The 144,179-nt window shown below is 44.6% G+C and overlaps 1 long non-coding RNA gene across 1 annotated transcript; it reads right to left on the minus strand.

The window, feature by feature from the left end:
• Positions 1-15,778: 15,778 nt before the first annotated feature.
• LOC140849195 (uncharacterized) lies at positions 15,779-93,496 on the minus strand. The gene is made up of 8 exons (XR_012130860.1): positions 93,180-93,496; positions 81,108-81,310; positions 73,375-73,465; positions 72,275-72,347; positions 70,535-70,657; positions 32,674-32,826; positions 21,776-22,027; positions 15,779-20,344 (listed from the first exon to the last, which is right to left on the minus strand). It is a non-coding gene; the product is annotated as an uncharacterized lncRNA (long non-coding RNA).
• Positions 93,497-144,179: the final 50,683 nt, after the last annotated feature.

Consider the following 144,179-nt stretch of genomic DNA (forward strand, 5'->3'; position numbering starts at 1 on the left):
GTTTGGGGGAGCATCTCATGAAACAGGAGTTATGGGGAGGCCAGTGTATGTTTCAAGATGTGTTGACACAGTGAGCTCCTGAGCAATAGTCGCATGAAAATGTGGCTCGATTTCTGCATAACTCAAAGACTTCGGCCTTCCTGTACTGACGGATCAAAGAGAGGAATGAGTTTGAGCCACATGTTTTCTCTGCATGCATTTTCATGCCAATAAAGACTCTGAATTTCTCTCGGGTCAGTGGTAACCATTGCGACCTCTGTGTTGTTTCTCTCCCTCCCCTCCTCTGTTTTTCTTCTCACTCATCCCTTCCTGAGGTCACAAACCTGCATGTTCAGATGACTGTCATAGCAGGGAAGGGCAGGAGTCCAGAAGTGAAGGGCAGGGAAAGCAGTAAAGGCTGTGAATCCTACTTCTTGGTCATTCCTGCCAGGAGATTGCACTGCAAAAATGCAAAAACCCACCCTCATTAGCAACACGGTGACAGATATGAGAAAGGTCACCCATCTGAAGCCACCGGAGCTTCCTTGTCTCTCAGAGTCCCAGACAAACAAAACCCCTGCTAGCAGATATTTTCAGAACATCCATTTACTTCAAAATCAGATCAGTGAAGGGTTGAGAAGATTCTCTGAGAAATCTGGTCAGCCTTTAAGGAGAGAGTTCTAAATGCACTCATTGATGCCATGATTAAGGGGAATAATTATCTCTTCCTTTTATTCTGCCACAGAGAATTGCTCGAGGCCAAAAACCGATTAGTGCAGGCTAACAAATCCTGCCCTATCCCAACCCCCACCTCCCTGCCCCCACTCCCAAATGGAACCAGGCGGAATATTTTTCAGCTGAACTAATTCATGAAGCTATAAAACTAGCAGCCTTGCTTGCCATTCACCATTTGGGATTTAAAAACTCAAAAAATGGGAGATTAGACAGATTGGCTTTATATACTGTGACTACGATTAAATAAACAGCCCTCTATGTGAATTAATCCCCTTGATATGGCCTAAAACAGTGCAAGAATCTAGGTGAGATTTTGAAAAATGTTGAGACTGATTTGAGTCAACTAGGAATTGCTAATGGTTTTTTATAACTAACACTTTCAACTCCTTCCCTCAAAAGCAAACACACACACGTCCCTAAAAATCAGGTGTATGGTTGTACCTGGGTTGGTTAGCCTGGATTTTGCAAAATGAAGATTCGTGTTACTCTTGCATGGCCTTTCTTCTTAACTTATCAACAGGGTACAGGAGAGACAAAGATTCCCTTGAACGAAGACGATATTCCATTCCCAAACTGCAGGCATATGTTTTATGACCCACCCAGTGTTCATTCCATTGTGAGGTCTTGGACCAGAGCCCCCCCAAGGTCTACCCAAAAATTCTCGAAACAAGACTAAAATGGCTAAACTTCACATGAGCATGTGCAGAGGTCCCTGTTCCCTAGAAAAACTCTAAACACTTCAAGACTCCATCTAAGAAAGAGGAGAGACAGGATTTAAGAAGAGTAGTGTGGGTGTGTAGGAATAGGCATCCATGTGAACACATTTTAGTTAAAAAAATAGATGAAAGAAAAATTACACCAAATTATTAAGGGAAACAATGTACTGAGACACCGACTTTACTGAGGTGACCTTACAATCACAATGGGACCAGGGTTTTAAATTCAATTAGCATAATTTTTTAAAGAAAAGATGGAAAACCCTATCTACCCCAAACAGTAAGTGTGCTCCCCCTAGGGATCCAGGATCACTGAGAGGAAAGAAACGAAAAGAGAACAACTTAAACAAGAATTGTGATGGCCTGGGAATGAGGGTGGCTGGGACGCACTCGATGAAAACCCCTAACACAGCAGCAGGTGGAGAAGATGTTGACTTTATTTAGCATTAATTACAGGAAAGGGTCTATAAAATGTGGTCAAAAATTATTAAACCCCCAATGTTATACCAACATTATGCTATCCCCTGTTTCAAGGCAGGTGTATTATTCCTGGTCCCCAGGATTAAAGTAAATCATTGCTTTTCCATATATTCTGAATATTGCATTTCATTATTTTTTACTGCCCTGTTTCTCGAGGTTTTGTGGCTTAATAGGCACCGTTAGGTATAAAGTCATCAAGGGTTCCATGTTGGAAATGAGAATGACAGGAAAAGAACCCTTCCACATTCTCTCTCCATCCTTAAGAGCCTAGATGAACTTTCTGTACACACATTTCCAGAAACTTCTCTGGGGTCAAACATCATTCCAGGGGTGGCCACTATCAGTTTGTCGTATCCTGCTGACATTGGGATGTCAAATTTTAGAGATTTACCCCAAGCCACTCATTCATCTGGAGAAGCCCAGATTTGCTTATCGGAAGCCCAAGACTTTGTTTCAGAAGCCATGAGATCATGCTACCCATTTCAAACAAAAAAATGGGATGGGTTCACTCACAAATCCAAAATGAATCAGAAGATATTTACTAAAATTCATTTTCAAATTAAAACATCCAAGTAGCACTTCTGCATAGCTAGTTCTACCACCCACTAAACCATTCACGAAGACCCAGCAGAAGGTAACTAAGGCTTCTAAGCAAACTACTGGCAGAGCCCAGGAGTATTTTCGTCAGCCATAAGGCCCCAACTCTAAGATGGGAAAATAAAACAATCAACAGAATGCCTATGAGTCACCTCACGAGATCCATGTGCCCATTGACTGTCAACTGCTGGCCACCACTGCTCAGGGGAATCAACCCTCCTGTCCTCCAGGGAAGTGGGCAGCCTCCCCTCTCTCCATGTGCCCTGATTTGGGAGGTGGCCAACACACTGTCCCTTCAAGTGCTTTCCCATCCCCACCCCCAACCTTTTGTCTTGAATTCACAGAAAACACAAGATGGAGAGTTGGAGAATGACCTGAGGCAGTTTCTCTGCTTGCCAGCACGCGAAACAGTGGAAGAGGGACACTCAGAGCAGCCAAGAATTATCGTGGCACGTGCACTTGTACCAAGTGCCAGGAGCCATGCAGAAGGCAGGAGAAGAAAGCTTGCCGTCATGTGATTTCGGAGTTTCCCAGCTTTTTGTTTCCATTACCAGCCAAGAAAAGTTTAGGCTTTTTTTCTCTAATTGCTTTGCTTTCTTTGAAATTCCAGTGTCACAGATATATGGTACATCATTTGGATATTGTATGTATATCTGTGCTTTATATACAAAGAAAGATGTTTTTATTTTGGTGTCATTAATGTAGAATTACATAAGCAACATTATGGTTACTAGACTCCCCCCATCATCAAGTCCCCACCACATACCCCATTACAGTCCCTGTCCATCCAAATAGAGTCACTACTTGTCTTCTCTGTGTTATACTTCCTTCCTTGTGCCCCTGCTATATTATGTGCACTAATCATAATGCCCCTTAATTCCCTTATCCCTCCCTTCCCACTCATCCTCCCCAGTCCCTTTCCCTTTGGTAACTGTTAGTCCATTCTTGGGTTCTGTGAGTCTGCTGCTGTTTTGTTCCTTCAGTTTCTGCTTTGTTCTTATACTCCACAGATGAGTGAAGTCATTTGATACTTGTCTTTCTCCATCTGTGGAAAGCAGTATGGAAGTTCCTCAGAAAACTAAAAGTAGAAATACCATTTGACCCAGGAATTCCACTCCTAGGAATTTACCCTAAGAATGCAGGAGCCCAGTTTGAAAAAGACATATGTGCCCCTGTTTATCGCAGCACTATTTACAATAGCCAAGAAATGGAAGCAACCTAAGTGTCCATCAGTAGATGAATGGATAAAGAAGATGTGGTACATATACACAATGGAATACTACTCAGCCATAAGAAGAAAACAGATCCTACCATTTCATTTGCAACAACATGGATGGATGAAGTTGGAAAGAGGTATTTTTACCCTTGCCCAGAAAGAACCAATCTTCACCCCCTTGGTGGTGATACCACTTCTTTTGGGGAATGTGTATGCCAACTAGTCCTAGCTCCTTGGATGCTGGGAATTAGACTGTGTGTTCACAGTGAAAATTTTTTTTCCTATAGAGCAGGGTTTCTCAGCCTCCCAACTGTTGGGATTGGGACCAGATAATTCAGTGCTGAAGGGGCAGTCCTAGCATGTTCGGCATCACCCAGGCCTCTAGATGCCATAAACTTTATCTCCATCCCCAGGTGAAATAACCAAAATTATCTCCAGACCTTGTGAGCTGGGAGCCACTGCTCAAGGGCTGAGGGATGCAGTGTGCACAAGGCAGGCAGAACCCGTGCCTGTTTTGTTATTGAACAATTCATTGATCTTAACAGCTCTCAGTTGCTTCACCTCTCAAAAAAAGAAAACTGAACTGAGTAATATCCAAGGTCCTCTCCAACTTTACTGTCCTATGGAAAGTCACTTCTTTGTGTTTTTAATTTAACAGTCCTGAGCTCTTCAGAATAGCTCATTATTGCCCTGAAGGTCCGAACAGAAATCACACGTACAATGAACTGCATTTTAAAACAAAGTTCACGAGCACTTACTGAAACTCTTCCAAAATCAGTTTGTGGATGACCTTATACAGGGAATGGGTACAAAGATCACCTCCTTGCAGATGACAGTCCCGAGCAAGCAGCTCAGGGTCTTGTAGAGAGCAGAGCAACACACAGTAGATGTCATGCTTTATGGGTAGAAAGCCATCAAAGAGTGCAATAAAATCACACTGAGCCTTGGTGAAGATTTTGTTGACATTTGTTTTTATAAAAGGCCACTCTCTCTCCTATCCCTCCCTCCCTCCCTCCCCTACTTCTCTCTCTCTAAATCTCTCTCTCTCCCTCTCTCTCTTTTAATATAAACAGATGTTTTGCAACCCAAAACCCAGGGCTGAATTAAGTGATTATAATTTAAAAAATGAGAACTTATACGAAGCATGCCACCTAATATAAAAATTATGTAATTCTCACACAAGTTATTCTCACTTATTGTGTTGATAGTGAAGAAGGTGTTGGTCCAAGTTAGGAAGTAATGTAGAGAGTAGAGGCTTAGAAAAGCTAAGTGACAGGAGCAGAGGCTGCTCATAGGCCCTTCTGGGGAGGTTATGTGGGAGCCCTTTGGATGGTAGCAAAGATTTCCTAGCTATTCTTGCTACTGCCAAGCCCTGTGTGCCCAAAGTCACCAAAATGTATTTCTGGACTCAGGAATAAGCCCAGAGTGTCTCTAAATGAGAAGAGGATTGAGGTCAGTTTTTATACCATTTATGGCTCTTCAATCTAGGTGGTTATGTGACATCATAATAAACAATGGTGGGACTTAAATGCATTACTTTCTTTATGACCTAAGTGTGGAACTGACTTAATGAGAGGTCCCCAAAGTGGACTGAAGACCATTTTCATCTTGGTGTGCTGGTGCACGACTCTAGTTAGATGTTTTCCATTGCAAAACCATCACCTAAGAACACCAGGGACTCATTTGCTTTGCAATTCTTTTAATGACTGGAGAAGCACATTGCGTTCAGGATGAGTCTCTGATTTTTTTAATTAATGATCTTGGCTCCTTGGATCCCTGCCAGGCCTAGAGTAAACCGAAGAGCTACCCGTACAGAGACCATTGCTTTTTTTTTTTTTCTATGTATAAAGACAAAGGGGGGTGGCCTCTCTTTTCCTTCAGTTTCTATGGCCAAATCATCTTGAAAGGAGAGGGCATTTTAAATTCTTAGAACTTACGACTTTGTTTCCCATTCTGAAGCCAGCTCACCATTTAGGAAACTGTAAAATATTATCTGATGATTTCTTCCTAAGCAAAGCTCTTTGGTGTCAGAACTCATGGAGGGAATTGAGGGGCCCCTCAGGGTCATATTCCCAAAGCCACCAGACTTTAACTTCCTATCCGAGGTGACCCAGGTGTAGCTGGCCCATGTTGGCAAATCCACCTCTTCCCAGGGGTTAGCTAAGTGTCTGCCCTGGTCAACATCTGGCAGACATTGCCAGAAAGCCTAGATGGTTATTATCCTATTTTGGAATCTTCTCACTCTTTGACTGAAAGTTGAGCGGCCGAAGAACCAGGGACTTCTCCCAAGGAGACCTCCCAAGGGAAAGGCAAATAGCTCATAAAATCTTACCCCAGTCTGTAAAAGTGAAAGAGACACTGAACATAGAGTGGCGTTTCCTTGGTTCTCGTTATTTTATGAGGTCTCAATAGGTTTCCTGGGGCTGCTATAAAAAGATTTCTTTTTAGTGGTTTGCTAGGCTAGGTCCCCGACCCACCCTCACACCACCACCACCCCACCCCCTCCCTGCCTTTGTTTAGCTTACAAAGGTTTTGCCATACCCTGTGCTATTTCTCTCAGCTGATCTTTCTACTCAAAATGCCTCTTTTCTCTCAAGGGCAATATTGGCCGCTGATGGGGCCTGTCCCAGTTCAAACTGTAGGCTTCTCAGAGTTCTACATTTAGAGGTTTACAGAAAAGTGAAATGTGCTGGTGACGCCTCAGGATCATCAGATGGGGGGTGTTCTGTGATGCGCCGCGTGCACCTACCTTGGGGACGCAGGCCTGCTTCCTCCCGTTGCTGTCTGTCCTGGAATAGACCTCTGCCGCCAGCCTGCGTTAAGAGTCGCCTGCCCTGAGAAAAGGTGCTTCATCCAGGCAGGGCCTTCTTCCAGGACGGCTCACCCCCACTGACGGATCAGCATGAAGCCTAGTGGCCCCACCTGCCCACCCTAAGACCGGACCCCTAGAAAGGCAGCCCAACATCTCTTTCTGTCCAATCTTTCCCCTGAGTCACGAGATGCTAATCCCAAGAGCGCTCCAAGGTAGCCATCCTGCACACCGTTCTCTGTCTTGGAGTCGGCTTCCCAGGGAACTCAGCCTGTGAACGCTGGTGCCAGGAATGGGCTGAGAAAGCAGACGCTAAGCTGGGATCTTGGAATTTGACCCACCTGCTAGCCAGCTAGCAATTAAGGCCGTCTCCACTCATGGCAGGTGGGGCACCACGAAGCAGTGTGACTGATAAACTTGCACCAGCCGTAGATGGGGCTGGTACACCTGAGGAAAGTGACGCACTAGGAGGTGCCGTGCATTAAGCCCTCACGGTACAGAAGGAAGAGCCCCTGTAGGGCAGCGGCACATGCCTAGGCTTGATTGACATGGTAGAAAGAAGAAAAGCTGAGAGTGATGAGGCAGCAATTAAAAGCTAAGTGGGAAAACTGGAACATGTTCTTAGCATAGAAAGAGGTTCTCATTGCCTCCAGCAGAAGGCAGGGAAAACAGAGGACAGGACAGTGTAGGATAATTCCCAGCCAAGTTGGGGTTGTATCTTGCCAATGGGTTTCAGCCCCGGACAAGTTCACTATGGATTCAATGTGACCAAAGAAACAACAGTAGAATGTCCTTGGGGTGAAAGGGTTATACCCAACTTTATTTATTGCCCACACTTGTGTAGGAAGCCAGCTAACCAGGGCCAGGTGAGAATCCTGGCCACAGGAACTTGCATTTTATCCATAGGTGGCCGTGCCAAGGCCCAGGTTCTTGGGGCAAAGAATTGGGCCTTGACTCATGGGATGGGGATATCTGGAATGATGATACCCACAAATCTTGGATTCCCAGATTCCTCTGAATGCTTTGGGTCTGAAGAAGGCATCCACAATTCCCACAGGGCCAGCGCTTACCCCTTGCTTAAGGGCAATGCCCCGGCCTCTTCCCTGCAGGACAACATGCTTCACCCTCAGGATCTGCCCTCCTGTCCTGGCCACTGGGCTGAGAACTAGGGATAAAGTGCAGCCCAGCGCAGCCGGAGAGGTGCCGGGACAGCTGAGGGAGGAAACGGATTATACCCCAGGGGAGCAAGAGGACTGGTTGGCATGTCCTGGCAGGAGCTGGGGCAGTGCTCATGGGACAGGGTTAGGAGATTTGAATAAAGGAGTGTTACTGATGTGGATGCACTCTCCCGGGGAACACAACTCAACCACGTTGGCAAGGCCCTTGGGAGATGGTGTGAATGCATCCTTAGGATGGCTCAGATGCATGAGGAAAAGTAATGTTTTATATTTGTAAATGGTTACATTTAAATGGTTATATAAATAGCTACATAATAGCTTCAACTTGTCCCCTTGATTCATAAAGCCTAAAATATTTAGTATCTAGCCCTATACAGAAAAAGTCTATCAACCTCTGCATTCCATGGCTATCCCCATCATATTTCCATTTATTCAGAGATCTGGCTCCTGCAAAAAACAGACAAACCCCGGAAGCTGATAGTAGACCATTGCAAACTAAAACCAGTAGAGCCCCCATCCCAGCTACTGTGCCCAAGATGGGTGTCTGGCCAATGGGTTTCAGCCCCAGGCAGGTTCACTATGGATTCAATGTGACCAAAGAAATGACAGTAGAACGTTCTTAGAGTGAAAGGTTATACCCAACTTTATTCCCACAGTGGCAGGTCAATCACTAGAATCCCATCCACTCAGAGCAAGTCTGCAGGCAGCAAGCCAGTCTCTGCCTCTGGGCCCCTCCATCCACTGGCCTTGGCACTGCCACACTCCAACCTCTGCTCTGCTCTCCTGCAGCCTTTTAGCCATAGCCACTGTGTTGCCCAGAGTACTGGGCAGGGCTTTTTATATAGAGTCAGTAACGATGTATTGCCCACACGTGTGCAGTGAACTTAGCCAACCATGGCCAGGTGAGAATCCTGGCCACAGGAACCTTCACTTTATCCACAGTGGTGCTTTGCTAGAGAATATTGACATGAGTTCTAATAAGGTACGTGCTCATGTTCTGGGGAATGTATTCTCTCCCTGCATTATCAGACAAGAGAGTGATAAAGAGTTTGTTTGTCTTGGAAGGGACAACAAAATACATGCAAAGTTTTTCCCCAGGGCTAGGTGAGAGAGTTAACCTATATCTGTTATTACATAGTCTGAAGAGATCTGGACCATCTCGACATTCCACAGAGCAACATACTAGTCCACTCTATTGATGGCATTGTGTTCAGCAGGCCAGAGAGCAAGAAATGAGTTAGAGGCCTTGGTAAGCCAGGCATACTCCAAAGAATGGGTGACAAATCCTACAGAAATACAGGGGACTGCCATGTGAGTATAAGTTTTGGAGTCCTGTTAGGAAGGCATTTAAGCATAGAGGTCAAGAGAAGAGTCCTTGGCTATTCTCTGCCAAGCAAAGAGCAGGAACTCAAAACTCGGGAGTTAATGTGATGTGGTACTGATGATAATTATAAATTCTGGAGTTTGGAAGACCTGGCCCTGTGTCTGTTGTTAACCTGCCCATGTCTTTAAGTCATTAACTTTGTTATGTCTTGTGGTAATATTATCCCTCAGATTTGGAGTAATTGGAGCTTGATCAAAATTATTGGCTCAGCCCCCTTAGTGGTTGTGAAACGCTGAGCATGTTATTTCACATCTCTCCAAAATATGTATGTTATCCCCCGTAATGATCACTTTGGATTAGGTAATATCTAAAATATTTTCCATCTTGAACCAACCATGCAATCCATGATGGTGGCTACTACCCACTGCGGCTGTTTATACTTACAGTCAAATTAATTAAGTTAAATTAAATTAAAAATTCAATTCGTCAGTTGCACTCGCTACAGTGTTCAGTATTCACAAGTGGCCAATGGCTATCATATTGGACAGCACAGATAAGGGACACTTCCATCATCACAGAAAGTTCTATTGACAGTGCTGCTGTATCGTACTATTAGGATATATTCCAGTCTTTTTAGGTCCCATACACACACACACGTAAACAAAATAAACATTAAATAAGAGTTAACAGAGTATGAAGCCAGTCATTCATAGGAACTCAGTACTCGGAGATTTATAGATGGTATCTCACTTAATTTTATTACACATCATCCCTGTGAAATTGTTACTGTGATTATACCACATATAGATAAGGAATCTGTTTAGTCTTTTAAAGTGACTAAGACCTTCCCCAGACATACAGCTATGAAGTGATGGGTCTGAACTCTTATTCAGGCTTCCTCCTTAAGAAGCACTATAGCCAGCCTGCTTCCAATGAGCTTTGCTGTTGATGCCAATTACAATGTGACTGTCTTCTGAATCCTGACAGCACAAATTCTTAGGGGCTGGAACTCAGCTGGTGACTGGCTTGCAGGGCCTGGGAGGTACAGCCTCGCCTAGTTTCTCAGGTCTCAGGGCAGCATACGGGAAGAAAAGGGATCGTTGCCTGGAAATGGCGCCTTCTTTCTTGCTCTCAGGTGAGCTGTTCTTTCTTTCTTTTTTTTTTTTTTGCCTCAAGCTGACATTTTGACCACTTTGCACATCTCCCTCTTCGAATCTTCACGTTTCCTCCATTCATATGTATTATCCCCCCTAAACTGCAGTCTGAAGATGATGTCAGGATGGTATGTTATTCTATTAATTTAATAATAATTCCAATAATATTCTGCTTTCATCCTATGCCACTTTTAAAGTACGCGTAAGTACATGTGTTTGTGTGTGAAAGAAAACTGCCTTGCTTTCAGGACTGGGAGTTCTGAAGAATTTCTTGACATGGGCAAGTTGAGAATGGAATATTGTGTTTTGGAAGGAAAAGGGGGAATCCCGGGTGACAGTTGCGAAACCTCACTGATTCAAGTTCAACTGGCTTTAAATATTTTTTTTAGATGAAATGGTGCTGCACATTTTGAAGGACAAGAATATTGCTTACAGGCAAACTGACTTGGAATGAGAAGACCTGGGTTTTGGTACTAACTCTGCTATTTGTAGCTGTGGGACTTTGTGGCAATTCAACTATGGAGTCTCATTCTTCTCTGGACCTAGTAACCGCGATAATACTGGCCTTACCCACTGTGGTGAATGCTGTAGTGCATGGCCCAGATTTCCCAAGGAAGCTATTCCCCGGAGTAGGAATGCTGGCTGCTTATAGCTCACAGACAGATCTGTCTCCGGAAATTGCCTTGAGCCTGAAGGAGATCTCATCTCATTTAGGACATCTATGAGGGGCCATTGCAGCTCCAGAATACTCCATGCATTTAGCTGATGCCTGTTGCAACTACGTTGCATTCAAGTTCTCTCTCTGCCCAGTCCTGCTTTCCCGACTCTGTAGCCGGTGTCCTTGAGAGCCCTTCCCAATGATGACACGTGGCAATCTTCATCTCAGCGTCACCTGGAAATCAGCTAGATCCACCCTACAGGAAAGAGTTTTGTTCCTTCACACCGATCCCATAAATATCAAGCTAAACAAACTTTTAAAATATTTTTTTTGTGTTCTTATACTGAAACATCTTTTTGTGAAATAGATGAAGTAGGAGAAAACTTTGAAAGGTTTAACGAAGTAACTGTAATCTGGAAACAACCATTGGAATATTTCCTGTCCTGACCATTTTACTGAGATCAAAGGTCAGCATTAACATAACATGAACTGCTTTATAACTTGAAAACAATATCATCAGGAAAAAATGTCATTGATATTAGCCAAGATATCTCATGCTAGCCACTCTCCACAGTCAAGATGAATCACTGTCTCCTTGCGGCTTCTGTTTCCTTTTGTAAGAGCTGGACATGGTTTTTTTTGTATGTGCTTTCCTTCCCCAAAAGATGATATTCCTTCAGGTAGCAATTATATATTATTCATATCTTATCCCCTAGAATCAAGTACATTACTTTTCACTTAGTAAGTGGTTCACAAATATTGGCTGAATGTCAATGTAGGTAGTTACATTTGTTGTAGCTTGTACTAGGAGGTCTACACATATTACCTCACTTTTACTATATGTAAAAAATACATATTCATAGGGCAAATTGTCCTCCACTGTCTGGGAAGTTTACAGTAAAGAAGAAATGTCTTTAACGCCTGAGAGATTTAGGTATGATATAAGATATATTTTTGTAATTGTGAGATTTATTATATATTAAACATGGCTACTAACAGCCATACATTTGTGGCCAGTTATTGTTGACAAGGGTGGCAGGACAACTCAAGAGGAAAGAGTAGTCCCTTCAACAAAGGGTGGTGGGGCCACTGCATCCACATGCAGAAAATGAAGCTGAACCCCTACTTCATACTAGATATGAAACGAATGTAAAATGGATTAATTACCTAACTATGAGAGCTAAAACCATCACACTCCAAGAAGAAAACATTACATCAAATTTCATGACCTTGGGTTTGGCAATGGATTATTAGACATAACACTGAAGGGGTGAAAAACAGAAGGAAAAACTGGATAAACTGGATTTTATCATATTGAAAACTTCTGTACAACAAAGGACATTATCAAAAAAATAAAAAGACAGCCTATAGAATGGGAGAAAATAAAGGCAAATCCTATATCTGGTAATGGTCAAGTATTCAAACTATATAGAAAACTCTTGCAACTCAACAATAAGATGATACACAAACCGATTTAAAAATGGGCTAAGGATTTAAATAAACATTTTTCTGAGAAAGATACACACATGGCCAAAAAGCAAATGAAGAGATGCTCAACGTCCTTTGTCATTAGGGGAATGCAGTCAAAACCGCAAGCAGATGACACTTCACATCTACTAGGAGGTCTATAATGAAAACACAGTAATAATAAGTGTTGGCAAGGATGTGGAGGAAGTGAAACCCTCATGCACTGCTGGTGTAAATGTAAAATGGTTTAGCCACTATGGAAAACAGTTTAGTGGTTCCTAAAAAAACCTGAACACAGAATTATCACACAACCCTACTCCTAGGTATATACCCTAAAGAACTGAAAACAGGCACTCAAACATGTGTGTGTACACATAATCATAGCAGCACCATTCACAATAGACAAAAGGTAGAAAAAGTGAATGGTGGATAAGCAAACCCATGGTACATACGTACAATGTAATATTATTCAGTCGTAAAACTGATACGTGCTACAACATAGATGAGCCTCCAACACATGGAAAGTGAAAGAAGCCAGACACAAAGGTCCCATATTGTACGACTCTCTCTGCATCACACATCAAGAATAAGGAAATCTGTAGAGACAGAACACAAATTGATGGTCCAGAGCTGAGGTGAGGTGGAATGGGGAGGAACTGCTTAGTGGGGTTTATTTTGGAGTGACAGAAACATTTTGAAACTAGATAGGGATGGTGGATAGATAGATGCACAACATTGTGAATGTAATAAATGCCACTTAAAATCGTAATTTTCTGTTATGTGAATTTAAACCCAGTGTATTATTTTTGAATGGTTAAATGGCTACTAAGGGAGGCTTTAAAGTGTCTCCTGTGTTAGCCTTCTACAGTTACAGGAATGTCTAAACATATTTTTTATCTTAAGTCAAGAGAGTAAGTCCTTTCCCTTCCAAGTCCCTTTTAAGTTGGCAGATAGCAGGCATCAGTATTATTCACCAATACCTTCTTCTCTTATATTTTGGGATATTTGAAGGATAACGCTTCCCTGGTGTCTCCTTGAATGAAGGAGGCCATGTGACTAGTTCTGGCCTATAAGCTGTGAGCAGAAGTTACTTGTGTGATTTTGGATGGTAAGAGATTCTCCATGTTCTCTTCCTCTGCCATAACATTTAAGAACACAAAGCATGGGTTGATAGAAAGGTGTTGCAACATTGAAACCATCTGGAATGCTGAGCTCTGATGGGAGATGGTGTCCTGTACAGGATTCTGGACCTTCAGTGAGCTTTAAAAATGTAAGGAACTGAGTTTGCTGTGTTAACCCCATAAAATGTTGGCAGCCCTTTTGTTACTCCACATAACCTGTCTTACGCTCGCTGATACAAAGTGGCATATAGAAAGGGAAGGTTTGTGTTTTCTAAGATTGTTCAGTTAGTTCTATGACTCTCATTGAATAGGCTGGCTAAAAATCCATAAAGCATCCTGGCACATGGTAACAAGAATATTAATAAATGTTAAATTTTAGCAATATCATTTGTAATGCTTGAGACCAACAAGCAACAAGAGAACATAAAAGGGGAAACAAAACCTTGCAGAAATTGTTCCCTAGAACAATAGCATTTATAAATGAATGTTTACAAATGTCTATGCCATTCAGGGAAATCCTCTGCAAAGTCATAGCACAAGTCCTTTCTCCTCCTCTGCTTTTTCACCCATGGGCCATTCCTCCTCAGAGCACCTCTCTTAGAAATTGTCTGCTTGCACAAAACCAGGAAGAACTATCTAGTGGACATGAATGTCACCTCTTTTTAAATACAGCCCTTGGTTTATTTCTTATCTAAGAATATTTCAGAGTTACATGGGTGAGATTGCAAGATACCAATCTTTAAAGGATATAGAAATTTCCTTTGCCTAAGATAGAATCTGATTTCTGATTGTTACTCTTCAGAAGATTATTACCATAAAATCCTTCATCTCAAGAAAAACTGCTATGGAACACTGTTAATTTATCTAAAGGATCCAAAAGAGAAAGTTTATTGATTGACTTATCTAAGAATTTAATCCGTGAAGTCAGCAGAGCTAGGTTTGAACACCAGCTCATCTACTTATTCAATGTAAGATCTCAGGAAATGTGGCTAACCACTCTATGCCTCTATTTTGTCATCTGTGAAATGGGAACAATTGTTCTTAATAGAATTGTGGTGAGAGGCAAATAGATATATATGTCAAGTGTGCAGTACAACCCCCAGCATACAGTATATCCTGTATAAGACTTTGCTAACTTTGCTAAGGAGTGCTTCAGACGTCCCCTAAACTCAAAGGCTGGGGTGGTGAGAAGTGGCTTGGCAGTAATGCCTGGGTTTTAATCCTGCCTCAGCCCCTTACCAGTTGTGGAACCTGAACCGATCAAACTCTGTAAGCTTTTATTCTTCTTCTGTCAAATGAACAATATTTTGGGCAAAATAAAGTGAGTAAATAGCTTAGTCCAGTAAGTGTTCCATTCATAATTATTCTTTCCTTTGAAAGACCATCCTCTTAAACCATGAGCACAGCTACAGAAGCAATACACTGTTGAGCTTTCTGTCACTTACAACCAAACCCTCCCTGAAACTGTATTTAGCAAATGTAAGATCTTATTGGCTCACATAACTCACAAAAAGTTAACAAAAGGAGTTAACTTCAGATACAGCCAGCAGTAAGTACCAAATGAGAGCAAAATGGATCTTCCTACCTTCCCTTCTGTTGTCTGTGCATTCTTTTGTGCTGGCTTCTTTTTGTGTGGTGGTGCTAAGAAGCTCTAGATATATTAGTTTAATAACACAGAGTAAGAACTTCCCAAGTGTTTCAGCAAAAATCCCAGATTTACTCTCATTAGACTAGCATGATCACATGTCCACCTTTGAACCAATCACAGAGATCTGAAGAAATGTATATGCTAATTAGGCTGGGCGAGATAGGGTGGCATGTTTTAGTGCCATCCCAAGCATGGAGTCTGAGAATTCAAGAGAGAGTTTCCAAAGGAAAATGAAAGTACTTTTATTTGGATAGGGAGAATGGAAGCTGAGCAGGAAAATAAAGCAGCTTTCTACGAGAAAAGCATCAGTGGAATACAGAGAAAAAGAAAAGGAGCTGCCTGGTTAAAGATTCAGAAAAGCCTGGGCATTAGAAGTTGCAGCTAGATGTCCATGTCCTGAAAGTCATGCTGGGATTTTAACTTGTATGTCCAATGGCAGCGAACAGATTTTCCACTGCTGTATTCATGGCCCCTTCCCTGGTTCCTATTTATAAAAAGCTAACAGGAGTTAGGTGTGGAGTCTGTGGCCACAGGAAACAGCCCTGCCCACTGGATTTTGCAGGAATTAAACCTGTGATCTAAATGCTAGGAATAAGACACTGGAATCTTGGGATATCTGTTTGCTGTAGAAAACCAAAATAAAACAAATTAATCACTATGTATTTGCTTACAAGTAACAGAAAGCCAAGATTTAACTGGCCTAAATAAAAAGGATATTTATTCATTTTTTCATCTACAGATACAGAGATAAGTCAGATTTCAGGCAAGGTATGATGTGTGGCTCAATGACATTAGCGAGGATTCAGATTTTTTTTTTTTTTTGCAGAATTAAAACTTTTTTTTTTTTGAGAGGGCATCTCTCATATTTACTGGTCATATGGTTGTTAACAACAATAAAATTATGTATAGGGGACTCAATGCACAATCATTAATCAACCCCAAGCCTAATTCTCAACAGTCTCCAATCTTCTGAAGCATAACGAACAAGTTCTTACACGGTGAACAAATTCTTACATAGTGAATAAGTTCTTACATGGTGAACAGCACAAGGGCAGTCATCACAGAAACTTTCAGTTTTGATCACACATCATGAACTATAAACAATCAGGTCAATTATGATTATTCGTTTGATTTTTATACTTGATTTATATGTGAATCCCACATTTCTCCCTTATTATTATTATTATTTTTAATAAAATGCTGAAGTGGTAGGTAGATGCAAGATAAAGGTAGAAAACATAATTTAGTGCTGTAAGAGGGCAAATGTAGATGATCAGGTGTGTGCCTATAGACTAAGTATTAATCCAAGCTAGACAAGGGCAACAAAACATCCACGGATGCAGAAGATTTCTCTCAAAACAGGGGGGTGAGGTTCTAAGCCTCACCTCTGTTGATCCCCAATTTCTCACCTGATGGCCCCCCTGCAACTGTGCCTGTCTTAAGTTGTGAGGATTCGGATTTTTAAAACCTTTATTTGCATTTCCATACTGAGCATTGGTGATAGCCTAAGACTATTGCTCACAAAATGGCTGCACGTGGCCTTCATGTTCCCTGCTTAGGTCTCCCAAGAGAGAAAAATCTCTTTCCAAAACATGAGACATAAGATTTTCCTTTTGGTCTACCTGATTAAGTCAAGTCATACCATATTAGGGACATGTGCTAAAAAGTTATATGTCATACATCTGAAGTTCAAATACAACTGGGCATCCCATATTTTTTCTGGCAACTCCACTCCCAGTTGACTTAGACTAATCCAAAATGTCCTCTGGAGGGAAGTAGGACACAGGAACAAAATCAAGCTGCATGTCTGTCTCATTTTTAGAAAAGGGACATTGTACTCTCAAAATGCAAGCATCAGCGTGTGCTACACCTGATGTCAGTTAAGGGATTTTGGAAGAGAAATTCCAGGGTGAGATGCCTTATCCAACAAATAATCTCAGGCTTAAAACCTGGATTACTAAATATCATAATCCAATCCAATTGTACAAATGGTTATTTAATACTTTTTATCAACAAGGTACTGTTAAAGATTCTGAAGGCTGATTGAGTCTTCCAAGGTGCTTCCAAAATAATAGGGAGAATTAAGCACAAAATGTGAGTGGAACCATGAGAAAGACCCAGAGAGCCATGGGACTCCGGCCCAGTGATTTCCTGAAGGAGATGGAAATAGCCTTGGAAATAGGTGTTAAATGACGGTGGATAAGAAGTGGCACTAGATCAGTAGGAGATAAAGACTAGAAGACCTTAGGGCCAATTATACAGAGAAATTTCAGTCCAAATCTGAAATATCCACAAGTTATCCTGTAGAAAATATGGTTAAATATTTTTGAACAGTGGCATGGCATGACCAGAGCCGCATTTTGAGAAAAATAAGTCTGGCAGCAATGTGTAGGGTGAATTCTAGTGAGAAGAGAAAGGAGGGAGAAAGATCATCAATGGAATGCTCTAGAGCAATGCTCTCTGATCTGATGCCCCCTTTTGGAGAAATGTATTTTGTAGTGTAGTCCTTAAAATGAACTTCACAGGGAATATGACCTGTCTACAAACACAATTCCAGAAAAATAAGCATAATGCCCTAAGGATGACATGAAGGAGAAAGTAGGTGATTATGTTATAATAAAACATATATTTTAATACAGGGGTCAGTAAAATACCAGATACAGCTCTACATCTGTTTTAGTATGGCCCATGAGATAAAGATTTTTTCCATTTTGATTATTTTTAAATTATTACGTAAGTTCCTATCTAGTATCCTTCATCCCCTGTTGGCCCTCAAAGCCCAAAGTATTTATTATCTGGCTCTTTATAGAAAATCTTCACCAACCCCTATTTCAGGAATGACTGATTATATAATTTGTGTGACTCAGTACAAAATGAAAATTCAGGCTCTAATAAAAATTATTAAGACTGTCAAGATGGTGATAACACAGTTGATAACAGAGGTGACACAAACATAGTAAACTAGTCAGATGTGTGTACCTGTGAAGGCACCAGCGGCCAATGCAGGCTCATACAAACAGGGCCACACACACGGCACTACCCTGGGTAGCAAACCCAATGCAAACATGTTTTATCAAACAGTTCAAGTATCATGGAGCTGTTTCCACTCTTGATGTGCTTTCTAAACTGGGAAACAACTCTTGGGGAATTTTCAAATAATGCATGGTATGAACTTTATTTAATTTATATGAAAGCTACATTTCTGGAATATCCATGGAATGTTAAAACATAAAAAAACTGTACCTATGTATGAGATGGAATTAGCTTCCAGGCTCAGGTGATTATAAGCAGGTTTTACACGAATGTTCAATGAAATAGTTGAAGGATGGAATGGGGCTCGGGGTACTTCTTTGCTGTGAAGCCCTGGCCAGCACACTGGAGAGTGAGCAACATCACCGATTCCCATGACTTTAACGCTCATTGTATGTAAGATACAGACTTCCAAAATGCAGAAAAGAATAATCAGAGACCTTGAAAGAACAGGCAACTTGCCCAGGTTCCCAAGCATATAGATGGTAGAGCCAGGACTAGAATGCAACTTTTATAACTCTTAATTCTGTACGCATCTGATTTTCTTCCCTTCCTGGGATAAGCGAACTGGCCCAGCATTTGCTTTGGAAAGAGGACCTATCAGTTCGCAACTTAGAAGAACAAGGACCGTCAAGAATGACGTCACCCAATTCTCTTCCAATTCTAAAAAGGCACTTAACCTGGCACCCTTCTCAAACTGCAGGAGAGTTCACAGAGGGTTGCCAAGAACTAAACACCAGTGACTCCCCATAGGAGAGTATTCATATCTATACTTACATAGAGCCCGTGGAAAACACAGAGAAATGGGACATGGGAGTTTTTAAAAAAATTATTATTATTGAAACAGGACCAGAAGCCCACTTACAGAGTACATAGGTCTGGAACTTGGCAAGACCCAAAATTAATGATATCGTCACAAAGTTTATATATCATATATACATAATTTCTTAAGCCCTGCACCAGGAAACAGCCTCATATAGGGCAACCACCTCAGCCCACCCATAAATAATCCACGTTAATCTCCTAAAAGAGGTCGTGGACTAGAGTAATGTGCTGACATCTGGCTTCTTCTGGCAGCATAGCCTGTATGGTCCAGACAGATGGCCTTTAATTTGTGGTAGGTTGTCCCAGCTGAGGACAGCTTAGGCAGAAATGATTATTTGGACTATTCGCCTCATGCCTGGCTCCTGGAACTCCTGGCAAATTGTCAGAAGTGCCACTGTGGTTCCTGCCAATAGGTCTGATGTCACTGGCTGGCAGCCTCTTGGCCACCATCACTGGAGTGAGACCTCTTCGGAGAGGTTCTCAGCAACAATGCCATAGTACAAGGAGTCTGGGAAAACTTGGGAGATGGATGAGGGTGCAGAGAATCCATGGCATAAACGTGCTTCCAGGGGAGTTCCCTACTGGAATTGTTAGGTTTTGGATGCATAGTTGCTGCTAATTCTTTTTGATCTCAATGCACCCTGAATCCTTTCAGCAGCGGGAAGAGATCTGAACTAGAGGGTGAAGGTTTAGATTTATTTCCTACTATGTATGAGTTAAATGGCAGAGGAAAATACCCATAGGTCATTATAAAGAGCCAGGCTGCTGAAGGAGCACAAGCTCCACTGCCCAGATGTAAAACAATCAGCCTTCTGTTTCAGATACAAAGAGAAAATGACTTACTGTGTCCAAAATGGAACACAGCAGCCAGTAAAACCATGTCCTCTGTTCGCCAAGTCCTCAAAGTCCTGAGAACACGTAGACCCTGAACTGAATGGGGTAGGTTTCTCTTTTGAACTAAATAAAATAAAATAAAATATCCTTGTGGTACCTGACTCTGAGCTGGGACAGTTGGGACTGGCACACATTATATGCCTTCAAAGCTAGGTTAGTTGTTGGTGAGGACCAGAGCTGGCTCTGTTATCCAAAGTAAAAGCATGGATTGATTTGTGGACATGTGAGCATTTAGCCAATTTCTTATTTTTTCCAATAATGGCCTTGGAGTTTACTTTTCAGTATGTGATGGTAGTAGGACTCACACTTAGCCAGTTCAGCTCTCTTCAAACGAAGAAAAACAAAAGAACAACATGATAATGGTCTTCGGTGTCTTCGAATTTCAAGCAGACATCTTCATTCCCTTGTCTGATCCCTTGGTATCTTGCTTGACAACTTTGATAGGTCACGGTTCAGTCTGATGCAGTTTCCAAGACTTGAGATTGTCATGATTTACTCCATTATACAGAAATCCTAAAAGACCAGAAAGAATGTTTATGCATGTGATTTGGGGGATACACTACATTGCCAGGATGGGAAAGTTCTCTTTCTTCTAGCATGAAACATATTTTACAAAGACCCAATCAGAGAGGAGCCCTTCTTCTATTTCAGACAAGGTGACCTTGAGGAAGCCTAGGGGCACGGGGTCAACTCTTCCTAATTCCTGGGAGCTTATAAAAATCATGAGACCCTCAGGAAGTGAGTAGATGACAAGAAGAATCTAGTCATAGAAAAAAAAAATCTTAGAGTTTTCCCTACACGTATGTGGAATATCTCCAATCATGCATAATATGACATGGGCTGAGAATACCAACGAGAGGAAAGCTGGCAATGATTCAATTACGAATTTCATGAATTTAGATGGAAAGTTATTTTGTGTCGAAAGTTACAAAGGTACGATTGAATGCTTTCATCATTCTTCTTTATTGGGATAAACTGGAAAGACATGTGGAGATCCTGGTGTGAGTTTTGGCTCAATGATTAATTGACTGGGTGACTATGTGAAGCTTCCGCTGTAAAATGGGAATTATGTAAATGTTTTATTTATTTGTTCATTAAATAATTTGTTTCCTGTATTTTGAGCACCACTTTAGATGTTAGAAATGCTACAACGGACAAGAAAAGACAAAACCCTTACATTCATGGATTTTACATGCTAGCAGAGGAGCTGGATAATAAATACACTGTTAAGTAAATACATAACATGTGGGTAGTGGTAAAAAGGCAAATAACACAATGAACAGGGATAGACAATGACTGGAGAGGTAGGGTGTCATTGTACACTGTTCAGAGAGCAATGCGTCAATGTGTCCTTTTTAATAAATTAAATTTGAGCCAATACAGTAGAGTGATGGGGCACGTCATGAGGATATCTGAGAGTAGAATTTGCCAGGCATAAGAAACAGCAAATGTAAAGGCCTGGATGCTTGATGTGTATGAAGAAATCCCCAGGAGGTCAGAGGAGCAGAGCACACCCATATCTAAGGGGATGGAGATGGGGTCAGAGCACAGGGGGACCAGAGAACACCGCGGGTCTCACGTATTTTTCCTTTGTGATACGCAAGCGGAAGACTTTTGTTTCTACATGTTTGCAATGTGTAATGCTCTGAAGTTACAAACACAGCTGACATTTCTTGAGTCCATGAGCTGTGCCAGGTCCCGGATGAAGTGCTTGCCTTGAGCCACGTCATTTACTCTTCAGTGCAACCTTGATCCGCAGATGCTATTATTACCCCCTTTCCCAAATCAGGACATTTAGGTTTAAAGGTTAAACAACTGGCGAGAGTTTCCCGGCTGATCAATGCTGGAGGTTCCAAAGTAAACAAGAATAAACCACAAGAGGGTTAAAGTCTCACCCTGTGCTTTGCAACCCCCTCCTCTGCAACAGAATTCCCCTAGACTTACCTGGGCTCTGCTCTTCTTAAGCAATGAAGCAACGTAGAGAGAAAGCCCTGGGAAGAGCCAGTCTCTCTCCAGACATTCACTGGGCTTCTAAACCCCTCATTCTCCAGGGGACTTAGCGCTTCGCTGGCCCAAGGGTTTATGTTTCCACCGAGGCTGAGAATCACGCCGAGTGCTGAGAAGCCTTCTGTACTCTTCTCCACGTGTGGTTAGAGGTGGAGGGGACTCTGGGCTGCAGTGCCAGGGACCACACCTCTTTGTCAGGAACATGTAATTAAAAAGAAAGAGAAAGGGCAAAGAAATGAGCAATGAAATAGCCACCCACCCTCATTTTTCTTACATGCACGTCCATGGGCGCGCACACACACACAAGGCCAGCAGACGTCCATCACTCTGGTCCTCGGGACTCTGATGAAAACATTTTCCACCTGGCACTGTTAGGCATTAAACACCCCTCCAGCCCAACCTGAGACTTGGACCGTCAGTGGAGATATTTTTAAAACCATGACACAGAGGAGTGTGACACACTCGGTTTTCTCAGTGGGTGGGTAGAGTGTTATTTCATGTTGTTCTTGTCACTCGGCCCAACACTATAATTGTGCACTTTATTACTATACTGAGAAGGCTCTGCAGCCCGACCCAGCCCAGGCTGCTCCCAGCATGGAGATGGCAACCTGGACAGGCTCAGAAAAGGGGAGTGGGGAGTTGCTGGTGCATAGGCCAGCCCCTTGGATTCTCCTCATGTGTTCAGTTCATGCTCAGCAGTATGTGGAAGGTCCCTACTACTGTGCTTGATACTTTGTATTCATTGATTGTTGTCCTTGAGAAAATTCTAGGTATTCTGGTATTCAGTGACACCTAATTCCTTAAACGACTACGTTTTTTTTTCTTTTTTCTGCTCTCTTGTTCTTCTCCTTTCTCTTTTTCCTAATGGGAGGTTTTTCTCAACACCAAATATAGACTTTATGGTAGAATCAAGATTAAGTATCTGCATCTCACCATTCCTCTGCAAAGGTGTGAGTCAAGGGCCCTCACTGTTTCCTTGGGACAGGAAAGATAATGATGTGCTAGGGAATTGGGGGGCTGTGTGTTTGCCCCGGGCACAGGCAATAGAAAAATGAACTGAAGGTAGACAATTTAAAAGCAATCCAGAGAACAACAATGTATCTGCTTTTTATTGGCACCTTGCACTGGCAATTCTAAAGGATTTCAGTGATAAAACACTCCATCTTAGAAGACCTAGCCCACCATCATCCCCTACCACCCTTTGGTGAACTACCCACATATCACGGCGATAGAAAGTTGTTTAGGGGGAGAACATTTTATTTCAGCAGAAAACTAAGGCCCTCTGGGTGGAGGTCATCTTTCTCATGACATGGACTTGACACTTACTTTTCCATTGATAGCAACTTCACCCACTCATCTTAATAGCAATATAAACGTTAGTACTATCTGAGAAATGACAAATAAGAAATGTCTGCATAAATGTGATAAAAGGGAAGGATTAAAAAGTGGATCTAAGGGGGTATCTTTAATTCTGTCCTAGCCCCTTGCTCCCACATTTCATCTATTTACGACTATCTGGTGGAAAATGGATTCTAAAAGACCAAGAAAAAGAAGCAATGGGTCCATTAGCAACAAGATTGCCCAGAATTACCTCTAAAGCGATTCCTGTTACAGGCCTAGGCCAAGCCTTCAGCATTTCTAATTTAGAACAGAAGCCTGTAAACTATGGCCCGTGAGCCAAGTCCAGCAATGTCCCAGGGCCTGCTGGGAAGGGCGTTGGAACACAGCCACGCCCACCAATTTACATATCAACTATGGCTGAATTGGCACCGCCCAGCAGAATTCAGGAGTTGGGACAGAGACCGTATGGCCAACAAAGCCTAAATTATTTACTGTCTAGCCTGTCTTAATCAGTTCAGGTGGCTACACAAGAATGCCATGGACTAGGTGACCTAAACAACAAACATGTATTTTTCACGGTTCTGGAGGCTGGGAAGTCCAAGATCAGCATGCCTGCATGGCAGGGGAAGGTCCTGGTGAAGGCCACCTTCTTGGTTTACAAATGACTGTCTTCTTGTTGTATAAGATGGAGAGAGAGCACTCTTGCGTCTCTTCTTGTAAGGGTACCAGTCCCATCAAGAGGGCTCCCCCCTCATGACCTGATCACCATTCAAGGGCCCCATCTCCAAATACTATCACATCGGGATTAGGGCTTCAGTGTATGACTTTGGGGGCACACACATTCCATCCGTAGCACAGCCCTTTACAGGAAAAGTTTGCTGACCCCCTCCTCAAGAGAACTGCAGTAAGCTCCTAGCTGGACCCATAGTTTCTTCTCTTGGTCTCTTCATCCATTCTCCACCAGGCAGCTGGTATTACCTATAAAGCGCAAATTGTACCATGATACACTCCTGCTCAAAACCGTCTGGTAACTTCCCATAACAATTAGAATAAATGAAAATTTCAGCTTACTCGCGCTGACTAGATCCCTAATTGGCTGGCCTCTGTCAGCCATCAGTGAGCTTCAGGCACTCTGAACCTTCTCAGACCTGACCTGCTCCTGGCCACCTCACGGCCTTTATGCTCTCTCTCTCTGCTCTGCTAGAATGCTTTCTCCCCAGATGCTGCTAGAGTTTCTATCTTCCCATATTTCAGGAAAGTCTTTGCTTTAATGTCACTTTCTCAAAGTCAATCCTTGACCACAATTAGCAAATTATACCCCTGTCCTTCCCTCCCTTCTGGAACATTCTATCCCACACCCTGCTTTTATTTTTCCTTGCAGTATTGGTCAGTTCTGTCCATCCACATGTACAGCAGACAGGCCTGTTGACGGATTTGTCTGCAATTGAAGGGAAAGAAAGGGTTCAAGGATGAATCTTACACTTGGGACACAACTACTGGAGGATGGTAACACCATTCACTGAGGTGGGGAAACCTGTGGGAGGGACATATTTGGGGAGGAGTCAGAGGGAAGGATCCAAATTTCCATTCTGGACATGTTAGATTTAACATATCTATTAGACGCCAGGGTGGAGATGTCTGGTAGGCAGTCGGGCGTACTGCTCTGGAATCCAGGGGAGAGATTGGGTCTCCAGATAAAAATTCATGAGTCATCAACATATAGATGACATTGAAAGCCCTGACCTTGGATGAGATCTGCTAGGTAACGTAGACACAGAAGACATGAGGGTCAAGGGCAAAGTCCTAGAGCCAACGGATACTTAGAGGACAAGGGAAAGGAGATTGAAAAGGAGAATCCACTGAGGTTGCAGGAAAACCAGGAGAGTCTAATGTCCAAAACGCCAAGTGAAGAAAGATTTCAGTTCCAGATGCTACTGTCATCTCCAGATGGGGACTGAGAACTGGTCTTTAATTCTGGCCAAAGGGCTGAGACAAGAGCAGAAAAATGGGGACAAAAACCTTGCGGGAGAGGGTTGAGATGAGCTCCTAAGGTGAAGAGGTGGAGATGGAGCATAGGACAATTTCAAGGAGTTTTGTGACATGGCAAAAAGAAAATGAAGTGACGGCTAGAGGAAGCTACGAGAACAGGGAGAGATCCTCTAGAATGAGAGCTATTCCAGTGTATTAATGGGCTGTTGAGAATGTGACATTAGAGAGAAAAGATGGCACTGAGAGAAGGAGCAATCACGGTGGAGCGAAGCCCTTCAAGTAAGCAATTCAGGATGGGTCCCGGTGCACCAACAATGAAGGCAGTTGCAGGTGAGGGTCTGTGGGGAAGGCAGAAGACAAGGGCACTGAGACGGGTGGAGGGCTGACTCATTTGTAGGAGGATAGAGGAAGTTCTCTTCTGTCTGCTCTGTTCTCTCAGTGAATAAAGATGAAATCATCAGCTGAGAGTGAGGGGGTGAATATAAGGTGAGGTGGGATGTGAAGTAGTGTCCTTGGAGGATGGGGTGGGGTACTGGCCGGGGAATGTCTAGGTTTACCAGGCAGTGCTGAGAGCCCAGTGAGGCTTATGGTCAAAAATTAACATGTGCCCAGATAACCCTGCTTTCCCTGTTCTCCAGCCATATCCAAATACACTGGCTCAGAGTCAGTGGAGGGCTGGACGGATGCAGGGTGGGAGATTTTGAGGTCGCTGGGCTGCAGGGGGAGGGAGAAGCTGAGACTATACACAAGACAGTGGCCATGAAAAGGTTGAAGGAATGGTGTCCAATGGAAGAGTCCCTGGTTACCGGTCCGGGTAGGGCCAAAAACTCGCTGACATTGGGGCCGTAGAGAGAATTATCTGGAAGACAGTAGGTGGTGGTTGGCAGTGGTATCCTTAAAAAATGAGGTTTGGGAGAAAGAGTTCTACTGTGGGCTCAGGGTGGCCATGGAAGGGAGGGACTGAGGAAGTACAAAGTTCAAGATCATGGGAAGAAAAAGGACCCAAACCCTGAGACCTGAATATGGGGGGCCTGTCTGTGTGGTTACAGAAACTACTGAAGACCCGGATCAGTGCAGCTGGTGTTGGTGGTGAAACTGAGCTGGGCGCCAAGTCTTCCGAAGCCAAGGGGGAGGAGGCTAACTCAGCAGCGCAGGGGCTGGCTCACGGCATGGAGTCTATCTAGGGCTGTGGGGGTGAAAGGATGTGGGGTCAGAGAGGAGAGAGGATGGAGAAATGGTCTGGAGGATGGCCTGTGGAACAAGTAAGACACGTCAGCACCTTCTAGGCCCTGCTCATGCGGGGAAGGAAGTGCTCCCACTGCAGAAGGCTGAAAGGGCAGCCATGACCTTTCAGTTGGTCGGTTTCTGTTGCAACAGGCATTCAGAGAGAATATTCTTAGAAATGCATAAGGATATGGGGCATTTTGCTAATGTAAGACTCTTGAGTTTCAGATCACAGTGGAAGGATTTTAAGGGAATGTCTCTTGTGTCCAAATTTCTCCTTTTTATAAGGACTCCAGTCATATTGGATTAGTGCCCACCCTAATGACCTCAGGCCAGCTTGGTTAAATCTGCAAAAACCCTATTTCTAAAATAGGGTCATATCCAGGTCCTGAGGACTAGGACTCCCCTGTATTATTTTGGGGGCACAGAACCCAATGCACAAGATCTGAAGGTCTAGTGATCACAGATGTTCTTGTATACTTGGAATTTTGATGGTAAACTGCAATGTGATGCAGGATGCAAGGAGTTTTGATATTTTCCTGGGTGGGTCACAAGCCTTCTTAGGCTTGTTTTCTGAGAATGTAGGACAAGATGGGGAATGGTAGTCACACAAAGGGCACATTAATTATGGGACTACACAAAGATCTGGGGACCTCTTTATAGACAGCTGAGAGTAGGGTGGTGGTGGGCAGTGGACCATAAACAACTCTTCTCATTGTTCACTCTACTCACTATACTTCAGCTGTGCTTGTGGTCTATCTCTGCCTCCAAAATACACCTAGACTGTTCCAGCCTCAGGGCCTTTGCACTTGTCATTCCCACTGCCTAGGAAACTCGTTTCTCAGTGCTGTTCATGGCTGGCTCAGTCTTATCTGAGAGCTCATCTCAGAAGTCACCTGCTTAGAGAGGCCTTCCCTGGCCATTGTATCTAAAGTACTATCATCTCCTTCACCATGTTCTTTATCATTTCCTGAAAGTATTATTTTCACATCTGTTCACTTGTTTAATGTTCGTTTCTCCAAATTGTCTATAAGCTTCACAAGACAAGAACATTGTCCCTTTTGTTTGCCGTGGCTCCCCAGCATGCAGAGCAATGCTGAGTATGTGTAGGCATTAAATAATAACAACAGAACAAAGCAAGCAGTAGTAATAATGATCTTTGATGAATAAATGTGGGCATATACAAAGCCTAAGTCACTGAACCTCCCTCAACCTTATTCACAAATTTAAGATTTCAACCTAGGTACTATCTTTAAGATCCTTTCTGATCCTATAATGCCAGTTATATAACGGCCTGATATAATCTGAGAGACCCACAGGAATGTTAATGCTCAACATACATGTGAACATCTCAAGGCCAAAAGAAAGGTCCTGTGTGTTACATCTTAAAAAAGGTCTTCTTTATCGGGTCAAGATAACAGATCTAATTTGAGCAAAGAATGGCTTTACTAATAACACCTTTCCTTACACTTCACATTAATCCTTTAAGCTGCAGACTGCGTGTGGATAAGGTAGGGCCAGGGAACAAGATGGTCCTGTGGCGGCAGCTGTGCTTTCTCAGCCATCGTCTTGGACCTTTGGGTGAATTCCATTGGTTCCGATTATTGTTCTTAGGGTATAAATGGGACTCCCTCAGTTGTGGAAGTACCTCATTCTCCCAAGAATCACAAAGATCTTTATCAACTGATCTTAGCCCAACTTTTCGTTGAGAAGATAAACCTAACGAAGCTCACGTATTTGCCTCTGTCTGCAGCCCTTATTAACGCAGGGCCTGCTGTAGGAATTCAGCTCCTTTGTGAAGCTCCAAATGTCTGCTGTTCTCTCCCTTCTAAACTCAGGGGAGCCTAGCGCCATCTGCTATCCTACCACCCTATTCATTTATTCTTTGGACCAAGGATTAAACACCTAAAGAGGTAATTTGAAATAGCAGAGGTCACAGTTATTTGGCAAACGTCTCTCCCGCACTGACTGTGGTTCTGAGCCACCTGACATTCACCCAAGCGGTTCCCTTTCACTGTTTTACGGACCTATCTTTTCTTTCCCCCAAGGGCCGTGGCATACCTCCCCTCGCCCCTTCCCTTTCCCCTAACCGCCCCCCCCTCATCCCCCCAGGCAGGTTAATGTGCCTTATGGGGTTGTCGGATCTTTACGAGGCTGAGACGGGTGGTGGATGCCGCCGCCGGAGGGAAAAGGGCAGGAAACCTACAGGAGGCGAAGCCTGCCTTTTTTGATGACTGGTCTAAGGCTTCTTACTTGAACTTTTGGTTTTATAGTTCTATAAAAGGCAGCTGACAAAAGAGATCCCGTTTTGGGAGGGTCCAGCTGGCCGGGCTGAGCTGGGCGGGGCAGCACCAACATCTGAAAGCCAGGCCTGATTTTCACCATGATGTCAGAGAGGTTCCCAGGGAGCCAGAGAGTGCGGAGAGCAGACAGGCCAGCCCGCCCTGCCCGGTGCCAGCAGCAGCTTCGGATGCCGCCTTCCTGGCCCGTCTGCAGGAACCTTTCCTCCTCGGAGACTCGGCAGAGTTTGCAGGGGAAGGAAGCTCCCTTACTCAGTGGGCGGGTGTCTGCAGGGCAGGGGGGGGCCTGTGCCCCTCTCCAGCCCCCCGCTTCCCCCGTGGCCTGGCTGGCCCAGCTCTGTCTCCCTCCACTTCAGCGGTGGACAAAGCCTGGCTGCTCTGAGGCCCACCTCACCTTGACAGACCTGTGGTCCCGGGCCCTAGGGCCCCAGGCCCCCCGCTTCTGGACTTGGGGTGCCAGCCTCTGCTCCTGCCTCTGACTCAGAGGCAGACGCTGGACCGTAGGGCAGCCCAAACGGAAAGAGTGTTTGGGGGCGGGTGGTTGTTTTCCATTAAATTCAATCTGGAGAAACACTTTTTTTTTTTCTTTTTTGACTTATTCACATCAAACTACTGCTTTGCACTGGCCCAAGCCCTGCAGTTTCCTGCCGCTGTGGACAAGCAGGTCGGCTCTCCAAGCCCCCGGGAGGCTAGGGGTGAAGCAATAGCGGCTCACTCAGCCCTGACTCAGAGGAGGTTCCTCTCCCTGGGGCCTGAGTCGCTGCCCAGCTCCAGAGAGAGGCGGGGAGGAGCGGCGGGGGGGGGTGGAGGGGCAGCTGGGCGCACAGCCTTTGCCGCATCCACGAGTGCCCGACGCAGAGGGGCTCTGGCAGCCCCCCGGTCCTCCGACGTCTCCGATCTGCACACTCAGCCCCGTCTGTGCAGGCGGATCACATTCCCCCAGGAGCTGCGGCAGAGCAGGGCTACAGCCAAACATCACGTGACCCTGGACTGCAGAACTGAAAATGATCAAACTCCATCAAAAATTATCATGCCATACAATTGAAATGTTTTGGGGGTTTTCTTGGCTTTTTGTGTGCACGCTGTCCAGGGACGAAGATACATTCTCCCTCCCCTTGTTCCTTCATTTAATGGTCCTATGTTATTTTAGAGCCTGCTATCCATTATTTTCAGGTACTACCGTGTAACAGAAGGATGTCCAGTTAGCAAGCCTGGAATAACACGTGCTTCATTGATTAACAAACTCCCTGGAAACCAGGGTTGTCTTCACAAATGATATAAAGGGTGTGGCGTTTTCCTCTGTATTTCCCGAGGTGGGCAGGAGGGTGGCCCTCTACCCCTCATGGCCTGTGTTTGAGGGTCCGCATAGGTTCCTGTCCCCATATCTCTGAGCGGAAGCACCCAGGTTGGAGGTCTTGAAGAAATCTCCCCAAGAAACAGAGCTTCCTTCACTCAAGAGCAGTGAGGGGGGAAGCCACCATTTGCCACACATTTTCCTGCCTCTCTTCGCTTCCTTTGCTCATTTATTATTCCTTAAATGTCCGTGGAGCACCAACGACGGGCCCACAGACATCCTCCTCCTTAGGAGGCACTGCTGTATATTAAATATGTAAATCAAATCAGATGCGTAACATAAAAACAAATAAAACACCCACAACAAGAGAGCAGCTCATGAGCTGGGTAACGAACTAAGAGGGGTGAGCCGTGGGGTGGGCCTCTCCCCCACCTATCTTGGTGAGGTCACAGAAACTGCTTGATTAAACAGCATTCTTTTCAAGGTACTTTTTCATCATGCTGTTTACTCACGATAGCCCTGGAGTGTGGGACCAGGCGAATCATGCCCATTACAAAGATGGAAAAACTGTGGCCAGCGGTTAAGTACCTTGACCTTTAATGGCCAACTACTTAGTGATTGGCAGTAAATGAACCTGACCCCAGGACTTACAGTTATTACCCAAGGACTCCAGCCGCTACACCAGAAGAGGCATAGATAGCTCCATCAAGGAATGTTTGTTTTTCTTCCTTTTTTGTTAATTAATACCATGGATAGTGCCTTAGTCAGCTTGGACTACTATAGCAAATGACTGTAGGCTGGGTGACTTCACTGACAACATTCTCCCAGCTCTGAACACTGCTAAGTTCAGGCTTATCAGACTTACCAGACCAAGGTACTGGCAGATACCATGTCTGCCGACAGCCTGCTTCCTGGTTTCCAAAAAGTCACCTTGCTGGGTTCTCACATGGTGGAAAACAGAGAGACAGCAAGCAAGCTCTCTCCTGTCTCTTTTTCTGAGGGCACTAACCTAAGCATTTCCCAAAGGCCCCATGTCCTCATGCTTCACAGTGGAGCCAGGATTTCAGCATACGAAGATGAAATTCGTCCCCAACAGGTAAAGAGAAAACTTGGAAAAACCTTTTACTCAATCCACACCTTAATACTGCCTGGACTTTAAAGCCAAGACATGGAAGCATGAGATGAACTCAGCCTCAGCTGCTGGCTTTGAAGATGGAGAAGGACTCGTGAGCCAGGGAACGCACACCAGCTCAAAGCTGGAAGACTCAAGAAGTGGATTCTCTGCTGAGAGCCTCCAGAAGGCACCCAGGCCTGCTGACACCCCTTGGTGTTAGGCCAGGGAGACCCATCTCACACTTCTGATGTCCAGAACTGATAATAAATGGGTGTCATTTTAAGCCACTACATTTGTGATATTGTTACAGCAGCCACATGAAACTCATACAGATGGGCAATCTTCTGACTGGGTAACTCTGGTTAAGTTCCGTTTGGCCACATCCTGAGTATATCTGTGGCTTATTGCAGTGTTCACAGGAATCACCAAATAAAAAAATGGCTCTGAGGGTTTCGAGGATTTCTCTGGCTCACCAGTTCCCTGAGGCCACGACCAGGTGCCCCCTTTACCTTGATCACATCAGCGGCAGTGCATCTGGCCCTTCTCCACTTCCATCTTTTTAAACTGTGGTTTCCCTCTGAGACCAGTGCCAGGTCCCAGGGCCCAGCTGCGTGGCCCAGACAGCATAATAGCTGTGCAGTGCAAGGTACCTTGCGGCTCACGTTTACTGGCAAAATCGCAGCATCAACGAGTCACCACTAGTAAAAGCAACCACAGAGCTCGGTTCTCTCTGAGGAGGTCAGGACCACAGATCAAACAGGAAAGTTTGGTTGGACCTGCGCAAACTCACAACTCCCCCACGTGCATGTGGGCAGAGGTCAGCCTGATGCGCTGCTAATTTGGACAGGCAAGCGGAGGCTACAGGTCATGGCGGCCCCATCTGTGAAACTCATGGGGAGAGACCCAGTGGAGGTGGGCATGTGGTACCCAAAACCTCAGGTTTTTTGCCTGGAAAGCCATAGAAGCAGTCGATGAGTCAGAACTATGGAAAGGCACTGGTGCTTGGCAGGTAAACTGTAAACCAGAAGATGCCTTCTCGCTTACTTTTTCCTCTTAATAAAGTACGCTCATAATATAATTGTACCGACTAGCATCTGAGGGTGGGGATTGTTCTTGTTCTCAGCATAACATAAGCAAAGAGCTCAGAGCCTTGATCTGCTTCCCACTCTCCTTGGTGGTGGGCTCCCTGAGCCCCCCTGAACCCCATCTTCCTCCTTTGAAGAGTGGAGACAGTAACAGGAACCTCATGGCATGGTTTGGAAGCTTGAATGAGTCAGTGATTGAAAAATGATTAGCACATCATAGACAACAGATAACACTCCCCCTACTCAACTCCATCAGAATAAACTATATTATCCACATCTGTCCTGATCTTCCACCTGGGGTCTAGGCTTCTGCCTTCAAAAATCCCCATAATTAAATAGCTCTCCAAGTGATAGAAACTCTCACGGTTTTGAAAAGTTACAATGGGAGATAGTCTACAGTTCTCCTGGGCCCATATTTTCTTCTGATCTTGTCAAGCCCTCCTGCTTTTACTCTGTCCCCAAAAACAGTGACACAAACTGGGACTTACCTTCTGCTTACAAATAATGCAGCTCTTTGCAGTTTCTGCAGGCCATTCTCTACATGTCACAGAGATGCCATTTAGGAAGCTCTTCATTGAAGATTTTCTTTACTGAAGTGTTGTTAAGAGTTCAGGCATTCAAGTCCTCACATCCAATGTCATCTATAAAAGATTAGTTCATAACACATTCCTTCCCTCCCCACTTACTTGTCAGAAGGATGCCCTGATGGTTTCATCGGGGAAGTATGTCCCAAAGACTTTCACCTCTAGGCTTCTGGAGACCCGAGGCTGGATGATAGAATGCCATTCCTATCTGATAACTTGTTTCTTGGCTTAGGTGAAACCAGTTTTTAGGAGGCAGGAAACCAAACCCCTGGACCTGGCCCTGCAAGCATTCCCACGTGTTCAGTAAACCTTTTTACTGGGAATAATGATGACTCTTCTTGCTGCCTACATCCCCAGAACAGGAACAGAATTCTTTTAGCCCAGCAAGTGACACATAGCCCAGAACCAGTAGAGGTAGGAAAAAGAGTGTGTAAGGAGAGGACTTCTGGAAGGTTCTGGAACTGCGTGGGTTCTTCAAGCAAGATCTGCAGGATCTTGGTTCATGGTCTGGCTTTGCTCAGCCACCTGTGAGGCCCTCTCTGGGCCTCAGGGCCTCCTCTGTGAAGGGGCAAAAGTGGGATTAAATGATCTCCATGGTCTCTCTAAGCTCTCAGGACTCTCTATTTCCCATTTCTCTGATTTTTAGTATTATGGTGATGCCTTATCATCCCAGGCCATGAAAGGCATTTCAGCAGTACCTACAAAAATGTTATTGGTGTATTATTAAATGTGTTCTATTTTTCAGTGCTAGGTGTTACCTTGCCTATAAGTTGAAGTCATTAGAAATAATCACTGTTATTCAGTCAGTGAACATTCATTGAGTGCTACACCACACTAGGTCCTTGGGCATAGGACAAAAGACAGAGCCTCTCCCTTGAGGACTTCACATGCAAATAGGAGAAGATAGGAAATAAATATGAAATTCATACAATAAAATAAGTTCTCTGGGGAGGAGAAAATTGAGTGATTGGGGAAGTACCTTGGCTAGGATGGGGGGACCAGGGGAAGATTAGAGGGAAGGGAACAGGCATTCCCAGTAGAAGGTACAGAAGTGTGCAGGCCTGCTGTACTTGATAGGCCAGAAGAAGTCCAGAAAGATCAGCAAGGGCCAGATCACCAAGGTCTCGTAGGCCAGGGTGAGAAGATTTGATTTAATTTGAAGGATTGTATGATCAGATTCCAGTGATGTGAACTGAGCTATTAAATTCCAGAAAAGGCCATGCAGTCCTAAGAACAGGAAAAGCAAAACAGTTGATAATCATGTTTGAGTGGCTCTCCATGGAGAGACCATGAATGGTTGCTTAGCAGGCTGAAGCCTCGTTCCCAGGCAGTTTAGGGAGCCCATCTGGGCGGGCTGAGCGCCAAGGCATCCTGTTGATGGAAAAGGGGGAGTCTGGCGAGCTAGAGTGGAGAAGGCACCAGACTCAAGGTGTGCTCAGGTGAAGGAGTGGGAGGGGACAGGTGCATTTACCTGGGGAGACCCCCGAGTCATGGCAGGACTCTAATATAATAGAGAGAGGGGGCGGGTAGGCTGGGGACCCCTGGTTTCTGAAAGAGAGGCTGAGGAGTTTGTAGCATGACTTATGATCCACACAGACCCCACGACATCTTTTCCTCTCCTGGTGCGGACCTTACACCTGGGAGACTGGCCTGAAGTAGACAAGAGACCAGTTCCCACCTGTGGGAGCCTGTCTTCGCTTCTCCTGAGTTAAGAGTCAACGTATGATTGTACTTTTTCCTTTCCTCGACATACGTAACTTTCTAGTTATTGCCTACCTATTCTATTTTATATTAGAAAATGTTTAGTGTGTTGATTATGAAAAATCATATGTAGGATAATTTTTTTAAAAACAGCAAGTGGTAGGTCAACCTTGTTCCTCCTAGAGACTACTCTTAATATTTGGTATATTTATTTCCAGTCCTTTTAGGTACATGCAGATGCATTTACAGATTTTCTATTTCTCTTTGGAATAACACTGCATATTCAGTTTTGTACTCTGATTTTTCACTATGAATTCTTTGCATATCACTAATATGCCTTAAACTCATTAATTTAGTGGCTCACAATATTCCTTTATACAAAATACCACTATTTAACTATATGCGTATTATCCCACTTTTAAAAAGTTATTGGGATTTGATACATGTTACTACTAGGTAACAATTCTTCATAAAAATGTATGTGTACCCTCGCACTAAATCTTCGCAACAGCCCTGTGATTGAGTACTGTTTTTAATTCCCATTTTACAAGTGAAGAAACTGAAACTTAGTGAGATTTGGCAACTTCCATTTATCCCAGTTAGTAAGAGATGGAGCCGGAGATACTGTTAGTACAGGGAATATGCTCACCTTTCCATCCTCGTATTTGCAAATAGCTTCTCAGAAGTGGCATTTCTTGATCAAAGAGTAGAGCCCCCTGTTTTGTAAGGTTCCAATGTATATTGTCAAATTGCTTACATCCCCAACCAATAGCATTTGTCCACATTGTGACACCCTTATTCCAAATGCTGGCAAGATTGTGGTTAACTTTTCTGTTCTTTGCTCACTCCCGAGACTGAACTTCCATTCACTTCTATTTTTTTTCAGGGACCTGTCTCTTCAAGTCCTCTGCCTATTGCTAACTGAGAGTTTTTCAATAAATTTGGAAGGGCCCTTTGTGCACTTAGGGTATTGTTATTTGGTATATTTGCATCCAGTGTTTTGTTTCTGAGGTTGCTGTTTGCTTTTAAATCATGTTTGTTTGTTTGTTTTTAATGTGAAGCTGGGATGAGCAAAGTTTTTCTATAAAGGGCCAGATAGTAAATATTTTACACGTTGTGGGCCATGTGTTACCTATCACAACTACTCAACGCTGTGACGGTGGCCAGAAAGGAAAGACTGGTCATACGTAAGCTAAGAGGTGTGGCTAGATTTGGTCCATGACTTGTAGTTGGCAGACTCCTGACGTAAAAAATAAAATTTTAAATTAGAAAATCTACCAGTTGCTCCTCTTTCAGATTTTCTCCACTGCTTTTGTACTCATATAACCCAGATACTTGATAGACATCTTCTGTGTTATAGATACTACTGGAAATCTGCTCAGACTTAGTTGGTAGTTAGTTGGTAGCAGTTCAACATCTTGCTCCTTCTAGAAACTTCTTCCTCTTTCCCTCCATACCCATCCCAGTGTCCTCCTTCGTCTTACTTCCTGTTGTTTCTCCTCGTGTTTTCCTCCTTCCTTCCCTATTGGAGTATCAAGAATACTCTTCTTGTCTCTCCCACAGAGCAATGTTCATTACTCAGCCCCCATCACTGCCTTCCTTTCTACTTCATGAACTTACTCCAACCAATGAGTTCCATCCGTAAGTGGAATTGTGGGGAATAAAATTTTCCACATCTCATTATCGATAGACAAACTAAACCAAGCTCAAGATCAGAGATATATGCATCTATATTTTATTTTGGCTTTTTTTGTGTGTGCATTTAACTATTTAGTCCTTTTGATCTTTATGTTGTGGTGTATGGTTTGAGAAATGATACCAACTTTCTTTCAAATATTTAGCCACTTATCCCCAGAATAGTTTTTGGTATGTATATAGAAGAGTCAGTTTATGATTAAATTGGCTTCAAAATTAGAGGAGAAAGAACCATTAAATGATGCTGGGACATCTCTGCGCTACTCTGCTCTCTTACATCATCACCATGCTGTTTTGATTATAATCTCTTAAAATGTTATAAAAAGTGTTTTGGCTACCTGCACCATTTCTGCTTCCAGATACAAGTTAGATTCGCTTTTTCAAGAGCTCCTGTAGCTCGCACTACTCAAATTTTTATTAAAATTGTTCAATCATAATACACTATAGGAAGAATGTACATCTTCATACCATCTGATCTTCTGACCAGGAATACCTATCCAAATCTTATTTTGTATCTTTTTAGCAAAAGTGTTTGTCATAATTGATCTCAAGAAATTTTAATTTCTTATTTGAATTGAGAATTTTGCCACCTATTAACTAGGGATTGATGGTCTAAGAGCACAATTTACTAGCATATTGGTGTGTCAGTTTTATGTCAATAGTCATGAATGAATGGATCTTTAATTTCCTTCTGTAAAAAGTGTCCATAATTCCTTTATTGGTTCTTTTGTTCTCTCTCCTCCATATCAGTCATTTTCCTTTTTGGCTTTTCCCACCCTCTTTTTAACCTTTTTTCTCTGCATTCTCAGAGTTTCTTAAGTTTGTTTCACATCACCGATTCCTATTTTCTCCAGTGTCAAGCCTATTATTTACCATCTCTGAGAGAAACATTTCTAACAGAGAAGATAGATGTTACCAGTTCTGTTTCTTTGCAGTTACTTTATATCTTTTTAATATCCTTTATATTCTCTGTTCATTGACTTTGCTCTATTCAAAGAAGGCAAAAATGACTTTGACTCTGTGAAACCAAAACAGAAAACCATGAGGAGAGAATGGATTGAAATGAAAAAAATCATGAAGAGTTGGCTTTGTTTTTAATTCTGTTGCATTCTATAGAAGAAATTCAGAGAGATGTTTTTCTTTTAGTTTTCAAGAGAAAGTTGTTTTCTTTGTGTTGATTATTTTTCTCCTGTGGGATGATACCGATTCCTTTCTGTCTCTCTTTCTCTGCTTGTCCTCAAAGGAAGAGCGTTCTATATGAAGCAGTATTTTGCAAATAGCTTCTACATTTGGACTTTTCTTAGCCTTTCTCACCGTTCACCTCCAGGCTGATTGAAACTATATCTTACCTGGAGGATAAGTTGAAAAAATAAATGAATCCATATGTCAGTGAATCGTAAAGAGCTGGCTAATGAAACCCCATGTCCAGAAACACAACAGTGATTCCTGCCAAGGTGTTCACATCTCATTCAACTTCCACATCTACACCCACCGTGTCCTGTAAGCTATGGAGGCCGGCATTTGAAACGTGTCTCTGAGATGTCAAAAGTAGTCTCCATAAGGCTTTGCAGCAGGAATGCACAGAGCCACGGAAGCTTGCCAGAAGTGTAGGAGGCAGATTCACTCTGCCCTACAAATCTCATTTACAGGCACAAGGGATGCAAGCAGTGACGCAGCCTGTTGACTCAGTGATTCCCAGCTGTGTGGGTGTTGATCCCATGGATCCCAGAGGGTAAACGTGGGCCACAGGGCGTCGGGTATTGGTCTTGAATGCACAGGATTTGGTAGGAGCCCGAAGGGACTCTGAAAGGAGGTCTTTGGGATCAAGAGAGAGGCAAGATTAAGATGCTTGGGGAAGAAAAAATGAAGCCCCATACAGCCACTGTGAGCATCTTAACGCAGAATTAAATCATTCTTCCGAAGGGCAGTAACACATTGTGGCTAAGAGCTCAAGGTCGGCCTCTGACGTAGTGGCTTGTATTAGCTGTTTTGGTTCGCGTCTTCGTTGCGGCATGGGGAGGAGGAGTATGCACGGGCCGGCGGGCCATGAGCCATGTGACTCGTTTTGGCCAATGGGCTGAGAGCAGAAGTGATGGATGTCATTCCCTGAACATCACTGCTATTGAGAGATCCCCCCAGCACTCACTTTGCTGCCATGGCAGTGAGGGGCTGTGTTTCGGATTGTGAGTTTCAAGATGTGAAGACCCTCAGCCTAGGTCTTTAAGTAATTAAGTGGGATGGTAATATGAATGAGGAATATATTTGTGTTGCTTTAAGCCATGAAATTTGAGGGCAACTTGAGGGTTACTGATCAGCACGGCATAACCTAGATTTCTTTGACAAATATATTCTCTTATTAGCCAAGCGATCACGAGCCACTCTCTGAACCATTTTGAGTATAAATTTCCTCATCTGTCGAGTGGAGACAATCACAGCACTTGTCTTATAAAAGTGATTTAAAAAATATTGCCTGTAAAGTGCTAACCCATGTTTTTAGCACATACTAAGTGCCTTGCAAATGCTACCTCTCAACTTTGATTCTCCAGAGATAGAAAGTAAAATGAGAGTTCTTCTGTCATATTACCTCAATTCATATCTGAAAAGAGAATCAGAGAGAGGGAGAGAGGGAGAGGGAGATTGAGAGAGAATCCTTTGGAAGCATACCTTATTTACAGAGTAATTAATGGGATCCTCAACAAAACCACCACCGCTTTATTGCCCAAGTCACACATGCCAATGTGTTCAAGTCCCATGAGATGTGAACCACTTGAACTATTTTCAGATAAATATCTAAGGAGGATAAAGGTTCCAGCTCCTCCGGGACAATATTCCCACACATCGTTCCTGTCCTCTTCATTATGTCTCAGGAAGGTAGGGGCAGACCTCTGGGAAAGCAGGCATGATTTCTAGAAGCTCTTCCTTATTTTCTCACAGCAGGGAGGGAAGCCGACTCAGGGTGTGGTGTCCCCACCTGCCTTCTCCACATACATTCTCCTTGGGGTGTCTCAGCACACCAGGGGTGTGGTTAGGCGAGTATCACTCCACCCAGGGGGTGTCTTCCTGGCCAAACCTCATAGAGCCCAGACTCTCATAAACAGGCCCGTGCAGTGGCAGCAATGATGGGACAGATTCAGCACCCTCCATCAACTCCCCCAATACACTGTTGGACGTGTCTGCCAAGAACAACCCACCTTCAATAAAACCACCTTTGTCTAAGCGATTTCTCGAAGGTCTCCTACTCAAATATCCCTTGTCCCAAGCAGGCTTCTTGGATGAGGTCTGACACCATCACAGCCCAGATGTGGAGGCCAAGGGCCACCGAACATCCCAGCCCAAAGCCAGGGTAGGCCTTGCACTGAGGCTTCAGGGTACTTCCCAGGCATCACGCCCAGGAGATCCGGCTCCTCAGTAGGTGCTGTTCAGGCTTGTCCCAAACATAATCACACGGTGGAGTCACCAGTGTCCCGGGACAATTACACAGTCCTTGATTATAGTCCAGTTCAGAATCCAAGCCCCTTCTCCAGTGAGAATAAAATCACAAAGACCAGCTCTTTCCAAACACAACCTCCAGCCCTCCAGAGAAATACACACACTTCCCATTTCCATCCAGGCTGTGTTGTCAACATCCTCCCCTGCATCAGTCTATTCTCATTGACTTGCAATGAGATTCTGAAGTTTTTTCTAGCAAGTGGACATTCAAAGAAGATTCACCTCAAGGATCAAGAAGACAGAGCCTACTTGGGAAGCTGGGAGCAGGCCATGTGTATATGTATGACTTTGGTGGACACATTGGATGCTGGCGACAGATAGGTATATGCATGTGTGTATGTGTGTGCATGCAAAGCCTGGACATGTAGCTCTTTCAAAAATGGAATGGTTGGACCCCAGGCAGGGTCTTTTTCAACTTTACTTCAAAGCCACATTTTTTTTTTAGATTCTCCACAAAAATGGGATATACGCTACTATTGTCCTGATTCTATAAATATTGGTGTTGGAAGATAATATGAAGACCCTGTTCCCTCTATTACTGTCCATCCACATTTCAATGCTCGTAGGTATGTGACTCTCTGCTCCTATCTCCTTGGTAGAGAAGAAATGGTAACCTTTACCCGTAGCCTGGACCAAGTTGGAAAACCTCACCAGTTAAGACCAGGAAGCCTCCAGTTGTGGGGCCCTCCAACCTGCAAGTTCAGTTCCAATAGGATAGTAGTTTGAGGGGCCTGAGAAGAAGAAGGGGAAGACAACTCACTGGATACTTGTGTATTTGTTGATGATGTCTCTCAGGCTCTTAACTGTTTTCTTCCTCCACTGGAAGAAGGTAGATAAATATTGCATTAATTTTGGGACATCTAAAAGGACATAGCTAAACTTAGTTTCTGTTTTATGGATTCAGTGCTCCATGAGCCTCACAGAAAAGTCCAGAACCATTCAGGAAAAGAGGAGTGAGAAAGGCCTACTTTGGTTTTTCTTCAAAATCCTCATTTCCTTACTTCACCCATATTGCCCCCCAAAAAGTTATATAGACCAGTAATTGATAGGCCCTATTTTCACCTCCAGTTCTAAGATTCTGTAACCCTAGATTTATATGATACTAAGATCATTTGGCTCTATGGTTCCCAAACTAGAAATTAGTTCTTTGACCTTTCTCATTGACCTCCCAATAGCAGGTCTCAAAGACAAAAAAGACTTGATTCCTCCTTGTGAATATTCTTTATCTAGGGTGAAATTCCTGAAGTGGATTTCTATAATTCGTAGAAATCATTAAAAAAAATCCCAGGTAACCAGCCTCCATGGATCCAGTATGGTGCTCCACAGGCTGCTTCCATTGTTTAGTACTCAGAAAAGAGTTCACACATATTTCTTTCGGAACTTGCTGTCAGTTGACTCTACAGATGAGGCCCCCATTGTGTGCAATGACTTGTGATGCACAAATAAGAGAAGGCACTTCTGTGTAGATAAGCTTTTAGCTACGTTGAGCTATGGGGTAAGGTGTACATTTTCAGAAGGGAAAAGCATTCTTTGACTTTTAAAGTTATTCTCACCCACATTCAAATCCTCATATTACGAATAGCAAATACTGCTCACCTATTGTACTCAAAGAAAATTTTTGCTTTGTATATTTCTCCTGAAATATTGACTGTTTCATTTATTTCTGTCTTTTCTTCAAAAAAGCCATTATTCTGGGAGGTGTCCTTTCAGAGCCCTGATCACCACCACCACCACCCCCAATTTTCAGAGGGTGATAAATCATTTATTTCCACACTGGAACTGCAACTGACAAGTGCTGAGAGCATCTGCCAAAGAGTATGTCATAGCCGAAGGCAGAGTCCCTACAGGAATCCTGTTCTCAGACTTGGGAACCCTGAGATACCCCCCTGGAATCTGCCTGAAGTCCAGAATCAATAATAACAGAGCTTGCAGTGGAAGGCTCAGCATTTCCTCCAGACTTCTCCCTCAACCTGCTGTAAAATACGCTTCCTGCAGAAAGACGATGTGGATAGATGTCAACCAAAGCACCCTAGAAATGCTCTCTGCAATCAGCCAGCATCTGCCACCCCCACTGGCAACATGCTGACATTATTTCTCTCACCTTTTACTGTAAGATTGAGGAATCCATCTCTCTAGCCCATAACACTATATGAATTAGTTGCTTTTAATATACATCCTCCTTCACTAACGGTGCTTATTTGCTGACACCCTGTTTCCTCTATTTACTTTTACTAAACATGCAGTCTTCAGTAAAGTACATGGAAACCAAAAATATCGCCGTCACAGAATTGTAGGCAAGTTTCAAGACAGGAGAGCTTGATTTTATTTGGCATGTTACGTCAACTTAATGGATGAGAATACATGTTCCTTAGGTGGAACAAGTTGCACAAAGGAATCAGCCAGAGGACTGATGGAGAAACCAGACTGCCTTCTGGGTTCTTCCAAGTTAGTGGAGTCACAGAGTGGCTTTACTGTCTAGTTTAGAGTAAGTTCCCATTATAGTGGCAGAAAGATGAAAGATGACCGAACTACATGGAACTTTTAAAAAAATAGTCTGTAATTGCTTTTTATAATCTCAAAATCAAAATTAACCAATTGAGGAGGATTTTGATAATTTGTACACATACTAGGAAGGACAGCTACATGGTGGTACAAACAGATGATGAGTACAAACAGAAGACTGGAGGTTGAAGACAAATAAAAGAAGGCTTTATGAAAATTAAGCAACTGGGCTAACATCTTAAGAGACAAGAGAGATACTTAGAATCAAGCCTAAACTCTCCGCACATCAAAGTTAAGAACCAATACTCTTGTGAGATATATAACAGGTGTAAAAACACAGCCTGCAGCTACTTAGCACACACAAAATAGCTTTCTTGCTTCCCCACGTGATCCTCGATTTGACAGGATAAGATAGTAGAGTAAAATAGAACATACAAACATGAATTGCTTATTTTTTATACCCAGTTATCACACACAGTTTGGCCAATCTGAAAATGTTATGTTCTCCAAAATTCCATTTTTAACTGGCTTCTCTTCTTAACTTTTTGCCAAACTAGAGTACCTGCAGAGGATGTGTATTTCTCTTGAATGCATGGAGTGAACCAGGTATAAAAGAGAGGTGCCTGGCTGCTTATGTTGCAACTAAGAATACTGTCATTTAGCCTGGCATTTTTACAAATGCATTGTTGCATATCTACATTCTGATGAGCACATATGTTTCAGCTTCACTGTCAGACCCCCCAAGAGGATGTCTCTGACCTCTAGTGTTCCTCTTTCCTTCACTTTCCTTCTCTGTCACTCACTGGACCCTACTCTGTGACCGTCAATATCTAAAATTCTTACTCATTTAAACAACTGTTTGCTCCCCACCATGCAGCAGAAACATTGCCGGCCTCAGTCACCACTGCCTGAGAACAGCACAAGGCATTCACTAAATATCTGTGGAATAAGTGAATGAATGACTGAGTGACACCATAAACCATCAGCCCCTACAGACCTATTCTTCCCTCTCTCTCTCTTCTTGGCAAATATTGCTGCCATTCACCCAGTCACCCAGACCAAAAAGCCAGGGTTCATCCTAGACAATTTCCTCCATTTTAGTCCCACCATAAAATCACCAAAAAAGTATGTACATATATTACCTTCTGAACTTTTTCTGAAATCTAACTCCCCTAACTGCCTCTGGGTCCCTGCCCGAGTTGAGGGATTCCTCTTTGCTCAGCATGACTATCAGCCTCCCTGATTCCAATCCCTCGACCCAATTGAACCTTTCCATTTTACCACCTTCATTTCTCTAAAACCTAATTTGGATCCTATCACTTCCCTTCTCAACAATCCTTCAAAGACTTCTCATTGCCTAAAGATAAAATGTGAGCTCCTTCAGGAGCTGGTCCTATTTTCCAGTCCAGTCTCTTCTCCTACCATCTCTTGCCTATTACTTATAAACACAGAACACATAGTCTCTCTCCCGTACTTGGTGACCACGCTCGGTGGTCTACTCAGACTGAAATGTCCTTTACGCATGCTCAGACAGGCTGTGTGATAAATTGCTACTAACTAGTAAAGGCCTAGCCTGAGCACTTTCCAATCCGTCTGGATACATTTAGGTGCACCTCGTCCAATCTCACCTCCTTTACAGCGTTTTTCACACTATTACAGTATTCTTTTTACAAGTCTATTGTCTTCTTAGGCTAAAAGGACTTTTTGACGGGCTGTGTCTTCTCTACCTTCATATCCGTAGCACCTAGAATGAGGCTGAGAACTTAGAAGATGGTCTGAAATGTTTGTTCTTATTGAATTAATAGATACAGAAATGTCAATAAATTGAGGGAGGTAAATGTGGTGAGTTTGAATCAGTTATAATCCTCTGGAATTTCTTGTTGACATGTCAGCTTCTGACTAGGAGTTATTATTCAAATGCTGAAAAGATTACAACTCCCATCAGAGCATCTGTTTTAGGCTGGGCATGTGTCGAGTACTCCAGTAATCATTACAGAATATGATAAAGGGGGACCACACCCAGACTCTGCTGGCTCTGAGGCCTCTTCACTTTAACTATTTAAAATGCCATTTGAATGGGATTAGTTTACACAACGTAGCCATTCACTTTTTCCTTTCAAACAGTGAGAGGTTTCTGCTTCAAGCTCTGATGGAGTAGCTGGTATTGGAGTTGCTCTTTTCTGTAAACAATGATAAAATTGGACACAATATCTAAGGCACCTATTTGAGGCATTGGAAAATAGGTGGCCCTGGATTGAAAGTCTTGAGATAAGGGAGATGTATGAGGTAAGCCCCATGTTCATCTGGGGTCTCTGCCGGGGAAAATTTCCCAACCATTGCACAAGGAAGTAGAACCCAAAGATCATGACAGTCCTGCTGAGCTGAGGAAGCAAATCAGAGTTTAGGAATATTAATGCACGTGGAAATTTCAGTTCAGGGTACTAGAGAGGGTAGAAGTACGTGGATCAGAGGGTATTGAGGCATAAGAGATGTGTGTAGGGTTTTCTGCAAGACCTCAGTGAAGGGCTGGGCTGGAAACGCCCACAGTGAGACTCCAGGAGACCTTACAGACAGAAGCTGCTTCGGGGCTCTATGTTGGAGGATCTAAAGGTCACATAATACTGGGAGACTTCGGATTATTATCTCACTCAGAATAGAGACATACTCTTAACATCCCAGGTGCACAACTGGACACCAGTGAAGTCATTCCTTAGGAATAAGGCCAGGACCTAGAGCAGGATTCAGGAAACTATGGTCCATGGGCTGACCATATGTTTTTGTAAATAGACTTTCATTGCAATACAGTTATGCCTATTTGCTAACATACTTCTGCGGCTGCTTTCATGCTACAATGGCAGAGTAGTTGCAACAGAGACAACACAGCTCACAATCCTAAAATATTTCTCATTGGGCCTTTTAAGAAAACTTTGCCAACCCCTGCAGTAGAGTGACTCTAGATTGCTCCAACGACGCCTAAAACCAAGTTTCAGCAGGATTGAGGAGAACCTCGGTATATTATTTGCCTGCCAGAATAAAACCTAACACCCTTTAAAGGAGACAATATAATCCAGACTTCTTTTAACATATAGCTGTAGTATTCAACAGATAACTAAGAAAAATGCTAAACGTGCAAAGAACAGGAAAATGTGACCATAATTGAAGAACAGAGAAAAAGCAAAAAGGTTAAGATAAACAGAACCTGTGGGAAAATATCAAGGAGTCTAACATATGTATAAATGGTATCCCAGAGGAAAATATAATATACATGGCAGACAAAAAAATACTTGAAGAAAAATGGTCAAATATATACCAGTTTGTTGAAAAACATCAATCTGTACATCCAAGATGGTGAGCAAACTCTAAGCAGGGTAAATACACAGAAAATATTACCTAGCTACATCAGCCACACTGTTGAAAACCAAATATAAAGAGGAAATCCTGAAAGCAGCCAGACAAAAATGGCACATTACCTAGTGGTGACCAGCTGTGCAAATTCTGCTTACTTCTTATCGGAAGAGTAGACGAAAGAAAGATGAAAGAAATTAAAAGGGTCATCACGTATTATCCACCAAAAATATTCCTCAAAAAGTGAGGATGAAATAAGGATGTCATCATGAATCCACATTAAAAAAAAATGCTGAGGCATTTCTTCAGATGAAAGGTGAAGTAATACAAGATGGAAACTTGTATCTACAGGAAAGAGAGAAATGCCCCCAAAATGGTACATCTATGGGAACATAATATTATATTTCTCCCTTTAATTTCATTAAAAGACAAGTAACTGTTTGCAACAAAAATAATATCCAATCTAGGGTTTATACTAAATGTACAAGTGAAGTATGTGACAACTGATGGGGGGTTTGGCAAAATGAAACTATTCTGCCACAAGGTTCTTGAGATAGTGAATCGAATAGGTCACTGTGTCTGCACCAGGGGATGCCCAGATTAAATGCTATTTCTTGGTGTGTCTGTGAGGGTGTTTCCAGATGAGATTAGCATTTGTGTCAGTGAACTCAGTTAACTACCCTCCCCAATGTGGGCGAGCATCATTCAATCCATTGAGAACCTGAATAGAACAAAAAGGCAGAGAGGAAGTGAGAATTTGACTGTATTTTTCTTCTGGCCTGCTGGTTTGAGCTGGGACGTTGGTCTTCTCCTGCCCTTGGATGCAATTTACATGACCAGCTTCCCTGGTTCTCAAGCCTTTGGACTCAGACTAAAGCTACAGGCCCTGGTGTCCGGCTTGCAGACAGCAGATCATGAGACTTCTCAACCTCCGTATCGATTGAGTGGATTCCTTATAACAAATCACCTTTTTCTGTGTTTATCTATTAGTTTGGTTTCTCTGGAAAATCCTGAATAATCAGTTCTTATATTTGTGATGTCTGGTACATGAAGGGGTACAACCCTAATTCTAACGAGACTATGAAAAGCCAATAGAGGAAATCAAATGGAAACGTACGAGTATTCAATTAATCCCCTACTCCAAAAAATGTGAAGGGAAAAGAACACAGAAAGAAGCAATATCTCGGACAAATAGGAAATAAACAGCAAGATAGTTGACATATAGAACCAAATCCATAATGATATTAATATACATGGACTAAACGCTCAAATTACAATGTGCACTAAATTGGATAGAAGAGCAACACCCAACTATTTGCTAACTAGAAGAAACTCATGTGAATAACTAGAAGAAACCTACATTTTAAATAAAAACAGTTTGAGTAAACACTGCAAGTAAAAACTGAGCAAGCCAATAAATATGTTCAAAATTTAAGATCAAGGGATACATATATAGATGATAGACAGATATAGATAACTTTTCCCCCAAAACGTGAATGCATATGTTATTTGAGATAACTCTTTGTCTTCAAAATTCCAATAAATCTCTCGTGGCAGCCCCCCAACTCAACATATTATTATTATTTGTTGTTTGCTTACATGTCTTATCTTCCTTACTAGATTAAAAGCTCACTGAGAATTCAAACACTGAATAAATATTTACTAGTACCTATGACTCACTAAATATGTCAAGCATTCAAGATAGAACTAGGAACAAGTTGCATCAGAAGCTTACACACTAGTGGGGGAAATGACAAGGAAACAGGCAATTATAATAAAAGGATTATATTTATCAAATAATAGATATTTGATAAGTAAGTAAATGGGAGAATGAATGAATGGACTAATTTCCCCAGTTGAGTAGTTTTAAATTCTCAATTAAGTCCAACCAGAGCCTGAAAAATCCTGAGGCATCTCCATGCATGGGCAGCTAGTAGAGAAGAAAAAAAAATAGACAGGAACTAAAACCCCTTAATAGGATTTGCCCTGAAAAGTTGGCATTTCATAAAGCAGTAAAGGCATTCCAGTCTATTCCAGTAGAGAGCAAACAGTATCTTTCAAATGCATCATATGAACGATCAAGTCTCTGTCGTTCTCTACCCTTAATTTAATTGTAAAGAAATGCAGTATCATGTTTTGTTCCTTGAAGATGAAAATAATCCATGCATTAGGACAGCCAATAAAAACAAGTCAGCATGAGGTCTTAACTTCTGATTACCTCCATTTCCCTCAATTTTAGCTCTATGTTGGAGGATCTGGCATTAAATCAAACTTGAGACTTAATTTAGGTCTTACATAGTTTTGCTACTGTGGTTTGTGTTAGAGGTCAATATCCAGCAAAAGCTTGAAAACAACCCCAGTTCATCCTGTTACGGCTTTAGCAATGATCATATTGAAAGAATTCAGTGCCACTTCCGGTGTCACTGACCCAGGAATCAGGGTCGTAGTCGTGTGAGGGGAAGATGGGGGAGTCAAATAGCATGGAATTGGGGACCCAGTCCTGTAAGCACGGAATATTTCAGGAAGGGTATATGGCTGACTTTTAAGGAGTCAATTAGCCTTTGTCATCTTTCAGCAGAACTATTTTTCCCTCATCTTGATATTCCATCTTTAAAATCTACTACTTACTTGGCTTGGTGCTGAAAATGGGACTCAGGGCACCCTGATGAGACCAAACCAATCATTTTGTTCCCGGGTGGTCAAACTCACAGAGTCCATGTGGAGGCTGAAACCAAGAAAGAACTCACAATGGACGTCAGGTTTTGAGGAATAGGACCAGAGGTATTACAATGAGAACAACACTGGTATTTATATACAGTTACCTTCAGTTGAATTAATAGCACAGCTGAGCATCATTTTTTCTGAGTTACCAGCTCGGACGTTTGGTTCTAGGGCTGCATCAGTTTCCCACAGATCAGCTTAAGGAAAATTTTTCCAGAAAGCTACTGGTTTCAAATCAAACTCCGGGAGCAATTAGGAAGAGAGCAAATAGAAGCATTTGGTTTTCAGGAAACAATTCTGGTCTGTCCCATTTGCAGACACAAAGGAAGCAAAATTGAATCTTACAGTGATCTGATTTGGGGGGTAGGCGGTGGTGAGAGGTGGGTGGGGGACCAGGAAAAGAGCCGGCTGGGAATGGGACCCCCTGCCGTTGGTCAGATTCAATTGCTAAATCTCAGGAAACCCTGAACTATTTCTCCGGGAAATTAAACTGAGATTTGAAACTAATGAGGGGCCAAAGTATAGAAGTGGGTTGGAGAGCATGTGCAGCTAATTATTTCATCCAGAGGGGCCAAAGGGACCTTGGGATATTTCCATGCAGCCTATAAACTAGGGAAACGGATCCTAAAAGCTCGGAGGGAAAAATATTAGGGTCCCATCAGAAAAATACAGATATTAAATCTGCTGATAATTTCTCCCCACCTTTCTAGGAGGTTACATTAAGGCCAGGTAGGAATTTTCAGTCCCAATCAAGGTCATTCTGACTCTTGCATGAAAATTTGGCTAGGAACAAAAGGATGGCTGTAAACTGAGTCAGTCCCAAACTGCTCTAAATGTTTTCGTGTGAGAATCCAAAGCGCTGTGGGTGCCATTTTATTTTCATAGGCAAATTCTTTCCAAGGAGGGGAAGGAAGTCGGTGCGTGTTATCAAGAACCATGCTATCAAGTCAGTCAAATACCTACAGTTGGGCATCCCCCTATGTACAAAGTCCTGTCTCATTACCCTGGTGGCAGGGTGTGGGGGAAAGCTAGGGGTTAGGAGGAAAGAGATAAAAAAAATAGGGAAATCAGAGTTCCAAGCCAGGTGGTAGGTGCAATGCAGGTCATATCCTTCTAAAAAGTGTACAATAAAATAGTTCTCTTGATCAGTTGTTCCCAAATCAGGTAGATTCTTAGCATCACTGGCAGACATGAAAAACAAACAAAAGTTCTGAGTTCCACCCCGGACCCTGCTTCATTCAGCCAAGGCGTCTTTTAACTTCCCCTGATAATACTGATAATCAGCCAGGTTTGTGAAATCTCAGCCTAATTCATGAAGCATCAAATTATCTGGGACTATGGTAACATGCGAAGGATTTAAACAAGAAGTTTCCTTCTAGACAATCATTAACCTGTAGAAAAGCCTAAATCTAGAGGAGTAGACAAAGGTTAGAGCCCCCATAGGTGACAATCCCATAAACACTTAGCAAACACAATTTTTAAGTGAAAATTAACATGCTGCATGCAGTCCCTATATATACACACACACCTGGTATCAAGACGCAAATGGTCATGGGGAGCCAGCACTGTCATCAGCGTCATTGCCAAGAGCATTGCTCTGTAGGGACTGTGCAAAGCAGGGGACAGCGAACTTTTTCTATACAGAGCCGAAGAGTAAATATTTTAGACTTTCTGGGCCATACAGTCACTGTCTCAGCTCTGAAAACTGCTCCTGAATTACAAAAGCTGCATAGACAGTAAATAAATGGATGAGCATGGCTGTGTTCCAATAAAACTTTATGGAGATTGGGATTCAAATTTCCTATAATTTCTGTGTGTCATAAAATACTGTTTTTCTTTTTCTTTCCAGCCATTTGAAAATGAAAAACCATTCTTAGCTTGTGTGCCACACACAAGCAGGCAGTGGACAATACAGTATTGTTAATGGCAGGCACTTTGTTGTACAGCCAATCTCTAGAATTTATTCATCTTGCATAACCAAAACTTTCTCTCAGTAAACAACTCTGCTTAAAAATTTGTTCAGAGGGTAGATCTCCTGGTAAGTGTTCTTACACTCAAAATACAAAACGAAACCAAACCACATCAAAAACAAAGGGACACAAGGAGATTCTTGGAGGTGATGGATATGTCTGTTACCTTGGTAGTGATGACAGTCTCACAGGTATTTGCATACCAAACCAATCAAAATGTATATATTATGTAAGTGTTATTTTTTGTCAATCATTTATACCTCACTAAGGCTGTTAAAGAATCAAACAGTGGCCCACAGACTTTACTGCACTAGCGACTGGCCTAGAGTCTAACTTGTCATTCATGGGGCAGTGTGCAAAGACACAACTTGAGGAACATTTAATTTGCACACCAGACTCCAGCATCTGTGAGTGGTCAGTCTTCCCATGGAGCCCTGAGTGTATGCACCTGCCATTCAGAAGGAAAATCTTGGGATGCACCTGCCATTTAGAAGGAAAACCTTGCCATCTTTAAATATTTCCCCAACCCCTACTGCAAAGAACATCTGATCTTTGGAATGATGTAAATCCCAGCTTTGCCTGCCAGTAAATTCACGTACATCATGTTAACATGAGGTTTATATTAAACATTTACATTAAGGATTGGATTGGAAGATTAAATTGTTTGCATACGTTGTAGCCACAGAGGGACTGCCCCCTCCCCCCCCACCCCCCGTTCTCCCTGCCAGTGGTACTGAGTGACCTATTCAAAAGGTGGGCGAGACGCGAACAGACAGTCCTCAGGGAAGCTGGGCAGCCTCTGTCCACTCTGCCTGCATCCTTAACAATTGCCAGGCAAGCTCTGAGCCATACTGCCAAACTTACAGGGAGAGGTTTAATTTATGACCCTGAAAACAGTGATTTGCTCCAACTTGAATACTAGAATTTAGTGTCTTTTTCCTAGCACTGCTATTTTCCTATCCACAAAATCACTCACTCTTTTCTCATTTTCAGATCAGTCATATGACAATGTTGCCTGTTGTAGCTGAAATGTTCTGCAAGAGACCGAGCTGGGGAGGCAAAAAATGTGGCTCTAAGTCCGGTTCCTAAGGCTCACCACTGTCTTTTGACTCTGAAATTCAGACCCAGAGGGACTGGATGCAAGAGGAAATTGGGTTTTCAGCCTTTCTTGGGCCAGGTCTCCCTGCCACAAATGAGTGTCCCTGCCCAGGACACTCTAACAAGCAACTGATCTGCAGAACAAATGTTTTTGTGGGAAAAAATACAACCACCGCGCACGCCAAGCGAAGTGGCTGGGGGAGACCGATGTTGTTAAAGTGTATGATTCATTAAGTCTTGTCTGGGTGTCAGATGTTCTGCATTCAATGCTATTGCTCCCTCTTAAATCATTTTTAAAGAAGTGCCGGAAAAGGTACTGAAAGGCACCTCGCTCTGTTCCCTCACTTGGAAAACACTGTTTGCTTGTACGCTGTGGTAAAACTTTGCATTTTGGCTAGACACCCTGTGTGGAGCTAAGCTGAAGCTTGGGCTTTTTAAGTTTGTACAGTCACCCGAAGGCAGGAAGAGAACATAGTATTTCCACCAGCCAAAGAGTCCCTCCTGATGGCATCTGTGAAATAAAAAGAGAGTCTTAAATAGGAAGCCCTCGTCTGTAGGGAGAAACTCCACCACAGCCTCCAAGTCTCCGGAAAGTAATTGCTTCCTCCAGAGAGCAGAGGGCGTGGGCTTCTCTACGGAAGTCCTTGTCTTTCGGAATTTTTTTTCAGAACCCCTAGAAAGTCTGGTGATGTCTTTAACCCCCTTAACCCCACCCTGACCCCCCAATGCAACAATGTCCCCAAGGGCCACAGCTACCACTCCTTCCTCACACAAAAAGAGATGATGCCTCCCACAGGGATGAACCTTGAGAACATGACCCTAAATGAAATAAGCCATCGCACAAGAACAAATATGCGTGACCCCCTCATCTGAGGCAGCCAGAGTAAAATTCACAGAGACAGAAGGTGGGACAGAGAGAAGAGCAGGGTGTCTGCTTTGCGAGAGGAACAGCGTTCTAGAGACGGATGGTGGTGATGGCTGCACCCAGTGTGAATGCACTCAAGGCTACTGAACTGTACACTTAAAAATGGCTAAGATGGCAAATTTTATGTTACGTGTATTTTAGCATAATTTTAAAAGGATGATGCAGGTCAAAGAGTGGTTAGGAAAGCCCCAGTTAAGACTCCACATTCTTCCCCAAGTAAATGTGGGTTAGCACCCACAAATGAAATGTGGTTCTCAGGGAGATTACCCTAAGATCCGGGTCTTCATGTCCTCCAGCATTTTTTCACAGGGATGTTATGAATCTTATTAGACGTATAATTCGCATCGACAGAAATGTGTTAGTTAGCAATGCATAGACTTCCACATGTTTTCACAAATATAAACTACAAAGCCTTCGCAATAAAGCCATGGTAATCGCCACCATCGAGGAACTGCAATATGCCAATTGTCATCTTTATCTTTTGCATTATTTCATCTTCAGCCTAGACTAAGAGGTTTAGAGAAGCCAAGGCCATTTGGGCTAGTAAATGGAAGAGACCCGATTCTAAGACAGGATTGTTTATTTGTTTGCTTGCTTGTTTGTTTCTGGTAGTAGCAGTTTTTTTAGTCCCCGATTCTATACTTTGCTTTTTTTCCCTAATACAAGAATCAAAGAGGAAAAGATCAAATCCTAGGAGTCTCTAGGTGACAGATGGATTTTACGCCTTCAGATAACCTAGAATCAAAAACATCTCATTGCTTCCCATCTTTCCAAAGCTTTGGGAAATATCTTTTTGATAAGAAATCACAACCAAAATCAAGGCCCTCAAACAAAGCACTCATGGTGTTAAGACTTTCTTCTTAGTCACATGATGTCACTTTTTTAAAGCACCAAAATGTACATGTCAAACAGAAACACATACAATAAAAATAAATAAATAATAAAAAACTAGTACCAGTTATCCTCAGCGTTGCATGGCCAATCACTGGAGTGGTTAACGCTTCAGGTCAGCTGTTGTGTGCCACTGTCTGGACATGCAAACTTCTTGGTGTCCCTTCCACTGTCCCCTCCTATCCTGAATGCAGATGTCCACCCCAGATTATCTGTCCTGCAGAGTGACTGCAGACAGATATCCCCAAATCACAGACTCACTAAACTGGAAGGGGCCTAAGGATAGACCCCTGCAGGTCTGTTCATAATCCTTTCCAGACAAATGCGATACGATTTCAAAAGATCTTCAGGAAATGGAAATCCCCCTCCCTACACTGATGACCTGTTTTGAGGCTTTACTCATATGACCAGCAAAACTTTCATTTTCATCTCTCTCTAGTTCAACCTGCTGCATTTCGCCTTCTTAAAAAAGGGATAGGTCCCATTTACAAAAACCCCTCCAACATAAGAATGAATTTGTAAATGCATGGATTGAATTGTCATGGATAACTTAAAAAATAATACCATATCCTATGGAAGGACAGAGCATAGACAGTCTTTAAACTATGACTCATCCTAATATATTTAAAATATGATTTAGCATAAAAGCATTTGTGATATAAAAAACTTCACAGAAACACAATTACGGAGTAAGGTTAAAGACCTTTGCACATATGAATATATTTAGGCAGTGTTTTCTGGTGTCAGTTTCATCTGTCCCTACCACATGCTTGCATAAGCAAATAAAATTTCCCATATATATCCACATTGATTGGACTTTGCTGGTCTGTATGCAATTGCATCTGTCCATGAATGAGTCCATTTCAAGCACATGTACGTGTCTGTGCATGAGTAGAAAGATAAGCTTAGCAATTGTGCGATTTGTTTCTGCTAAGGCAGTAAGTTACTAATCTCCTGATTGGAACCAGATTTGTATGAATTAGGAGTTGAAATTGGAACAGTCACTGCTGTGTGCAGGATGTAAAGTGAATAAAATGAATGGGGTATTAACCTTCAACCACTGAATATTAATCAGCTTTTCATAAGAAAGAAAACACAGAGCTTGCCACACTAAATATTTTCAGCGCTTATTGACAGGATATGATTTCTTTTCTTTCTTAGCCCTGTGACTTCCAGGCAAGGACCTGAACACAGGACAATAGTCAGCCTGACCCAGACTAACATATGATTTTAAAAACTCCCAGGTACCGTGGGTGGGTCCCACTATGTGAATGTATGGGACCTGATGAAATGATATGCCTTTATCTAAAGCAAGACTGCCTTCTGGTCACTCCTACAAGCACAGGCCAAACTAAGCCCAAAGGGAAGCGTGGAAAGACGGCGGACAGGAAGCTGTGAGGGCCACGAAAGGAGGACGTAAAAGGAATACATCTCCCGTTGTCCTGGAGAGGACCTGCAGTGAGGAAATGACACTGGACATTTGGATAAACCTACATCTACCCCCAAGGAATATGGAAAGGGGAAAGGAAAGATTTTTTCCACACCCAGTTCAAGCAAATCTCTTCAAATATTTTGAAAACATTCCATTTTTTTTCATTTATTTTCAAAAATATAGTTCAAATGCAGGCGGTGTACATTTCTATGACATTATGTTATTTGTACATCAGTAGATACCTCTCAACCTCAAACACATCAGAGTAATGTTAAGTAAATGATTTTTCCCCTTGGTGATAAAATAACAATTTTATTTTTTTGCAGGAGATTACCCTTTCTCTGTACCACTTCCTTCAGATCTTCACTGCTCTCATATGCTCTCAGCCAAAAATTTCTAATGCTTGATGCCAAATGCCAAAGTAATGTGCCATTCAGCCTTTTAAAAAAAAGAAATCATCTTACTCCCTTTAGGGGGCAACAATACTGGAAATCCACCCATTGGGTTAATTCCATAAAGGTACAGATACCTGCTAACAGCTTACTGTGTTACCCTGCAGGACAATTCCTTAGACAGATTTCTAAAGATGCTTCCTCCCAACCCCATTGATTCCCCTCCCATGGTTATTCAATCAAACACTAACCTAGGTACTGTTGTGAAGGGATTTTGATGTGATAATTAAGGTTAGCAATCAGCTGACTTTAGAATAGGGAGAACAGCCTGCATTATCCAGGTGGACACAATGCAATCACACGAGCCCTTAAAAGAAGAGGAAGGCAAACCAGACAGAAGGGATGTGCAGACGTAAGCACAAGACAAGAGGCAGAGGGCAGGTCAGAACTTGAATTTTGATTTGACTGGCTTTGCAGAAGGAGTGAGGGATGCTGGTGGCCCCCTGATGACAGCCAGCAAGGAGACGGGCCTCAGTCCTGCAACTGTGAGGACCTGAACTCGACAACAAGTGCATAAACTTGAAGGGGTTTCTTCCCCAGGGCCTCTGGTAAGGACTGCAGCCCCACCCACACATTGATTTTAGCTAGCAAGATCCATGTTGGATTTGTGACTCATAGAATATGAAGAATTGTTCTATGTCCTTTTAAATACTAAGTTTATGGCGACTTGTTATGGCAGCAGTAGAGAACTAACACAAACAACTACCCAAGACTCCCGAGAGAAAACTTGATTAATCCAAATGAGTAAATCCCAAGTGAGTCCCAGAATAGCCTGGGGAGGAGTAAGTTCTAGGGGCAGAAAAAGACAGCTGTGGATAGGGCATCTTTAAATCTCACGTCTGGTCTACCCATATTGCAGTTGGCATTAAGAAATCCTAGCTCCTCACCTCAGCATCCTAGCTCAACTGTAGTTGATGCCTTCATAATAAGCTGTTGGCGAAAAGCGATGTAAGAGTGACATCGAGGTCACAGAAATCAGTGGCTTTCGTACATATTTGATCACAGCGTCTTAGCCAGTCCAATTCCCGTTATAGATCTCTGACCGTCAAAGTGAAATGGCTTTGCTAAGATCATACAGCTGGTAGGTAAATCAAAAACACGAGTTCAAGTCCTCTAACACCTTATCCTAAGTTTCCCATATCATTTCCCTGACTCCCTACTTACTATGAAAACTGGCTGACATTAAAAGAACACACTTAATGAACAGGCCACACGAAAGTATGTTAGGGCAGGTAAAGGGAATATAAGTATTTAGCTGGGTCAGCTGTAGCCCACGTCACTAAAAGGCAATGCTGGTTGTCCATGGTCTCTCCCTAACATCACATAGCCCAGGTACTAACAGGCCTGGGTCTGCCTTAGCAGATAACATCAGTTTATAATCCAGGAAGGCACACTGAAGAGCCCCAGGAAGGAAAAGGGATGACTCAGCATGCATGTTGAGAATGGAATCCAGAAACTCTAGATGCAAATGCCCAGTTACTGGAGGCGAGCCTTATGGGGAGGACGTTGGAGTCCTTCCCCCTCCCCACGCATCTGAATTCCGTGGGCGCTGCCCTTGGGCATCCCTCCCTTTAGCCTCCTGGGTTTCTCCCATCATCCCCGACCAACAGCCGAACACCTCAAACCCCAAAATCCTGAGGCAAATAACTGCTGCCATCTGCCAGGTTCCAGGACCAGACCACAGATCCACCCCTATTCCAAGTCACCTCATCAAAACGTCCAGAGCTGGCGGAATATGCCGGCGGCTTCTGCTGGAGCAGCTTATGAACATCCCGGCTCAAAGTTACCCAGCACATGGAAGGAACCCTAAAAAGAGCTGGAGTGGTTGATACAACGTCTTGGCTGAGATCATGAAGAAGTGGAATGCCCCTTCCCCCAGCTTCTGAAATGAGATCTATAAGCAGCAAAATGATCTGAGAGCATCCTTCAGATACAATGGATGTCAAATGTCAACTTTAGGCGTTTCTGTAAGTATTTAAGTGATAGCCTGGGAATTGCATCTGGGTCTGAGAGCCCTTAATTCTCTAGGTGAGTTTAAGAGACATTCTCAACTGATGAAGAAAAAGGTAGAGCCTCACTGGCGATCCCGGTAGGGGAAGGGGGGGAATGTACTGGGGGATGAGACGGAGTGGCATCAACACATGTCCAGCTTCCTGCTCCCTGTGCTGACCAGTTCTCACACCGTCCACTGTCAGGCAGCAAGAGCTGCTACGCAGGAGGTGGCAGGGGCGGGGGAGGGTGGGCAGAGGAGAACAGGGGGAGGGCCTTGATATTTGCTTAGTTATTTTTGGCCAGAGGAAGCCATACAAGGCTCCTGGGATGAAAACATCCATTTGCCTCTGGTCCTCTCCACATTCATTAATTGGTATTTTTGGGGAGCCAGGAGTAAGAACAAACCCTCAAGCAAGTGGGCCTAGACCTCTAGCTCATACTCCCACGATGCTCCAAACCATAATCACCTCCAACGCTTCACTGCTATTCTTCCTGAAGATTCACACTTCATGAGTTGACATGACCAGATATAAAAGCATCACCCTCGTCCCCATGCCATCTCCTCTCTGTGTCACCTCTTTAGAGCAACGTGTTTCAATGGCTCTTCAAGAGTATAGAAAGCTGCCAGCTTTGAAAGAGATATATTTTCTGAAATGGGGACGTTTTCCTCCAAGTCCGGAAAGGTTATGGAGTGAGTACGTTCTATCCTTGGGAACATAAAGGTGTAGAAAGCCAGGAGGAACAGCAGGTCAGGACATCTCCCCTGCTGCTGTACAGTCCCATTCCAGAAGGAGAGCCCCAGGATCATTAAACTACTGTTTGTGCAGCTGTCACACAAATGCTATTTAAAATTCACATTCGGTGTCCCAGGACTTCATGCAAATCGTCTACATAAGGAGGGTCAACCTCGTCATTTAGAAGCAATTAGCCAGATGTGTTGGAATGAAATTTCTCCCACCCACTGCCCAGAAGTATCTGAATAATGTGCACATACATAATCACCTAATTCCAGTGGGAAAACAGCATGCCCTTATTTATTTCCCCCAAACACCGAGACTTTCCAACAGTGTGACATCCAGAAAGTGCCAGGTCCAGAGAAGCAAATAAGACAACTCTGTAAGGCCAAGCTGTCTCTCTTTTAAATGCAGACAGAATTAATTTGTTTTCATTAACTCCTTATCAAGTTACCTGACTTTGAGTCCCAGCACAAAATGTATTATAAAGGGACAGGGGGGAAAGGCGATAGGGGTGATGGTGGTAGATTTTCAGGAAATAGCAAGTCCTTTTTCTACTGAGATAAAAATCATTTGGCAAAACAGGGTAAAATACTTCTAGCTTCCAGGAGAGAGAGAAAGAGAAAAAAAAATTAAAAGATGCTAATGAGCCACAAAAGAAAAAGAAGGAATTTCTTTAAAAGAGAGAGAGAGAGAGAGAGAGAGAGAGAGAGAGAGAGAGAGAGAGAGACCTTACTTTTGAAAACAGCTCAGTTTGCAACCAATTTTTGAAGAAATGTCAAAGTTGTTCCTTTGGGAGTCATGTCAGGGCTCAAGCAGGTCTTAGGATGACGGCAAGAACATGCATGAGCAATTCAGGTGACTTTAATTAAAGGGTGCAGAGTCATCAGGCTACTTGTGCAGACACAGCCTTTCATCTCCCAAAAGGATGAAGCTGGCAAGAGCCAGTGACAGGGCAGAGGCAGGGGGTCTTGGAGCTGGGGTGCCAGACTGCACATCTGTGTGGGGATCGGAGGGGATGGTGGGCTGCTCCTTGGGAAAGCAGTCTGTTTTTATAATTATGCATTTGAAGGAAAGAGGGATGCCCCACAAGCTGGTGAGATTGAAGGACACCCACAGATGATCCCAAAGTTCACTTGCTGTCTTAACGGGGGAGCTTTTAAGCCCCTGGGACCCCAAGGTGGCCACCCTCACTCTGCTGTCCAGAATTCAGATGTTCTCTGAACAGAGATGGTCAGCAAGCAGGAAGGACTGGGAAAAAGATGAGGAAAAGGGAAGCTCAGAACCAGGGCCACCCCCCCTGAGGAGGACCAGCCCTTGCTCAGAGCCATATTTGCACCAAGAGCAGGAAGGCCCCAGGGTCACACTGCAGTGGGACAGTCCAGACATCTACAAAACTGCCCAAGAATGCAGCCCTGGGGGTGAAGAGATCATCAACCCAGCTGCTCCTCCGGTGAGAAACAGGTTCTCTCCACCTGGGACTGAGACGGGAGGCAGGGAATGAGGAGCAGGAAGGCGGCATCGGGAGGCGAAGTGGGGGGATTGCAGACTTTGTTTGCGTGGATGCAGACCCACTGAGGGGCTGCCTGCCCTTCCTCCTCCCCTCCTGGGACAGAGTAAGACATTTGAGGGCAGCTGGCACTAAAAACGACTGCTCTCCTTATCCCACTGTCCGTCTGTCTGTCTGGGTATCACATATCTATCTATCGTCTATGTGTCACCATCCATCTACGATCTGCCTGTCTGCCTACCAGCAACATTGTGATTGTCAGGCTGTTGCCCAGTATGCTGGGTTTTCTCCTTCTAAGTACATGGTGGTATTGACACTCTTTACCTCCTTCAAGTCCATATGCCATGAGACTTGCTCTGGCCAATGCAATGTGAGCGTAGGAGAAATAAGACGCTTTCAGGGAGAAGACTGCTTTTCAGAGCCATGCACAGTGGCCCAGGCCCTTTGCCCTATGCCACTGAGGCCAGGCCTCTCCCAGTTAGCAACCTGCCTCTCGGAGGGGAAGACAAAGGGGAGCAGCCCCACCTGCCCCACCCCAGCACCCAGTGACCCTGCGGCCTGACCCCAGGTGAATGGCTAGCAAAAATAAATGATAGGCTTTGGTTATTTTCAGCCACTGAGATTTTGACCTTGTTTTTTTTTCTAATTGAAGATACAAAACTATAAAACAGTAAGAGAAAAGCCCACAAGATTTCTGTTCATTTCCCAAATAGGTATTCTGATATTTTGGCATTTCCATGAAATAACCACATTGGTTAAAAAAATGTCACTCCCTCTTTTTACGCTTATGCTATTTCAATGATAAGCTGAGCGCACTTCCCTGACTGTTTCTTGGGAAATCCTGCCCCTCTTACCATAGAAGCTCTGCTCTGGGGTAACACACAGCAGACTACACTGACTTTTAAGCACTGTTACATGCTGTATTGACATCCCTCTGTTGTCAGTATCAGCCACCTGTCCTTGGAAAATTTACTCAAGTTCTCTAAATCTCCGCTTTCTTAGCTGTAAGATTAGCATCGTACTTCCGATCTTTCCAATTTACTGTGCCATGGAGAGAAAAAAACACACTGTAGTGACTCTCCCCATTACTCTCCACCAGCGGAAATGTGACTCCACCCTCCTGAAGAAGTGCACCCCTCCCGTAAAATGGGGATGACCATACCTCCCTCCCTCCCTGGGGTCAGGATTAAAGAAGTCAGCCAACATAGAGCTCTTCGCAGGTCTATGCACTAAATACATAGTCCCTGATGTAACTGTGGTGATCATCTTTACACTAATAAATTGCATAAGATCTAATGTGTATTCAGTAAATCTTAGCCGCCTCCCTTGCCTTCGGTGGAAGGGTCCTTCACCTTAGGAGTGGGGTCATTCCAAGTAGCATTATCAATACTTAATCAGCAGGGTGACCAACAACCCACTAAGAAGAGAAAAGGACTAAAAAAAAAAAAATGCCTCTGTTTTAGACTCATTTACAGGGAGACACATCTGGGGCCTTAAGATGCCAGGTTTTTTCCATTCTGCAAACACATGGCTTCCATTAGTTGACTGATACCGACACATCCGAGGCTTCCACAGAACTCCGGGCCTCTGCTGAGTGACAGGTTTGCCTGCCCAGTGAGGAAACGGCAGGCTCAGCAGGCAACAGAAACGCTGCCAGGGCCAGGGCGGCAGAGGTGCTGAGTTTCGGTAGGAGACCCAGTCTGGCTCTGTTTCTAATGACCATCCTGTCCACACCTGAAAATAAACTAGCCACACCTGGGGAGATTTCTAGTGCCCAGAGCTCCGATGCTGATGTCAGTGTGCATACATAGCCCCCATTAATCAGAGTGTTGTGTGGGCGTGCACTAAACAGGGCCTGGAGAATAGTGAATAATCGGCAGTGTGCACACGCTGTCTCAACCGAGCCTTCTAAGCCAAAGCAAGCCCAAGCTGCACGTTCTGCTCCTTGCATTGCATTCTAAGGGCATCAGTGTTTGGATGGCTTATGCAAAACAGTCCTGAATTCTAATTAGTTTGCAGGTAGAGCTGCAAAATGGTGACTCAGTCCTCACCTAAACTTTATCATCTGGTTCCCATCCTCAAAGTGGCAGGGTCCACTTTTGTACTGAGCAGCAGTGATGCTAGGGGCCTCCTTTTCTGTTCTGTTGTCTCAGAGCAAAAAGCGCTACTGGGAAGGGGTCAGAGACAGGAGCATCACTGATCTGAGAAGTTTGGGACAATTCTTTGCTCTAAATGTCATCCCCAAGGGGAAGATTTCAAGTAAATGAGGCTTTATGTCCTTGATTACTGTGGATAAAGTGAAGGTTCCCACTAAGGCCAGGATTCTTACCTGGCCCTGGTTGACTAGTTCACTACACACGTGTGGGCAATACATTGCTATTGACTTTATATAAACAGCTCCACCCAGTGCTCTGGGTGACAAAGTGTCATGGCCACAGGGCTGTTGCACGGCTGCAGGAGAGCAGAGACTGGAGTAGTGGCAGCGCCGAGGACAGAGACTGAGATGGCTGTGGAAGCAGAGAGGCCCAGAGACAGACACCAGCTTGCTGTGTGCAGACTCAGTCTGATGGATGGGATTTTAGTGATTGGCCTGCCACTGTGGGAATGAAGTTGGGTATAAACCCTTTCACCCCAAGAACGTTCCATTGTCATTCTTTGGTTTCATTGAATCCATAGTGAACTTGTCCTGGGCAGAAATCCATTGGCAGGACAACTAAAGAGACCTACTTCGTCAGAGCACTCCTGCTATCTCCCAAAATGTTTGCATTTCACACTACGCAGCAAGAGTGAGCAAATAAAAGTGTGGTGAATGAATACTCAAGGTGCATTTCTCTAACACTTAGAAGCTGGCAGTGATGGTGTCTTGCCAATAGGTCTCAGCCCTGGGCAAGTTCCCTATGGACTCAGTGTGACCAAAGAAATAACAGTAGAACGCTCTTGGGGTGAAAGGGTTTATACCCAATTTATTCCCATGGTGGCAGGTCAAGCACTAGAATCCCATCCACTCAGAGCCAGTCTGCACACAGCAAGTCGGTCTCTGCCTCTTGGCCTCTCTGCCCGCACAGTCGGCCCGCAGAGCCGTCCTCTGGCTCTGCCCTTGGCGCTGCCACCACCCCAGCCTCTGCTCTGCTCTCCTGCAGCCTTGCAGCCATGCCACCCACAGCACTGAGCAGGGCTCTTTATATAGTCAATAACGATGCATTGCCCACACCTGTGCAGTGAGCTGGCCAGCCAGGGCCAGGTGAGAATCCTGGCCGCAGGAACCTTCATTTTATCCACCCCTCCAGGATTCTCTCTTCAATCTATGTGCCCTCAACCCTCTGCAATGGTCCCTGTGCAAAGAAGCTGGAACATTGTAACTAAATTCCATAATCTACAACAATATACAAATAACAAAAATTATAACACATTATAATAACCCTCAAGTCTGAGGAGATCCATTGCCACATCCTGGCTGTATTCAAACCAGTTCTACTCAAAGGAGTTGACCACAAGGACCGTGGGTGGGCCTCACAACACCCACCTTCTCCAGCCCCTCCCGCAGAAGGTCCTGCGGACACACGGGCCGGTCTTGCCGCTTTCTCTCTGCCTCTGCTTCGTCCTCAGCAGCCGGAACCACCGCTCCGGTCCCAGTCGCTGCCACAGCTCCAGTCCAATTTCTCTCCGTCTGCTGCTGCCTTTTCAAGCCAACCCACATCTGGGCCCTCGTGACCTTCACAGGCCCCTTAAATTCTTCCTCCGAGAGGCAGGCCGTATTTCCCTTTGTGCTGGAGCGTGCGGACAGGAGCAGAGCACGGAGCGCCCCGCAGCCTGAGGAGGGGCTGCGCCTGTCCTGGAGGAACCCGCGGCTGCCCCGTCCTTCGGGCTCCCCACCAGCTTTCAGCCGGGTGGGGTCTCAACCCGAGGGGCCGATGCCTCCGGCACTGGCAGGGCCTCCACCCCCTCCTGTTCATCACACCTCTGCTCCTCCATTTCTGGGGCTGACGGCTCCCCTACATCCTCCACCTGCCCCACGGCACCCGGCAGCCTGCGCGCCCACACTGCTTCCTCTCGTGCCGCCTCCTCTCGGGCCGCTGCCTCTCACGCTGCCACGACAGCGTTTACTATTTGCACAGCACCTCGTAGTGACGCCATTTCAGTCAGCTTTCTCTTGGGGTGGACCCCAGGCCTCCACCCCTTCCCAGGACCACAGGTCCACAGGGGACACTCGGGTGTCTCCCCGTCCACAGGTGCGGCCGCTGAAACCCTCCTTCCATGAGGCAGCCTGCTCTTTTTCCAGTGAACCCTGCTGAGTGTCACCAGTTGTCTTGTTAATGGGTTTCAGCCCCAGGCAAGTTCACTATGGATTCAATGTGACCAAAGAAATGACAGTAAAACGTTCTTGGGGTGAAAGGGTTATACCTAACTTTATTTCCACGGTGGCAGGTCAATAACTAAAACTGCATTCACTCAAAGCAAGCTGCATGCAGCAAGCCGGTCTCTGCCTCTAGGCCTCTGTCCTCAGCGCTGCCACCACTCCAGCCTCTGCTCTGCTCTCTTGCAGCCGTGCCCACGTGTCGCCCAGAGCACTGGGCAGGGCTCTTTATATAGAGTCAATAATGATGCATTGCCCACACCTGTGCAGTGAGCTAGCCACCCAGGGCCAGGTGAGAATCCTGGCCACAGGAACCTTCATTTTATCCACAGATGGGTTTTTACCTCAAATCATTTGATTCCTTCCACAGCTCTGTGAGCTAGATGGGTGGTTACTATTAGCCCATTTTACAGGTCAGTAAAGTGAGATTGAAGGGGATCAGCCCACCTTGATTTGCATCCCACCTCCTGCAAACTAACTCTCAACTACTGGGTAAGTTTTCCCATCTCTCTGTGTCTCTGTGTCCTCACCTGTACAATGGGGAAAAACAAGTCACTTACAACTTGCTGTTAGGCTTAATGAGTTAATACAGAAGTGGAAAAGTGCTTAGCGCTTATAGCATGCAATGTATTTTGATTTGTGTTGACTATTGTGGTTAGGAGAAAAGGTATGAAGTTGAAAATTTGGGTCCCAGGGGAGTCAGGGCTGAAAATACCCTTGGGAAGAAAGAAGGCTTATGCGGAGGTAAATCGTCATAGCACAGAGGAAACAAGAACAAAATGCCCTTGCCATGTATACCACACAGCAGCTCAATTCCCACCCCATCCACATGGCCCCCTCAGTCCTGAACGCCCTCAGGACAGCATGGATGACACGCCGCCCCAAGTCCCACGTGGTCACCAGGACAACTCTGACCACCTCTGACAGCTGCTCTTGGAAAGTTGTTTCCTTCTTATTTTACAAAAAGCATAACCTAAATGTATAAGGGGGGAAAAGAAAAAGATAAAGTTTGACACTTTCCAATCCATTTAATAAAGGCTGAAATAAATTTAACTTCTCTTAGGTGTCAGGCACCACACCACATATGTTGCATGCATTTCCTCATTTGTTTCTCATCAATAGAGTAACCAACTAAACCGGCTTGCTCGGGACTGAAGAGTCACCTGAAATCTGAGGTTTTTGGTGGTAAAACTGGGAGAGGTCCAGGCAAGCCAGGATATCTGGTACTTTGTGCATCTCATTTTGCAGATGACAGACTGAAGCTTGAGGAGTCCCACAATCACACAGCCATCCAGGCAAGTCAGGATGTTTAAACCTATGCTTTTTAAACCATTACAAGATACTAGCTAGGAAGGAGCCTCTTCCTCTGGGCAAAGTTGTAGCATATTAGCTAATGAGTGAAACCAACTGTTGCTCTCCTTATTAGAAGGTGTTTGGTATTCTAGACTGTTTTTCTGTTGCTCATGTTATTGTTCCTTTTCTATTATGATACTTCCAAGTGATTTGGGGTATAATCTGAAATGTTAATTAATGAACTTTTAGTTGTTAACCAGTGTCATTCTACAGCTGAGGAGAAAACACAGTGATATTTGCCTAAGTAACTTGAAGAGAATCAAGGCTTAATTCCCTAAGCGATGAGTTCTAGTATATCATTTTGCTATTTGCCCCTGAAAAGAGATGGAGACTAGCAGTGATTTTTCTGTAAATTACAGTGTCAAAGGCCATCAGTGACTCTCAAAGGCATTATCCTGGCTCCTATGTATGTTCCAAATGTAATTCAAGGCTCCACAGCACTAACTATACTGCCCCTATAAAATAGGCTCACGGAATGGGATCCATAGGTTGTGTGAACCAGTTAAGTCATCATCCCAAGTTATAAGGAAGCCCGGGAAGAAAGGTTCCACTTGGAAAAGGATTATTGAATTTCCTAAATAATTGTCCATGAGTGAATTAATCAAGAGCTAAAGTACATTTCAAAAGAAACCTGGGAGTGAATACCGCATAAATTTAAGGGCTACTTGGGGACACTGTAAAATTCTAAGGCCAAACTGACTTTCTTGATTTGACAGAGGAATATGGCCAGTTGGGAGTTCAGGTTGATTCTGTTTTCAGGAGTTACTTTGTCTGTGGACATGCCCCACAGATTAAAACTCACATCAAAAATCCTTAAGTGTGAGATGATTAAAGTTTCAGACCTGGTCCTTTGAAAATCACAGAAGTGTTGGATAAAACCCATGCTGTTTTGAAGGTTGTATTTTTCTTTATAAAACCCTAGAGTTGCTGATTTTATGAAAAAAAGGAAAGAAAGAAAGAATCCTTGATTCAAATAAAAAGTGAGGGCTTTTGGAGAGAGTCCATTCTCTTTGATATCAGATGTATGTTAGTCTATCATTTTCCACTCTGGCTTATGTGGATGTCTAGGCTTGATTCCATCAACTCATCTAATCTCTTCATAAAAAAAACATGTTTTCTGTTTATCTTGGTCCAAACTGAGTGCAATCTGGGCTTTTTAGCTTTTCTAACAATCCCAAGTTTCCAAATTTCATATCAGAATGTCTGTGTGGCGTGGTAAAGCTGTGCTCATCTTGACAGGTTGGAAACTGCATATTCATAGTGAGGAAATTAACTTGCTACTTCCCAAGACATTCCCTTACCAAAATGTAATTTAAAAGCAGATCATCGCTTTAATTTACTGCAAGTAAGGAAGGGGGGAAAGAGACATCAATACAAATAAAAATTAAGGGGAAAGTTTCCCACCAAACGCTTAATTTTCACATATAAGCTAGCTGCCCAACTGAAGAAAGGTCAGCATTCAACACAAGCTCATTTGAAACCACCTAAAACCAGAAACTTGAACTGACATCACTTATTGTTGCATCCCTGGGAAGACTGGTTGTACTTCCTTCGGGAAAATTAGATAAATAACCAGAGGCTGAATATTTTACTACCACACACCCACCAACCCAACATACAGATGACAACATTGAGGAGAGTATTTGGCTACTGCTAATGGTTCTTGCTTTTTTTTTTTTATAATTTGGTCATGAATTTACAAAAATATATCCCACTATGTTGTATCCATCATTACACCCAACAGATTTCTAATATCTGATATATAAACAAATACATGATAATAAACATCACAAACATTTGCTTCTCAAAAATATTTGCAAAAATATCAGTCAGTTTCTCAGTAGAGATATAGGATCTGCCCTATCTCAAATCCTTAATACTCAGAAAATCAAGGCCTGAAAGAACAATTCATTCTCTATCCTCCAACACACACACACACACACACACACACACACACACACACACACAGTCAAAACTTTTGCAAATGAGTACATTGGTGAAGAAAAGAGGGAAAATAGAGTCTGCCACATATCATGAACTTGAGTTTGTTGTTCATGGGGAATAAAGTCTTAAAAAATAACCCCAAAGGCTCAGATGAAAGGCAACACTTTGGGTATTCATTTGTTTTTGTTTCCAAAGGCTCATCAGTTATATAACATTGGTCTTTAAAAAAAGAATTTATTTGTACATACGCAGAATGAGTTGGCAATTGGATTCAGGTCTGGCCACTTTACCTGAGCAATGAAAAAATAAATGCCATAGAGGCGTGCGAGGCTGCCCAACTGTCCCTTGGCAATCCTCATGTTTCCTCCTGAGATTATCTAATTATAGAGTAATGTTGGAAGGAGTCTTCATTTGTAGATTAATTAGGTGATGCCTAAGCAGTTCTTTGAACATAAAAGGCATCATGTAAATCTAAGCATAATTATTCATCCTCAAGCTAATGATCATTTAATTGGTGTTTTCTGCTGTTAAGTTTAATGGTCCATGAAGAAGAGGGCAATTTGGGGAAGGGGCTTCTACCATTGCTCGAAGAGAGTCAGCCTTGTTAGACTGTAGACCTAACTAGAATGAAAAACAATGTTCAACATTCAAAAATGAAGTTTTAGAAGTGGAAATAAATTCTCTTCCTCCAGTAAACAGGAGCCACGAGGGTCCTGAAAATACAAGCATTCCTTTTGGCATAATTGACGTATTTTCAGAATAGGAATCGCAGTTTGAATTGGGCCATCTGATGTTTTGTGGCGAAACCAAAGACCTACCAGAGGTGAAGTGTACGGAGCAGAAAAGATGTTAGCTCTGGGGTGTCCGTATATGTTATGAAGGTTCTTCTGCTCTCTTAACAAAATGAGATATTCCTGTCCTAAATGGGAGGTCATATCCAAGTTGAGGGTCATCAAGGTGAAGTGTTTTGCAAGATGTCTGTATTAGACCTCCTTACATGGTTTTCTAATGATCTCTTCCTAGATTTCCCCTAATAGATTATAAACTCAAGGCCAGGCAGGCACTCTGTCTTTTTTATCTTTCTATTTCCAGCTTATCCACCCAATAGTCAGCATTTGTGAAGTGAGTGAATCAATGAACAAATAATACATAGAAATATACACGTAAGATGAGCAAATACGCCTTGGGGTATGAGAAGTGTTCCTGTGAACATACAATCAAAAAGTCCACGTCACAGAATTGTGAACAGCCCTGTTATGTGTTCTCAGTCCAAAGTCCCTGTTCTGAAGCTGGGTCATTAACAAACATCATTGCAGGGAGATGGTCTGGACAACATTCTCAAGTGACCTGGCACTGCGAGTGGCTTTGCTAGTTTATCCAACCAATACCGGCATCAAGGGACTTTGTGGAGACACGGTTTTCTCAATTATTAAATGTAGCAATTGAGACAGAAAAATGGAACGATTACAAACCTAACGAAGTAATTATTCAGTGAATGTCAGCTATATTAACATCAGTAGGTTTTCCTTCATAGAGGAACTTTGATTCAAGAAAGAAAAAAAAAATTGAAAAACCTTGCTGAAAATATATACCCTCCATGGACAAGAATTTCCTTTGCCAACCGAGAGACCAAGCAGCACAAATCAGTATGGGAGACCTTAGTCCCAATATTTTGTGATAGATGAGAGGCACACCCCACACCGAAGTTTTAGGGGATGCTGTAAAATTAAACATTCAAAAAGAATTTTTTTTAAAGGCAAAAGTGGTTGTAAAGGTATGTAAGTCATATTTGGGTTTTGTTTTGTTTTGTTTTTCAAAAGGAAAATTAGAAGAATGAAATAATTTAACAGGGAAACAAATTAGAGTAGAGTTGGCATGGATATGATAATAATACTATTTGAAATTTTACTTCAAAGAAAGGAGAAATTTAAATAATAAGTGGAAAATGAGTATCTTAATGTACCCAGAAGTCTGCCTTGTTTTTCAGAAGGATGTTTTTTCATATTCCTTTTAGAACTCCTGGAAGAATTTCTAAATTGATATTTCTCAAAAATCTCCACATCTACACCCACCACACAGAAGTCTCAGGCATTCCTTACCCAGTAAGTTGGCAGGACAAGAATATACATTTGACCAGGTTACAAAACAGATGTTTCAAGGAGCTTCATTGGAAAATTCCTTGCAAATGATGAGCACACAGAATCTCTACTGGTTTTGGACCCGCACGTAAGGCATGTGACTGAAATCATGTAAGAGAATAGAAGAAAATATATCTCATTCTGAGTAAATCATCAGTTTTTATATGGCCTGAATCTGTTTAAACTGAGGCAGGAGAAGAACAGATACTGCTGATAGCATTAACTTAAATCTTAGACTGAGAAAAAAGCCTCCACTTAATCATGTATTTGATCAATCGAAAGAGAAGTGTTAGACAGCTAACATTTTTGCTTGGCTCCTTTTCTGAATGTGCATGCTTTCTGCCTTTGCTTAAAACTATAAGGAATAAAAACAAAAACAACAAAATTTTTAATCACAGATGGTATCTATTATTCTAAAGCCTTTTACTCTTTTTAGAAAACGGAAACTAAAAACAATGCATCACAAACAAATGAATCTAAACAGGAGATACTAGATTCTGTAATATTGCCCACTTTGTAGATGCACAGATAAACAAGATAAGACATGTGCGTGCCTGTTGACAGAAACCACGGCATTCTGAAATGTAAGGGAGTTTTCTCTGGATGTAGGAAGCCCAGTGACATAGGGTGAAAACCTAAGCAGATCCTACCCAATTAATACACAATGAATTTTGTGAAGATTCTGATCCCAGACAGCTGCCCTCACTGTCCCCCTCACCCTTTTATTAGAATCTCTGAAACCATTTTGCTTGTGGGAGAAAGTAAATTTTAGTAGAAGGGAAGAATGCCAAACATCCCCGGCAACTTAGGTTTTTCCACTTTCTTTACATGTTCAGTTGAGACCTTCATAAAATTATAAATGAAAGGATACATTATGAGCACTTTCTTTGAAGGAAAAAAAAAAGGGTCTTGGCTGGAAGTAAAATTTTGGAGTCTATATCCTTCTCTGGAGAACGCTTGGGAGTTTCCTCTGCCAACTTGCAGGACCCTTAAAAGAGCTCACCTTTGCCCTCAAAATTCTAAAAGGTTGAATTGCCAGCGGCCCTGATTATGGGTGAGATGCTGAGCACCAGGAGGCGGCTGGAAAATAGTGGGCTCTGTGCTGGCAACTCCTTGGGACTGAGGTCAGTGCGTCTTGGCGCCCTCCGCCCTCCCTTCTTCCCTTCCCCCCAGAGATTCACTCCTGTTTACATTGGGGAGACTGCAACTTCTGTTTCTTCACGTTTAAAAGCTTATAAAAAGGCTCTTAAGATTTCTTGGACACCAAATCCCTCTTAGAGAACAATATTTTGATGAGTTAAGTGTAAATGAATCAGAAACCTTCGTATTAAATTTCCCTTGACATACACATCAGTTGAAGAAATTTATGGAAAAAGTGCCCGGGGCTCAAAGTGTTTGGGATTTTTCTCAAACCCAAAATGCTCGAACATGAAAAGTAGAAATCCATTCTCATCAGTCGGGTTGGCTGGGTCTCCCCTCCCCAGAACCCTGGTTGGTTATAATGGAGGGAGTGGCTTACACAGATGGTGACCAGCTGGTTGGGGATCCGTCAGATTCCTGATCCCGCTCAGGCTGAAGCAAAGGCCGGGCTGACGCTGCGGTGATGCGTAGTGCTGTCACGAAGGCTGACCCTAAAAGCTGTCTTTTTTTTTTAAGACAAGAGAAACTAAATAAACAATCACGGAAGATCATAAATCCCCAACAACGACATGTAGATTTGGAACACAATGTGCCACAATTTGTTCCTCAAAGATTAACTCTGTTCTGGATCCCATGACTTCTGACAATAAATGGCACAAGGGTCAAAATTTGAGGGGGTCAGTATAGTGTGTGGGTGTGGGTGTGGGTGTGCACGCTCTTGATTTAAGGCTGATTCTGGGTCCAAGAAAACACCCACAGGAACAGAAATAACCAAAAATCCTGAAACCAGGCTCAATCCCTACAAACATCATTCTTCTGATTTTTTATAAATCAGTTTCCCACTGCTGTTGATTTTGTTTTGTGAGAGGATGACCAGGCCTGGCGAGCAGTTAAGAGGATGACTGAGACGGACGAACAACAGCTTCAAGGACAGGTGTCCTCCTGTGTCACGTGTGCAACCTGATCATTTTCGGATGTGTGTTGTGCATAGCACAACTGTGAGTGACGGCTGCGTTCTGGGTGAAACATGTCACGCATCCAGTGCCTCGTAAGCACTGCTGTGCTGCTGTGTAGTCAGGGGGCCTGTCTTAGGCATCTTGATCTGCAACACTAATCAAGGGCCCACCTAGGAGGGATCACGGCTTTGAGTTCATGCCTGACGAATCCCCAAATGAACTCATTCTGCTAAAGCACCTGAAAGCTTTCTGTGAAGCACGATGAACTCCCTCCACATGAGCTGTTTTTGCTATTATTTCCAGAATTGACATTCTCCACCCCTTTTAGGAGTCTCTGCAGGCCTGAGCATTGCACAAGAGGCCTGTACTGACCACTCACTCGGGAAGAATGGAGATGCCAAAGAGAGTTTTCTCCCAGTGGATCTGGGCTTGCTCATCCTTGCTCAAGGAAGCAGTGCTCTCCAGAGCGTGCCAGGTCTCAGAGAACTGGAAGGTGATATTTAGACAAATGTACGTTTCAACGACAGCATTCTGACTCGTTCCACTGGAAGTATGTGCTCGACACATGTTCACTGAATGAATGAGTGAGCAAGCGGATCCGTGAATGAATGGGCAAATGACAGCTCTTTCACAGGGAAGTTGAGGAGATGAAAGAAAAGCCACAAGACCCACAGAGGCAGATATAAAGCAAATTCCTTCCAACTCAAACAAGGAGCCAACCCCCCTCCCCAAGGACAAAAGGTCTCCTCCCTTCCACACAAAAGATTATTAGGCTTCCATAGGAAAGAGGACAAGCTGTACGGCATGAAACACTCCCGAAGAGAGTAAACTAAAGATTCCTTTTTCTGTTCCGTACACCTTTCTGGTGTCCCCCAGTTCCTGAAAACTCCTAAGCCTTTTCACAGAAAATAGAAGAGAGATGCCACAGTAGTAACAACAATAAACATCTTCCTGGGCAGCAGAAAACACAGAAAAACACAGAAAAAATATGGAGGGGCCAGGCGTCTGATGACAAGCCTCACGTCCTGTCAGTGAGATCTGCAGGTTGGAGAAAACGTTCTCAACAAGAACGAGGACAGACATCAGACATGACCAATTGCAACTCACTCTCACACTCCTTTCCAGGCAAACCTTGAGAATGCACAGAAAATAGGTATTCCTACCACAAAGTGAGCCCTTTTCATCCTAAGTCAGTGAGCAAATCACTTCCTCCTGGCTGGGCTTCTCTCGCTCCGCCTGAAAATAGAGGATCAAGATATTTACCGGTCCTCTAGAGTATTCTCAGATAGAAAGAGTTAGAAATAAAAAGCACACCGGTGTTACCAGATGATCTTCCATTATATGCAAATTTGGAGGCCCACAGTTAACCCCCAAAAGCTTAGATGCTTGCCCCTGGCATTTTCTCCAGTGCCTTGGCATCTGTGTTCAGGAAGTGAAAACTCATTTCTGTACTAGTGAAGACCCTCGCCTTCCCTATGGGGAATTCTGTGCAGGGAAAAGCAAGCAAGCAGAATGAAACAAGTTGCACTTGCAGACCTAGAAGACAGACTTTTTTTTTTTTTGCACACTTGCTCATAATAAGGGCCACAGAAATGAGGTCTAGAGACTCAGCTGGTGTTTGACTGGCATCTTTAGGGACTTGGACCCACCCCCACTGCCTGCCAGGGCCGGGTGTGAGCTTGCACAGACCTGATCTCCTTTTCCTTTGATATGGGACCTGTGCCTCACTGGGCTCTCAGTGCTAAAGAAAACAGTTAGCTCTTTTGGAATCTGATTTGCCTCCTGTCCTAGTCCCTGTTAATCTGCAACACGCTGCTGCCACAATAGCGCTGCAGTTCAGAGTTGTGGTGTCATGGGGGCGAGTGGCAGGGGTTCTATCTTTCGGTTTAATACATCCTTCCTTCCGCGGCTGCTGCATGCCATCATCAGCCGCTAGGAAAAGCAGGGAAGCAGGCGAGAGGGGAGCAGGAGACTTCCGGAAATCTCTTTCCCCCTTCGCCGTCCTGGGTTGCCCGATAATGACCCTGGAGACTCCCACCTGCCCCTAGCGAAGTAATTGGTTACTCCCCAGCCCTCCCGGCATCGCCCCCTGCTCACTTCCTCCACTTCCTGCCCCAGCCTCTACCCCTCCAGCCTCTGGGGCTTCTCAGCCAAGTTCCTCCTCTCAGGAGGAATGAGAAGGAGCAGCTTAGTAATAGTGAGCTTGCAATCCTTCGCTCTACATCCCTCTCACCCCCAAACGCAGACGCAAGCAGTCACTTACTTGCCCTGGTATCCTTGGTGAAGGTGGAAGCGTGAGGACAGGTTCAAAGGTAGCACGCAGTACATTCTTCTTTCCGTCAGAGTCAGGTGTGCTAGGAGAAAGCACACTTGAATTATTATTTCCAAACGGGCTTAGAATTGGTTTGCGTTTAACATTCACGCTCCCTTTCCCTGAGGTCCAACTGCATAAACCCCACAAACGTGGAGCTTTCTGCAGTTTCTGACCCAGCGCCTCGCCCCTCACTCACCAGCTGCCAGCACTGGGTTATGCAGCTTGTTTTCGCTCCGCCAACCTCTGCAGACAGAACACAAGGGCTGATGACCAGTCTCCATGCTCAGCTGACAGGCAGCCTGCAGCTGGGTGAAACCCCAGACAGAGGCGGGCATGCAGAAAACATTTGTTTGTATGTTTGTTCCCTTTTGCTGCTTTTACTGGAAGCATCATTTGGGATGGGAGGCAGGCGCATACCTGTAGCAGTTGGGGTCGCTGAGTAGGGTACTCATAGAATGATTTTCATGGAATCGACCCCCTTGTTACCAATGAATGCCATTCTGTTTCAGGGTCACTGACCTTGCCCCTAATCCTGGCTGGTTGTCTCACCAATGTGTGTCATACGGGGCCGGTGGGCAAGAATGCATAGAGGGCATAACAGAACCACTACTTCTATAGGAGAAAAACAACTCAAAGGGCATGTCCCACAAAAAGAAGAGCTCTGTTAGAGGCGGGCATAATTGCAGTCACTAAATCAGACTGGGTCTCTCCGCCAGGGGCTGATCTAAGCCAGACGTCATGTAGTGTCAGGCCGTGAGTACATCACAATGGCAATTAAAACGAAGAGAGAAAAATCACTCTTGCTTCCCAAATGTTTATTTCTAACATGGCAGGTACTTAGTAAGAATACAAGGTACTAAGTCATCTGGCATAAGCAAGAAAGGTAATTTGGGTTAATAATCTTTGGAAGGCTGAAAGATTATAAATGTATCTGCACAGCCAAGCCCTCTGCATGATCCCCTTTCTCCCTCTGACGTCAGCTGCATCCATCCCATCTCTTTTGCTACCTCCCGGTGCCCCCCAGCATCCCGGTCATGCACATCCCCCCCTGTGTCTGCTGCTTCGTCTGCACCCTCCAACTGACTTGCCTCACTTGATCAATCTAGCCCTCCAAATCCCCAACAGGCCACAGTTTGGGCAGGCCCTCCAAAATTTGTCTCTTCTCTTTTTAGATTCTCCGACTGTCCATCTGGTCCCCAGCTTCTAGAAATACACCCTAACACTGAGCCTTTAACACTCACTTCCACATATAAGAGGAAATCTGGGAATACTAAACAAATGTACTATCTCAGTGGTAAGCTTATGAGTGGAAACTTTCCCCTGTAATACACATGGATTAATCTTGCATTCAAAAATACATTCATTTTAGTTCACTCTCCAAACCCATTTACAAACACACCCAACTTTGTCTCGACTAATCAAACTCCTCTCCGGTCCCACCACCCTGGATTCACTTAGGCAGTGTGTCTTTGAATTTGCCACTTGGGTTTTTAGAATCGAAGTGGGTATCAGAGAGCTATTGTGTTTCTGCAGATCAAATCATATTACAATGTGGCCAAGAACTCATTTCTGTGGGATGACTGCCTTGATAAAACTTAGCCATTTTCCTATCTAGGACCTAGTAACCTCTCCAACCATATTACAGTGAATTTTGAAAACAACTTCCCAAACGTGGGGCTCTACTGGAATTTCACCTTTTAAAATTTTGGAGTAAGTAGGCTATCAACAGAACCGTGGACAACTTCTGATCATACAGAGAAACTCATTGTAATAAGACTTTTTTCCTGTGTTAATATAATGATTTAATAAAGACCTTTGGCACATAAATACGACTCTTTAGACCAAGCACTCTTAACAATGAGAGGATTAAGATCAGCCTATAGGGGATATTAGTATAAGCGTCTTTTCTAGTTTTAGTAAAGCTCTTCCATCTGCTTAGAGGTAAATTCATTATTCTTAACTAAAAACTCTCCTGAAATAGACGTGGCGAATAATGTTCTACCCCTGTTGTGAGACTCTCCAAACAAGCTTAAAATTGCTTAGAAACAAAAGACAGGAGGAAAAAGAATGGGCCGTGTCTCCAGATAACGAGGTCCTGCCTTTGTCTTTTATCTGCAAAAACAACACGGTTTGAAAAGTCTGGATCCCATTTCATTTGAACTGAACATAAATGTAGGGCCTGGAATTCTCCCAAATGAACAAATTCTTTGCCGATAATTTTTCAGGGAAGAAAGATCAACAGGATAGGGGCAGGAGGGAGGATTATTGGCTGCAGTGTGTGTGTGTGTGTGTGTGTGTGTGTGTGTACATGCACGCGGATTTCGGGGCATGTGGGTAATAGAACACAAATGAAGGAACACAGACCCTCATCGAAGGTGCCCAAGACAAGACCACGAGTTGTGTGTCTTTGCATTTAGCAGGACAGCGGGGAGAGTTCTGGACACAGTTCTTGTCGTTCTTTTTCTTTTTGATGTCCCAGGCTGAATTCTGTCTCTCTCTCTCTTGGAAACCTCCTATAGATGGATTTCCTCGAAAAGAGCCCCTGCTGACTACTTGCTCTTATTAATTCCTGCTCAGTTTTCCTACCGCATCCTGAAGACAAACCTCCCTTCCCTACATCAACTCTTGATCTTCCTTCTCTGTTTCTATAAACTGGTTTCCTCTGTTGAATGGTGATCCGAACTGTCGCCAGTTTATGGCGGGTTAGAGCATATGCCATGGGGAATATGCCTTTTCTCTCTTTGATTTGCCTCTAATCTGTGAGGTCTTGTTGAGCACAGGCTGTGACTTTGATAGCGATGCAGAGGACAAAAAGCTGTCGGATCATCACATTCACCCTCAGAATCAAGGCCACCAAAGGCAGAACTATGCAACTGGTTTCTATCAATCGCTACACCAAGTCTTGAAAAGTCTTGCAAGGAACACAATGCTCTTACAGGCTTACTGTTCTCCTTTAGCTTCTTTGTTGGAGAAATGAAACAAAAAGAAAAAGCCACTGGGTCTCCTCCTCCCTTGACCATTGGAACGAAGATACAGAAAAAGAAAACAAATTAACAAAGAGAGGACACAGGTCCCTCTCTGTCATTCCCTTCTCCCCATCCACAGGCAAAATCTAATAAAGATGATTAAATTACATGTCCTTTCCTCCCATTGAAACCCACTGTGTACCATTCAAATATTAGAACTCAGGAAATAAGGCAGGACAAGGTCCCTCCTGAAACCTTAGAAGGCAGCACAGGGGTCTGAGCCGGAGTTCTGCCTGGCTGGGCGGCTCTAATTAAGAAATCACCCTGCTGAGCAGACCTTACTCTAAATAAAATATAAAAAGGAATTCCATGAAAATCATTACCTCCCAGCCTGGCACCTCAGTTCAGAGCCTCCAGCCCCTTGGCCCCAGGAGCTCTCCCCCCAAGTACTGGGGATTCTGTGTCGTTCTATGTGGTCATAGCACAACCAAGAACCAAGACCCCTCTTGAAGAGGAAGCTGGGTCTTGTGCCTGCCTTTTGCTGTTTGGCCAGACTTCCTCGGGGCCAAAGGCTGATTTGGTCAGTGCTGTTTTGGTTTGGAGGGGGGTAGGGGATAGCATTTGATTAAAGGTTGACTAAAGGGTGGACGTCTGGCCAACTCTTCCAACTTTAACACAATGAACTGCCAACCCACGGCCTCTCTGCACAGTGGCTGGGTTCTTTTTGCTTGTCCATCAGCCGCATTAGATGGTGTGGCCTCTTAAGAGCAAAGACCAAGTCTGTTTAATAAGGTTTTGTTCAATATCCTTGCCCTGGTGAGTCCTTTAAACTGTACTGAGTCCGCCTCAGACCTCCACTCCCCCCAGGTCCTGAGTTATCCCTCCTTTGGGGAGGCCATTTGCTTAGCCTCCTTTCCATCTATACCCCATAGAAACCTAATTGTATTCTCACTGTTGAACCTGTAAGCTTTTTCTTTTCTTGTACATATCTGTGGCTTTGCACAGGCCACCATGTCTGCCCAAACTGTTGAAACCTGTTGAAAGAGATGGAACCCCTCTGGGGGGTAAAAAGCACATATGCGTATAAATACAGGCTTTGGCAATCAGTTTCAGGGGTGCCCCAACCCTCTAAGGAATCCATTGTCACCAGTTTAAGGAGCCTTGAAAGAGAGGGAACGATGTCTTTCTCTGACCAGACTTGAGTCAGACTCCTCTGGGTCCTCTTTCTGACAAGGCCAAACCTTGGCCTCTGTCCTTGGGCCACTGGGTCTAGTTTTAGCAAGAATCCTGCTGGAGCAGTTTCACAAAGATCCTCCACCCTTGACATCTGATCAAATCCCTCAACTGCTGCCTGGGTGTCCTATCACCCTGGCCTGCCATCAGCAAAAATCCTGTCATGTTGGTTCAGCCGGAACCCACCTACTCTTCATGTTTCCTCTTAGTAATTTTCTACCAACTGCCCCCACCTCCCTTGGCTATAAATCTCTCCCAGTCCTTGCTGTATCCCAACTTGAACCCAATCTCTCTCCCCTACTACAAATCCCCCATTGTAGCAGTCTCTCTCGAATAAAGGTTTCCTTATCATCTTTATCAAGTGTCATGAATAATCTTTTCTTTAACACCTCTCATTTTAGGAAAATCCCTACTTATTCTCAAGGAAACCTCCACAAAGCCTTTGCTGACCAATCCAGAAACAGTTATGAATAGAACCCACATCTGTGTGCTCCTGAGGACCCTTGTCTGTAAGTCTAGAATATCACACATCGCAACGCAGTAATTACTGGTGTGCATGTCCATCTTTCTCTACATCAGGAGTGGCACGTTCTCTTAAAAGGCCAGATAGTAATTATTTTAGGCTTTGTGGACTGTATGGTCTCAGGTCTGCTGTTGTAGCCAAAGCAACCATAGATGATATGTAAATAAATAGGATGGTGATGTTCCAATAAAGCTTTCTAGACTGTGGAAAGACCCTCAAAAGTAAACCTTATTCATTTTTGAGTTTCATTGTCTAGTCCCTAAAATGTAATTGATTTTTGAGTTTCACTGTCTAGCATTAATTGATAGATACAACGAGTGAATAAATAAACTACCAAAATTTTTCTGTGAGACAGATACTGAATGGAGGGATCATAAATGTGGCCTCTGGAACACTGTTGAGGCTCCATCCATGTTGCTTCATGGTTATGGACATAATACGGTAAGAGGTTAGCTACCAAGGCTCCAGTCACAAATTCTGCAGGTCTGGGATTATTCCACAAATTATTGGGTGGCCTAAGCCTTCTAGAACAGTCCAGGATCATTATCATCAGAAAAATATTTCTTTTAAAGGTAAGATTTCTTACACACCACTCCTTCTTTGACAAATTCACAGCTTCTTTGAGACTTTCTATAACAATCCCTTACCTTTTCTGACACACTTCCCAGTGACCCTCTCCTGGTATTCCAGCCCTTGTATAATCCTCTCTTCCTGGGTGTGTGCTAGACCTAATGCCTCCTCACTTAGAATCAATTGAATGACCAAAAGCAATGGGCCGTCCCTTCCAAAATTAGTTCATGTAAGATGGTAGCTTTGGTTCTGTCAGTAGACTCTATTACCTTCTCAGCTTGCACACTTTGATGGCAAGCTGCCATGTCAGAGGGGCCCATGTGGCAAAGAGCTGAGGGCAGCCTTCCTCCAAGAGCTGCTGAGAAATTGAGACCCTCAAGGAACCATCAAGGACCTGAATCCTTCCAACAACCACATGGGTGAGTTAAGAAGTGAATCTTTCTCTAGTTGAAGTTTCAGATAAGACCACAGACCCTTGACTTTGACTGCAGTCCAATGAGAAAACTTGACGCAAAGGACCCAGCTAAACCATACCCATATTTATGACTTACAGAAACTGTACAATAATAAATGTATATTATCATAAGCCACTAAGTTTTCAGTAGTTCCTTATGAATAGATAACTAATACATCTACCTATATGACAACTGGGTAGGTATTTACTCATTTTCCCCACCAAAATGTTAAGGCTCCTCCAGAGCAGGGGTTAGTTACATCATACTCATCATGTCCCATAATACATGCTTACAAACATTTGTTAAATTGATTTGTATTTTGAGTTTCTTTGAATCCTGTTAATTTAAGTAACAACAGTCATATTTAACTATGCATCAGCAGTGGGACAAAGCGGACAGCTAGTTAGGGCAGAACGTTTTTGAAAATTGGGAGGGTAAACAATTATTTGGATTTGCACGCTATTGTGACCGGTCATGCTTCAAAAACTTTCAGGGAGTTTTCATTCATTTTCAAAAGACTTCAAAGTTGCCTCCCAGCTACACAAAAGAGATCTTTGCCCTCACTGACCCAGCTCATCGGATGGTCAGTCTAATTTTGGCAAGCCTCCATTCCCTTGTTTCGTGTTTTGCATACACAATGAGAAATATTAAAAGGAGAGAGGAAAAGATGGAAATAGAACTGAGACAAAGGTGGAAAAAATGGAAAAGAGGAAAGAAAAAAAAGAGCAGAGGAAAGAGAAGACGTGGTCAGAACACCCAAGCCAGATGCAGAGAAATGATTCAAAACGAAACGTCTGATTTTCTTGTCTCTAGTCATAAACATTTTGACAAGGAGCTTGGCATTTATCAAAAGGGAAAAAAGAAAAACAGAGGTTGTCTTCCAGAGGACCCAACACTCTTGGAATTCAATGACCTAATCTGTGTAAGGTTGCAGTACAGAGATTCCCTCTCTTGTCTGAGTCTCATGGCATCGGGAGCTCTGTTTACCCAGCAGTACTTGCCACACGGCTATCAGAGGTCAGGAATAAAGAACAGAGGCTGTAGGGGAACAGTCTGGATTCCACGCTCAAAAACATATTTTTAAATCACTGTAGATTCTCATTCTCTATCTTACTGGTTGCTTATCTTAGAAGTTAAGTCAACTTTTCATTACTTTTGTAGACATTATATAATATCTTCTTCCCCTTCTCCAGTCACCAGCTGTTAGCCAGTCTCATCCCAGAGTCGGGTGGGGGTCGGCTCCACTTGAGCTGAATAACTTGCATGCTGACATTTGAAGGAGCCAATTCCCAGCCATGGAATAAATCTCAATTTCCTGCCATTCTCTTAGGACCAAATAGATCTCCAGAAAGAAAGGTGAAAGAGTGCAAACCTCAAAACCATTGGAGCTCGTCACGTTAAGCCAAAGTGTTCTCATCTTTAAAGTGGGAACAAAATTATGTGTCTCATAGGGTTATTTTGAAGGGTAAATATGTGTAAAACCCTCAGGTTACTGCAAGATTCCTCAGCCTTAACACTTGACATCTCAGGTGGGAAAATTCTTTGCTGTGGGGCCCACCCTATGCATTTTAGGATATTCAACAGCATGCTAGTTGCCACGGGCTAGATGTTAGTGGCACCCCACCTACATGCCACCCTCCCTCCACCATCACAATAAAAAAACAGACATTTTCAAATGTCCCCAGGGGGTCAAAATCACTGCTGGTTAAGAATCACTATTCTAGCATTTGGCATATAGTGATTATTCCATAAATATTAGATGGACTGTCATTAAAATGATTCTTGACAACAGTGTCATCCTGCTATAGTGACAGCTCTTCTCTCTCACTGAATCCTTGAAATGGTTGCTGCAGTTCTGCATTCTTTCAAAAGGAAAGCCTGAGAGGAGGCAAGGTCAAGGCCGTGAATTTGATAACAATCCAATAGGAAACCTACTGTCTCCGGGGTGGTCTCTTCTCATGGAAGGAAAAAAGGCTGCCCTTTTGTTCTGCTCAGGAACTAGGTACATTCCTTAGCCTCAGAGTTTGTGAGATGCTACAGATTCTTCCACTGCCAAAAAGTTTTCAGCTGTGAGTGCTACTGGTATAGTTGACTCTCGAAGCCACCTTGGAGATTGCCAAGGGTACTACCACCCTTACCTGAGGAAAGAAGGAAAGAGATGGTCAAGAAGAACTCTTCCAACAGAAACCACCCCCTTTGCTGTTTCTTTTCTTTCTTGTGTGTGTGTGTGTGTGTGTGTGTGTGTGTGTGTGTGTGGTTTTGTGCTTATTTAGGTTTGCAAGTGTGTTTTTTGCCCAAATTGTTCTTACATATTCTAACGGTGTTTGCTTTAGGTGTTTTGATATCACCCTCTTTGAAAGGTACAAATGTTTTTCATGGCACATCTTGTGTTAAGTGTACAAACTGAGAGGTGAGTGTTGATGACGGAATAGAGTGCAGTATTCCTCTAAGTTTTCAACCAGATAAGTGTTAATAGCAGAGAAAAGTGAAAAAAAAAATGATTTCTGGGGGTCTGGGAGTAGCCAGCTCAAAATATGAAATTTCTTTCCACCTCCTATTTTTATGTTTAGCATTCATGCATATTTTACTTTCTCCGTGAAAAGGAAAGCACTCAAATCCTACATTTCTCCCTTCCTCATTCTTCTCCTCCTTGACCACATAGCTTTGCTCGTGCAGTCACATCAAATGAATCCTTCTATCCCCACTTCCCCCCACCCACCGCCATGCTGACTGCCTCTGTCCCCTTCTGTATCCTGCTCACAGCTTTTTCCCCTTCCTGGGGCCTGTCTCTCTGTGACCTTCAAGTTTCTCAAAGGCTGTCTTGAATCCAAGCCACCTATGAGGGTTTCTCTGATGAATTACAGCACATTCAACATTCCTTGTCAACAGAAGACCTTAACACAGAGAAATGCTTCTTTAAAAACACACTTTCAGTGTCAAGCTTCCTTACTTTTTATTTTATATTTAAAAAATTTTTTAAATCTACGGATGGCTATAAAAGAATGATGTCTGTTTGAATCTGACAACTGTGTTTGTATTTCATAAATCACGTACTTCCTAGGAACAGACTCCATATTCATGTTTTACGATAAAAATATAAACAAGAGCTACTTATAATCTCTCCTAATGTCCTAATTATAAGCTCCTTGAGGACAGGAACCTTATCTATTTTCCATTCCACTTTCCTCTTAGTGTTTAACTCTGAGATTTGGACATTTAAGACCTCCAAAAAATGTATGTTGAATGAACCTGAGAATGAAGGAGTTGTTGTAGTTTTCAAATTCATTTCTATGAGCTTTAGGGATCTGCGTATTCTGGCAAAAGCACATATTTATGCTACATTGCCAGCATCGTGCTTGTACAGATGTTTGTTGTCTCACAGCTATTGGCTAGTTCTAGGCATGCTCACTGAGTCTCCCTTGTTTACACTTGATCTCATTCACGTCCATCAGAGGACTAAGCATAGGGTTTTGCCCACAGTAGGTGCTTTAGAAATATTACAGAATGAGTGTCATTTGCTGCAAAACACAAAAGCATAGGCAAAAGAGTTTGGAGAAAAAGGAATCAGTAAAAAGCAAGTATCAGCCAACTTGCCCCGCAAATATGTTTACGGTTGGGTAACATGTTCACAGATGAGGAATGACGGGCGCCTCTAGGGTCTGGCGGTGCAGGATGGAGACTGGCTCTGCAGATACTGCTGCCTCATCTCACCTTCCGTGATGCTGGCTTGATGTCTTCCGGAGTAAGAACTGGCATGTGACATTTTTTTTTCTAGGTATTTGTGATTTACTAACTCCTGTCTCCAAGTGAAAGGAAGATCTGCCTAGTACGAGAAGGCCTGTGGTCTTCTGGGTTGTGGAGAACTGAATACAACTTGCATTAATAATGAGTGTGTAACCACAGGCCCATGCCTGTGGATTTTCCCTTGTAGAGGCTATCAGGGTTTTCAAAATGAAGACAAGTCAGCAGCCCCCAAAATGAGAAGCAATAACATCAACAGAAGGCAGAGGGTACTGACTGATAGAGGAAAGAGTGGCAGCTGGGATCCTGATGGGAGCCTTGTAATCAGTAGAAACTAGAAGTATGACTTTGCCTGGACTTAGTCAAAACCAGGGACTTTGAACACTGTCCCACTGCTGGCCTCAAATAGGAAGTCAGAAAGCAGCAGCACTGAGAGCTTGTATGCTGGCCATGACCTTTAAAAGGAATGAAAGTTCACAGCTTCATTGCATGGACCCTCTGGACCCACTCTTATTAGCCTAGAGTAATTTTCCTGTGAGGTCTTGAAGACTAATATGAGTCAGCCAGAGACCGTGTTTAACAGTCTGTGTCTTCTGACCAGTTAGGATATATGGGATCATCTGGTCCCCAGAGTCCATCCAGGTGTGACAGGAAGACAAGTTCCCGGGGAGACGTTTATTACTCCATTTGACTGAAGAGTAATGAGACTGTATCACCGGCATCTGAACAAAAGTCAGGTACAGATAGGTGATAATTGGCTGAAAAATCTTCAAGTGGATCTTTCACTTTAAGAATGACTGTTTTTTCCAGGAGGAGGGAAAAATTATATGGACAAAGGCTCAAGAGAAAGGTTTTCCTATTAGTGAGACTTGGTATATAGAAAAATATGGCACTGGAGGTATTCCAGGCTGACCCTGTCTGGTGGCTGTAGTCAGGCTCCTTAACCTGGCATCTGTGAAGCTGGTCCAATGACATCTACCACATGGTGTCATTGTGAAAGTCAGAGGACCCAATGTGTGCACAGTAACCAATCAAGTACCTGGTACACAGTCCACGTTTAACAAATGCTTGACCCATGGGCAAGACCAATACCCACCACATGCCCAACTTCAGACCCACACTCAGACTCAATTTCCACTATCAACTCTAATGAAATAGTGGTAAGCAAGAGGGCCAGGCCTGCAGAAGGCCATCAGAGGCCTTTCCTGCAAAGCCCATCTACAGCTCATGGAAGGTGATGAATCAAATCTTCACATGTGAATCTAAGCGATACAGGGAACACTCTGTGAAAGACTTTAAAATAACTGTGATTTGCCTGCTGCATAAGTTCCAGCACTGAAGTCGCTTCCTTTCCTTAGAATAACTGGCCAGTAGGTAACTTGTGGCCCGTGGGCTAAAAAACAGAATGCGGTTGGTGTCAGCCTCCTGCGCTGCCAACTGGAGATATTTTTCTCAGGTTCCTGGGTGGGTTTTGAAGCCAACAGCATTGAAAGGGAAGCAAAGCCTGCATGCCACAAGCATCCAGGACACAAGGCCTACACAGTATTTTTGAAAAGTCAGTATCTCTCACTGACGATAAAGGGGCATTCACTGTGGGCAAGGCACTCCGTGGGGACGGGTGGGGTTGGGGCTACCAGGCAGGCCTCGGACCAAGTTTGCAGCCAATTTTCTTTTTCCACCATCTCTAGAGTTGAGTAGTTGCCAATACAGCTAAAAGCTTTTGGAGACAACCCTAAGACACAGATAGGGAGACCCCCACTCTCCCCAGCCCCCGTCTTTTCCATGGAACTTAGCAGCAACTACCAGGGGCACCATCACAGAGCATTAATTTTTTCCCTTGCCTGGTTTCCCACATTCTGTGACCACCTCCGAGCATGCCAGGGAAAATATTGAGAGCCTAGGTAAACGAAGGGGAACCCAACATTCACCAGTCTGGCCTTAAAATAGCCAGTGAAACGCCCCCTTCCCAGAGAGTACACAGGCAGTGACTGTTCACTAGTGTGCCCAGAGCACCCGCCCACCCCACCCCAACAGCTCACCCCAACTCCCGTGAAACCCTATCTCAGACAGAGGACGAGGAAGCAGCCAGGCTGCTTGGCTGCCTCTTGCCTTCGGGCTCTGTGACTTAGGTGGATACTAACGAACACACAGTGACCTGATGCAGAGCAGTGCACGCCACTGGGCGGGGTGGACACCTAAGTGAAACATACGTCTGGGGTGGGGTGGAGGGTTGGACAGAGCAATCAGGCAGAGCCAAGAGGAAGCATGTTGGTGGAGGAGACAGGAGGCCTTGGGAGCTACAGGACGCACCCCAGGACTGGGCACCCAGGCAGAAGGAAAAACGCCTGCACGCTGCTGCGGGCCAGCCTGGGACAGCCCCAGAACTTGCTGCGGGATCTCAAGGCTGTGGATTCCGGATGGAGTGCATGCAGTGGGCACAGGGGCCCAACAGGAAGCATGGGAGACGAGAAGGAAGGAGGGGAGAAGATAACCTGGTGGGAGAAGAAAGGATGTATAGCATATACTATACCAGCATCAGCTTCTCAATGCTTTCCAAGGGCTCTCCATGTAGTTGCCAGATTTGGTAAATGAAAATGCAGGAAGGATGCTCAGTTAAATCTGAACTTCAGATCAACCACAGATATGTTTTTTTAGGAAAATTATGTCTCAGGCAATATTTGGATATACTTATCCTCAAAAACAAAATTTGCTTTCTATTGGAAATATAGTGTCCAGTTAAATATTAATTTTAGAAAAAGAACAAATAGTTTTAGCATAAGTATACTAAAGAATATTCACTGTTTATTCAGAATGCAAATGTAACTGGGTGTTCTGTATTTTATCGCACCCTCAACTAGAATGGCAACACTAAAGGGCCAAGATTGCTTCTGCCATATCCTCTCTGCAAGACCTAATACTATCCATTCCATGTGCTAAGTAATGTCGTACAGAAAAGCACACCCTGCCATCTGATTGCCCTGGCTGGCTTCACCCATTATTAGTCGTGTGATCTTGGGCAAGTAACATAATCACTATTTGCTCAATGTTCTCATCTGCTAAATGGGAAAATTCATAGTTGTCTGCCTCAGAGTTGTTATAAGGAAATATATGGATAAAGTCTTTACTGTGTCCTAGGCTCATGGAAAGTAGTGAGCTATCATTATCATTAGTATTATTATTTGTGGACACTTGACACATAAGGGAGTGTGACAGAAAGAAAGTAGCTCATGGCTGTTAGAGTGCCCCCTGAGCTGACCATTCTTTAATGCTCTGCAATCTCAAGAGAGACCTCACCTTTCCGGGCTTCTCTTCCTTGGGTTCCAAGATGCCTTCCAATTCTAAAATCCCATAATTTAAATAGATTGAATACATGAGAACCAAATGGAATAAAAACCATGTCAATAAAAATGTGTAAGGCAGGGGTCAGGCAGTAGAGGTGCAAGGGAGCATATCTCACTAGACAAATACGAAAGCCTGTCTCCTTATGCAAGACTCTGGCCTTCCCCAGGCTCTGCGCTTAGGAAGGCTGGGTGACCAGACTTAGCCAAAAGACAGCCTAGCTGAGAGCAGACTATTTCTACCTCGACTTGGATTTGCACCAAAAGGAGCCTAGTGTAAGTCCGAGCAGGCACAGCCTTCGCAGTCGGCGGCTAACACAGCTGCAATAAATAAATTCACAGCAGCCTCATGCCGGCACATCAGAGAAGCCACCGTCCTCACCATCCATGAAGCCTGTGGTGGCCCAGAGTTAAGCCTTCAGTAATCTGCAACATTTCTAGGTAATTTCGGATCTCACTAGTGACCTTTTTAGCCATTTCTCACTACTTCTGGGAAATTATCACTTAGCCACAGAGAAAATATTTGTCCCTCTCATGTTATTCGGAGGAAAGAGTGGGGGTACCGCAAGCCCAAGGACAGGCAGACACCTTCACAGCAGTGGCTTCCTCCCACGTGGCTCTTTTGGGCAGCAGGGGATGGAGGGGATGGAGAAGAGGTTTCGTCAGCAGCACTACTAACAACATGGCGTCGTTTCACACTGCAGTCCAGGAGCCTTTGAGGAATGATGCGAGGAGGAGAAGACACAGCATCCTAGCCCAGAATATTCACAATATTCTGGCAAAATTATTCTTCAGCATAGCGATGACTTAAAAGCCTGAGCCTCTCAGCACACAGGTGCAAACAAATAGAAGGCAAATGGAGTGCATCTGTGCTAAAATAACAGAGGATGGGCCTAACCAAGGTGAGAGCTTTCAATGGGCACATGGATAATTGGGGAAGAAGGTGAGAGTCTTGAAAGGAAGAAGAATGTTCTATGCAAAGATAGGAAGGTTTCAAGAGCACACAGGGGATGGGCATGAACGGCCGCCTAGCTAAGGAGCCAGGCAGGGGACAGGTGAAGTCTGGGCTCTAACTCATTAAGTTAGCTCACAGGATAGGTCACTCCAAAAAATTGGGTTTCCTTTAGTTTTTCCGACTGTGCTGTGATTTTAGGATATTTGCAAAAGCATCAAACGGCCTTCCAGTTTAAAAATACTTCCTCCTCCAACTTGAATTTCCACTGCAGAATTTTGATGAGACATTATTGGTGGAGTATAAACTGGTTCATCGTCTAAGGAGGGCACTATGGCAATAGTTTGAGAAATTACAGATACCTTTCTCTTTAAGAGCAGGTTGACTTTCTGGAATTTCTACAGCAGATATACCTGAACGTATATACCAGATATACCAGGTTTTTATTTCGGCTGTGTTTACAAGGCCAAACCGTTGAACCAACCTAAATGCCCATTACAAGGGGACTAGTTAAATCAGTTATAGTATTAATATATCTATAGAATAAATTTATAATGAATGTAGAGTTCTTTAAATACTGACATGGAACAATCTCTTAAAATACATTGTTAAAAAAAAAAGGCAAGACTCAAACTGACAAGCATCTACAAAATTCTTGAGCAGCCCTTCTAAAAACTGTCAAGGTCATCAAAACAAGTAGTCTGGGAAACTGTGAGAACCTAGAGAATGCCAAACAGGATGACAATGTAAGGTGGTGTCCTGGATGAGATCCTAGAACAGAAAAGGGACATTGGGATCAAACCAGTAAAATCTGATCAAATATGGAATTTGGTTAAGAGTAATGTACTAATGTGGGCTCCTTTGGTGTGTAAAGTACACCATGACAAGATGTGAATAAAAGAGGAAAAGTGGGTCACTGCGTATAGGAACTCCGTAGTATCTCTCCCACTTTTCTTTGCATTTGAAACTTGTCTAAAATAAAACATTTATTAAAACTAAAAAGAGGTAGAGATTATATCGTTGCTAATGCATGCATAAAGTAAGTGTGGAAGAACAAGCCACACTCTAGTAATTTGTGCTGCCTCCAGAAGAGGACTGGACCAGAGTTGCTGCAGAAAGCATCACCGCATGCATGTGTCTATTTTGAATCATACGTCATGCAAATTTACCATCCCTTTTAAAAGAGTGAAATTGACATTTTACAAAAATAAAACTGACTTTTTAATCCAAGTTAAGATTGTTTCTAAAAGACAACTTAGTTTTGCCATGTACTCTTTTTGAATAATGCATTCAACCAGTAGCCCCCAACGAGTTCAAGAACTTCGACTCATTTCTCCTCTTCATATTGCATGGCCAAAAAGTACAAGGCTCCAAGGAGAATGGATTGGGGACATGGAGCTTTTGAGGGAAGAGAGAACAATAGGCATTGGTCTGGGTAGATGGGGTCACACAGGAAGCTCCTGAGCAGCCAGGTGACAAAATGAAGGTACCAGAGGGATGGTGGGAGGAGAGACAAGATGCCAAGGGGCCAAGCCATCTGTCCCAAAGACTGACTCTGCTGACAATAAAATATGAGATTAACTCTGTTTCTACTCCCCTGTTGACTGTCTCCTATATCATCCCAGTTCTAGAAGGAACCTTCCTCTGCCTTTTGACCCTTAACCAAGAGGAACATACCAAACAGTGGGACTTGTGTAGAAGGCTCTGGACCACATGGGAGCTGGCCCAGGGGTCAATCTCTCCTACCCTTTCCCATTCCTCTTCTGTTTCAGCCACTACTTGCCAAAACCCACCGGGACCTGACAGTGATGTGAATTCAAATTCAACTCCAGGAGAGAAACTGGGCTCTTCAGGGGGAGCCATAAGGCCAGGAGAAAGGGCACAGGATTAACAGGTCCCCGAGCCAGCCCAGGGTGGGCAGCCAGAAGGACACCCACCAAGAAAGGCGGGGAAACGGTCAATAACTCCAGGTGACAAATTAAGCCAGCTACTCAGGGGCTCCAGTTTGGAGAATCTGTGAAGTCAAAACAGAGCTGTCGGAAACCAGGAAGGCGCTGTCAGTTTTACTGTATTTTTCCACACGTGTTTTTTTTTTTTTAATTTGGAAATGTTCGTGGGGAGTTGGGAAACGCAGGCTGGAGAACTCCTGGAGTCTGAGAGGGGAGAAACTCTTTGCTTGGACCTCAGTGTAATTCAGATCAGCCGCTCCCCCAGGGCATCAACTGCTGGTGGCAGTTAGGTTGCCAGCTTTACCACCCTCCCTCCCCTGGGTGCAACCCCCGCCCCCGCCCTGTGGAAACATCCTCGCCTCCTCTAGTTTGCACCGCCCTTTGGTGCCAGCGTGCAACCTCCTGCCAAATCACACCAACAGCATGCTCCATCTACCAGCCACACTGGCTTCCTTGTTGCTGAGTCCAGCAGCTGCTTAACAGGGTGTGCGACACCCCCGAAGTGGGCACCAGGGAAACCTGGGGCGGGGAGGCCAAGGAGAATTCGAACTCTCTGCATTTACCCAAACTGATATGTTGGCAGCACCTCTGCTTTCACAGTGCCTACCAAGAGCACTAGCCTGTGGAAATTCACTAAGAGGAATTGGTAGGTACAGGATGTTTAATGGGATCATGTGCCCCATTTGGGGGAGGGGACATGCAGGAAATCAGCATCTACAGTGACAGAGGTACCGTGAGGTTTACCTGCCCTTTGGGTATTATATCCCTTGAGCTTCTTGATCTGACCTTCTAGGCACAAGTATTTGCTGAGCACTTACTTCCTAAATTAGAAGGAGAATCCTCATCGCCAGGGAACATTGAAATAGCACTTTCTACACCAGAGGGCACATCCTCATCCTAGCCTACTCTTGTAGGTTATTTTAACTCCTCGCAGAGCTGACAACTTGACTTTGATATTAAAGATAAACACAGAGTAATTGGGCTAGCTGTCTTTGGACTCAGTTGACAAATTCTTTTCTTTTCTCAGTGCTTGCCACCCCCTTACACACACACACTCATGAGTGCATGCTTGCACGCACACCCTTCCTCTTCTCCTTGGCTATCGGCAAGAATTGCACTCACCCAAAGGGCACACTGGATCTGACAGCCCCTAAATAGCTGCTCTTCACATGGCTCCACACGGGACATGTTTCCCCACAATGCGGCCAGAGTGGCAGTGCTGAGGCCAGGGCTCCTTCACCGGGTGTGGCCTATGCCCGTGGGCATCCTCACCCATCGCAGCCCTCACCCACCTGAAGGCACATGCTGCCTCCCGCCGCAGGCTGCGCTGCTGAACCACAGTTCCCCTACTGTTCTCTGACCTGGGGATGAAGGAAAGGGGGAACACGCACACACACAAAACCTCCCTTGAAAAGATTACTGTGATTATTACCAACAGGAATGGCTATAAGCCAACCTGCTCTCCAACCCTCCCGAGCACCAAAACACCTCAGAGTCTCTTAAAGCCCCAACATAAGACTGGGTTCTCCTGCGTTTTGCTCATGAAGGCTGCTGGGCCGGCACTTAATGCCGCCCTTACCCACAAGGCCAATGAGCAAAGAACGAAGCAGTCAGTAGCAGGTGTCTGAGCCCTGGGTCCCCATGTCTGCATCAATCTTGAAAGGCAGATAGGTGTCCAGGGTCCGGCACTGTTGGCAATTGCTTTGCCCAACGTTGTTTGAGCAAAGGCTTATTAGAACCCAGCTGTGGGGGCACCTTGTGCTTAGGCTTACGTGTAGAACCCTCCCGCTGTGATGTGCTGTCTCCACTCCTCACCTGCCATGAATATCAGTCTTTGACCCCTGCCCTGCCCTTCCACTGGCCACTCTAGTCACTATTAGGAGTTGCGAGCAAGTATCGGGAAAGGAACTTAAATTCTGTTTCAGGACTTGCTACACACATACTTACACTCCATACATATTTCAGACTGGAGTCTCAGAGAAAATGAACTCTTATGCAGCCTATATTGATCTACAATAGACACAAATAAAACCCATGATACATAATGATTAAACATAGATGGTAATGGGAGATAAACAAAGAAATCTGAAGGATAGAAAGGTTGGTGATATATTTACATAATAGCCAAGCAATAGGATGATGGACTGAATTTAAGTTATGGACAAATTAAGTGAGACATTGAGAAAAGAATTTGTCAACTGAGACCAAAGACAGCAAGTCCAATTACGCTGTGAATATTCTGCTCAAGAGAGTCCATATGTGTATACACAGATACAGAGGGACTCATTAGGTACAGTTCAGGGAACTAGCAATCACTCCTTCATTCTTCAAATAGTTACCGAATCCCCACTATGTTCCTGGCTCAGGCTAAAACCAGGTATTTGGTATGTTTCTCTCAGAGCAGACATATTAAAAGCCCTGCTATTTCCAGAGAAATCAAGTTCCGTTTTGGAAAACAGGCGCAGAAAAAAAGCCTCAAGGAACAAATGAAGAGGAAATTTTCTATGTGGTGGTAAATTTGGAAGCTTTCAAGTACCCTTTATTCATTATTGAGAAGATCTAGGAATATTAAACTTTGCACATGTCTATGAAATGCATTTATGAGGCACTAAATAGAACCCGGGTCCTACGAATTCATACCACGCCTCAGCTGTGTTCTGCCTTGTGTCTCATGCATGCGGCAGCCTATCCGAAAAGCGTCAGTTGAAGGATCTAACGTACATGCACCGGAACAGAATAAGGAATATACCAGTTTTTATGCCACTTTCACAGTGTACGTTCTAATACACACACACACACACACACACACACACACACACACACACATACACAGTCTTTCTCATATGGGAAGTCTAGGTTTTAGTTAAATTCCAGAAAGACTTCCTTCCAACAATTGGAAGATAATTGAAACCTCTGATTGAATCCGTTTCACAGTTGACTCACAAAAATGGGAGGTTAAAAATAAATAATAATAGTGAACAGGTCATTTGGCAAGTAGCTGAAATCCTGAAGCTAAGCATATCGCATAAACATCAGACCATCCAATCTTGCAGAGGGTCATACCGAACCACTATTTGGTATCACTCACTGGTGAAAACACTCACATGAATACACAGCTGCTAGAACAGCTTTTTTCCTTAGGATCCCTGGGAGTTCAGTGCCTCATATAATTAACCTGTCCATACCATGCAACACAGGGGTCTTCGAGCCTTTGTCTAGCCCTCCTGTCACTATACGGTGTGTCTGCCCCACACAAGCACAGACACGAACCCATTCCAACCTTATACTCCTCTCTGCAAAACAGATATAATTTCATCCAGGCCTATTCCTAGATGCTTTCGTGATGTGATTGAGATCCAGGAGAAAGACAAACAGCAGCCCAGGAGGTGCTAGGCTCCAATAAAACACAAGAGCCCCAAAACCAAGGGGTTTCGTTTTAGCTACTTGTCAGCCCAGACACCTGGCCTGTAGGAGCCCAGCTCACCAGCACCTGCGTGTGGCTGAACTTTCTAGACAACGGCATTAGGTACCAACTCTCGGGAGGAAACCAAATCAACAGCAGGTGCCCACCACTCACTCGTTGTCTGTGAAACCAGACAGCACCAAGGGTTTCCTTATGCACTGATGATGAAGCTTGCAAATTGGAAGCAAAGAAGAATTATAGCGGGGCAAAGGCACAAGATAGAGGCTCAGCCAGGAATGAGGAGGCTCATGGCCAGAAAGCTTGCCTGTCAGGTGAAGAGTCACTCACGCCTGTCTCTGTCCACCCAGTGCCGACCATCCCCACAGATCAGATGAGCTCACCTAGCTCATTCCTACACATCAACACAATTCCTTTGCAGAGTCTGGCCTGCCTCTCACGCAGCAGGCGGCCAGAGAGGATTCTGCAAGGAGGTTATAGGAAGCCACCAGCCCCTAAACTGGGGCAAGAAGAGAAGAAATAAGCACAACTGAGTCATCTGTCAAAGTTGGGGGGAAAAGTCAGAGTTGACTGAACAACAGCTTTTTAACTCAGGCAGCTACTCACCTGGGTCTGGCATGAGAATTGACAGAGAAAGTCAGGTCAAAATCCAAAATCCACATGAGCACAGTCCGAGGGTCTCTACCCCACCGTGTTGCCCCTGTCCCTGAGTCCTCAGGCGTGGCTTAGCTGCCCAACGACTTGGCCCTGATAAATTCAGCAGGGTTGCTGCAGGGCTGCAGGGGGCCTAGCCTAACCCCACCACTATTCCCCGGCCTCTGACCCGCTTTTGCAGCAGAAAGCACAGCGCTTGTGTGCGGAACACTTGCGCTCGACATTGACTGAGCCCACAGAATACCTCGATCCGATCTTTTATAGTGCTTTGTTTATTACCTGTGTGCCCTTATTTCATAAGGGAACCGAGAAAGAGAGAGAGCAAGGAGGGAGGATGAAGATGACTATTAGCAGCGATCCAAAGACAGCTTTCTTAAGCTTCATTCATAGCCACAAATGTGGCCGAACAACCTAGCAATTGTTCTCTCAAATGTCACCTTTCTGTATGGGCCACTGTGCCCATCAAACCCGACTCTCTGAGTTTTGCTCCCCCCCCAAGCCCCCCACTAAAAAAATTGCTGTGTGATCCTCCAAATATCTCCAGAGAAATTGAGCTAACAAGGGAAGCTTTTCTTCTTCTCCCAACCACCGCCCCCCCTCCGTTTTTTCTTTCTTCTTCATGCAGTTGAACAATTTGGCTCTGTTCTGGGTGCATTCCTGTGGCCCATTCTCTTTCAGTGCCCTGTGCAGGGCTGAGGCCAGGGACCAGGAGAACACAGGCCCACATTCAGCCCCAGCACGGTGCGGAGAGGGGGGTGGGGTAGAAAAGTGAACCGAATGTACCTATGGTTGTTGCGTCACCAACTTAATACCTGGGCAGAGAGACAAAGGCTCTTTAGAAAAAGCCCAGGCTGCAGGGTGAGCCATTCCCCCACCCCGCCAGGAGTTGAAAAGATAACAAAGCTGAAAACGAGGCAGGAACATAATTAAAGTTTTCCAAGTCATTTCAGGAGCTATTACGAATGATGACAGAGGACTCACTGCTGGCCCTTTGATGGCCAAGCTCTGCTCATATGTGAAGAGAGCCTTTCTCCCTGTGTGTGTGTGTGTGTGTGTGTGTGTGTGTGTGTGTGTGCGCACCTATCCATTTCTGGGCAAAGTGACCAATACTCTCAGAGCCTTACACCAGCTCACATAAACAGAGGTGGAGCCATGACCTGGAAAGTCCCTGACTTGAGGGGATTCTACAAAATGAGGAAGCCCTTACAACATGAACTCTATTTTGTTCTTAGCAAAGGGTAAGTGGGCATTTCAAAGTTTTGATTCGTGTATGTATTTCTGCTTGGGATCCAGGATTCATACCTGCCCATGAAATGGGTGGAGGTCTTAGGAGGAAGCTCCGATGATAAAGGAAAGGGTTGAATCACTGCAGCCTCAGCGAAGCACACAGTGCTTAGGGGACCTCTCTTCGGAAGGGTGCCACACGGGGGATAGGCAGAGAGGACCCCTTGGAGACAACACCTCATGGTCCTTAGCTCCGTGGTCCTCAGCCAAAGTTCTTCAGTAAGAAAGAATTTTTAGCCAGAAAACTGGAGAGCACGGACAGAAGGTTCCAGGCCTAGAAGGTAACAGGGAAATAAGAACGGGACAGATACGCACTTGCGCTCCAAACCGGGTTTTCTATTTCATAGTTAAAAAAATAAGCACACACTTTGAAAACAGCTCTAAATCACAGCTTCATTGATGTGTTTTTCAAGAAGACTGTAAGCTGCATGAGAACCAAGACTGTGTCTCTGAATCCCCATTCCGTACCACATTTAAGTACTAAATCACTCCTGGTGAATGTTGAAAAATGGCAGATTCACAAGGAAGGGAAAGACAAACACGCGGGGGTGTGCTGGGGCCAGCTCATCCCCATTCACGGGGCCGATCGTTAAATTTATAAGAGTTTTGCAAGCCCGCAGTTAAACACAGCCACTATTAAACATGAAACCCTATAAACTTGCAATTAAATAAATTAGGTTAAAAACAAAGGTACATAAGCTTATCACATCCTATCTGACAGTGTCTTACTATTATCTGTGCTCTTGAGCCCATTTACCTCAAGAAGACTGACTATAAGCTGCATGAGAACCAGGACTGTCTCTGGGGAGATTGTGTCGTCTGTATGGGGGAAATGCTGGATAACCATGACTATGGCCATTTCTTCTCTACTCTGTGTTCCATGATGTCAGATTTTTAGCTTAAAATTGGTTACAGGGAGGAACATTAACCCCATGGAAATCTAAAGATGCTACAAATCAGGGTTGGATTTATGGTTCCATAATTGCCTAGACTTAAGCAAGTAATGAAGAAAATATTAATAATGCAGATTAAACATAAAGGCATAGTTGTTACATTGTAAGTAGCCAAATATATATAATTTTTTCTCAGATTCTCACAGTTTTCAAAAACTATTCTGTGACTCTGTGAAGAAATCAGTGACATCACCAACTAAGAAGGGGGGTTACAAATACATCTTCATTCTTTCGTCTTATTCCCTAACAAAAATGAAGATATCTACCAGCATTTAGATTGGAATTATACTCTTTCATTATCTGCAAAAGAATAGCCAGTGAAACGTTTTCTTGAGAATCAATTAGCTATATGGAATTTACAATAAAGGGTATTGCTTATTTTATAATTATTTGCAAATTGTGTGCTCTGCATCCTTCATATCAATAGGATTTATAATTGCTTATGTATATGTAGAAACACGAACATATTTGCTTCAGACAGTTGATTGTTAAATTTTACCAGCACACCGCTGTCCAATACCGTGACTGCCTCTGAGGAAAAGGGGTAGTCTTAATGGGTTACAGGATGATATAGTCAAACAGAAGTATACGTAGTATACGTAGGTGAACAAGGGTGTGTGTGTGTGTGTGTGTGTGTGTATCTGTGTCTGCGTGAGTGTTGTGGGTATGTTTTGGGGAGCAGAGGGTCCCCTGTTCTATACTGCGGTTCACCTCCTGAAACTTGGCTAGATACTTGGAATCTCTTGCTACTGGTCACAGAAGGACAACATGGAAAAGCTAGTGGAGAAAACAGTGCTTGTTAACTGCCAGGCATTGCCCTGCGCACTTCAAATGGATTATCATTTTAAATGTTTTACAACAGCCTTTTGCAATAGGTACTCTCAGCTCAACTTTGTTGATGAAGAAATTCACGCTGAAAGAGGTTAAATAAGATTCTCAAGATTTGACTGCTTGTAAGTGGTAACGCTGAGGGCAAGGCTGGCTTCCTGGGTGTGCAATCAGGGTAATCACCCATGGGACCATGCCTGGGGTGTAGCGCTCTACAGATGCCGTCTTAAAATTCTTAATAATTTTATCTTTGAATCTGTGTTTTGTAAGTAAAGTCAAACGGAGCACCCCTGGGACCTTGCAGCCTCTACTTGCATCTGGTCCTGCCTCCCACTTCCTGCTAGGCTTTCTGGGATGGGTTCTTGGCCCCCTGCTTCTTATCCCCAATGCTCTGGACCTGCCCCTGACCAGTGCCTACCACCTGGAGCAGCACCTGGGTTCTGCAGACAAGGAAAAGGGGCTTGTCATCAACCGTATGACATAGGCACGCAGAAGGGCAGGGTCCAGTGCCTGCCCTGGTCTACTTCAGAGAGGAAGTTCCCAGCCATTTCCCACTGGGATGTGGAAGGAGCCTCCCACCATCCCCCAGTTCAGATTCTCAGCATGCCCTGGAACAGAGGTTCCAGTATCTTTGAGGTTGCATGTCCACTGGGGGCCTGGCTGCTGGGTCCACGACCTCCCCTTTCCTGGCCAAGGCCTCACAGTTGGCCCCAGTCATTATAGTTGGAAGGGGCTAAGATTCAAACCCAGATGTCTCAGGTCAACAGATGGAGGTATTGATCACCATGCAGGAAACTCGGTGCTCTATCCAGATGAGTCTGGGCCCTTTTATTAGTTCCCCAGCTCTTCAACTGGTGTCTTGCTCCAGTTGGTGGAGCAAGAATTGGTGGCCTTCTCCTCTGCCAGTGGCCGTGGAACAAGAAGAAGGAACATGTGTGGCTAGTAATCAACAGGCCCCAGGTTTGTGTCCCTGCTACAGGATGAGGGACGTTCCCTTCTCCCACAGACGTATATGCCCACCTGTATACTCTTAGGTTCCATTGACCATCACTCTAGCAGCACGGTGAGCGTAAAGCTTCCCCCAAAGGATAAAGGGCAAGTTTCCCTGGGCTTGTGAAACAGCCTGTAATGTTGGCAGTGACTCTGGTGAAAAAAAAGGCACAGGCAAAGAGCCAGCAACAGTTCCTAGAGAAACCCCTTTCCCCCAGTGACCTGGCTTCTTGGAACCATGAGAGATGTTCCAGTCGTTTCTTGGGATGACCAGTATGCAAATCCCCAAAGGGCAGAAAGGCTGCCTATCGTGTTTGTTGCTAGGACAGGACAGGACAGGACAGGGCCTTGCAGACAGCAGATGCCCAGTAAGTATTTAGGGAATTGATGCTGCTGGACAGATCTACTCCAGACGTAAATATCATATTTATTAACTGTCACTAGCATTTGCATCCTCTTTAGCAGTAGATTGTTAGAATTAGGAGTGAGAAGGCAAATCCTCATCCTCTCTCTTGTTCCTTCCTTTCTTCCCCCTGTATCAGGCCCTGCAGTAACCCAGAGCAATCAGGCTGGGGCCCCTTGGCTTCTTAACAAAGCCAAACAGGTGTGAGAGATTAGCTCCCTGGACGGAGCCTCTGCCCAACCAAACAATGTCCAATTTCCCCCTAATAAAGTCCAGAGCTGTAAGCAATTCCCCTTGTTATTAAGCAGGAAAGAAAACACAGTCCGGCTCCTTCCCAATTAGCTGTGAGGACCCTCGGAGGAGCCGAATTTAAACCAGAGACCTGCCATGATCTGGCTTCCAGTGCAGACAGGGCGGCCCTCCCCAGTGAATGGAAACTCACTGGCCCAGCTTCCCAGCCATCTTGGCACGAGGGTGCAGACAGCCCCTCAAAGCCCCCACCCCAATATCCACGGGCTGTCTCTGCCTCTGATTCAAACCATCTTTGCGACTCCCTGCCAGATCCCTTACTTTGATTTTCCATACGGAGGCTTGGTCTCCTTTGCCAGGTTGGTTTTTATAGGGATGGGCTTTTTGACAGTTTTGCTGTCAGTGAGAGGGGATGGGATGCCTCCCCTGAACATGAATCACTTTCTTGCCATCCAAAAAAGGGGGAAAAGATCAACATCCTGAAGTGATAACAAAACAGAAACCCCAAAGAGATTTAGCCTTGGGAGGTCTCACCTCCCCTTCCCTTCTCTGTCCCCTACCCCAAACGAATAGGCCGTGGAGTAGAAAGTACAAGGCTCCAAGGTGCTTCCAAAGGTGGTCCACAGCTCTGTGTTTACACCTGGGGTTAGAGCAACTCAGACCATTCAAGTCCCCTGATCCTTTCTCCTACCCCATCCTGGGCAGTGGTCTCTTTCAGTCTTGAATATCTAACCTGAATAGGAGATTTTTAAACAGTGAACCAATGTGCATCTCCCCAGAATGAACCATTCCCTCTGCTGTGCTCACTGGTTATGTTCCAGAAAGTTCTGTCAGTGTGAGTCCCAGAATAAGAAAACAATGGTGACCCCAGCTTCTGACAATAGAGACATAGTATGAATAAGAAATACACCTTAACTGTTTTGATCCAGTAAGATTTGGGGGTTATTACTGTACAAGTGAACAAAGTGGTTTGTTTTGGAGGGAAAGGGGGACAGGGCATGTGAAGGGACTTCTGGGGTGGCAGTCTAAGCTCCATTTCCTAACTACAAGGATGTTAGCTTCATACTAATATGATAAACATTTGTTTCTGCGTTGAGTTTTAGTTTACACTTAAAGGTTTAGTAATATTCAGGGGTTGTTTGTTACCACACCATAACAGCCCTGACTGATACAACACAGGCAACCCTGACTGACCCACCATCACAGACCCTAACGAAGTGTTTTCTTATGTCTCGGTAACCCCTCTTCTGCTTAGATGTCAGCACATTTCTATCTTCTGAGATGGGATTGGAAATCATTGGGTATTTTTTTCTGGCAAGTCTATGTCTTGTAGTGAAAAGGACAAAGTAGCAACATGAAATAAAACAAGAAGTGCCCTAGCTCGGGCAGAAAGTCTTCAAAGGCCCCCCATCCAGCCTTTCCTTAGGGATTATTACTCAGGCCAAAAGGCAAGACAGATTGCCTCCGAGAAGAGTCCAAACAGTGGGTACCACCTGATCCTTCTCTCTGACTCCACTTCCCCCTCCTGCAGCAGAGTACGGTCTTACGGTCACTGTAGTTTCTCCTCGTGTGGTGCCGTCATTAACTGTTGCCCAGAGGGAGGCAAATGGAATAGCTTCACGGAACATTTAGGCAGGTGTGTCCACTCAAGTGAAGGGAAGGTCCTGGCAGTCTTCATTTGTCCCTTTGGCAAACACCTGAGCGATATTTGGAGGAATCTAATACATCTTGAGATAAGCTATGGTACGAAGGGCAGAGGGAAACTGTGATGTCTTTCCCTGCCGTGATCCTAGCCCAAGCAAAGAAGGCTGGTGTAACATTTAGGAGCTTGGAAAGACAAGGAGTTACTAAATATTGTGTCAAAACAGCTTCCACACCCCAACCCATGTTAGCCATAGAGAAGCAGGAAGCTTTCCTCTGGAAGGCCACTTGGGTGCTCAGGAACCCATTCCCCCTCTACAGGCATCATCTCAAGCTCCCACAGATGAAGCTATCACTGCATGGGGAAATGGCAAGGGCTACCAGGAGGAAAAAAAGACTTTTTTGTTGCATTTTGTTTTGTTTATTTAGTTTTTGGTCTCCTAATGTGCAAAAGCTCACTGCAGGTTCATCTGTATTTTAGAACACTTGCCCTCTTGAAAGACAGTTCTCATTCCAAACCCCAGATTCTTATCACCCACCTGCAGGCAAACTGCTGAGTATTCACTTCAAATTCAGCCCTTCAAGGGCCCTCTGTCATCACGCAAAGGTTGTTGACCAACAACTGTTTCCCAAGCTCTGTACTTGCTGATCATAGGCTCATTAAGCCAATGCAAGAAACCTGTTTGATTGATTTATCCCATACAATAAAACCAGGCGATGACTCACTGGGGCAACCTGGCACATGATCCTGTCGTTTCTGGAAAAGGGAACAAAACAGCAAGGTAATAAACTGCCCTGCTATTTGGGGAGAGATAAATTGCTTATCTGTAGTTGTCATACCATAAATGAATTTTCACTACAGTCTGGGGCAATGCTAAATCTCAAGTTCCTGTAAGTAGAAAAAAAACAACAACTGCTTTTTTGCTGTCACCTGCTACAAGCAAAAGCAAAAATCATTATGGCTTGAACTCTAAGGGCCAATTGGGTGTGAGCCTTCCCTCAGTAAATTACGGGTGGTAGCAGATAGGTGCACAAGGCATACCTGGAAACAGAAGCCCACACAGGGGTGAACCATTCACAGAGCGATGCAAACAGGCCCCCTTTTCCAGGCATGGGAGTCTGCACTGCCTCTTTCATAGCAGGCCCTTCTTTCTACCTTATGTCTTACAGTTATTTACAAGAGATTATGCAACATACTGGTAAAGGGTGCAGACTTGGACGGCAAAATGTTTACATTTGAACTCTGGTTCCCCTTATTCACATTGGGTGACCTGGAGCAGCTGTGCCTCAGTATCCTGCTCTACAAAATGGGAATGTTAGTGAGAGTATCAGCCTGTCTCATGGTATTTTACGAGGACTGAGTGAGTTAATACCTGTCCACCTCTTAGAAGCACACCTGCACAGAGAAAGCATCCAATACATGCCATGTATTCCTTGCCTTCTAGACTACAAGCCACTCCTTGGTAGAAACTTGTTTCAGACATCTTTTTATTCATTTAGATACTTAGAATGAATTCGTTAAAGGCAAATCCTGGAATTGACCTATCATTCCATCCATGAGCCCACAGGTGTGCCACAGGTATTTAATTATAATGTTTGTAATGCTTTGCATGCTGTAAATATCAGAAATTCTTACAGAATGAACAGATGAATGTTCAAACTGATTTTGATTCACTTTTTCTTTAAGTGGTCACGTGCTCTATTTAATAGCTCGTGCTGGTGAATAGATGGAGACTTAGGGAGGGACAGACTGAGCCTGAGGGGAGGGAAGGACGGGACTTGGAACTGAGACGGGAAGAAATGTCCTGTTCACTTTTAAAATGCCATCATCCCCCCTGGTTACATGTCTTTTGGTGTATGTGCTTGACGCTGGGACCACATTCAAGAGAGGACCCTAAGCCACTGCATTTTAAGAGGGGATGAGGATGTTGAAGGTTCTGGAAAGCATATGGATGTGGTGGACTAAGTGCAGAGACGACTCCTGCTGAAGCAGGACTGCGATCGGGGTGCAGCAGAACTTGGCACAATGTTCTCTGTCACCCTCCAGATATGACAGTTGCTAAGCTCTGTGATCCTGCCTCTAAATATCTCTTGAATTCAGTGCTGCCTTGACCCCACCATGCTCCTGGTTCTCCCGGTCCAGTCGGGAGTTATAATGCCAACGCCTGTACATTCCTCACTTTAGTGGCTCCTCTTCTCAGCAGCAAAAAACTCAAAGCCCTGTGCGTGGCATTCAAGGTCCACATCAACCTCGTTCCAGCCCACTTTTCCAGAATCATCCGTCCCCCAGCACACCTGCTCTCAGTTCAGCTGTGCTGCGGGATGGATGATTCTAGTTTCGGGGTGGCTATGCTTTCTTAGGATGCGATGTACTCTTCTTCCACTTTCTCAGCCTAATTGAAATCCCACCTTCCTCTCAAGGCTCAGCTCCGACGGCCTTTCACTGTCTGAAAGGCCTTCTCCCACCTCCCCGGCGGAACTAAGCACACTTCCACCTGCGTCCCCAAGAACTTTGTGCCTGACACTCTGTGACCATTTCCATGGCTCCACTTGGAACTCCTTAAAGGCAGATTCTGGGATTTCTCCAACTTTAGATCCCATGGGCCTAGCAGCACAGCCAGCACATGGTAGGTATTGACCAAATATGGAGTGAGTGGAAACGGGAGGGAATTTCCCATTTAGCAAAAGAAATATGTTTAATTATGAGAACAAGCCTCAAAATAGACTAGGGTAGACAGGTATAGAGACCTATGGTTCCCTTGTAGGGGTGATGTAGGAAGGATTTCCACATGAAATAGAATTAAATAGAAGCTTGAACCTTAAAGAACTTTCATTAGCTTAGACTTGAAGTTCCCTGACACTAGGACACTTGCAACTTCAGCTTTAGGCATTCAGCCACTTCACTGGAAAGAGACATACACACAAAAACCTTGGGCCTGGGTCTTCCGATCCCACAGTGGCATTCCCAACGAGATCGGGATGGTTTTCACCTGTGGGAAGTGAAATAAACTCTAGCGCAAAAGACAAGAATCATCTAGCAGTGACTATAACTTGGAATGTCTATTTTATCCAAAAATTACCAAATCCATGAATTTGCTTCCTATATAATTTTTTTTTAAATGCCTTTGTACCCTCTGGTCCCGTAACTGAAAGAGGCAGAGGACAGGACGGGGGGCAAAGCGTGGCCTTCCAGACGTGTCAGGGTTGTGATAAGTAATGTTTAAACTTTACCCAAAGTGAAACAGACTGTCAACAGAAACCGCTGCCCCAACTCTCTGATCAGGTCAGGCAAACAACCAATCGAGAAAAATCAATCATATGTGAAAGGCGGCCTAAAGGGGTGGGAATTCTTAACTCTCTGATTCCCATAGGAGCCTGGTCTGTTTAATATGCCTGCTGGCAGCTGCCGCTTCCCCTCAGAGCCATGAAGTAGCCAGTACCCCAGGGCGTGCAGTTCTGTGGGCTGGCTTGGCCGTGAGCAAGCCAAGAACTTGGTGGCATTGGCCAACGAGGCAGGAAAGAAGCTGAAAGACGGTCTCAAAACAGACAGGTCAAATCAGCCCCAGGGCCAGTTCTGTGGGACCAGAAGGGGCCAAAACTCCAAAGGGGAATGGAAAATTTGACCTTGATCCGGAGGGCTGTCAATGCCCAAGCAAATTGGCTCATGTGGTGGGAGAGAGGAGCAAAGGTGTCCTAAGTCGGTGTGACACAATGGCAGCAATGCGCTTCCACGTGGCCCCTGCAGCAGACCGCACTCCCCGAGAGCAAGGATCAGCAGAGACCAGATACGGAGCAGGCTAGTGTTTAGGACAGGTGTTCCGCTCCAAGGAGGAGGTAAAGTATGACTGGAGAATCTGGGGAGCAAAGGTCCGGTCTTAAGGGCTGAATAAATGTGGTGGAATAAAATGGGCTTGGTAGACAAGAAGGGGTTTGGGTCTCCTCACCCACAACAAGTCTAATTTTAGACCCCCTAGAATGGAAGGAACTCCCGATGTACCCCCCCAGTCTTATCAAGATTGGGTCAGGGACAGCTGGGCTGGTCCTCCAGTGGTTTCAACTGGACAAAGCTAGAAGTAGGCAAGGATTTGGCAGGGCCACCTGTGCACGGGCCTTCCTGCTGTGACAACTGGCCCCAGAATTGCATACCCCCCTCCCTGCCCTCTCATATGTTCACATGAGCTGAGACTGGAACAGAACATCATCATCTCTGTTAGGTACACAAACCAGCCAAAAACTGGATTCAGGTGGAAGAAAATTGGGCACAGACTCTCCGAAAAGTAACCTAGTGATGTCCCATGTTGAGATCTTAAGAAATATGTGTATGCTTACCTAAATAGCTACATTTCTAGGATCTGAATCTTAAGGGGACAATGCATTAAAAATAGAAAAGAGAAGAATGTGGATGGGGAGAGAGCTGGAAATGACGTTTTGAATGTTTATCACTATTATATTAGATGATTTACATGGATCATCTCATTTCACTCTCACAAAATCTACAAGATAGAGGCAATAATGCCCATTGTGGCATTGTTTATAATAGTGCAAAATTGAAAACAGCCTTCTTGTATAACTGCTGAGAGTAATGTCATGCTGTGCCCACAGAATGCTTTACCACCAGACCCTTAAAGATTGTTTATAAAGAATTCTACAGATAGGAGACAGTGCTCAAAGCATAATGTGAATAGAAGTATACACAATTGTGTGTGAAATAGAATTTCCAAAAGACTTCTACATTTTACTTGTTTATATGTGTGTACATATGTGATGTATGTTAATGTATCCACACATGTATCAAAAAGTTAACAGTGCTGTAAGTGAATGATAGGGTCATGAATATTTATTTTCTTCTTTACACTTTCCAATGAGTTCCAAAATTTTTACAGTGAGCGTAACTACTTTAATAATCAGCAAAATATTTAATGGTAGTAGCTTCTTTACCTATGCTTTTCATGCTAATACCTGACACACATTATTAATCCTCTGTAAACTCCATCAACAAAGGCGTGATAGGAGCCGTATCTGTGTAACAATGACAAATTACAGACAATTGGAAAACACCTGAAAGATGTCAATAACTGCTCTGCTGCTGTCAGCCTTGGAATATATTTTATACATTCTCATAACAAACATCACGAGGAGTGTTACCCCAATATCAGCAAATACACAGGGTATATCTAGTCTGGAAATAACAATGACCTGCTAACATTCTCTGTTGATATTGAGAATACTTTGAGACTTGCTTAGGAAATCCTTAACACCAAATATGTGATATTCCCATATTTTAAAAAATCTAAATGATAAGTTACAGTTTGCAGTATATTTTATTAATTGATGGCAATCCTAACATTGTAATTCTAAGATAAAGAGTGTCATAAGCATTTTACTAAGAACATCTGGTTGGGGAAGCTGATAGAACTGAGTCTTGAAAGGGTGGTTTCTTTCTCTAAAACAGTCATAGAAGTCAATTCACTCAGTGCCAGCAGCATCCATCCTACCAGGCTGACAATCAAAAATGTCTATGGATATTGCAAATGTCCAGTAGAGACAAAGCCACCCCCAGATGAGACACTAAATGGACAAAAGGATGTCCATGCCCAAGGAATGGAGGGCATATAAATACATGCTCATCCTATTCAATCCTATATGCCAAAGTCTCTCATTGAACTTTCAGCCTGATTTTAAACCTAGGAGTAACAGAAATGGATGTCTCTCTCTGGTCTATGCAGAAGCTCAAGCCATAAAAACAAATTCCCTGTGACTGGGAAAAGCCTTCCCAAGAAGACCATTAGCTATCAGGTCCTCTTCACCTTTGATCCTAACTCCATCTGAATAGCATCTGTAATCAAGGCTTCTATGTCTTTGTCTAATTGCCTGATAGTGTGAGCAGTTCTATTCTTCATGGGGGACATCTCAGTCTCCCCACGGCAGAATAACCAAAAGCACGTCCATGATTCACCAAGGTATGTGGCCACTGTGATCCCTGGCTGGATTTGAGAAGAAGGGTAGTGCAGGGACTCTCTATGCCATCCCAGTACCACCTTGCGGGTGGTTCATCTGTAGTTATTACCTGCCTATCCTCATTCTGCGGACTTGATGAGGTACCTGGGAGCTAGAGAGCATAAAAGTCAAAGCTGGAAGGAACATAGGAGACCACCAACCCACCTCTTATTTTACAGCAAGTTAAGGAGGGTCAAGGGCAACTTATCAGCAGAGCAAGACTAGAACTCCGGGCAGAGGACGGTGGCCTATTCACAGCTAAAAATGGACAGGTCCATTGTTCCTGTCCGCAACAACAAGGAAGAAATGCATCAGAGCAAACACCTCAACCAATGACAGCCAATCCTGCTTAGGTGGTTCTAGCTCTCTGAGGTATAACAATAACAGTCTCAGAAAAATTAATATTTTTAACTTGAAAATAATAAACATATTCCACAGATCATTTTTCTGAAGGTGCAAATATTTAGAATGGCAAGCCTTCGGTCACTCTAAAAGTACTAGACAGACTGGTGGAACAAGGGGAGGCAGTGAGTTGATTGTCTTTAAGCCAATCAGTTCTCTCCACTTCCCAGAATCCTTCCCCCTCCCGACACCATCCCCTGCTGTCATTTATCAAGACCGGCCTGATCCTGTGGAATTCCACTCATTCCTCATCAGGGCTTTGACCTCCTCCAACCAAACAAGGAAGGTACATTTGGGAGGGTGCTAACACCAGGGCATGGGGGCTGAAGAGGAGGAAACAATCGATGCTCTAGGACTTTCCCACACTTAGAGAAATCAATTTTATCAATGTTTGGACACTGGGTGTCAAGGCTGGTCAGATGGAAGCCAAAGGTTCTGTGGGGGACGGGAGCTGAGAGAAGGCTGCTAACCGAGCTTAAATCCTAGGACAGCTTTCTGGAAGGGGCTGACTAATGGCCAGCTCATTCAGAAGGACCTGCGTATTACACACTGGATATCCAGACGCTGTGCGTCCCTCCCTCTCTCTAAAAATGTGAGAAAAATCCAAATAAATGTTCTAACATGCCCTCTCTACCTTGGAAAGCCACAAGGCAATGTAGACTGGTTTGAGAAAAAGGCAGATATTGGGCTCTGCCTTCATGAATAAATCAAGACTATTCATGTGCTGTCTGTCTTCTCTCTGTTATCCAAGAGTTGATGATCCCAGTGATGTGTCTATTGTTCAGATCTTCAGCATTTTCTCTTCCTTTGGCTGCTCTCTGGGCAGCAATGATTATTGCTCTCATCAAAGGTGACCAGAAGGTGAACTGAAACCAGTCAGGCTGCTACCTGGTAGCAGGTTTGAGCAGAGAAGGAGGTTGAGGCTGCGGCCTTAATGAAGACCCTAAGCTTCTCATGCAAACCCTCCGGCTTCCTCACGGGCACCAGGCTGACCTATACCCCTGGGCCTCTGTTTACATTGCTTCCTCTTTCCCCCCTTGACACCCACTGAGTGTCCACCCTTATGTCAGGATTCAGGACTCCTGTCTGAAGCTGTCCCTGGTGTGCCTTGGGTAAGTTACAACTCCCTCAACTTTGTCCCCACTCTGGAAGACAGAAGTGACTATAATGCTCTATTGTAGACACTTTCTAATATTTGAGCTCCCCTGTAGGCAGATTCATCTTTACCTGATTCGTCTCCATATCCCCAGGCCTTAGCATGGTGGCCAGCATATACTAGACACCCTTTCATTATCTGATGAACACATGACTGTAGATTTATATTATCAAGTTTCTCTCTGCTCCTCACAATTCCAGAAACCTGAGCCATACATAGGTACAGGTGCTTCTCTACACCAATATTCTGATTCTCCATGAAGATAAGGTTGGAGTGGCCTCTCAGACAGTGTCTGTTTCCTCTCTGCCTAACCCCTGCCCGCAGCTCAGCCCAATCGGCCCAGGCCTGCCTGCTATGAGGCTCCCAGTACCTGCATGGCTGGACAAGGGGTACCGGCCCCACCACCCACAGCTGTGCATGCGGCAGTCTCCTTCCCACACCAACCTTACTCTCTTGGCCCCAGGCAACAAGACTACGCAAACAAGAAAGGGCCTAGGAAATCTGGAGTCCCATTGACTCACAAGCCAGCTATAGGCCATACCTACACAACCGGGAGACTTGCTATTAAATCAGTCTCTTCCTAATACTCAGTGCCCCTACAGGTGACTGATGCATCCTCTGGCAACCTGAAAGTGTCCCACATACCTGTGTGAGGTCGCAAGCTCTGTCTCCCAGCTCTAAAGCTCCTTATGCCCTGCTTGTGATGCTAAAGGATACTCTGCAGAGGATAGTTCATCTTTGCCAGACATCTGTCCTTTCTCAGAAATCAGAACTCGAGTTCTGCAAGGCTCTCCCCACAGGCTCCTCAGAGGACCTCAGCAGCCATACAGAACCTCCTCCCCAGGGGTTTGGGCCTCAGTTCCTCTGAGCCTTCCTCTGATCATTTAGGTTTCACAGTTTAAATCTTCTCTGGTGTTGCCCCAGCCTTTAGGGGGTAGTTTCTCCCACCAGCTGCTACCTCTATGTTACCGCAACCTTCCCATTTCACTGTTTCAGTCATCCAACAGCTATATAATCAATCCCCTCTATTAAATTCCCTCTGTGATAATACCTGAAGTGGTTTCTGTTTTCTTGCCTGTAGCCATCATGGATAAATATCCTAAGATGTTTTGTGCTTGTTACCGAGGAAGAAATCTGAGAATCAACCCAACATATTCTTAGCTCTAAATGGCAGCAGAGTCTGAAAGAGGAAATAATTTTCCCGTGAGTTTGGGACTCATCGTTTGAAGAACAAGTCCTATACCCTTCTCGAGTCTCTAGTCTTCAGATGTAAATGAGAGCAGAGAAACTTAGCTCTTTCTCCTAAATATGCAGTGGAACTATAGAGTCTGTGTGAAAGAGATTTAAAACCTATGTTAGAAAGACATCACCATCTATACAAAACTACTTTGACTAGCAACAGGCAGTAAGACACGTCCTAGTTTTGATCTCAATAGGCTCTGCAAGTCAGCTTCTCCCACCTACATCAGCCACACAGGAAATACTCCAGATCTGTTGCTTGTGAAAGATTCACATTTTGATGGTAAGAGGTTGAAATCTCCCATTTCCTTTATTGATTAGAGCACAATCACCCATTTGCCCCATAAGATTTATTCTGGATGTTGCGATGCCAGGTCGGCCATCTTCTCTGCTGAAAGAAGTGAGTATTGGGGTGCTACAGATTTTGAGGACAGGACAGGAAGCAGAAGGGAGGGGAGAAGCATGGCAGGGATAGGAAGAATGTATTTCTTTCATGCCTGGAGTCATGCCAAGGTGTTATATTCCTATTAGAATGGCTGGATCTGGAAGAAACTTGAGGGATTAGTGGGAAGTGGGGGTGGGGGAAAGAGGCGGCACCATCAATTGCCTAAAATTGGCCCCAAACAGGTTTCCTTATTGTTCTGCCAATTGGTTTTGCAATATATTGGAGGAAATTCGGCGAGATATTCAACCAGGGCATGGACAGTGTATTGGGACCAAAATAAACAACTGAGAAGAAGAATTTGGCAGTTTCTCATTGGATATTTCAGAAGTGAGTTATGAGATACCAACTTGGGAGCTACTTGTAAGTCTACATAGTGAAAATTGAAGTAAGGCCAAAGATGGAAAGTTTCACTCCTCACATTTTAAAATCAAATGTTACATAGGAAATTCATTTATGAAACGCACGAAGAATTGGCGAAAAAATAAAATCAAGTCAAATATTTAAGATGATTTAGATATAATCAGCACATTGAACTCAAAGGATTTGGTCTAGAAATTCCACATATAGAAAATATCTAGACTTTCGAACCACTGAGGGTATTTTCTTTTTTTGGAAAGAGATATCCCAGAGACCCACCCATTGTTATATTTTATCGAGGGAGTATCTATGAATGAACAGAGAGTCTTAACAATTTGTGTACCATGGACTCTTCTAGAAATTTGTTGAAACCTATGGACTCCTTCTCAGAATTGTATGTTTAAATACATAACTTGAAATACATTGGGTCATGAAAAGGTAAATTATATTGAAATGAAGTTATCCAAAGATTTAGAAAACAAAATTGTCATGATTAATATACATACTTCTTTATTACCACATCCATAACGAGAGCTGTGGGTCTACTAATCACCATAGTTTTGAGGTAGAGATGAGTAAAGATAATATTTTGAGATGTTAAGAACACTACAGTGTGAAAGGAAAATACCTGCCATTTTCAACGATGACAAAGTCTTAGGATGGCCAGTAGTCTTCATAATTAAAAGACATGCTAAATTTCAGTTAAAGATGTAATTTTTTTCCTTTCTAGTTCAAGGACTACCTGAATTCTCTCTACAGATCCTGTGTGGGTCCATGGGCACTGAACTAAAGGATCTGTGGCCAAATCCTAGACATATACATTCACATGATTTTTAAATAACTTTTCCTATTTCCCCAAAGGATCTCCTCTATCCATCCTAAACAAGTGGTTTCTTGCTAATATAAGTCAGGTAATATCACAAACTTAATAAAAATTCTCACTGGCTCTCTTTTGTCCATATTATATTCTAAGTCCTTAGCTTCATATTTCTGTATGTCAGAACCACCACAACAGAAAGGAGTTGGCACATTTAAAAAAATAATTTGAGAAGGATGTATTTACGAAGAGAGTATTTATAAAGGTATGAGTATAGGGGAATCACAGGAGGCATTGCAGTAACGACGGGCTTAGCATTTGCAGACCCAAAGGGATAAGGAGAGGCAGATGGTACCTGATCCCTAAAGGACAAGTTGAGTTGGATGGCGTTCAAAGGTCCCCCCAGCTGGGGGAGGCAACTAGCCCAAGATGACTTGTCATGGAAGGAGCCGAGCCAGTGGGGCGAATCCTACCTCCTTCCAGTCTCCTGCCGGGGTCCACACCCAGGCGAATCCAACCAGAAGTCAGGGGGTAAGGGCCACCATTGACATTCTTCTAGGAACAAGGTGGACAAGGGTGGAGAGTGATATCGTGCTGGGTAGAAGTCCAGCACCCTGGAGCAGAATCCTCTACTCTCCCACCCCTCACGCATCTATCTGCCTGCCACGATGGAAACTCCGAGGCTTCTTAAACATGCCGAGTTATCTGAGTGGTCCCTACCTGAACATATTTTAGACTAGTATGCCGTTAGCCTCTCTTGAGTTCCTGGTTGAGTTTTTACTACATCCTCAGGATCAAGATCAAATGCCACCTCCTCTTGGAAACCTTCTCCCATATTCCAAGGCAGTTACAGTCAATGCTACCTCTGTGCTTTCCCAGAACATTGCATCACTCCAACATTTCCCAAAATACCTCCCTAAGAACATGCGTCCTGGAAGGTGTTATAACCTGGAACATGAAACAGCGGTTCACAAGGAATCAATGTTCCATGGAACATATCTTGAGAGACGCTACTTTACTCCAGTGCAGCAGTTACCAAATTCCTTTCCATTCTTGATAGAAAATGCCCAGGAGAGGACAGATTTATCTGAAGAATGATCCAGCTAGCAGGAGAAGTAAGAAGCTAAAACAGAAAAGTCTGTGCCCTTATTTGGCACGAGGTATATTAATCACATATGTTACGTAAGTACACAGAGAACAAGATGCTCGCTCTAAATCATAATTCTGTCCTCAGAGAATATACGCTGAGGAATACATATATTGGAAAATAAGAAAATGCCAGTCACAGGTAACTTCAATCCGAGCAGGAAGCTTAGGCCAACCAGTTTCTAAGGAGTGAAAAAGTCTCAGACCAGATGGGACAGAAACAGGAACTAGAGAAATGATGAAAAAAGCTGCTCTATGATGACATTTTAGGTTTCTGAGAATTAGTTTTGGAAACTCAACCGTTTTCACATTGTTCATAGGTGTTTTCATCTGATAAAAATGTATTTAAAACAACAGTGACACTTTTGAAAAATTTCAGACTGTCTTGGTCTCAAGAAAAATGCAAAAAAAGTCTCTTCTTCTCTCTTTCCCCAACTCCCATAGGGAAGATGGAATAGCAGGACAATATGGGTAAGCGTCAGCGCCTCGGAGGGTTGCCAAGGTGGACGTGGAAGGTCAGAGGCAGAGGGCTGGAAGCCCCTGACTGTCTCCTCCCCACTAGCCTTGCATCCATCAAAGCCTTTGCTAGATCGTCCCTGGCCCGCTGGGAAGGGGTGGTGATGGCTCCTAACTCCGGGGCATCCTCACTCCACAGAAGTGCCCTGCGCCAGAGCAGGGGTGCCCAAACCATCTTGGTCCCTTCTTGTCGCTGATTGTCACACACCTCCTTGTCCTTGAGAAACCACTGGATGACAATTGAACTAGAAATGTTCGTGGTGACCTGTGGCTGTTTCCTTTCGCTCCTTCGGTGGCCATCAGGGATGCCACACCTTTGGGGCTAGACTGTCAGGGGAAAGGTTTACATCAGAGGCGGTTCTCAGGAAGTGTGTCACCGCAGTGACCTGGATGCGTGGCGTTCAGACCTGTCACACCCAGTTAGGATCTCCATCAGTGGCTGGTCTGGTGTCGGCAAGGCCCTGAGAGTGCCCCTTGTGACCCCCTTGCTAAACTACAAAAGGAAATTAATCTCTTCCAAATGTGGTTCCTTACATGTGGCTATTAGGGCCCCCAAAGTCCAGATGGCTGGGTTAATTGAAATGAAAACCATTTTTCTTGAGACCAATTCATAGTTTCAATTTGAGCAGATCCAGCAATGGCTTAACCTTGTTTCTCCACAAGCTCATAAAGCGGCAAAGCATCTTCAGAGTGCTTAGCTTGCATCCGTTTCCCTGTTCATGGGAGGAGATGGACCAGAAGTAATGTACAGTCATGAAAACCCTCTGGGGACACCGGGAACTTGGACCATTCAGCTTCTGGGAGCAGGTCCTGACTTCTTTGCATCTTGAATTTTCTATCTGTAAAATACACTTAGCAAGTGTGACTTCTAAGCTTGGGAAGTGGTGTGGCTAGAGGACAATATCCACAGGGCTGAGGGTTGCTCTCCTTTTGGTAACTATCCATCCACTGGTCCTGGTCCACCGTGCTTCCTTTCCCTACCATTTATGCGTTGCCAACTTGCATAGAAGGGGCTAAAAAATTCTAGATCTGGGGCTCTCAGATCCTTCACCAATTTTTTTACTTATGGAAATGGTGAAAAAACCAATACCTGGAAACTCCAAAATATCAATCTCAAAAATGGATTGTGTGTGTGCGTGTGTGTGTGTGCACCCTCATATGTTCCTGTGTATGCATATGCTTCCCAAATTATTTTATTCTTAGATGATGACTACTAGAATTATGAAAAGCAAAGTCAACTTTTGTCCACGATATTACCTTTTACTTAGGACCAAGAAAAATATAAAGACTAAATCTTGCTCATATCTATATTTTTTAGTTAATATTGCAAAGAGTATCGGTGGAATATCTTTGGCTATAGGTAACAAAACACCCAGAAACTGGCTGAAATGGCAAAGACACATTAATAAGCCAAGACATAGGTGACTCCAGGAAGGGTTAATTCAGCAGCTCAATAAATGCAAAGTCTCAGAGTCTCTCGGCTTTCCCTAATGGTTGCAATGGTCTGTAGCAGCTTCAAGCATTACTTCCTACATGGCAATATCCAAGGCAAAAAGGAAGGGCCTATTTCAATGAGTCTTTTTGTGCAATATTTTTCAAGAGCCTCTAGCGGATTCCTATCATCCTTCATATACCAAGGGAAGTTCAGGAGTCTCACTCACAATGGCTTAGATCCCCTCCCTGAGCATCTTCCTACAGCCCACCTTCCCTGACACATGGCTTCCACAAACCTCAATCAAACCAGCATTCTGTTAGGAAGACATAGCAGAGGCTGGCCACTGGGTAGGGAACCAGCAGATGCCCAGTAATGATATTTTTTCATTGCTCAAATTTATCTGTTTGAACACAAACTATATAAATGTTCTTGACTGAATAGCAGATAACATAGTTATCTGTAATTGGAACAGAAATCTATCTACTGTCTATATGATGGGTGTATAGAAGTCTCTTATAACTTAATAAGAATATACAGCAAATCTTCCAATTACTTTTGACACCTTTTTTTGTTTTTGTTTTACTATGTTGGGGGTATTAAAATCCTAACATTCCTACTGAGCTGATCTTACCCCAGCGATCACTCTTTTTTGGTGTCCATGTGTTGCAACTGCTAACCAAAGATTTAAACAGTCCACTGGGTAGGGAACCAGCAGATGCCCAGTAATGATATTTTTTTCATTGCTCAAATTTATCTGTCTGAACACAAACTATATAAATGTTCTTGACTGAATAGCAGATAACATAGTTATCTGTAATTGGAACAGAAATCTATCTACTGTCTATATGGTGGGTGTATAGAAGTCTCTTATAACTTAATAAGAATATACAGCAAATCTTCCAATTATTTCTAACACCTTTTTTGTTTTTTTTTCACTATGTTGGGGGTATTAAAATCCTAACATCCCTACCAAGCTGATCCTACCCCAGCGATCACTCTTTTTTGGTGTCCATGAGTTGCAACTGCTAACCAAAGATTTAAACAGGTGACATGAAGGGGGTACAGGCCCGATCACCTTCAATCACTTGTTTTTAGCACTGATGACTGGTAAGGAAATCAAGCATTGCTGAGATTGGAAGGAAAATAACTAAACTCAGCTGATAATGTAGCAGAATGTTTTGTCTGTGTGCATGTGCGTGTGTGAGCATGTATGAGGTATTGGCCTAAAACTACCGAAGCTGACAGCACATGTTCACAGCATGGCTTGTCGATATGGTCTTTGAGTTCAATAAAGTCGCACAATGTAAGCCCACTAAGGACAGCCATCAACAGTACCCCTGAACTCCAGATTACTTTAGATATTTTCACAGGGACCAGGCAGTGTGTGTAGTCAACCATGTGTAGCCTTAACTCTGACATTGGAATAGAAACCAACCCTATAGAAAAGGGAAAAGCAAATATATTTGGAAAACAACTCCAGAGTCAAAGGTTTCATGCCAGCTGAAAACATACATGCAAAGTGAATGAAATGCCCATTTTTATGCCCCTTTGTCACTTGAAGGAACTCTCTCCGTTGACATCCTCCACTCCCCAGCCCCCAAAGATTGTATGTCGAAGCCCAAAGAGCCAGAACTTCTTTCCAGATTTTCAATTACATGCAATTACTATCTCAACTTTCCTTCCCTCTCCACTTAAAGCTTACCCACCCTCTGTCTTGTTCCAAGGTGACCCTGCTCTAGGAGGTGCAGCTAATCGCAAAGATGAAATCCAGTGGCAGTGTGTGCTCGTGGTCAGTGAGGGTTTTGAGGTGACACTTTTGCAGTGGGGCAGCTGCTTCCAAGTTGCTCTAGAGAGGGACAACTCCCTGGAGTGCCTGGAGGCATCTCACACTGGGAGGTGGAAGCTCCATTGGGACCAGTGAGATCCTTCCCGAGTCGGACCAGCCTCTGGCGCAGTCGAGGCTTCTGGCCAGCTCTGACCACGAGGACGGGCGTTCTGTCACATGGCAGCCTTGGGTCCACCTCTCTCCATTTTTAAAATAGACAAGGGATCCAGCCTCAGAACCTGAAATGCAGAGTAAACCCCAGACTCCGCAAATCCCTCTTCCCCACAGGCCAAACAAGAACTAATTTTAAACAAACCACCATGACCGAGCCTAGGGGAAAGGCCCAGAATGCTAAGCAAAGGGGCCAGCAAAACTGCACACCCCACCCAAACTGTTTACTTCTCCCCGAGGACAGGGCTGGGACACTGGGCTGGGGGTTTGGGATGCTACCCATTCTAGCCTGAAATTCCCTTTTCAGCTTAAAATTAGGAAATCCATCCCCACACCGGTTCCCACCTTCATCCTTTTCTTATTCGTTTTCACTGAGCACTCCAGTCTGGATTCCTATAATAGATGAGCCGAGAAAAATTCCTGCTAAAATTTGTCGACATACATGTTGAAGTCAGCAGTGTCTATGTCAGTCAGGGTTCTCCAGAGGAACAGAACAAGTAGGACATTAAAGATAGACATTTTTATATATATACTTTATATTTTTATGTATTTTATCTATTTTTAATATATCTAATATTAAAATATAAACATCTAGTTTTGTAATAGGAAATATGTACATATATCATATATGCTATATGTGATATAAATACATATTATATATAATATATATATGTGTGTGTATATACACATTTATACTCACACACGTATATAAGGAAATTTCTTTCCAGGAATTGGGTCATGTGATGGTGGGGACTAGAAAGTCCAAAATCCACAGGGCAGCCATGAAGCCAGAAACTCAGGTCTGAATGGATTCTGCAGTCTAAAAGAGAATTTCTCCTTTTTGGGGGAAACAGTTTCTGCACCCAAGTCCTTCAGCTGATTGAAGGAGGCCCATTCATGCTTTGGAGGCAATCTACTTAAAGCCAACAGGTTGTAGATGTTAAATGCCCCTACAAAATACCTTCTCAGCAAAATTTAGATTAATGTTTGATTAGACAGCTCAGTCCTATAGCTTTGCACTTGTAAGTTGACACATCAAATTAACTAACACAGCTTTTTTGTTGTTTTATATTTTATTTTATATTTGTATGTATTTCATCTATTTTTCAACATATTTTAATATAGCTAACATGAAATATTATTAATATAATTAATAATAATATAGTTATATTATACAATATATAAAATATTAATATACTGATTAATTAATATTAACTAATATTAAATATATCTAATATTAAAATAAAATATCTAGTTCTTTTGTCAGCATCTGAGCCTCTATGAGGTTCTTGTATAGTAAGACTCTTTGGGATTGTTCCAACCTCTGAGCTATGCAATGCCATAGACTGCACCTGGGATATAAGGGTGCAGCATTGCCCCAGGCCAGGCAGTGCCGCCCTTGAAATGGGGGTCTTGGTGTTGAAATAAAGTATTAACAACTCCCAACTTGCATGCTTAGCATGTGTTGGGCAATTTGCACAGTTTAACAGATTCATTGGACTGAACTTATTTCCCTGAAATGAATCCTCACATTATTCCTTTACAGATGAGGACAAATCTAAGGCCCAGAAAGGTTAGGCCACTTGTCCGAGGTCACACAGCACTTTCAGTGGAGGATCAAGTCTGAACCTGACCCTTTTAACTCCGGAGGCCCGCCCTGTGCCCCATAGAGCAGCATCTCCAGGATGAGACCTGGGTGGACTAGGAATTTCTTTCATCCTCCTCCTCTTTTTTCCCTGCTTTCCTCCCATCTGCCTCCCTGTAATTATTATAAATGTCTACCCTGAACACAGCCCTGAGCTTGGAAGTTTGTAGTTGTTGGAGACGGGGAACAGTAGGGAGGGATGGGCAGAGCTGAGGTGCTGAGTGTTTTCAACTAACGACTAATCAGAATAAAGCAGGAAGAGAAGTTTTGAGTTGCAAAACGTGTTTTTGCCAAAACTTAAAATCCGGCTCTGACCAGAGTTAAAATGTTACCTCCGGACAGAGATGCCCGGGGGGCATCTACCTTCAGTCCCGGACGCCCTTACCCGGATCACAGTTTGGATGAAAGCCTCCCAAGAGTCCCAGGCTGAAAGAGACCGAAAGAGGTTGCCCGAATCTGTCCCTGTCTTACAGCAAAGGTGCTCATCACATTCTAGCGCATCTCAGAGGAGGACTCCAGGCCTCACCTAACGTATTCGCCTGCCCGATCAATTACACACACGACTGTCTTGGCAGCTTTTGTCCTCCGTCCTCCGCCAGCCTTAGGGAGGACTTACAAATCCCCCGCATGGGCGCTACTGTGATGCACAAGGTTCAAAACGGGAGACCATATAACGCTGCTCTGCGGACAGGCCGCCGGACGCGGGGTCTGCAGCCATCAGCCAGGAACGGGTGTATTTCACATCGGGCGGCTCCTGTCACCAGGGAATCCACACGCAAATAAAAACTGGCTGATGCTCTGGGCCACCAGAGACTGAAAGACAGAGCTGTGAGATGGAGTCTGCCCGGCTCTGACTGAACTCGGGGTAGCAAACAGGGGATCCCTCAGCCGACCTCAAATCCCCAGCCAGAGGATTGTGCCAGGGAGCCTAGAGCTTTAGGGCCCATCTACCCCACCTGCTCCCTCCGGCCACAGTAAGTAGATTAAAACAGCTCAAGGCCTTGCCTGGGTGAGTGATGCTCTCCCGGCTACACTGTTATCACGTTGACCTTGTGCCTTTTCGGTGTAAAGCACAAGGCACGGTAGGTAGAATTTATTTCACAAAATAACTACAGGACGTCTAGGTGAGGCTTGCCATCGGCCTCTCTTCCTCATGTCACTCAAGACCTTACTCAAATGACACTTTCTCAGGGAGACCGTCCCTAGGCAGCCACCCAAGATTGTCCCTCTCCCATCCCACACTCGCTACCCTCTAGGTCGGTTCTGCTTTTCTTCTGGACATCCCATATCTGTTTGTTTATTTACTTATGATCTGTTTTCCCTCTTCGAATGTGAGCTGTCTGAGGACACAGGCATTAATGTAATCATAGCTGTGTTCCTAGGATCTAAAACGGTACCCAGCACACGGGAGAGGCCCAGTAAACAGTTGTTGAATGCAGTCAACAGACTGGTCCAAGGATCAGTCACTCACAGCACCGTGCTGAGAATGAGCGGTCCGGTGTTTGATACGTGAGACTTCTCTTACTGGGGAGTTACCCTGAAAATTCTTGACCATTGGCCATTCACAGTCTCAAATCCCTTGTGTTGAAATTACAAGTAGAAAACAGTCGGAACTTTTCTACTTGTCACATGGACAGAAATACCCTTAAGAGGTATATGTAGAAATTAGAGAATCAAGAGTCCAAAGTTAGATTTTTCCCTCCATCCACCTCCCAGATGCGGCCTGTCCCAGGTGAGAAGCCTGGAGATAGTTACTTATTAACATCTCCATGTTTTAGTTCCACTGTCTGTAAAATAGGGATGATACAGCTTGGACCTATGACAGAGGATTTTAAGAGAGAAAAAAATAAACAAATATCTAATTCACCTTTCCAGCCCATAAGGAACACTTGTTAAGTACTAGTTCTTGTTAATACTATTTTTTTTTAGTTAATGAAAAAATATTATTTCAAATTAATGAAAATGTATTATTTCATTCAGGTGAGGCAGCGAAGCACCTGGAATGCAAAATGTAGGGAGGCCCTCACACTCGAATGCCAACTGCCCACCTGTACGGCCCTGAGGGCGAGCATCTCCCAATAGTTTGTACTCTGGGTGCACTGTTCACCTCACCCTAGTCTGGCTGGCTTTACAAGAAGTGGACAAAGCAAGAAAAAAAAAAAACAAGTGTAAGAAATTTTTAAATGCAGCTTGTCTCACGGCAGAACAACTTTACAGAGAACACATCACTGTCCAAGGCAATGTGATGCGAGAGAAGAGCCAGGGCTGATCCAACGGCAAGATCAACATTCACAGTTTAGCCAATGTCGTGATTCCCAGAAGCCTCTGGACAAAACCCACATGGACCACAAGCCCGGTGGTCCTCGGAGCTGATGCTCAGACTCTTTTGCGGTTCCTTGGGCTTCCACCTGGTATATCTCTAGGTTTGTCCAAACACAAGTCATACAAAGACAGGTCTTCTAGATACACCTGTAAAAGCCACATGTTGGCATGGGAGCAGGAGGCATTGGTAAATGGCATACTAGTGACATGATCCTCCAAAACTCTGGGCAGGACAAGAGTAGTATTTAGGAGGGACTGCGGGAGGGGTACCAGATCGTCAGATGCCTGAGGTGTTCACGCCCATTTAAGGGAAATGGCTAGAATGGTTCCTTCCTACCTATCATGATAGAGGTCCCGCCATGCTGTGTGGCTAAACCAACCCTGCTCTCTGACCACACCTGATGGCCCCAGGGAATGGTTGATAAGTCAAAGACAACCACATATGGGTGGACATGAGGAAGGCTGAATATCTCTGGGGTACTCTGTTCCTAAATTTTTCCCAATGAGGCTGCCCATGTAGGATGGTGACAGATAAGCCAAATCAAATCCTTTCTTTCAGAAAGCATGACTATTGGGCAAGCAAAGAGAAGGCTAATTTCTAAGACCCATTTCTCCATGAGGGTTGATACCCCCTCCCAGTCCTGGGTCTATTAAGATCCAGGAAGACACTGGGACGGAAGAGATGGCCTCCTTTTCTCCCCCAAACTCACACCAACCTTTATAATACATCCCTATTCCTGAAGGTCCCTGTATGTGGGTCTTTGCAGAGCTCAGCCCAAAGTCTCATACATCATCTCCAAATGCTTTCACATATTAGTAATGATACACCTACCAAAGCAGAGGTGAAAAAAGGCTGAAATACCAAGAATGTGTGTGTCTGTCTGTCATCATGTCCTTCCAACACAGATTCCTGATTTTTAAGGAGTTAATGAAGAGATTCCACAGTGATATTCATGATGCCTCCACATTTTAAATTATGTATCTGTTGTGTCTAAAAGAGAACTGAAGCTCGGAGCCATAAAGTGCATTTGTCGCTGTGCAAATCTGCACCTTCCTGTTTGCTCCATCCCCGTGTATTGCTCCCCCACTAAATTAAGCACGACTTCTTACACAGGTAAGATTTAGAAGTTGAAATCAATTCAAACCCAGAACACAAAATGGAAGAGAAATCTGATTATCATCAATGTCGTAGGGGCCAATTGTCCAATATGCTACTGGGGGTATTAAACTGTTTAAGGAAATCAAGGGTAACACAACATACTCTGCCATTTTTATTCCTTCCCTCTCTTCCTTTGGCCAAAAGAAAGGGGCAGGTCATCATCCGATAGACCGTCCCTTCAAGAATGAATGTCAGAATGTTCACATCCAGGTTCCAGATGTCCTGGTTAAGCAGCTGGCAGTGGAATTGGACTCCCATGGAAAGGGCTTTAAGACATGATTCAGTCATTGACCTCCACTGTTTGCTCTGACTTCTTACAGGAGAGTTCGAAGCGGAGCTGTGAAGTTTCCCAAGCTCCACTCAGGTGACGAAGGTCCACCCTGCAAACAACAGCCCTTCACCTCCTAAAGGCCTGATGCCTATGAAGCAGCACGGAAAGAATTTTCTGGCTCCGCTTCCTGGCACTGGCATTACCCAGGATCATCCATTCCAGTTGGTTGGCCTTCACAACCAAGCTTCAAGACATTTATATTTAATGATCTGAACGAGTTGGAAAATGGAATCAGAAAAGCACGAAGCACCCCCAATGGTAAAACAAGTCCAGGTCTACACATCTCCCTGCCTGCCTCCCACAACTGACCTGCAGGAAGAGCTGGTATCATCAACTTCAGCAAAAAGCAAAGTCAAGGAGAGAGGCGGACAGACCTGACACATTTCAAGTTCAATTGTACCCAATTGTTTAAGTGTCTATTCACTTGTCATCTAACTGCATATCTTGCTGTTGTGGTGATGATGGTGGAGACCCCATTTAGGGACTTAAGTGCCAGCAGGAAGTGAACATTACTACTTTGTCATTAAGTACAGAGATGCCATAGTTCATTTCAACCTTTTCCATCCTGAGATGCAGGTTGACTTACAGCTAAGATGAAAAATCACCCAGTGTCTGCCCCCAAATGGCTTCAGCTAAACATCCTTCAGAACTCAGCATAAAGGGTGACAGTCAATAGTCTGAAAGCCCTGGAACTCAGCACCTGTCTTTTTAGTGTCGCGCAAATGAGAAAAAGGGGGAGAACACCCCCAGGCTGACAGCCAGGCAGGGAGCACAGCGCTCACTGGGTTAGGGCTGGGCTGTTCCAGGAGCTGCGAGTCAGCTCGACCCCTAAGAGGAAAATGGCCTAACTCCCCAGGGGAGGCCCCTTGAGCACCGAACCAGATCTTGAAAAAAAAAAATCCAACCACACACAATCGGAGTGGAGCAGGGGGAGGGAATAGATCTATGTCTGCAGCCTGGGAAGTGTGATCTACTACAGCCAGCATTCTCTTTCTAAAATGCAAATCGGATCATGTCTGCCCCCAGCTTCAGAGCCTTCATTGATTTGGGATAATTCCCTATGTCCTTAACATTGCATCTGAGACCTTTTCTGATCTGCCACCAGCCAGTTTCCCAACTTTATCTCTTACCCCACCCCACCCTTCACCCCCACCAGCCTCTGCAGTCCAGCCATCTCACTGACTTGTGGCTCCCAGAACCTGCCATGTTTTCCCTTGATACCTGAGTTTTGCCTATGTTCTTCCCTCTGGAACTTATTTTCTCCACCTTTTCTCCCTCTGGTTAACTTTTATGCAACAAGAAAGCGTATGATGGAAAATAAATAGCATCAGCCCCCAGCTGGGTTTTTGCATTACATTAGTATTTTGTTTCTCTAAAAGCACCAAGGACTAAAGCATGTACAAAGCAACAAATTAAACAATCCCATATGGTAAAATTTCTCCCCAATAAACATTAAATGTCATTTATATGTGCTTATACAAGCTTGTTTAAAAGATGAACATCAATTACTCAAACATGAAAGTTAATTTCTTTAAAATGACCCATATATAATGGTCATATAACCTACCCATTATATATGGGTCATTCATCTTTTTTGAAGTCAGATATACATGGCTCTAAGTGTCAGCTCTGCCACTTACTAGCAGTATGACCTTGGGCCAATTATCAACTCCTTTTGGCTCAGTCTTCTCATCTGTGAGGTGGGGATTACCCTAGCACCTGCTTGATATAGTTGTTGTAAGGAGCAAATGAGATCATAAGAACATAGGGCTTAGTGCTATTTACCAGATGTCAGTATCTGTTCACATCTCCCCAAAATTCATATGTTGAAATCCTAACTCCCAGTGTGATGGTATTAGGAGGTGGGACTTTTGGAAAATGATTAGGTCATGAGAAGGGAGCCCTCATGAACAGGATTAGTGTCCTATAAAAGAGGCCTTAAGGAGCTCCCCTTCCACCAGGTGCGGTTATAGGAGAAGACAGTCATCGAAGGGGAAGTGGGCTTTCACCAGACACTGAATCTACCAGTGCCTTGACCTTGGCCCTCCAGCCTCCAGAACTATAAGAAATAAATTTCTGTTGTTTATAAACCACACAGTCTCTGGTATGTCCATTATGGTAGCCTGAGTTGACTAAGACACCAGGCATGCAGTAGAACTCAGTCAACTCAATAAATGACTCTGTCAGCATTGTCATTATCATCATTATCAAAATGCTAAGTATCTCCTATCGCATCTCTCCACGGTAGCTCTGGGTGCTTTAAAATTGGATGAGTTAGCAGCACCCTTTTGGATCACACTGGAGAACACCCACCCACCACCTTCATCCTTGGAAATGGGAGACTGTGACTCTCCTCCGTGGCTATTCCCTAAGTCACTAAGATACTCTGGGGCATCTAGCCAACCACCTGTTAAAGAGGGAGGTGGCCCCCTTCTGCAATCTGACTTCTGGAGAGTGTGGGACCCTTTCCTAAGGCTATTCTCATTCCGATGTCCAACCCAAGGGAGGGAAGGCAGATATACTCTTCCCATAATTTTAAATATGAGGGAACAGGCTCCCTTAAAGACAAGCCGCCCCAGGATCACACGAGCAAACCGTGCAGCCCCGTCCGATCATCCATCCCACCCCCACCGCCGCACCCTGAGCAGCCGCCTCTAACCTCAATATCCTCTCCCCCTCCCCGAGGCACCGCTGCGCTCCCTTACACAGTTTCCTTTTCCCTTCTCCGGACAACAGCCGTCTGTAAAAGGCCCTCACTGCCTGGAATTTGAAATTGTTTTTCTTCCCTCCCTTCCTAAGGACCAGATTGTTCCTAAGCTCCAGGCTGCCCAGCTAGGGCCTAGGGCTGCATGAAGGATACGGATTTGTTTTTGCAGGATTGCTGGTGAGCAATGGAGTGCTGGCGTTGGCTCCCTTGTGAAGGTGCACGGCGGTTAGGCATGCATTTGCAGGGAAGTAAACTTCAAGAATAAACAGAAAACATGCACACTCCACATCCTGCCAGCCAAGCTCCAGCCTCCCCAGTCCTGACAGGGATCCATTCTGACTTCCTTACAGAGACACATACCCAGCCGACTACAAGCCTTGATGCATGGCAGGTGAGAAAGAGCACAGACTTGTATTCTCCATTTTCTAGCAGGAAGGGCTTGAGAGAGTTGCTTAGCCTCTGTGCCACAGGCTCCACGTTTGAAACCTGTCAGCATTCTTTTGGTTTCTCAAACATGCCTCACTCTTCCCCACCCCAGGACCTTTGAACATGCTTTTGTCTCTGCATGGGATACTTTCCCCACTTCCCTCTCCTTTCACCCCCTGCTTGTCATGAGTGGCAAGCCTCGTTTTCAGCTTAATTACCATTTTCTTGAAGACCCTGTCTCCAGTACCCTATGTAAAGGAAGTCACTCCACCCACCCCACTTCAATTATTCTCTATCTTGGGCATTCTATTGCTTTCTTCAAACATGTGTCACAATTTCTAACAATTTTATTTGCTTTGTGTTACTGTTCAGACCTGAAGCTCCTGAGGGCGGCTCTCTACTGTATGAGCACAGTGCCTGGAATTTGATGGAGTTCCGTCAATACCTGTTTAACTAATTTATAAAGGTCCTTGCTTTGTCTGGGTTTATTTAGTGACCAATAACAGCCACAAGAACCCAGAATCTCTGACCCTGTGGGCAACTTTATCTTCACCTGAGCTCATATGAACAGTAAGTATCAGTGACAGAAAGATGGGTAGCCCAAAAGGCCAAGGAAACTAATCGTGTTGTTGCAAGAAAGGAGATCACAAACTCTTTCTAGTGTATTCATCATGTGGGGCCAGCACAGCATTTTACTCACATCCACCTCGGAGTCTTCTCTACCTGCACAAGTGTATGAGTGTATTTACAAGAATATTTCAATCATTAAAGAATTTAACAGCAGATTGGATGAAAAAATTTGATCAGCACCAAGTTAATACATAAGAATTCACAAACAAGTTCCATTCATCAGATCTGTTGAGTGCCTGGGATTGTAAATAACTGAATGATCAAGCTACACTTGACAGCTAACAATCTAGCCCAGAAAACAAAACATACAATTATGACACTACTCTAAATGCCTATAAAAAAACATAAAATAGTACATGAAAACTATTTAGTTAAGTGCTCTGAAGGTCTGAGTAAGTTAGACAGGAAAAAAATGAACAGAACCAGTTTTGGCTAAAACCTTGAAGAGAAGGATCAATCAAGGATTGACCCAGAAAAATTATGAAGTTTTAGAACTGGAAGGATTCGTTTTATTATTAAGTAGAACCCTTGTATTACAAGTGTCCTTTTTAAATGGAAATACATTTGATGTACATAGTATAAGTTGAAAGTGTACAGAGCATGTTGATAGGATTCATTTCTACGCTGAAACATGATTGCCATTATAGTGCTCATTAACATCTCTCTCTCATCACATAGTTACATTTGTTTCTAGTGGTGGAAATAATTAAGATCTAGTCTCTTCCAGTAGTGACTCTAGAGCATCTTACTACGCTGATGGACAGTGACTGCAATGGGGTGGGGGTTGGGAGTTTTGATAATATGGTGAATGTTATAACCACAATGTTGCTCATGGAAAATCTTCATAAGATTGTATATCAATGATACCTTCATTAAAAAAATTAAAAAAAGATCTAGTCTCTTAGCGAGTTTGATTATGATCATAAAATATTGTTGCCCATATTCACTATACAGCTGTAGAACGAGGCTAGGAGAGGAGAGGCACAGCAGAGAGGGCTTAGATCTCCAAGATTTATTGATTTATGTATTTACTAGTTGCAAGTTTGTGCCCTTAAACTGCACCTCCATCCCCTCCACCCTATCCGCCTCACACCCCACTGACCCCTGGTGACCGCCATGGCACTCTGTTTTTCCAAGTGCGGCTTTTTTAGATTCCACATATAAGTGATAACAGACAGTATTTGTCTTTCTCTGTCTGGCTTCCCCCATTTAGCATAATGTTCCCCAGGTCCATCCATGTTGTTGCAAATGGAAGGAGTTCCTTCCTCCTCATGGCTGAACAATATTCCACTGTGTGTGTGTATATATATACACCACATCTTTATCCATCCGTTCATCCATTGACTGGCACTTAGGTTGTTTCCATACCTTGGCTGTGGTGAATAATGCTGCGGTAAACACAGGAGTGCAGGTATCTCTTCAGTGTCCTGTGTTCATTTCCTTCAGGAAAACAATGCAGACAATGAGGTCCAGGAGGTTTCCCCAAACCCCCATCCCACCAGGTCCTGTGGCAGAGGAGGATCAGAAAGTCAGGAGCCCAGGCGCCCAGTCTTTCCACTACATCACTGGGGCCATTTGAGGAAGAGGTGGGACGAAACCTCAGCCACGGCACCAAAGGGAGTGAACAGGATGTGGCCGTGTCTGTAGCAGAGGACTAGGCTAGCAGTGGGCAGACGTGACAGGAGAGGTTTGGAGGTGAACTGAGGGGTGGCTGGTGGCTGGATTCCTCACAGAACATCCTTATTTTTGGCATGTTGACTTGCTGAGCGGCACCTGAGTCATCCCTCTCGAGGCTAATAACCAACTCAAACAGAGGAGCCCACACATCACTGCTCTCACTCGGGGCATCATGGGTGCCCACCAGATACTCGTTGGCTCGCTTCAACTCGAATGCTGGACCTGTAAGCGTGCCACAGGGGCGTCTGCGTGTACCACCATCATAAAATGTTCTGTTTATGTCAAAAAGGTTCAGAGACGAAAAAATGAATCACCTCATTAGCAGATAGCAGGCGTTGAATCAAAATGCTTCTGTTGACATGGAAATGAGAAACCGTCCAGCTAGAAGAATGTGGCAGAGAATGGAAATGTCGCAGGGAGGTACCATTTTCATTCTCTCTTTGCTCCTTACGGCAACACCCAAGCCCGGCACCACGGGTGTGGTGCCCCTTCTCTAGCTGGAGAAAGAGCCTCCCGGGAGAAATGTGGATCCCAGCTCTATGTCTTAATAGCTGCATGGTCTCTAGCATGGCTTTTACCTCTTTGAGCCCCAGTCTCCGCATCTCTTAACACAGGTAAAACGCTCGGCACGATGCCTAGCAAAGAGTAGGTGCCCAGCAAATGTTAATTCTCCTTTCTTTTCTGATGCAAGTAGCCCCAAGAGAGAGGACAGGCTTCCCAGGGGAAGCGAGAACAACCCTCGGGGGGTCTGGCAGCAGGAGGATGGGAGTTTGGGGAAGACAGAGACCTGGAGAGCTGTCGCATCGCGGGGCAAGCCTTAGAGTTTCCAGAGAAAAGGGAGGAATGGGCCGCGACACGAAGGGCACAGTTCAGAACATGGATTCGAAGTCCACGTTATGGCAAGTCGCCTTCCCGCTTTGCACCATGGCATCCTCAAGCAAAAATAAGGCAGTTTTAATATGGACCCCTGAAGGTCCTTACATCGCTAGGGTTCTACGGTTCTAAACACCACTGTGACACAAAGTCGGGGCCAGGGTAAGAGGACCCTCCTCACTGGTCGTCTTTCCCACCATAGAGAAGGAGCCAGGTAGAGAAAGAAATTCATCAGGACCTCACGGACCCAGTAATTCTCAGGACAGTAAAAAAGAGATGAAAGCAAAGTACATACAGTATTTTCAGTCCCAAGGGTCTCCACTGCCCCCTGGGTTCCAGTTATATTTGGGGGAATTTGCATGGGAGGAGTGCTAAAGGGAATATCTAATCTATTTCAAAGGGCCCTGAGGCTGGTCCAGTAGGATGCCATTGACACCACCTGTGCCTCTAACTGTGCTTGGCTCTAAAGTGAGCATCTGCCCCTAAGCGTTTTTCTCTTGGCTGCCCTTCCAGGGTGAAGGGAGAGAAGGTAAGAGGATGAAGTAAGGGATTCCAAGTGCCAGTCCATCCTACCAAACAGCTCTCCCATTGCTGACTTCGGTTAGTACCGTGGCCCGAGGTGTGTGCACAGTTGATTTAGTCCCCTGAAACTTAAACGCCTCTAAGACAGGACAGGTCCTTCTGAGACTTCAGTGGCAACAGATAAAGAAGCTGCCCAGCTTAGAAGGCAAAGGACGTATGTGTCTTGGCTTGTGTTGGCTGACCTTGCAATGCTGGCCAAAATTATTCAAATCCGTGAAAATGAGGTGGATGGATTTCCTAAGGCTGCCGTAACATAGTACCACAAACTGGATAGGTGAAAAACAACAGAAACATAATACCTCACAGGTCTGGAGGCTAGAAGTCTGGAATCAGGGCATCAGGAGGGCCATGCTTCCTCTGCGGACACCAGGAAAGAGTCAGTCCTGTGTCATCCTCTACCTTCTGACAGCCTCAGGCGCTCCTCCGCTTGCAGATGCATTCATCCAATCCTCGATCTCCTCAGGGTGTCTCCCGGTGTCTTTCTTCTGTGTGTGTCTGTGTCCAAATATTTCCTTTTTGAAAGGACACCAGCCATATTGGCTTAGGGACCCATCCTACTCAGCTAATTACGTTTGCACTGACCCCATTTCCAAATGAGGTCACATTCTTAGAGGTACGGGAGGTTAGGACTTCTACTTCTTTAAAGGGGATGCAATGTGACCCAGAACACTCACCTTCTCTAATTTATGATCAAGAGGTCAGGATCTGAAAGTAACATTTCCCAAAGATTAAAGGCCAAGTCCCCCAGCCCCCTTCACCAGAAATGATACATTAGGAAGACACCGTTGCAGGCAGCTCCGACAGATCGCTGGCCTGTCATCTCCCTCTCCATTCACCCAGCCCATATCTTAATCCTCCTTGAGCTTTCAGACACTCATAATGCATTCCAGTCACCAAGTGATATGCCACTCAAAAGACTCTATACTGAAGCTGTTTATGTAACTAATGAACCCTGATTAAGCTGCATCCAAGTGGAAGTAAAATTTTTATTCTCTTGAATGAAGGAGGGCTTCCTGGGGGAAAGAGGTCACAGAGGGCTGAGAACAGGAACAGGCCTCTAGGAAAGCCACATATATGAACAAACCCCAACACTGAAAAAGTATCGTATCAAACTGGTACCCGTTTTTCCAAATCCCCACACAGACACATTCAAAGTAGAACGCTTTCAGGGAGAAAAAACACACAAACACATACACACACAACACTTCATTAATTTCTGCCTTTGCTTCAGGGAGAGAAAGTGGCAGGGGAGGGGGGATCATTTAAAAAGGCACCCTTGCTGGTGTCTTCTAACATATTATATCTACATTAGTATTATCAGGCTGGTTACCTAAGACAGATGCCGAACAAGAAGCTGATCGCATTTCCCAATCTTATTTGCAAACAAGCATTCATTTCCTGCTTATCGAGGCACGGTGTGGGTACTTTGTCCGTTCAAATCATTGTCTTAAGCCAGTGACACAAACCGCTGAGCAAGGTTCTCCCCAGCCAGAGCCCGGCCGCTCAATGTCATTGAGCTCAAGGAGCAGATAATCAGTATTGAAAGGTGTGATTGCGGCCCAGTCGTCCAGGTAATCAGCCCCTGATTTCTCTTCAGGATTTTAGACCGTTTGGAAATCTTAGCCCAAGAGGAGGCTGGAGAGAATTATCCGGGAAGTGCGGTATCCCTTTTCAAATATAAACACTGGACGATTATCCCAGCCGGCTCACTCTTCTTTGCTCCGCACACTGGGTCCCGGGCAGCAAGCAGAGAGGACCTGGCTCTTCCCTGGGCAGGCCTGCCTCTCAGCCTCAGCTCCCCGAGGCTCTTCCATCAGCTCACGCTCACATCTTCCAAGACTGTCGCAACCTCGGGATGTCTCTGCAAACCAAGCCTCTTCACCCTGGTGCTTGTTTTGCAAGCATTTGGCTGCTTCGTGGGAACCTGCCTCAACCTGAGGCCCCAGGTCCCTCTTGGCTGGGATGGCAAGGCTTCTTGAGCAGGGCTGGTCTTTTTTCCCCACTCAAAACTGATGGCTTGGAAGTGACATTCCAGAATGTGTCTGCCTGCTATCCCTTCGAAGACAGGATGCCAGTTCTCGGTTCTCAGAAGCCAACTTTGACATAAAAGTTGGTTAAATATTTAAATAGGCTTTCACAGAAAACCGAATTTTTTAGGCAATTAGATAAAACACCAAGGCAGGGGTCTAGCCTCCTTTTTGGCCTTGGGCGGCCCTTCCCCCACAGACCAGGATGCCATCTAACAAGGGAGATACTCGAGGATATGCAGTTACATCTATATCAAAGGACGCTTTCTCCATCTCTCTTTGGTGCTTCGCTTTAACCAAACTCACAATGGCTAACATAGTTAGACAGCAAAATAAACATGAATGTCCATAAAATACAGACTCTTCCAGGCTCTGATGGAGGCTGTGCAGCCAGCTACCTGCCCCAGACTCAGAGGGAGGGCCCCATGTATAAACAAAGATTGCATGCAAGACTCCATATATTATCAACATATCGTGTTCAGGCTCCTGCCAACCTCAGAGCAGACATATAACTCAACATTATGTAATGTGAAGATCAGCAAGGTTTGGGGAAAAGAGGCTTTTTGTTCCTTAGAACCAATCTTCCACCTAGGACAGATGTCCCCCGAATCAGGCTGAGCAACTGTCACGGGTTCAGGCCTCCAGAAAAGGTGCACAGAGCTCCAGGCCACTGCCGCTCCTTCTTGCCTCTGGAAAATGCTGAGATTACAGTTTGGGCCTCCAGGCAAAGCCCTCTTGCCTTCCAAATAAGCCTCATGTTGCTTCCATTGCACCTTTTCTCCCCCAACATTCTATTATGAAAATTGCAAACATCCAGAAAAATGTAAATAAATCATACCATAGCCACTCATGAGACATATTTTTAAGTTATTGCCCTATCTTGCATGGCTCTTGTACTAATATCCTTTCCTCCAAGCAACAGTTTTTCGGGAGCCCTGATGTGGGAAGCACGTGGCATGGGAACTCAGCACTCCATGGCGGCTGGAGATGATGCGATGCTGACCCCCACGGCTTCCTGCCGTCCTCCTCCAGAAATGACAAGCACCCAGGTTGCAGTTACAGACAGACCTGGGTGTGGACTTCAACCCTTCCACTTAGCAGCTATGTGAACTAGATATAATATCTGATAGCTCTGAGCCTGCTTTTCTTCAACTTATCATGGACACACAGTTAACCCAGTTAACCTATGCTGAGCATTTATTAGACACCCTTCTTCCCTGTGACACCCACTAGCTCAAATCCTCAGTGTAACCTCAGAGGAGAGACACTAGAGTTATTTTCCATCATGGAGAATCAGCTGGAAACCTAGGCCTGCTATGTGAAATGAGCTGTAGCGAACATGGCACATTTAGTACAAAACTTTTACTTGCAGTGGCTTTTCAACAAATGATGATGATTATTATCATTAGCAGCAGTCGGGGTATTTTTAGAGAGAGCATCCAATCAGCCCCCAAACAGAGCTGAGAACATAGCCAACAAGTGCTTCTCATTGCTCTGGACTCCTATACTCCATTATTTTAACAGTTGAGAACACTACTATGAAAGATAGCACCCTAGCACTAAGAGTGGCACCCCCAACTGAGGGTTCACTTGGAAAGCCGCTTTCTGCATAGCTGGCGAAGACTTTTCTGCAAAGCATTGCTCTGAGGACTCAGATTTTTAGTTCAGAACCCTGGGTGCTATGGCTGTGATAAGGAACTGGGCAATGTTAAGATGCCACAGTTGGCGCAGGGGATCACGGGGAAAACAGTGTAGCACAGAAAAGGCACATAGTGAATCTGTGGCATCTTACTACACTGATGGACAGTGACTACACTGGGGTATGGGTGGGGCCTTGATAATGTGGGTAAATGTAGTAACCACATTATTTTTTCATATGAAACCTTCGTAAGAGTGTATATCAATCATATCTTAATAAAAAAAATGTTTTAAAAATAGATGCCCCAGTTGGGGACTTCTATACCATATCAGACAAATAGATTTCAGACACAAGCACTTGCTAAGGTCCACCTTTGATTGGCTGGATCATCTTGTTGTAAAAAGGGGTGGAAATTTATCAAATCTAAACTCTTTTCATATGCATTACTGTAAACGTGGCTATTGATACTGTGGGACTATTTCTAGACTGGTTCATCCCTCATCTGTTCAGCTCAAAGATATTTTCCATGACAGCTGCCATACAAGTTCTAAACCTTGAAAGTTCAGGGGCTGGTGCCCCATAGATGATGAGCTCTTCTCTGCCTCTGGGGTAAGGCATGGGATTCCTTAAAGGCAAACAGACTGCCATCTCTCAACCCTCAGATCTCTTGTCTGCTTCCAATATTTCCCTCCTCCTGAGTTCCTTCAAACTCATTCGAACCAGACTGCACTGGAAGATGCATGTCTGTGACCTCTACGGTATATCTCCTGGCCTGGGGAAAGGCAAAAGCATCGGTGGACATTAACTTTTGACGAAGAACCACCTTTAAGTAAGAGACACAGCTCTATACAGAGACACACGTATATAGCTTTTCTAAAGTCACAGAACAAGTTGATCCAAAAAAGAGAAAACCAAGGTCCCCTGAGTGTAGAATGCTGCTGTGCATTAGATATACAATAATGCCCATTAGCAGAAGTCCAGAGACATGGGAACTGAGACAAACCCAAATGTAGAACAAACGTTCTGGAAAAAATTGAAAGCACCCGAGGACATGTTTTTCTCAATGGTTGCAGTTTCAGATACACCAAGATAGGACACTGATGAATCTGATGTGTCACATCATAGGTGGCAAAAGATGAGGCATCTTCTGAGTCTTTGCCATGAATAGCTGAAGAAGACAAGTTGGAGTTTGGGGATTTGGAGCTAGAGTTTGGACAGGAGATCCCCAGCCGAAGAAAGGATCAAAGGTCCAAAAAGGGGATGGACATGTCCAGAAGGAAATGGACCACCGCCTGTTCCAACAACAGACCTCTCCCAAAAGTGGAGTTACAAGCAATTCTCAAGCTGTGTCTGCACAAATAAGATTCATGCTAAAAATCTAAGGAGAAGAAAGAGTGAGGGGAAAGGAAGGATAAAATAAGTAGCAGGGTCCATCAGGAGCCTACACACGTTCATGAGAATTCTATTTTAAGAGCTTGCTATTGGGAAGGACTAGCCTGCCAAGACATCTGGTCACATTAATCCTTCCTCGGTCCATAGAAGTTCACCGTCAGCAGCTGACAAGCCGTCGTAGAGAAACAATCAAGGAGAGGGAACAGAAAGTGAGGTTTAGGTGGGCTGGCAGAACAACTCTGTGGACTGCCTTGTTTTTTCACATACCCACAGAACTATGTGAAGCCAAGTGTTCTTTAGGCCGGGCCAGACTTTCCTACCCCACCTTGGGGGTCTGCCAGTTTTCACTGGCTCTCTCTCTACTGTCAAGCCTTCTTGGGAAATGACTGGTACTTCCTGCTTCCCGACGCACTCCAGGCCCAGACACACCACCTCTCCCTGTGTAGCCGCCCTACAGTTTAATGAAAATGGGCCAAGGGGCTCTTGAGGACACAGAAGCCCCCGTTCAGATGAAGACAAAAAGAAGAAGGTCGTTCGTCTCCCTGCTTCCTCGTCTCCTTCCACCTTCTTTGGCTCCTCCCACCCCTTACCGGGAACCCCTCGGCTCTAATGCAGCTCCACCTTCTTGTGTCTTTGAGTCCCAGCCTCTAGTTACAAGGCCACGGGGGATGTTCAGAGAGTCCCAGCTCCAAGAAATTCTCATCTCCATAGACCTGTCTACCCACCTCCCACCTGGCCTCCAGAGAAACAGCCAACATTCCTTCAGTCCCACAGAGAAAGGGTGTGACATGAATTACTCAATGAAGCCTCCAAGCCAGCATCTATGCCCCCAAAACAATAGAGCTGTATTTTTCTTGGACTTCATTCGTTTTATTTGGTTTCTCCTTTGATTAGCAGAAAGAATTCCTCTCCCTCCCCTTGCTTGTTTAGTTTTTTTTTTAATCCACCAGCCTAGTTCTTCTGCTCTTCCTGAAGAATTCCAACCCCCAACCTCAGCAAGGTAAAGCCCTGGATCATGAACTTGAGTGATGTCAGTGAGCTTGAGAAACGCCATCCGTTTCTCCTGGGCTTTCTCACACGTGGGAATTGTCTCTTGGGAGTCTGCATCCCATCTCCGATCTGTTTGTTTTGGATGCTAATCCTAGGACGCTGGGTGAGGTGTTCCTCAGACTGACCTTTCCCGTTTTCTGAGTCAGTGATCTTAGATCACTAAGTCAGGCGCTAAGTGTTGAAAATTACAATCAATATGTGGGGCCCGTAAGAGCGAGCTAAGAAGAGGGGAACAAAGGGGTGAACAGGGAAGCTGACACCTTGGCTTTGGTTGAAACAAACAAACACAAACCTATCTGCTATCAAACCCAGCCTCATCAAAAAGGATTCTGCTCATTTGGCAAGGGACTCACATTACAAAGAATATGACATGCACATGACCTCCCCTTGACACGCATTACCTCTGAAAGGGCTAGAACATGTCTGAAGTCCCAACGCAGCTTTGGGCCATCCCCAAATAGCCAGATCTCCCGGTATGCCAGGAATTTTCTGTTTGGTTGCCTACTGAGCTCCTGAAGTATGTCAGGCTGCAAAGAGATATTTATGGGGTATCTTATCTCTCACCAGGCTGGGACATTTAGGGCACCCACCAATTCCACCCCCAGCTTTTCTATCAAGTGAACAGATCTGATGGAAAAACAATGCTAATAATGCCAGGTGTTTAGTTTGGACTGGTTTTTTAAATCCAGCTCTTATCTCAGAGGTCAAAATTGCTAGTAAGCATGAGTCAATGCAGCTTCAATATCTATGGAAACTCAGACAAGACAATGTCTCATTTTTAATAGGAGAAAACCGGCTCCTGGAGAAGCAAAACACTTTACAGAAGATCATACAACATATTTATAGGGACACAGAGATCACATTTGGGGTCTAAGGAACTCTGGATTTAGGATTATTACCTGAAAGACATATGGAAGTTGTACTGTGTTGACAAAAATTAGCTTTTAGGTTTAACCAAATATCCTGACCATTTGCTGGAGCATCGCAGCGTTACAGTCTTCAGTATACTCATTTCTCCTAAGCCAACAATAAAGCATTTTATGCCCAATTCCAGCACATAGTCTAGACTTCCTTCTCTGAAACACATCAAGCATAGGAGATGCAATTCGTTTCAACAAATATTTGTTGAGTGTCAGTTATATGCAAGGCATTTGCCCAAATCAGATAATAAAAAAATACCAAATCTGCTTGTGAAGCAGACCGTCCTATCAGACTCTCCATATATGTGTTTCCAAAACTCAGCAACTCACTCTTTCCTCTTTTCTACATTCTTGTTCTTAAAAGAGACACTTTGATTGTAGAAGGAAAGAAAGTATCCCAATTTTCTTTTAGCTGGGAAGGCACATATATGTTCACACACACACACACACACACAACCTGTATAAAATAATTATTTGTCCAGTAAGATTTACACATATGTCATGAATGTAAATATACTAGGTGTGTCCAAATCGGAGCTCCAGGTACACTCCAATTTTTTAAGCCTCCACAAAAAGAAAAAGAGAAGGAAAACTCCATAAGCCCCTCGAGGAGTTAGACCCCGTTTTATATTGTCAGGTAATTGTTAGCAGAAATCGGCTGCAAATAGCAAGCCATTTTAAAGGAATGCCAATTCATTTCTACCCTGCTTAAAGAAGATCCAGCCTTTGTTCCTAACCTGGGCAGTTTTGTAGAAATAACAATACCTTCTTTCAGAAACTGTGGGCGATCTGAAAGGTAAAGCCCCTGCTCTCCCAGATAAGCTCCAGCAAGAGAGGTGACTGCTCACAAGGCAGAGGCTGCTGCTGGCTCTGGGGTCAGCCAGGAGCCCCCAAAGAGAGGCCAGCCTCATCAGGGGGAGCGAGGAGGTCGTGGGGAGAGGGGCGGCAGGAAAGAAGTGTCTTGCCATCCGAGATTTAAAAAGGATCTCCACTCCTGCTTGGGGTGGACTCGGCCGCCAAGGCCTCCACAGAGGCAGAACCGCCAGTCTCTCTGGAAACATCTCCCTTGCCCTCCCGGCTGATGGTATGTTTGCAGTCTGGGACTGTTTTATGCAGCTGGTTCCTTCCAAGAGTCTGAGGTTTAGGGCTTGGGTGAGCTTGATGGTCCGCCTTATTTTTGCCCTCCCCCTACCTTTTTATTCACAGTTTCCAATACACCAAGCACTTTATAATGTCCATGGAAACCTTCGTGGCCACAGACTTAGAAAAGACCTTGCCTGAGCGTCAGACACACAGGGAAGGTAAACGGGAGTGTCCAAGTATGTGGCACAGACGTGTTGCTCTCTTTTTCTAATCAGGCCCCCCACCCCCCAGAGTGGCATTTCGTCGCCAAAGGCCAGACTGACAAGGGCTTCCACTGAGAAAGCAGCGCAGCCTGACATGGCTGTGATTAAGAATTGAGGTTACCCCGGAGCGGGTCCGTTTGGGTGGTTGTAGAACACCGAGCCAGGCCTCTCTTAGACATTCGTGAAATGTTTGTGGAATGAATGTGTCCTGCTTTTTTAAAGAGCTCTGTGTCATTGTTAGAACATACTGGATGTTTCCCAGAGGCAGGAGTCCTAATGTTTGAATTTGTCATTGTTCTCAGCCCCACTAGACTCCCTGGCTCCCCTGAGAGGGAACCAAGGTCAGGGAACATCAATGAAATGGACTATGAAACGACCTGATTCTTGTCCTTTGGTTGAAATCTTCTGTCCCTGTTCTGTACAGTCTCTGGAGAGAGACCTTAGCAATTGCCTTTACCCCACTTTTCAATTTTTCCAACCAATTATACAGGAAGAAGTGCAAACATTAAGGCTGAGCCCAGGTGAATTCTAATCTGGCTCTTGCTTGGAGAAAAGAGTTAAGAGAACAGTGAAAGGACACCAACATCCTCAGGGAGTCTGAGTTCCAAGTCTCCATGGCCACCTCTCTGCTCCATCCTGGCCCATGCTATACCTGATCCAGTTTTCAACACGAGTCTTCGTATAAACTCATAAGTTCCTAAGACTAAGTTCCTTAGCAACGCAAATGAAATGTGTTATCGCTAAGACCAGATTTGATCCAGAGGCTTTTAATATTGCTCCCTCCTGGAAAGAACACATCCTTCCCCTGCATGGCCCTTCAGCATTAAGGGGCGAATGGGGAGTCTGGGCAGAGGGGCAGAAAGGCTACAGGAGCGAACAGCAGTACCAATGTGGGCTGCAGGCAGCCCAGGCAAGACAGGAAAGATCAGAAATCTCAGCATCAACTCTTCCGCCCTACTCCTTCTCTGTTATTGACAACTTTGTTTGGGAACTTTTGTCCCTAAATGTGTGTTAACATTGCCTCACAAAATACAGAGTCAAAAGGAAATCAAGGCTAAAAAAAAAAACAGGGCTAGGGGTAAACAGTTTCCCCCAGTGTAGAAGTGAGGATGGCGTAGTCCATCCCTTCTTTGTATTAAGTGAATGTTTACACAGTAAGCATCCAAGAGTTGGGAGCTGTGGTTTCCTTGTTTGACTAAATTTTACCCCTTAACACAGAGCTGTGGGAGTTTGGAGAATAGAATTAACCATGCTAAACCCCAGCTCTCTCACATGTTAAATAGGGAGATAATAACTACCACGAAAGGTTTTCTGGAGGGGATACAGGTGGTAGATCAGCTGAAGCCCTTAGCAGATGGCTGAGAACATAGTAAAGACTCTGCAAAGATTTTCTCTTACTAATAAACGTCCCAGCTGAGAGAAAAGTTAAGGGTCGGGTAGTGATGTAAAGCCCTTCACTTCCATATAAGGACGTCCCCAGATCTAACAGGACAGTGACATCCCACTTCCGCCTTGTATTGATTTCAAAAATCTGGACAAACCTGGATCAACATGTAAAAAAGCTGCCGCATAACCCAGAGAAGAAAAAAACCCAACACACGTCAGAGTAAAATAAAGTAAAATGACTGCTGTGAAGCAAAATCGAGCAATGCACCATTCTGCCAACCCAGAGAAGTTCTCACGGACGGGAGACACGTCGGATGTGCATGGCTCACTCTGTTCTCTGCTCCTTCTCCGAGACAAAGGCAGGCAAACCCTGATTAGAGGAGAAGGGAGGAGATAAGATCAAGGACACAAGACAGTGGAGCCCCAGTCTCTCCGCGTGCCCCCAAGAGAGCGGCAGCCCAGAGGAGACCGGGGAGAAGTGTAAGGTCGCAGAGGCTGGGCTCCGCAGCGGCGGCCTGTGGACTCCGGGGGCGCACGCGCCCGCGAGCCCCTCCGGGCTGCCCTCCGGCCCCTCGGGGCGCTGCGTGGCCCTGAGCAGGCTGCGGGCTGCTTTGCCGCTTGTTTCTTCACACCAAAAGCAAAGACCGTCATTTCTTCCCCTCACCGCCGCCTATAGTATGGGTGGCCAGGGCATGGAGTTGACGACTTCAAGTAAGGGCACTTGAAAAGCCCCAGCAATGAGCGGGAGCGCGCAACAAAGCAACATGCTTTAGGAGTCAAGTCGTTTTTGCAGCAATAGGTGAACACGTGTGCTTTGGAGGGGTGTTTGTAGGTGGAAACCAGCAAGAAAGGGGCTGAGGAGTGAGTGCGCCCCCAGGGTCCCTGCGTGTGAATGAGCAATCCTGCAGCGTGCATTTGCGTGACTGGTGAGAACTGTGAGGAGCTGGGATAAATGTGCCCAAGCAAAGGCTGGTTCTGGGGCAGAAGAATAGAGCCCATAGTGTGGGTGGAAGGGGACATGGCGCCTTGCACAGAGCAGAGACAGTACAGGCTTTAAACAGACTGAGGCCAAGCCAGAGACTTCTCAGGCTGGCACCCCACATTCCCCACATGGGGTGGCTCCCCATTGCTGGAGGAGAATGCCCAGCCTGGAGCCCTGCTCCATCCTGGTGCAGCAAAGTTTCACCCAGAAGCAGCAAAGAGCTATGGCACTTTTGACATTTAATAACTAAATACCTGTTGAAATTAACTCCATCCACTGCACCCCAACCCACCTTCTAGTCAGTGCAATCCTTCCTGAAGCTAGGGTTTCTCTCCTCCTGTATGTCATTTTTGTCCACCTCTCATTTCTCCTCGTCCTTCTTGTTATAAATCACAGTTTGGAACTGGGGAAGGGGTGACAATGGGTGATTCGTTTTTCAAATGCCTCTGGCCGGGGGAGGATGCAGGGTGCTGGGGCCAAGCTGCACTGCAAGCCCCCGAAGTTCCCAGACACCACACAGCCACATACATACATTTTCATTCTCGCTTTCACTTTAAATCCCTCCCCCACCACAGGAGGAGCTAGGGAGGGATTTGTGCTTCTGGGGCTCATGGGACTGCAGTCCCTGGGGCCATCTGGGAGTGATTAGCTTACAGATTTCAGGTAGCTCCAGCCACACGTGCAGGCCACATGACACCCCCTAATTCCATACCCAGAGCTCTCCTTCTCCAAACAAACAGCAGTGCCATTTGCAGAGAAAAGAAAAAGGCTTCCTTAGAGGAGCTGTGGGGGAAAGTCAGGTCATAATTGTCTCCTCTGCACGTCACCCCCCACCATTCATTCAACGGTCGGGCCACGCCACGGCTCATCCATGAAAGGACTGTGCTTTGTGCTTAGAAAAGCAAGCAAGAAAACCAGGAAGAAAAAAATATTTATTATCATTGTATATTTGGATAGCAAGGTCTGAGGGTTTTAAAGGTTCTGATATGTTAATAATGATTTCAGTTTGTGGTTTGATTGTTTTCTCAAAACTTGTAAATCTAGGCCAGAAATGTACAAAGATTGCAATCTGAAAGCTTTATATACATCACTCCAAATATTCTCTCCAAAGGCACGTCTCCAACACCCTTTTTTACAGAAGAGGTGAAAGAACAGCAAATTTAGGGCTCCAGGGCCAGGACAGACTTCCTTGTAAGTGGCACCGGCAGCCATCTACAGGACACATCTTGAGGGATGCCACAAAGACATCCCATCGAACTGGCCAAGGTGTCCCTCTCTGTGCCTGGTAGTGAAATCTACCCCTGTGTATTCATTGCTTGGGCTAAATTTGGGGCATTCATTCCCTCAACGCACATTTATTCAGCAAAGTCTCTGTGACGCATAGACTGGAAATCAAGCCGATAACATCCTGTCTCTGTCCTCACAGAGATCACAACTCAGTGGTGGGCACAAACACACAGCATAATGAGGCATGAACAAAATGTTATAAGAACACAGAAGTGGGAGCTTTCCTGGGGAGACCCCAGGTCTGTATGGAGGGGTTGACATTTGAACAGGATCTGTGTTCCTTTCTCAAATCTGGCTGCCTCTTAAACTGAGAATATCCTAAGCCTTACTAGTCATTTACTCTATAGTCTGAATGAATCTCTCATCTTTACCAAGAGAAAAGTAGGTACAGGCAGCTTTTATCGGGAGAGACACCCTTCTCTGAAAAGGGAGAGGAGTGCTTACAAGAAATGCTGTAAGGAAGGCTCCTCAGTTCACGAGAAAGGAACATCTTGAAGACAGAGGTATCAGTACATAAATCTGGGAAGGCTGGGCTACTTCTGTCCATGAGTCACTGAGAGGCAACCGAAGGACCTGGAAGAGACTTCAGACATTAGGGCCACTCTTCAGAATTGGCAAACAAAGGCAAATCGTAATTATTTCCCTCTAAGGAAGTATTTCTTCGGAGTTTTCAGAATCAAGGGACTCTAATCTTTTTTCTGAACCCTTCTTTAAGTCTCCATGGTAACCCTACTCCCACTTTCTGCTTTGCTTAACTAAAAACCAAAGTGCCCCTGGCAGAAAGATGCTGGGCTGGGAAAAGCCCAAGGACAGAAGGAGAGGGCAGGTGAGTATTCATTCCATCCCCTGCCTAACCTGTCCAGTCCTCTTGGCTAACAGAACTAACACAAGAGTTGACTGAAGCAGGTCTCAGGCCCAGCTGAGCTGAGGAAGGGAAACTTGGAAGCAAACGTCCACTCCAATATCCCCCAAAAGCCCCGCTTTCCTCAGACCTAAATTCCTGGAGGAACGTCATAATCCAGAGAACCTCTTAAGTGCTGGGAAAATAAAACGCAATTAGTGACTTTTGCTTTAGGCAGAATCTAAAGGGGAAAAAGAAAACTTGGAGCCCCAGAAAACTCCACCTCCCTGGGCCTCTTCCGGAACCGCAATGTTCAGCCCACTCAGTGTTTGGCCAATGCCACTCTCTCCTCCCCCAGAAGATTTCTTTGCTCCTGGAAAATCATCTGGAAACTGTCATCACCACTGTGCTCGTTGGCAGATGGCCCCCAAAGAGAGAGTGAAGCGTACCATACACTACGAGGCATCTCTGGGCTCCTACCAAGAAAGGGAGGCGGGGCGGTGGGGAGATGACGGCTCAGGCAGAACAGCGCAGGATCATCTCAAATTGAAGAGGTGACTCCTGGGGCCAAGAGGAAAGACAAGGAAAGGGATCTGCCCCTGGGCCACCCTTCCCTCGGGTTAGGCTTCCCCACAGCACTCTGATGGAGCAGCATGTATGAGGGGCAGCTCTCTGTGACCCAAGCATTCTTTCAGAGCAAAAAAAAAAAGAAAATCATGGTTGAGGCAGAGAAAGAGGGTCTCAGAAGGGAAAGGGCCCAAGAGTAAAAAGGAGTATGGGTGGACAGGGACTGAATTCTGACAGAAACCAGACATGAAGACTTTAACGGCAGGGTCCCAACTTTGTCTCCTTTTGGATGTTAAGGCACATAGTAAGCCCTCAAGCGATATTTGCTGAACTGATTTATGTGGGGGCTGAAAATTATTAATGTTAGGCTAATATGCGAGAGATGATGAGTGAGCAAATAGCAGGGAACAACATGGGATCGGGAGAACATGAAGTCTCCACTCTGCTGTACTTCTATGACCCAGAACTCTACTCCATCATGCAGGGTGCTAGGGCCACACTCAGACCCACAGACCCTGCCCCTGAGGTCATCATGCCTCGAAAATTTGCAAGACCAGTGGCCACCAGGTCTGCTGCCCATGAGACCTCACGTCTTTAACACAGTTGAGGTTCAAATGAAAGCTGGATTTTGGCTCTCTCAGCAGACGCTGGAGCCATGCCCTGGTGGAGAAGTGGACCCTGGAGGTGTGGGGTGAATACCTGGGTAGAGTGTCTGAGTCCAAGACCACCCACCCTTCCTTTCCTTCCAGAACTATCAACCCTCAGTCAAACACCACTTTTCCTCTTCTTGCTGTGGGAAACATCTGAACCTGTAAGATGTCTCCACTGTGCCAAGAAAGCATTTAAGGGAAAGATGGCTACCTTTATAACCCTTTAAGACTGTATCTCCTTTTTGAAGAATAAGTGCCCTGATATTTGAATCTATAGTAACCCCATCTCTGAATTATACCAATAACTGTTCATCTGTCCTGCTTTGCACATGAATGTTAAGGCTGATGAGACTAAAAAGCCAGTCTTCTGACAACCGAGGCTTACTATTTTGTCAGCTTAGACGCATCCCAAAGAGAAGGCCCTCCTTGCATTTCAGCCAACCTGGAACCTGGGGGAGAAGCAGGTTCCAGTTTGAGGACTCAGTAAGAAAGAGAACAATCTGCCCTTTACGTTTGGATGGAAACGCATTTTGTCCTAAAGATAGTGGCAGGGACACTGTGAGATTTTCTGGGTCTTAATGATCTAACGGAAGGGGACAAAAAAAAAAGTTCTGTGCCAGGGTAAATTTCACACTTATCAAAAAAAAATAGAAAAGGACAGGGGAGTGATTGAAGGTGGGGGATAACAGGGGGAAACGGCATTTAAGAATCCACTTACTCCTTTTACAACAGTGAAAGGGACTTGAGAAAATGAAGTCACAGAGAGAAGGGAAAAATGAAAAAAGAAAAAAAACCTGCTTTCTTAGAGTCTCTAATCTGCCCATTCCAGGCTGAGGCCGTCCAGGAGACATCCCTGGCTTCTCCCTGCCGACAAACGGGGATGGAATGGGCTTATAGTGCTGCCTGTCCCTTCCGCAGACCTGCAGACAGCGCCGCGCATCAAAAAAATCAACTTGAAATAAATAATGACAATGCAGGAAGCCCAAGGCGTCCGCGGTCTCCTCACTGTCCCCACATGCCCATCCCAAAGCCCCTGGGCTGTTTAGAAGCGTTGCGTCCGCCTATCGACGTTCCAGCTTCGGGACCCCTCCCCGGCCAGACCCCAGCGTTGGGACGTCATTTCGCGGAAACTCCAAAGTCGGGGACTGACCACGTGCCCTCGGCCTCGCGGGGTGCTCGCGGCGGAACGCAGGCGACTGGCCGCGCGCTCCTGCCCTCGCGCCTCCCTCGCGCGCCTTTGCAGAAAGACGCAGGGTTTGTCCCAGCGCATCAATAGGTTCGAGCAACTGGAGAGATGCGCGCTCTGTCCCGGGGCCCCTGGGTCCGCTGAGATGGAGGATTCGGAGAAAGACCCAAGATAATTCACGCCTTTAATTCTGACGGCTACCTTCCGAATTGTATATTAGTAGCATTCTCCCCTTCCCGTGGCTTGATGGGGATATTTTCTCCCATTAATAAAGACCCGAAGTAATCGCCCACCCAGTAGGACACCTCAGAGGGAATAGTTGGTGAGGGTCCCTTGAGGCTGAGGAGCAGTCGTCGCTAAGAGCCCACCGTCCTCGGGAGATCCAACAGAACTGTGCTGAGAAGCTCAGCGCCTTCCTGCCGGTGCCGTCCCCAGGACCGAACCCCCCGGAACCGAAAGGGGCCCCGAGGGGAGGAGGAGGAGGTGCAGGTGCCGATGGGCTGTCTGCGCAGGAAGCCCGCGTGCTGAAGTGAGCGCCCTGCCCGGAGGTGGGGGGTGGGGGGTGGGAGGGTGGGAGGGTGCCGGCTGCAGGAAAGGGCTGCTTCGCTGAGCGCTTATTTCACTTGTATTTTTAAATCAGCAAGGCAAAAGTACCTTCAGCTGAAAAATGCCTGAAAGAGTGTTAAAGGAGGAATATTGGGGACGGAAAAATAAAACTTGGCCTAGGAAATTTTCCTGCAGTCTGTTCTAGGGATGCGTTGAGGGAATCTGAATGACGCTTGGCTCCCTTGCGCCTTGACTAAAGACAGATTTAAAACACACACAACACACATACACACACACACACACAACACACGCGCCCGCGTGCGCTCCTCTGGAAGGGCAGTGCCTTTGGTGCTGGACTTCCCCCTCCCACCCCGCCCTCGCCCTCAGCTAGTCAGCTGGTCCAGAACGAGCCAGCCCAGCCCGTCCAGTCTACGGCTTCGGCTCCGGTCTGCACCCCCGGGGCGCCCCGCTGGCTGACAGCCCCCTCCGCCAGCCGGTCCTGCAGGAGCGCGCTGACGGTCACGCCTCCCTCCCCCAACACCCCCGTCCACCTCGTCTCTCTCCAAACACCTAAGAGGGAATCAACGTGAAATGCCCCTTTTGGCCTGAAGTTTGTTTTTGCTTTTGTTTTTTGGGGGGCGGGGGCAGGCAGGTTTTTAGAGTCCTAGGTGTCACTTGTCGGATAATCCCCCAAGTCGGGAGCCTGTTCGGGGAGGAAGACACACATGCAGGGATAAGACACATGCGTTTAGGGAACGTGCTGCTGGGACGTCTGGAGGCCTGTGATGGGCATACACACACTTGGGCAAAATGTCCAAAGGTCATGCTTATTCGGCCGCTCTGCAGGTATTTACTGCGCGCACAGGCAGCTACCCGGCACTTTACTTTTCCCTTGGCTGTTGCTGTCCAGCCCCACGCCTGAGACTC

This window comes from Manis javanica, chromosome 4 (assembly GCF_040802235.1).
Source record: "Manis javanica isolate MJ-LG chromosome 4, MJ_LKY, whole genome shotgun sequence".
Classification (NCBI taxonomy): Eukaryota; Metazoa; Chordata; class Mammalia; order Pholidota; family Manidae; genus Manis; species Manis javanica.